At 51.5% G+C, this 141030-nt stretch overlaps 5 protein-coding genes across 7 annotated transcripts in view; 2 read left to right on the top strand and 3 right to left on the bottom strand.

The window, feature by feature from the left end:
- The first annotated feature begins 16888 nt into the window (after positions 1 to 16888).
- GRHPR (glyoxylate and hydroxypyruvate reductase) lies at positions 16889 to 28080 on the top strand. Its single transcript, XM_004600246.2, has 9 exons — positions 16889 to 17034; positions 19000 to 19130; positions 19868 to 19940; positions 21299 to 21415; positions 22266 to 22354; positions 23327 to 23431; positions 24056 to 24191; positions 25639 to 25769; positions 27628 to 28080. Exons 1-9 carry the CDS (start codon positions 16952 to 16954, stop codon positions 27747 to 27749), a joined length of 987 nt encoding a protein of 328 aa, XP_004600303.1. The 5' UTR covers positions 16889 to 16951; the 3' UTR covers positions 27750 to 28080.
- A 970-nt stretch (positions 28081 to 29050) lies between these two features.
- On the bottom strand, positions 29051 to 51031 carry ZBTB5 (zinc finger and BTB domain containing 5). Of its 2 annotated transcripts, none has more exons than XM_004600247.3 (2): positions 50902 to 51031; positions 29051 to 33183 (listed from the first exon to the last, which is right to left on the bottom strand). In XM_004600247.3, the coding sequence occupies exon 2, from the start codon at positions 33177 to 33179 to the stop codon at positions 31149 to 31151; it is 2031 nt and encodes a 676-aa protein (XP_004600304.1). In that variant the 5' UTR covers positions 33180 to 33183; positions 50902 to 51031; the 3' UTR covers positions 29051 to 31148. The 2 variants fall into 2 exon arrangements, with proteins under 2 accessions (XP_004600304.1, XP_054990962.1); XM_055134987.1 differs by lacking the exon at positions 50902 to 51031 and adding an exon at positions 49865 to 50857.
- Positions 51032 to 61275: 10244 nt separating this feature from the next.
- POLR1E (RNA polymerase I subunit E) lies at positions 61276 to 76743 on the top strand. The gene is made up of 12 exons (XM_004600248.2): positions 61276 to 61431; positions 61872 to 61975; positions 62966 to 63042; positions 65010 to 65095; positions 65969 to 66027; positions 66682 to 66826; positions 68214 to 68321; positions 69104 to 69200; positions 72109 to 72242; positions 74647 to 74728; positions 75409 to 75540; positions 76368 to 76743. The coding sequence occupies exons 1-12, from the start codon at positions 61356 to 61358 to the stop codon at positions 76525 to 76527; spliced, it is 1260 nt and encodes a 419-aa protein (XP_004600305.2). The 5' UTR covers positions 61276 to 61355; the 3' UTR covers positions 76528 to 76743.
- FBXO10 (F-box protein 10) lies at positions 76708 to 123055 on the bottom strand. Of its 2 annotated transcripts, XM_055132131.1 has the most exons (12): positions 122942 to 123015; positions 120018 to 120136; positions 97409 to 97999; positions 95701 to 96534; positions 94115 to 94264; positions 91450 to 91586; positions 85774 to 85844; positions 82931 to 83083; positions 81664 to 81933; positions 79998 to 80311; positions 79083 to 79264; positions 76708 to 78126 (listed from the first exon to the last, which is right to left on the bottom strand). In XM_055132131.1, exons 2-12 carry the CDS (start codon positions 120090 to 120092, stop codon positions 77952 to 77954), a joined length of 2952 nt encoding a protein of 983 aa, XP_054988106.1. In that variant the 5' UTR covers positions 120093 to 120136; positions 122942 to 123015; the 3' UTR covers positions 76708 to 77951. The 2 variants fall into 2 exon arrangements, with proteins under 2 accessions (XP_054988106.1, XP_054988112.1); XM_055132137.1 differs by lacking the exon at positions 120018 to 120136 and having other exon boundaries at positions 122942 to 123055.
- A 13350-nt stretch (positions 123056 to 136405) lies between these two features.
- TOMM5 (translocase of outer mitochondrial membrane 5) overlaps positions 136406 to 141030 on the bottom strand; it is a 5077-nt gene continuing 452 nt past the window's right edge. The window contains exon 2 of the mRNA XM_055123898.1: positions 136406 to 137019. Coding sequence (XP_054979873.1) covers positions 136985 to 137019 — 35 coding nt within the window. The 3' untranslated portion in view covers positions 136406 to 136984. The remainder of the gene's footprint in view (positions 137020 to 141030) is intronic.

Here is a 141030-nt window from a genome sequence, read left to right as displayed (position 1 = left end):
GGCAGAGAGAAGAACTGGGGCACCTCTGTTTCCCTCTCCTGCGGCCAATGGGGAAGAGGAGGCTGGGCTGGGCTCCTCAACCCTCAGCCAGTGATCCTCTGCCAACCGGGTAAACGCCCAGGGGTGCACCGGCCTCTCCCTGGCAGTGCAGAGGTGGGGCTTGAACTCTGAGCCTCATGGATGCACGACCAGCACCCCACCCTTGGGGCCAGCGCTCCCGCCCCTGAGATGGGCTTTTCAGTCCACGCAAAACACACGAAGGATGCCGGGCCATGCTTCTGTCATGCTTCTGCCCAGACAGGGCATCAGGGGCAGGGCTGGGGGCAAGGGGCATCGAGACAGAAGCCGCAGCACCGCCGAGAGTGACGGCGGGTTTGTGTGTCCAGATTGGTGGCGTCGCTCTGTTGAGTGTCTTGTCTTATAATCACAACATGTGCCCTTGACCTTTCCTAGTGTTCATTGTCTGTTAAATGTGCTGCAAAATTTAATTCCCAGGGTTCATGGTGGTGGAAGAATATTTTCAAGAGATGTAAGCGTTCAAGCTCCTGAGTGTTTGTGATTTTTTTTTTAATTGAATCACTGTGAGAACAGTTACAAAGCTTTCAGGTTTTAGTCTCAGTCATACAATGACCCAGCACCCATCCCTTCACCAGTGCACATGTTCCACCACCAAGAACCCCAGTATAGCCCCCATCCCACCCCCCACCCTGCCTGTGTGGCAGATGATTTTCACTTTACTCTCTCTTTACTTTGATTACATTCAATTTTTTGACTGAAGACCCACTATTATTATTTGGAATTTCCCCCCAACAATCAGACCTGCCAAAAAGCATCATTAGATAATTTGTTTTCTATTATTGCTGATAATGAAGAGCATATGATGTCGCAATTTTGGATTTCTGGTATTTTTGGTGATTAAGTCCGGAGGGGTTTCTGCCAAAAGCTGCTGGGCTCTGAGATTGGCTTGTGTGCCTCTGGGATCATGGCCGTTCAGGAGCGGAGGAGCCATTCGTGGGCGGCCGCTCAGGGTCTCATCTGGGGAGCAGGGCTCATCTGGGGAGCAGGGCTGGTTCCGCCCCCCCCCTTGCAAGATTTCCCAAACACCCCATCACTGCAAGCTCCTACCTCTCTGTCTGATAGGCTCTGTAAGGTGGCGGTCACCATGCTGCCGCAGCACAGGGGAAAAGGCCAAGGGGCAAAAACCCTTCCCCTCCTGGGGCGGCACAGGGCTGTAGCTTAGTTCATAGTCCAGGAACATTTCTGCAGCAGCCTCTGTGTTCCAAGATTGGTTTATGTGCCTCTTGGGATCATGGCTGTTCAGGGGCGGAGAGCTTTTTGTATATCAGGAAAGGTCCTACAGCCGCGTAAGTGGCCTTGCGGTTTGGAGAAATAGTCCTGGTCCCCACATACCAGGACCATGTTTGTAGAAGCTCATGGTCGCCGGGATTCCATCTGGAGAAGGCGGGGAGACTGCACCTGCTCCATCTGGGGCACCCCGGTGTTATGGGCTCGGTTTGGGGTCCGGAGCATTCTCTGGTGTTGTGGTGCCCACCAGCCAGGATTCTTCCAAGTGTTTGTGATTCTTGAATTTCTTTTTCTTTTTTTTTTTTTTTAGTTTTTAGATTCACAGCAAAAATGAAAGATTTTTTTATACTCCCTCCTCCCCCAAACAGGCAGCCCCTCTCTGCAGAAGGTACTTTTTTTTTTTTTCAGGAGCACATTGAGCTGTGCTCAGGATCACTTGCGTGGGGGCAAGGCTTAGAGGACCTTATGTAGACTCTATGCCACGAGGGGGTGGGGGATCGAACCCCAGTGAGCTGTATGCAAAGCAACCCCCTCTGGCCCCAGCAAGTACATGTTAAACAAAGTGAACCTACCCCCATGCCCTAACCCCGTTGTTTACAGTAGGGTGTTACATTGTGACATTCCTGGTCTCATACAGTTTGGACAAAAGCAAAGGACACGGAGCCACCGCCTGCAGGATCCCCTTCACACACCTCCTGCATTTCACTCTCACGCACCGCCACCCCCCCTCACCCCAAAGTCCTCCAAGCTGGGACAGAGTGACAGTGGCCCTCCCCCTCCCCCAGAGGCCTAAGTCTCTGCCATATGCTGTGGCCTCGGGTGCGAGGCCCCCCAGGCAGGGAGCTGGACGTGCTGGGGGTCAGGCCTCAGCTCCACAGGCCCCGCGGCGGCCCCAAGCCCATCTTCTTCACGTGCGGGAGATAAGCCGGGTACGCTCTAGAAAAAGGAATAAATGCATATTTAATGATTTAGTTTAAGTAACTGGGCAAATATTCATTTTCTTACAATGTTAATATATAATTAACTGATAATAAAATTAATTGGGTAAAACAGTCTAAAAATAATGCAGTTCTGGTGGCATGAGGGAATATAACAGTGTGGGAAGAGCTTTAATTGTATCAGAGCCTGAATGGCCCCCAGCGCAGAGAAGGGGTGGGGCCCTAGGGTGGGGCTCCCTGACTCCCCCAGCGCCCACATACACATAGACTTAGGGGGCGGGGTGAGGAAAACATCCCTGTGCCACTGCACAACCCAACAGTGGATTGGGGTTAGAGAGCGGCACGGGGTTCACGCTGGTGGCACCCCGCACCACTGCCAGTTTTGTGTTCACATTCTCTTTCGTTTATTATTGGTTTGGGGCCACACCCGGCAATGCTCAGGGCTTACTCCCGACTCTGTGCTCAGGGGTCACTCCTGGCAGGGGCTCAGGAAACCATATGAGAGGCTGGGGATTGAACCCGGGTGTCAGCCCTATGCAAGACAGGCGTTCTACCGGCTGTGCTATCACTCTGCACCCCCCCACCCCCATCACTGCTAGTTTGGGGAAAAAGAAGAGAAAAAAAAGGAAGAATCTTCCACCTGCATCCTCTGGTTGGTCTCAAAAAGAAAGTTCTCCCAGAGACCCCACACACTCCTGCCCCTCAGGGCCCAGGAAGGGGGAGGGGAGTGTCTGCTTTCAAAGGAGTTGGGGGGTGTCAGGGCAAAGACGGCAGAGACCCCAAAACCCCATGACAACTACAAAAGGGAGGTAAGCATGTGAACCCCCAAGAAGGGGCCAGGGCTGTGGGGAGTGGGGACAGGGCCTTGACCATGCAGATGGGGGTGACCAGAAACAGCCGCCCTTAAACTGGGGCCGGACACAGGAAGATGCAGGGAGAGGGGGTTGGGGGTGGGGAGAAGGGGGTCACAGGTGTGTGCAGATGGCAGGGGCCTCTTTATTATTCAACTCTCCGAGTTCAGGAGGAAAGGCCTGTCGCTTCTCCGAGCTCTGTGGCTCTGGACAAAGTGCTCAGTATTAAAGCAGTTGACCATGACGTCCTCTGTGTGAGCGACCGACAGACCAAATTACCTTTCCTTATCTCCCGGGGAGGAAAAAGGGCCCTTTCTCTGGCATGTTTCATAATCATGTCACCTGCTCACCCCCTCGGGGGCCCAGATGACCCGCCGCCCCCGCCACCCTCCCCCCCACCCGCAGGAGGCCTATCACCTAATAAAGCCCATTTCTAAAGAATGTTTTTAATCTGGGAAGCGTGATTTTTCCATTGTGGGTTTAATTTTCTATCTACTTTTTAAAAGCTCACCTTGCCCTTCTTGCTAATTCTCAGCTTAGCTCATCAGAGCCGAGGGGCACTGGGATATCTCACGTTCCCCTTCTCCTCTGTTGGCATTTGACCAGTGGGAAAGGTGACCAAAAAAAAAAAAATCCGGCCCCTACCAAGGACACAGGGAGGCAGGCATTTGGATTTAAGGGCGAGGGCTCTGTAGCCCCTGGGCCCCATTGGAAATCCCCAGTGACCCTAACGCACCCCCCCCACCAGCCTTTCTGGGGACTGTGGAAAGAGGCACGGAACATGCCCCACCTGGAGCCTGGCACGGCGCAAGCCAGGACACCGAGTGTGCCCGCTCACTGTCCCACGTCCTTCCCTGAATCTCCTTCCAGCTGCCGTCTGACAGATTGGACGAGTGAAAGCAGAAGACAGGCTGGCGTTTTTCCCTCAGTCTCACACCCCCCATTTTCCTGCATGCCGCAGCCCAAGCAGCACCCGGGGTCACTGGGAAATAAGATTCGAACAACAGGAGATGATGCATTCATTGTTGGGGGTGTGCAAACGAGACTGCCCCTTTGGACATCTCGTAATTGGGCAGTTCCTTAGAAAACGGAACACACTCTGGCGACATGGCCCTGTAGTCAAGCTCCTTCATATTTGCCTAAAGGAGCCGAAAGCTGGCGTCCCCCCACACACCGTCGCACAGATAGTTAGAGCAGCTTAATCCATCTTTGCCAGCACTTAGAAGTAACAGACGTGTCCTTCAAAAGGTGAGCAGGCATCGAAAGGGCACTCGTGTGGGGCCACAGAGATACTACTGGGATTAAGGCACTTGCTGCACACAGTTCAATTCTTGGCACCCCGTACGGTCCCCAAAGCCCTGCCAGGAGTAATCCCTGAGCTCATTTAGAAGGCAGCCCTAAGCACTGCTGGATGTGGCCCCAAAATGAAAAATAAAATGCGCTGAGGAGTTATGAGCTATAAGAGCTTTAAAGTCACAAGACATGGAGAAATTTCAATGCATATGACTAAGTGAAAAAAGCCACTTGGAAGAAGTTACCTACTGTGTATTCCAACTGTGAACCTGGAGAAGACAGTCACAGAGACAGAGAAAAGGTCAGCGTGACAAGGAGGGCAGGGAGGGCAGAGCGGAAAGGCGAACCCAGGGAGCCCAGAGAAATTGCAGAGCAATGAGTACTTTGTGTGATACTGTAATGATGTAGTTTGCTTGCCCAAACTCATAACAGGAGCCTAAGGCGAACTTTGAACTTGAAATGAGAATGACATGTCAAAATAGGTCCATCCTTTGTTAAAAATGTACCACACCGGGGCCGAGATAGTATAGCAGGTAATCTCTCTCTCTCTCTCTCTCTCTCTCTCTCTCTCTCTCTCTCTCTCTCTCACACACACACACACACACACACACACACACACACACACAAAGTAGGGATACTTTTTAAAAATTTTGTTTTGTTTTGACATTTGGGTAACACACAGCGATGCTCAGGGGTTACTCCTGGCTCTGCACTCAGGAATCACTCCTGGTGGTGCTTGGGGGACCATATTCGATGCCAGGGATCAAACCTAGGTTGACCGCGTGCAAGGTAAATGCCCTTTGATTGTACTATCACTCCAACCCATAAATTTTATTTTAATATCAACTTTTCTTGGAGGGGGAAGGGTTTGTTTGTTTGTTGCCTTGCCTGCAGCTGAACAGGATTTGATTCCTGGTACCACCTGGGGTTTCCTGAGCTCTGCCAGGATTGATTCCTGAGCCCAGCCAGGTGACAAAAAAAAAAATTACTTTTCTGGTGCCAGGGAGATGGTTCAAAGGAATAGAGCACATGCTTTGCATGCCAGAGCTCTGGGCTTCTTCCCCAGTACCGCATGCTCCCTCAACACCACTGGGAGTGATCCCCAAGTGCAAAGCTGGAAGAAGCCCTCAAGTCACTGTCACTGTCACTGTCATCCAGTTGCTCATCGATTTGCTCGAGTGGGCGCCATTGTGAGACTTGTTCCTGTTTCTGGCATATCGAATACGCCACGGGTAGCTTGCCAGGCTTTGCTGTGCGGGCAGGATACTCTCGGTAGCTTGCCGGGCTCTCCGAGAGGGCCGGAGGAATCGAACCCGGGTCGGCCACGTGCAAGGCGAACGCCCTACCCGCTGCGCTATTGCTCCAGCCCAAACCCTCAAGTACTATCAGGTTTGGACCCAAAACAGCACACCAACAAAAATGTATCATCCCAGTGAGTGAGATTAATAGTAGGGGAGGATATTCTCTTATGCCCAATGCTCTGACCCCAGTTCAATCCCCAGCACCACACATGACCCCCTGAGCACTGCAAGGAGTGACTCCTGAGCACAGGGCCAGGAGTCAGCCTTGAAGACTGCTGGTCGCCCAAATTCTGTAGCCAGCCCCCCCAAAAAATACTTATTTAAGACAAATTTAAAGAAATACTCCCACTGGGTGGAGGGGAGCTTATATTTATAAAACGTGTGATAGACACGGAATTCATGGGCTATTTTCAGAGCCTTTACAATTCAATAGTGAAGCATGAACACTCTAAGATAAAAAGGGACAAAGAGCCCTTACAGGAAATTAATCAAAGAAGAGCTAAAAATGGTAAAATATGTTAACTACGTGGAACGATTTGGTAGTCAAAGAAATACAAATTAGAACCACAATATGATATCTTTTTAAAAGCCCACAGAAATGTAAAACTTGGTGATGGCATTGTGTGTGGGCAAGGCCAGGCGCCAGGGGGTGGCCGCCCCTGGCCTTGTGGATAACGGCTTTCAAACGCGCCTCCTGTCATCCCGTCAATCTTGCTTTGGGTGTTTATTCAGCGACACAAACGAACTCTCTCAGACCACATGTGAGGTGGCTGATCAGACAGGGGTGCCATGGGTTTTGTTTAGATTTTTCAGGCTTTATTTTTATTTCTTTATTTGTTGAGTTGGGGGGGCCACACTGCAAGGCCCAGAGGTTTACTCCTGTCTCTGCATTCCGGATCACTCCTGGCAGTGCTCGGGGACCATCTGGGGTAACTGGGATTGAACCTGTGTCGGCTGCATGCGAGGCCAACACCCGGCCCGCTCACCTCTCTCTGCAGGTCTTTATTTTTGTCACGGTTATACATACACATTATTTTCAAAGTTGGAAATTGTGGGGCTGGAGTGATAGCACAGTGGGGAGGGCGTTTGCCTTGCACGCGGCCGACCCGGGTTCCATTCCCAGCATCCCATAGGGTCCCCTGAGCACCGCCAGGAGTAATTCCTGAGCGCAAAGCCAGGAGTAACCACTGTGCATCGTGTGTGTGGTGTGTGACCCAAAAAAGCAAAAACAAACAAACAAACAATCAAAGTTGGAAATTGTGCCTGGTTGCTTGTGAAAATCAGTCACTCGTCCCCCACCACCCCAAGCCCACTCGGAGCTGCTGCTGCTGCTGTGATAATAGACGGGGGAGAGGGTGGCACACACCTGCTTGGTTGGGGTGCTTCCACATTTACTTGCGGGGTGAGGAGGTTGCACATCTTTCAGTGCTCGAGGTGGTTGGGGCTGGGGAGTCTGTACCCTTTGGAGCTGTGGTGTGTGCACATACTTGGTTTCTGCGCCGCTGGAAGTGGCTTGTGGGACCCCAGAGGGCAGAGCAGCTGGCACAGCCCCCAGAGCTGCCGAATCAGAAATGAAACATAGGCTCGCATGTACCATGTCTGCTGCTGCAGCCTCTGACCCCAGCCAGGGGGACGTTCTCTGGGGCCCCTGTCCCCATTGCTGTCCCCATCCCGTGCCCATACTTTTGTATTCCATATTTTTCTCTCCACTACCTGCTTCTTCCACCGCCTTCTGAACTTCTCCAGCCTGAACTGAATATATTCTAATGATTTCCCATCATAAAGAGGGAAGGATTCTGTTTCCTCAGCAGCTCCCCCCTGCTCACACCCTCCATCACACACACACACACACACACACACACACACACACACACACGCACGCACACGCTGCACCCCCATCGGCCACCCCATATAATTATTTGTAATTCTGATTAGATCAATATTCATTATTTGCCTTATTATGAGTGTAAATCTATTGTCCAATGAGCTATGCAGGATACTATCATTTTCTTTCCCTGCACGACATTTTCTATTCCCTGGAGATAATAATTGATTTGCTTTTATCATTGACGTCGTTTGCTCATTTTTATCACCAATTTTAAGACACACACAAAATTCTTGCAGAATTTCAAATGTATGACACTCTTATAATCTGGCTTCCACTGGCGCTGCTAAAACACCATTGCGGGGACCAGGGTGGTCGCTTTCTGTCATCGCATGGACCCCCGGAGCACCACTGAGGGTGAGCCCTGAGCACAGGGGTGGGAGCTGCCCCCAAGAAGCACGGGTGTGGCCCACTGATTTAAAAATGCAAACCATAAAGCATCCCCATTCAGGCTCGGGTCCCCTCTGCGGTAGGCAGAGCAGGGGAACTGGACCCGAAAGAGCCCCCAGGGGCCCCTTTATGATGTCACTTCTGGGCCCGGATGGATGGCGGGAGTGTCTGTTCTCATCAGCAGTGTTTGCGTGGTAGCCCTCAAAGAGCAGGAGAGCACAAGCGTCCCCGCGGGGTTTCCTAAGTGACCTCTGAGTCAAATATGCAAAGGGGGGTTCCTGTAAGCCAGCTCAAGCCAGCGGGGCCTGAGATTGGGGTTCTTCCAAACCTCCCCGGGGAAACCCCCGAGAGGAAAAGGCACCCCGGGGTGGGGTGGGGGCGGGGGGGGGTCGTCGTGAGACGAGGGAAGGTGCTGCACCGTTCTCTCCCGGGAGCTGGGGGCTTCTTTCTCTCCTCCCTGGGGGCCCTGGCAGGACTCTGGGTCCCCCTGGGCAGGGGGAGCTGGGAGCTGCCTGGGTCAGGATCCAAGTTCTGTGTTTTCCCTCGCCTCTAGCTCTGTGAGAGAACAACCCTGTTCACTCACACGCGGGCAGTTGGAGGATGAACCGTTTGGAAGAATCTGCCCCACACAGTGGACACCTGTGTGTCAGCGCCGTGTTTGCATTTTCCCCTTCCACATGAAGTCTTTTAACACAGATGCCATTTGTGCTGTGTTTAAAGTGACCTGGGGGAGGGCTGGGTATTTTGAGGTGAAAGGTTTGGGCCACAGCTGGTAGTGCTTGGGGGTGACTCCCAGGTCTGTGCTCAGGGTTTACCTGTTTTTTTTTTTTTTTTTGCTTTTTGGGTCACACCCGGCGATGCACAGGGGTTACTCCTGGCTCATGCACTCAGGAATTACTCCTGGCGGTGCTCAGGGGACCCTATTGGATGCTGGGAATGGAACCCGGTCGGCCGTGTGCAAGGCAAGTGCCCTACCCGCTGTGCTATCGCTCCAGCCCCTCAGGGTTTACTTTTGGCTCTGAGCTCAGGGATCACTCATGGTGGGACTTGGGGGGCCATCCGTGGTGCCAGGGATTGAAGCCGGGATGGCCGCATACCAAGAAAAGGGCCTTCACCCCTGTCCTCTCTTTCTGGCCCTCCACTTAATTTTTTTCATAGCCATGAAGTGATGCTTATTGACCATCTCTCCCTCACTATCTATTTGTTTGCCCCTTGATGGCTGCCCCCACCTGCGTCTGATTTTTTTTTTTTTGGTTTTTGGGTCACACCCAGCGATGCACAGGGGTTACTCCTGGCTCTGCACTCAGGAATTACCCCTGGCGGTGCTCAGGGGACCATATGGGATGCTGGGATTAGAACCCGGGTCGGCCGCGTGCAAGGCAAACGCCCTACCCACTGTGCTACTGCTCCAGCCCCCGCGTCTGATATTTTCACTGCAGAAGCCTCAGTGTTTAGAGGAGGGTCTGGCTCATGACCGGGCCTGTGTTTATTGTCGTCTGTTTGTGGAAGGGAGATGCTCAGGACTTGTTCCTGGGGACCCTTGGTGACTCCCGGGGACCATGTGTGGTGCCGGAATCCAAACCAGCGTTGCTGCCCATGCAGCTGCATACGAGGCGCGTGCCCAGCCCCCTGCACCACCTCTCGGGCCCCTAGTCTGCTCATCAGATCGTCTTTCCTTTCCTTGCTCATTTCATCGAGCACAACCACCTCCAGCACCTTTATCCCCGAGGGCCTGCTTTCATCTTTTTTTTTTTAAGTTTTTCTTGTTTGGAGAGACAGTTTGAGCCATACCTGGTGATGCCCATGGGCTCCGGGGCCACTCCTGTGGGTGCTCAGGGACCCGGTGGTGTTGAGGATGAACTGGGGTGTGCTATATGCATTGCCAGAACCTTCACCCGCTACTGTCTCTCTGGCCCCTGGTTTCATCTTTTTTTCTCTTTTTTTCTTTCTGGGCCACACTCAGTGATGCTCAGTGGTCACTCCTGGCTCTGCACTGGGGAACCTCTTCTAGCAGTGCTCGGGGGACTATTTGAGATGCCGGGGATCGAACCCGGGTAGCTGTGCGCAAGGCAAGTGCCCTACCTGCTGTACTATCGCACCGGCCCCTGGTTTCATCTTTTTCAATGGCACAGTTGTGTCCCGTGGGGCATACTCGCCCCCTCTCCTTTATCCAACCACTGCCAGCGAGGCATTTCATGTTTGTATGCCGGGTCTCGAAGTCGGATCAGCTGTGTGACAGGCAAACTCCCTACCATGGCTCCAGCCCCTATAAAGTGTTTTTATATAAGTGACTTGTGTCTGTAAAAGAGGGGGGCTCCCTAAACTGTGCTCAGGGGACTAAGGACCACCCCCTTTGATTCCCAGCCAACTGGGTCGTAGTTAAATGGGCAGATCAAGGATGTGTTATTACGGGGGCCATGTGGTATCAGACGTTACCTGGGTCCCCCTGGCAAGGCTTGGGGGCTCTGGGGCCTCCAGCACCACATTCAGGGGTGCTCCAGCGGCCCTATGATGCCAGGGACTGAACCAGGACCAGCCGCATGCCAGGCATTTGCTTTTACCCCTATACTATCCCTCTGGTCCTAAAAGCGAAGCAGAGAGCGGGGGAGAGCTCAAAGGACCAGGCAGGAGGTAAGAGTTTGACTCAGCACTTTATGGTCCTTTGAGCAACCTCAGGGACTGACCCCTGAGCACAGAGCCAGGAATAGTCCCCAAGCAAAACAAACAACAAAAAAGAAAGTCGAGAAAAATTCAGGGGCAGGGCTACTGCCGCATTCACACTTGATGAAGTATTTGCCCGGATTGACCATGCTATTCAGGTCACCACCACCAGTGGGCGCTATTCTGTTCATTGGGGTTTCCCCCTCAACTACAAGGTCTGACAACAAAAGCTACAGTTCCAGGTCTGAGATCCACGGAGGCCCTAGGCATGTGCCAGGCTAGGGGCTCATCCCCAGCACCACATGTCCCCCTGCCCCCAGCACCACGAGGTGTCATCCTCATGGCCCCCCGCACCATCACGCCAAGGGCCAAACACCAGCCCCTCACTGCCGGGCTGTATAACCGCCCCCCCCCCCCCCATCACCCAAACAAATAATTCGTTTCTGCCAGACACTGTGCCGGGCACTTCCCTGTGCTTCCTTAGTCAGCCTTGGATCCTGTCAGTAGTGCTCCTGTTCCCAGATGTGGAAGCGGGGGTGCAGACCCCCGATGCAGTCACGTGGATGGAACAGGAGCACTGACCTCAGCCCACAGCGCCTCTCCAACTGTGCTCTGGGTGATTCTTTACTGCAGCCTCTGAATACAGTTTCCTCATCTGTAAAATGGGTGAATGGGTGGGGGAGATTACGACTACTTTGGCAGGGGGTGGGTGGGGGGTGGTGAGCAGCTGCAGTGAAGGGAAGGGTTGGGCTGAGCACTGGCTTTGCACACAGGAGGCCCTGGTTTGCTCCCCGGCACCGCAGGGCTCCCAGAGCACCACTGAGAACAATGCCTGAGCATTAGAGACAGAAACAGAGAGAGGAAGAGAAGAGGGGAGAGGAGAGGGCAGGGGTGGGGAGGGAGGAGAGGGGGAGGAAAGGTTAACTGAGGCCACACTACAAGCTGGTTCAGAATGAGCAGAGTCGCCCAGGTGTTCTCTGAGTATGACTCAGGAGCCTTGGGGCACTCTCTGGCCTCACACTGACACCCAGGTCAGACCAAAAGGGAGAGCATGGCAGGCTGGGGGAGGGGGAGGGGAATCATTGCCCAAGGCTGGAAAGGGTTCAGGGAGGGCTCCCTGGAAGAGGTGGCTTTCGCACCAAAAGAGACTCAATATCGAGGGACCAGAGCATCCGTGGGAGGCAATCTGCACATGGGGGATCACTGGGTTGACTCCACACACCCAGGAAGAATGTTGTTCCGGGAGGGAGGGGCTCTGAACCCCTTTGTATCCAGTGAAAGAACTGCTTTCTCGTGCACTTGTCTGATAGGAGCTTAGGTCCCAGCAGGGAAATCGAGGGAAACGGGACCGTAAAATCAGGATCTTCTTTCCGTGCGTCAAGCCCTGGGGACAGACAGCTGGAGAGGTGGCGAAGGACTAGTGGGTGTCTGTGAAAGGCGGATATGAATGGGATCCGCACCAGAGGGCAAGAACCTTCCAGGCTGGGGCCGGAAACAGGGGAGCCCCTGACCGCACTCGGAGTCTGGGGAGTCCCTGGGTGCACTTGGGGTCACGGGGAGCCCCTGGGTGCACGGGGGTCACAGGGAGCCCCTGGACACACAGGGGAGGTCACACGGAGTCCCTGAGTGCACTCAGGGTCATGGGGAGTGTCTGGGTACAAGGGGGTCACAGGGAGTCCCCGACTGCACTCGGCGTCATGGGGAGCCCCTGAGTGCATGGGGGGTCACAGGGAGCCCCTGGACGCATGGGGAGGTCACACGGAGTCCCTGAGTGCACTTGGGGTCACGGGGAGTGTCTGGGTACAAGGGGGTCACAGGGAATCCCCGACCACACTCGGTGTCATGGGGAGCCCCTGAATGCATGGGGGGTCACAGGTAGCCCCTTGACGCATGGGGAGGTCACACGGAGTCCCTGAGTGCACTAGGGTTATGGGGAGCCCCTGAGTGTACTCGGGGTTACGGAGAGCGTCTCTGGGTGCACCGTGGTACACGGGGCAGCAGGATTCAGTATGGGGGGTGAGAAGAGAGGGTGTTGTGGGCAGCCTGAGGGAGATGGGGCCCAGGAAGAGGAGCCCCAGGCCTGGCCTGGCCACCCCCTTCGAGAAAGGTCTGGGCCAGGGTAAGGGGGTGCAAGGGAGGGAGCAGGGAAGGGGGCAGGGCAGGAGGCCCCTGCTTGTGGTGGCTCCACCCCGGGGGCGGCAGAGTGAGCTGCCAGTTAATCTGCCCCCTGCCTCCTGCGCCCCGACCGCATGCGGGCTCCCTGCCTCAGGACTGGGAGAATGACTTTCCCCGTCACTGGGGGTTTTTCCTGAGATGAAACCAAATGTAATCACCACAAGCAGGGCTGCCCCTGAGCGCCCACTCCCTCCGGCGAGGCGGGATTAGACGAGATTTGCAGGACTGTGTTGACTCCCAATTTAGACGCTTTCCATAAATTAATTACACAGGCAAAGCCGGGGAGGGAGGGAGGCTGGTGGGGCAGCCCCTCCTGTAGCTGGCTGCGGCCCTGGGTCCTGTCCCGTGCTCCTGATCCCTGCCTGCCATCAGCCCTGGGGGGGTGGGGGGCACGGGCAGTGGGGGTCTCTTGAGGGCAGTGGGGAGCCGGGATCTGCTGGGCCACGTTTGCCCTTCCAGAGAGGAAACCTGGGGGCTTCGGGGGAGGGCAGCAGAGCAACTTGGGGTCACCTGGAGGGGGAAGGGTTGTAGTCACGGGCCCAGAGGGGGCTCAGTGGCCTGAGCACTGCTTTACCTTTGACCCCTAGCACCTGAGCGGCACCGGGTGTGGCCCCCAAGCCACAATGAAGAGTTTCCACTTGCCGAGCACACAGACCCACGCCCCCCACTGGCTGCAAGTTCTGCCCTTTGTGCTCATCTCATGGGGGGTCCTGGGCAGCTCTCCTGGGGCTCCTGGGACTCCCTGGAACTCCCATCCGTCCTCTCCAGGATTGGGGGTGGGGTTCTCCGTGGATTGGCTCACCTGGATGGACTTCACCGACAGCCTGCCCGGAGCTGGCTGGTTCCTCCAGGTTCCCAGGCTCCCTGGCTCCCCGTGGGGGCAGCCTTTTCCTCCCCACTCCCCGCAGTTCACCAAAGTGCCCACTAGGTGGTGATAGAATGACGACGTCCCCACCAGGGCTCTGCACTCCGGGAGACCAGCCGCAGGCAGCATTCATTCATTTGCTCCCACGGTTCCTGAGCCACTGCCTTGTGCAAGAGGACAGTGGGAAGCAAATCAACGGGGACTCTGCTCTCAGGGAGCTTGTGGTCTACTGGGGGGAGGGGAGATGGGGTGGGGAGGGGACACCAGCCAAAAAAATAAGCAACTACATAAAAGTAAGAAAACTGTGACTCAGAGGTAAAGGGTTTATGGAAGGTGCCACGGCCTGGCCGGGGATGTGGCTCAGTGGTAAAGCACTTGTCCTGCATGCATGAGACCTGCGTTCGAGTCCCAGCACCGCCAAGAAAATGACCATGCCCTCTTGTGTCCAAATGTGCCGTTTCTTGGGGAACAGCTGAGTGGGCCACAAGTGCCCCAGGTCTCAGAAGCTGGATAAGCCAGGCTCCTCTAGCCCCGTGCTGGCCTGGGTGCCTGTAGGGCCAGCAGCAGCTGCCTCGCTTTGGAGCTAACAGGAAGTGTAGATTCTTGAGTCGCCCCCAAATCGGCTGAATGAGGATCTCTGCTCTCGGGCCAGTTAGGGAACAGAGGAAGGACGGGCACAGTGCTCAGCTGTGTATGACCTAGGAGTGCTTGGACACACTTATTTTTCTTTTTTTTTTGGGGGGGGGCACACATGGAAGGTGGCTGCACCCCCAGCTTGGGCTCAGGTGCACACCTCCTGGAGGTGCCCGTGGGACCACATGGTGTCAGACATAGCATCCAGCCTATCTATATGCAAAACCTGCACTCGAACCCTTTAGTCCATCTCTCCTACCCGTCGGGCCTGTTTCTTGTTTCCTGTGCCTCAGTTTCCTCATCTGCAAAATACGACCAGTAAGGGCAGTGGGGGACTGTGATGATGAAATGAAGGACCACCAGACTCACGGGCTGGCTGGCAGTCAGAGCTGCTCTAGGGAGATTTGGGGGGCGGCACTGCTCCCAGCTTGGGAGTCTGTGGCTGCTGTAGAGCCCTGCGTGTCTGGGTCCCTGCACTTTGCTAATTTTGCCTTTTGTTGCCTTCCCCTTGACCCCCTCCTCCTACCCCAGCTGCAGCTGTCCCCCATTGTTTGACAGATTCTCAAAGGCCAGCCAGACCCACCAGCCGAGCACACCAAAAAGTCCAGATTCTTGAGCATTCAGCACCAGGGCAGGAGGGTCTCAGATCTGAAGCCTGGAAGGGGCTCAGGGAGCAAGTGCAGGGCGATAGGGCCAGGAGGAAGACCAGCGCAAGGGCAAGGCTGTGAAGAAGGCCTCTCTTCTCCTGGCCACGGTGGTGAAGATGAGGGGCCACCCACCTTTCCATATATCCATTCATCATCTGTCCATCCACCCACCCACATATCCATTCATCTCCATTCACCCACATCCACATCCATCCATCCACGTTCACTCATTCATCCACCCACTCCCCCACCCACCTGACACCCAAGGGTACTTGTCAGCTGTGTGGTTGGGATCAGAGCAGGGCACTCGGCCCGAGTCAGCACACTGGCATGCAGCACCCTGCTCCTAAAGCAGATGTCCTCACCTGCGAAAATATCCGAACTCAGTGCCCTGTCCTGCCTATCCTCAGCTGTGAGAGTGCTCCCCTGCAGAACGCAGCCACACCCCTTTCCTTTCCCACAGTGACAGATCACATGTGACTGCTTAAGAGAACAGAACAAGTCAAAACGCACTCCCGGGGCTGGAGAGATAGCACAGCGGGTAGGGCGTTTGCCTTGCACGCGGCCGACCCGGGTTCAAATCCCAGCATCCCATATGGTCCCATGAGCATGGCCAGGGGTAATTCCTGAGTGCAGAGCCAGGAGTAACCCCTGTGCATCGCCAGGTGTGACCCAAAAAGCAAAAAAAAAAAAAAAAAAAAAAAAAAAAACCGCACTCCCATTGGCCCAAATCTAGAATGGCAGTGGTGGAATTTCAAAGCAATGGGGAAAAGTGGAGACACTGAGAGAGGGTGTTGAATAACTTGGTAGCTCTCTCCAAAAAAGAAACAATGATCAAAAACATATGTATACATCAAGCCATGCAAGTACCTGCTTGGGTGATTGTGAATTTGTTCAAGGAGTGAGGAGCATGCATGGGGGAGCCCTAGATTGGACCCCAGAAGCTTATAGTTCCCTGAACACCTCACTGGGAGTAGCCCCTGAACACTACTCAAGTCTAAAACCCAAAAAGCATGATATAGATACATAAATATACACATAAGCACGTATCAAGTATTTAGATGTATTTTAATGTATATAATTTTTTTAAATGAAACCATTTCCTTTTAGGGACCTCCCAAGCAGTGCCAAGAGAACCTGAGAATCACTGCCGGTGATTAGCAGTGCCCTGACCCTATGGTTGTCCAGGGCGTGGCAGGCTGCCTCTGGCACCCAAACCACTCCGGAGTAGAACCTCCACCACCAAGCCTAGCCACCCCACACTGACCTCCAAGGCCACCCGAGCTCCTTCACTGAAGCACCCACCGGCCGACTCCAGCCAGTCCATGTAGCCACGGGCCTCTGCCTGGAACTTTGAGGCCATCAGAGAACAGACCCAGTTGGGATGGTCACGCACTAGGTCCTGGGGATGGGAGTGACCCTGGCCTGCATCCCTATCCTCCCCTAGATACGCGCCCTGCTGCAGACGCCCTGATGTACCCTCCCCCAGGGTTCTTCCCAGGGTTCCCGTTTGTCTTGTCCATTTCAACCTCAAAGATACGCATCCCAGTCCCGGAGTCTAGGATAGTGGGTGCTCAGACGGAGCCTCTGGGAACTCAGGGTCAAGACATGGGCCTGGCTACATCCCCACCGGAATCAATCCAGTCCCACCAAGGTTTCATCACACACCCAAGGATGCACAAGGGTGCACAGTGCAGAACCACGTGCTGCAAGCGCTATGAAAACCACGCGCCGAGCACGCAGAATCCGGTGAAATGTGGCAAAGGGGAGCCTGGGAGGGCGCCCTGCCCTCGCCAGCCCGACCACGCCCCCCAGACTCCACCCCTCATCGGTCCTCCTGGCCCCGCCCCATAGGCCCCGCCCCACACCGGCCCCGCCCCTTTCTCGCCCTCCCGGCCCCTTAGGCGCCGCCCACCACGCACCGCCCCTTCCTGGCCACGCCCCCTCGCCTCCCTGCGCTTCCGGCCCGGGTTGCGGGACTGCTGGTGTCCTTCGCGTGCGGAGTGGATGAAGCTCGCGCGGCTCATGAAGGTGTTCGTCACGCGCAGGATCCCCCCGGAGGGCCGGGCCGCGCTCGCCGGGGCTGCAGAGTAAGAGCCCGGCGGCCCCACCGGCCGCGATCTCCGCGGGGTTGGCGGGCGAGCGAAGGGGCTGCAGAACCCGGGAGTCTCGGGCAGCCCCGCACACTCCAGATTCAGGGTCTCCACGCGCGGTTTGGGGGTTGCTGGGGGGAGCTGCACCCAAATGGGCTGGGTCCGCTCCCGGGAACCCCAGTTGTTTTTGTTTTCTTTGGGAAGGACGACGGGTCGCCGCAGGGGCTGGAGAGAGCTGGGGTCCTGGTTTTGGACCTTGGCCGGACTGTCCTAGCTGAGTCTGCAGTGTGGGGGAGGCTTGGAGAGTTGGCTGGGACCCAGCTTTCTCCTGGTTGGCCCGGTGCGGCCCTGAGGCCGAAACTTCCCTGCGTTTGCAGTGGGAGTGGACAGAGCATCGACCAGCGGTGAGGCGAGGCCCCCAGACACAGATCGGGGCTGTTAGTCCTTTCCCCTCTGAGGTCTCTTGCAGGGTCAGGGACCTTGCGAGTTACCACCCTGATCCCTTTGCTTTGGGTGACCTTTGTTCCGTGGAGTCCTGTATGGCGAGGCTAGCTGGCCCTGCAAAACCCATTGCAATCCCTGCAACCCTGTAGCAGTCCCGGGGCTTTGTTTCACGCAAAACTGGGAGATGAGTAAGGGGCCAGAGTCTCAGCCAGACCCGTTTGGGTAGGGGGTGTGTGGCAGTGCAGAGCCAACTCAGCCCTGCCCTCAATGCACCATGGCACAGGCCTGGCAGGGAGAGCCCACCACAGGCCCAAGCACAGCGTGAAGTTAAGATTTGTTGGTTTTGGGGCTGCAGCAATAGCACAGCGGGTAGGGTGTTTGCCTTGCACGTGGCCGACCCGGGTTCGATTCCCAGCATCCCATATGGTCCCCTGAGCACCGCCAGGGTTGATTCCTGAGTGTAGAGCCAGGAGTAAACCCTGTGCATCGCCAGGTGTGACCCAAAAAGCAAAAAAAAAAAGGAAAAAAAAAAGATTTGTTGATTTTGTTCAATGCCAGGAGATCCTGGGAAGGATGCTGCTGAGGAAGGGGTGTGTGGGAGAGTGGTGGTCGTGGTGACGGAATGGCTGCTGCACCTGAGGGTGGGGGATGCACCCACATATAGAGGCGGTTACTGGTGTGCCAGGAGGGACCCAGTAGTCACCTGTGTCTTTTGACAGGCTCCAGATGTGGGGGCTGCCCCGAGTTAAGTAACAGGCTTTGCAGCACCCCTGGGGGCATGCCTGCTGCCCGTGTGGCCATTTGAGGGTGGACCCTAAAGCGCCTCCATGCTGGGTCCAGAGTGATCATACAGAGAACAGGGCGTTTGCCTTGCACATGGCTGGCTCAGGTTTGATTGTTGCCATCCCATACTGTCCCCTGAGCACCACCAGGAGTAATTCCTAAGTGTGGAGCCAGGAGTAACCCCTGAGCGTCGCCGGGTGTTTCCCCAAAACAAAACAAAGCAAAACAAAACAAAATAAAGAGAGTTCCTCCATGCTGCAGTGCTAAGGCTGGACCTTCCTAACAAGTCTCAGGTAGGAGTGTCACTTAATGGACTCACAGGGCCAGGACGTGCATCAGCAGGCAAAGCCTGTCAGATCCAGGATTCTTCCTCACACACCCCGGCCAGGCTATGTGTCAGCACACGGCATCCCCAGGCTGGGAGCTCTGACCTGGTGCCATGGGTGAAGGGCTGAGTGCGGGCTTTGCTTGTGGGAGGCCCGGGCTCAGTCCCCAGCACCTCACGGTCCTTTAAAGCCAATGTGACCCCAGAGCACCGAGTAGCTCCTGAGCACTCTGGGGAGGGGCCCCGCTCTCCTCTCTGCCGCTCTGGGCTCTTCTTGCATTGAGCCTAGAGCTGTCCCCGTGACCTCTCAGCTTAGGCTATGCTCTGGGGGACCCCTGTCGACACTCTGAGGAGCTCCCAGGGCCCGTGCGGAGGCCCCTAGCCCCGAGTGGTCTTTCCTTTGCCTGCAGCTGTGAGGTGGAGCAGTGGGACTCGGATGAGCCCATCCCCAGCAAGGAGCTGGAGCGCGGCGTGGCGGGTGCACACGGCCTGCTGTGTCTGCTCACCGACCGCGTGGACCAGAAGATCCTGGACGCTGCAGGTGTGTGCCCTGGGTCGGGGGAGGGGCTGGGGGCATGTGGCCCAGTTGGGGGGCACATTAGCCGGCCTGTGGGCACTTGGGATCCCACAAGTTCACTCAGTTCTGGGACAGAGGGGGCGGTGGGGCCACTCTGTGGGACCCACATGCGCCTTCTGGCTGGGAGCCCGGGAGGACAAAGGCCGGGGTGTGGAGTCAGCCAGGTGTTAGGGGGCAGGGGGGAGGCAGGGGGAGGTAGCCCAGAGCCCTGGGCCTCATCCAACCCTGAGTGCTTGCTGACCCGGAGCAAGGCCTGACCCCGGGACCTACCTAGGGGGTAGGGGGCGGGTCGCACACCGGGGACAGAGCATGTGCTGGCTTAGGCACACCGAGAGAAAGCCCAGACTCTGGCTGCTGGGTGAAGGAGCCCCTATGAGCTGGGCCTTAGTCCAGAGCTTTCCAGGGTCCCCCCGCAGCGATCTTCATAGTGCTGTTGGAGGTGGTGGTAGGAAGGCCCCTGGGGGTAGACAGTGGGCGGGGGGGGGGTGGGATCTGAGCAGGGCCTTGGTGTCAGGGGTCTCGGGGCTAAGCCCCGGCTGGCCCCACCTCCCCACACCACATCGTTCCTCTCTGTCAAAGCGGAACCTCCAGCCTGTCACTCCAGGTATGTGGCGATCAGCCGGTGTCGCTGCCACGGCTCCCAGTGCCACAGCTTTGAGTCCTGTCTGCAAGGAGACAAACAATGCTTTTTGCTCCCCTAGGAGCCAACCTCAAGGTCATCAGCACGCTGTCTGTGGGCGTGGACCACTTGGCTTTGGATGAAATCAAGAAGCGGTAAGTGTTGGGCAGGAGGCGCTGGGAGAGAGGGGGAGTCCCCCAGGGCCAGGGGAAGGGGAGCTGCAGGAATATGTGGGGGTGGGGGCGGCTGGCATGGGCCCAGGGTTTGTGCAAAGGAGTGAGTGCCTGCGTGGCACATGTGGGACTCTGAGCTCGGTCTTTGGTATCATGTGACGCCCTTGACCCTGTGTGGTCATGGTGGCTTCGAGCACTGTGACGTCACAGTCCCCAACACTGAACCATCTGATCCAGAATGCTGGGCCAGGCCCACTCACCAGGACTGGCCTTGAGCTCCCAAGGATTGCTCAGGAGCCCCCTCACCCCAAAATGAACGAGCCCAGGGGCCAGGGTTGAGGGCGAGTACCTTGTATTTGCCAGCACCCAGGTTCAAACCTTGGCACCACATGGTCCCCCGGGCATCACAGGGTGTGGTTCCCAGTCCTGGAGGTTTCCAGTCCTGGCCTGGGTGGCCCTGGAGGTCCCCGACTTCACGGGACCAGAGCAGCACTGCATCCTCAAACCTGGCTGACCAGAAGTGGCCTGCAGACCCCTGAGCACCACTTGGGAGCACCCCTTCCCTGCCAATAAGCAAAGGAGTCCAGAGATCAGAAGCCGTAAGGCGCATTAATGTCCAGGTCGCGCCTCTCATATGCTTGTTTTTGACCCTTAGCACAACCCCTTGAGGAGAAGAGACGGGCATCCTTTCCCTGTGTGCTTGTTCGGGCTCCTGAGCAGTGCTCAGGGCGTGCAGGGTCCATTCCAGTCAGTGACCCCATGATTCAGTGCTCGGGCCAGGCAGTACTAGGGGCCACCGGAGCCACCCCAGGCAAGGCACAGTTGGCTGGGCGGAAACAGTGATGGAACTCGGACCCCTGTGCCGGGCAGGCATGTCCCACTGGCCCCTGAGCTGACCCTGACCCCCACCTTCTTTTCTTTTTTTTTTGGCTTTTTGGGTCACACCCGGCGATGCTCAGGGCTGACTCCTGGCTCATGCACTCAGTAATCACTCCTGGCGGTGCTCGGGGGAACCCTATGGGATGCTGGGAATAGAACCCGGGTCGGCCGCGTGCAAGGCAAACGCCCTCCCCGCTGTGCTATCGCTCCAGCCCCCCACCTTCTTCTTTTCATGAGGAAATTCAGAAAAGGCGAAGTCGTTGCTTGCTTGAGATCTCGAGCCCCCACCTCCCGGCTCTTGGTCTCCCTCGGGTGCCTGCCCGAGTGTCCCTTTTTTGCTCCGAGCTTTGCGGCAAAGAGGGCAGCAGAGAGGGAGTTGAGCAGTGCCCGCAGTCTGCCCCCGGGCAGAGCCTGGGGTTGGTGCTCCAGGCTGCGGTTACCAGCAGCTGGTTGATTTGCAGTGGGATTCGCGTGGGCTACACCCCGGATGTGCTGACGGACGCCACGGCGGAGCTGGCCGTCTCCCTGCTGCTCACCACCTGTCGCCGGCTGCCCGAGGCCATGGAGGAGGTGAAGAAGTGAGTAACGCTGGTGGGAAAGCCAGGCTCTGCTCCCGAGCCCCCAGACTGCCTGTGTACCGAGCGGCCACGGATTCTGCAGAGCATTGAACTGAACTAGGCAGGAAGGGGCCCCAGGGAGAGCCGGGAGAGAGTGGGTCAGGGCAGACTTCCTGGAGGAGGTGACAGGTGGGTATTCTCTCTTGCACTTTCTGGGGACAGTTCATCCTCCTCACTCTCTGTGTAAGACCCCAGGAAGCCCTGGAAGCTATAGGTGGTTCTGTGAACCTTTGAGTTCTGCTCTGCGGACCCTCTGGCCTATGCGACCCTATCTTCCAGAGATGGTGGCAGAGGTGCCCCTGCTGCTCGCGTGACCCTGGCTCGGGATCAGGGCGGGGCTGGAATTGGGGGCTGAATGTCAGAGTCAGAGACGGCATTCAGGGGGCAGGGTCTGGCCAGAGTAACGGGCACACACGGGCCCTCAGAGCAGAGCTGCGAGGCCGCACAGGAGGATGCCCAGTGGGCCTCCCAGCCTCCTGTCCCTGAGCTGCTGCCATCTGTGCCCTGACCCTTGACCCCCGGCCCTGCCACACTGAGATCTCTGCTTCAGGAGTCTCAGCTCCTGAGGTCTGTAACTGCGGGCAGAGGGGCTGTTTCTGCTCAGTTTCCTCATCTGCGGAATAGGATAAGGACGCCTCCGGCCCCTTCTGCCCCCCATCTGGGGTCCCGCCTGGTTTTGGGGCCGCGGCATGGCTGGTCCTTGCATGCAGTAAGGACACACCTGCATTGCTTGTGTCACTCGCGTCACCTTGGATCTTCAGACCCGAGAGCAGGGCCTGTCCCCGCCCCTCTTACCCACCTCCTCCCACAGCGGCGGCTGGACGTCCTGGAAACCCCTGTGGATGTGCGGCTACGGCCTGACGCACAGCACCGTCGGCATCATCGGGCTGGGCCGCATAGGTGAGCCCTCCTCCTGCCCGCCCGCCCGCCCGGGGTTGGTGCCTGGCACTGGGGCGCTGCGTGCTGACTGGCCCTTCGCAGGGCTGCGGTTGGCCCACGACACCTGCACGTCGGGCATGTGCGGTGGATGTCCCTGAAACTGAGGCACAGCTTCACAAAGCTACAGAGAGGGCGCGCGTGTGTGTGTGTGTGTGTGTGTGTGTGTGTGTGTGTGTGTGTGTGTGTGTGTGTTGGTGGGGAGAATTTGCAAGACCCTGAGTGTGTGTGTGTGTGTGTGTGTGTGTGTGTGTGTGTGTGTGTGTTGGTGGGGAGAATTTGCAAGACCCTGAGTGTGTGTGTGTGTTGGTGGGGAGAATTTGCAAGACCCTGAGTGTGTGTGTGTGTGTGTGTGTGTTGGTGGGGAGAATTTGCAAGACCCCGAGTGTGTGTGTGTGTGTGTGTGTTGGTGGGGAGAATTTGCAAGACCCTGAGTGTGTGTGTGTGTGTGTGTGTGTGTGTGTTGGTGGGGAGAATTTGCAAGACCCTGAGTGTGTGTGTGTGTGTGTTGGTGGGGAGAATTTGCAAGACCCCGAGTGTGTGTGTGTGTGTGTGTGTGTGTGTTGGTGGGGAGAATTTGCAAGGCCCTGAGTGCCCCCCCCAGCACCGCAGGATGAGCCCTGGTTGCTTCGGCACTGCTGGGTCTGGTCCTGTAAGAAAGAGGGGGAAAGAAAACCAAAAACCCGATTGGGTAGGGGCCTGGGCATTGCAAGGAGCAGCCCAGTAGACCGGCTTCTGGGGTGCCCTGGACTTGGCTTCCGGAAGGCAGCTGAGTTGGGAATTCTCAGGAATCGGTGGCTCCACAGGAGGAAATCTGGCCACGGCAGCACGAGCTAGCGGTGCCCGGTCTTGGCGGCAGCCCCGGGAGGTCAGACCTCAGTGATGTTCCAGGGAAGGTTACGGCGGGAACAAACCTCGGCGACTCCCTTCCTGCAGGTCAGGCCATAGCCCGGCGCCTGAAGCCCTTTGGCGTCCAGAGGTTTTTGTACAGCGGGCGCCAGCCCCGGCCCCAGGAAGCCGCGGAGTTCCAGGCGGAGTTTGGTAAGGAGCTTCTGGATTGGCACAGAAACCCCAGGCTGTACCTGTTCGCCACCGTAGCAGCATTTTTGCACCCAGAACTCAAGCCCAGGTGCCCCCTGTATACCAGCCTCGGTGTCCCTCAGCCTCAGGTGACCTGAGTGTCCCCACCCTGGCACACACAGACCACACCAGGTCTTCTCCTGCCAGACGGGCATGTGAGCTTTGGATCTCTTGTCGCTGTTGGCTCCTCCATGGGCAGAGCCGCAGCCCTGTGGACAGCCTGGGGGAGGAGTCAGGACTTGCCTTAGTTTCCCTACGAAACTGTGAGCATGGCCTTCAGCCCCACCCCCCACCCAGCCGGTCCCGCTGAGTGCATACAGCGGCTGGACTCCACACTTCCTCCCCTCCGTGGCTGCTCGGGCCCAGACCCCACTCTCTTGCGTGGCCCTGACACAGCCTCCATCCTTCTTTGGCCTCAGTTCCCCTGTCTGCTCAACCAAGGGATGAATGAAAGATGTCGTGGGCCAGCACCCCACCAGGGCTGTAAGCTCTTGTCAGGGTTGTCCCGGCAGAGGGAGGGGAGGGGAGTCTCCCCACCCCCAGCACCTTCAGTTCTACAGCAGAGAACCCCCTCCCTTCCCCCAGTGCCCACCAGCCAGCTGGCCGCCGAGTCTGATTTCGTCGTTGTGGCCTGTTCCTTAACCCCTGCCACCAAGGGTCTCTGCAACCAGGACTTCTTCCAGCGGATGAAGAACACGGCAGTGTTTGTCAACATCAGCAGGTACCCCGGGCCCCCATGAGCACGTGTGGGGGTGCCCCCTGCCGCTGTCAGAGACCTGGCTTCCCTGTGGGTGGTCGGTGGGACCTCAGGCTGGTTCCTTGTGTGCCGTAAGCGAGCCAGGTGACCCAGATGTACAGAAGGGACAGGAGATAGAGTGCACCCAGATGGGTAGGGATTGGTCAGGTTGTGAAAAGAGATGGCAGAGATCTGCCAGGTTCCTGTACGTTGGACAGGGCTGGCCCATACAGTGCCAGGCCTGAATCCGACCAGGAGCCAGTGACCGTCGGAGCGTTGGGGCTCCTGGGGAGTCAGACCCAAAAGCCAAGTTGTTCTGGTTTCCTTAGATTGTCCTCCAGGTGCCTTTGGGCCACCAGGTATGCAAGGGCACAGTCCTCCCGTCCCTCCTATCCAGCCTCTTCTTCGCTGTGACTTCAGTATGGAGGCAGACAGCTGGGTTATGGGCAGTGGACCCCGAGGGCTCAGGGACCCCAGAAGCTGTATGCTCTGATACTCAGCTACTAGAGAGGTGAGCTGGGAGCAGGCAGCCAGGCTCGTACATGCAGGGATGGCCAGGCCACTGCTCATCCACACAGTTTATTGCATGCACAGTATGAAGACCCGGGGAATCCAATTTTACTCTGGTAGTCGGGTCCTATGTGCCCACTTGGATGGATGCGGAACGATGTATCTTGGGCCCGTGCCCTCGTTGGGCAGGTCATACCGGTACCAACCAGATCAGCAACAGCTAGATGGGCCCCACACAAAAGCAGACTTGGGGGCCTGTTCCCACAACAGTGGGTGCCAATACGGGGCCCCCCTAAGAGCTAGAGGCCCTTCCTTTTTCACAGACGGGGTCGGAGACAGTCTGAGGTGCTGGACGGAAGTGAGGCTGACTGGACTCAGTCAGGGCCAAGCCAGGGAACAAGCTTGAGCACTAGGCTGGTATACGCCTTGAGACCAGAGTTCAGACTCTGATACCGTTGCTCTAGGGGGCCCTTAGGTGGCCCAGAGGTGGCTGTGGTATCCCGGGCACCTGTCTCCGGGCAGCACCGCATCCTTAGGTCTTCACATTCAACAAAAGGCAGGGTTGGTTGAGTGTCACCTGGTATGGTCCTGGGGCCCCTTGAGCACTGTTTAGGGAACATTCCCACAAAAAGTCGGGGCCAGGGCTGGAGTGGTAAGACAATATACAGGGCAGTTGCCTTACACCCAGCCAACTTAGGCTCGGTCCCTGGCTCCCCCCGTGTGTCCCCCGAGCCCTGCCAGAAGTGATCCCTGAGTGAGCACAGAGCCAGGAGTAAGCCCTGAACCCAGCTAGGTGTGGCCCGAAATGTTATTTTGAGAAAGTGCCAAGTGCCAGGCTGGCGCAGTTCATTCCCTGGGTTCTGCTCTAAAAGTAACCAGGTGGGGGAGCTTCGGCGCCACCAGCTCACTCTGTCCTTTTCAGGGGAGACGTGGTGAACCAGGATGACCTATACCAGGCCTTGGCCAGTGGGCGAATCGCAGGTGCGGGCCTAGATGTGACCACCCCAGAACCCCTGCCCACAGACCACCCTCTCCTGAGCCTCAAGAACTGCGGTAAGACCCGGGCCTCACCCTGTGGGGCACAGCAGCGGGGGAGGTGCAGGGGCACAGGGGCGACTCTGGCAGGTAGTGTGAACCAATGTGATGGGACCCAGGCAGGGACCACAGCCACTTGGGCTGCGACCATTTGGTGCCTGACCTGTTGGTGTAGAGGGTGGGGGGACTTTGTCACTATGCCCAGGTCAGTCTGCGACCGTCAGGGATGCAGGCTAAGGAGGGCTCTTTTAGCATCTTGGGGTGGACAGGTAGTACTGCAGGTAGAGTACTTGCTTTGCACATGCCAATCTTGGTCCGCCTCTGGCATCCCGTAAGATCCTGCGAGCACCATCAGGGGTGATCCCTTAGCTCAAAACCAGGAGAAAGCCCTGGGCACCACCCAGTGTAGCTCCAAAACAAAGCAAAAAAAATAAATAAATAAACAAAAACCCCGTGCCTCATTTCTGCAGAGCATGCAGGCAAAGCTAGCTGCTCTCAGCGAGCAGTTTGGTTGTTTGAGTGCTAATACAGGATCCCCTGCAGGAATGCCAGGTGCGGGGAGGAATGAGAACAATGGGACAGGAGAAAGCGCAATGACAATATGCTCTGTGTATTTGTAGTGTCACCTGTGCAAGTCCTAAGCACTCTCAACTCCAAACCCACCCCCATGGATTCTGCTGGTGCTGAGGGTATCCCACTGTACACCCCACTCTGAACACCCCACTCAGCTCCGTCCGGCTTTCCTCAGCACCTCTGCTGCTGGCTTAGCCTCTTAGCAGCAGTGGTTGCTCCCCTGAGTGGCTGTGATTCCAGTTTCCAGTTCTAGAACTGATTTTTAAAAATTAAAAATGAATTCAGGTGACACTTAATAAGCCAGTGTGGTTCTCTCCTCCCCAAAACTACAAATCCAAATCCAAGGGGTCCTTCCTGTCAGTCTTGCGAATTAGAACCACCTCCCCATCCTGCTGGAACCCGACCCCCAAAGGCAGGTAGAGACTTCTGGAAGGCTCGACCCAGGGCGGTGGCTGTCTGTCAACTGTTTTACCAAGAGAAACTGCATACACTTAGGGAGCCGGGTCCCATTTCTGCTTCAGTCAGTGTGGCTAGGCGGGCCTCCCATTTGCTCCTGGAGCTGGTGGACCCTGATGCCACCCAAAAGCACTGCCCACTATGGGGCGTAGTGAATGATGTCACGTCTAGGCTTTGTCACGCTGGTGTGCCCGGATCACTTGGGCAAGCTGGTCCATCTTCAGATGGTCACTGTGAGTGGAGGGGCTGATGCTGTGGGAGGGGGCATCCTCTATTTCCCTCTGAAGCAGGAGCCCAAGGAAGGCCCTTGGCTACCTTCCCCGCAGCAAGTGACCCCATTACTGCAGCCCTTGGGAACTCTCCGTCCTTCTCCTCGCTGCCTGAAAAGGCACATTGACCACGGTGGCAGGGCTGCTGCCCGCAGCTGGCACCACTGTTCCCTTCCGCCGGGCCCCTGGATACTGCTTCTAAAAGGCGCTCTGTGCAGTCACATGGCCTGGCTTGCTCTGCAGAAGCCTACCAGCTCCCTTCAGGGATTCAGAGTGGGGGATCCCTGCTGTACCCCCTAGTCACCTTGCTGCCCTGCTGATGGAAGGGCTGGGTCTCACTGGCCCCCAGGTGCCTTCCTGTCTATAGAACATCCCCAGGTTTAGGACACAGCCCGTCACTCTGTGCTTGGCTCCCAGTAGCCTTGAGTCCGTGTACTGTACCTCTGAGCTCAGCCCCAGGGCAACAGGACCAGGGCCAACTAAGGCAGGCTGCTTCTCCTGGCTGGCACACACCCTGGAGAAAGGCTCGCGGGTACCTCCCTCAGCGAACCCGTTTCTGACCTCCCTCTTCTTTCCAGTGATCCTGCCCCACATTGGCAGTGCCACCCACAGAACCCGGAACACCATGTCGCTGCTGGCAGCTAACAACCTGCTGGCCGGCCTGAGAGGGGAGCCGATGCCCAGTGAACTCAAGCTGTAGCCATGTGGGTCCCCCGGAGCACAGGATTCCGGCAGACGCGCCCAGGCTTGGTTTGCCACCCTGCCTGAGGACGGGCGCCCAGACAAAGCCGCCATGCCGAGTCTGCAGGGGGAGGCTGGTGCCGGGCCGCTGTGGCACCTGGAGGGGTGTGGGCCCAGAGTGTATCCAAGTAAACAGTTCTCTGTCTTGGCCTGTGACTGGAGAAGCAGATGAGAAGCATGTCTGCGGCCCCTTTCTCGGTCAGGGCACCCCTGCTGCCACCCCAGTCCTCATTAGAACCCACCCAAGCCCCGATCCCCTCACCATCTCTCTGCTCCAGGCTGCGCTCTCCCCGCCCCCCCGCCCCCTCGAGCAGAGGAGGGCCTGTTCTTCAGTGTGAACACAGTAGCCATGGACTTTGGAGCAAATCCAAACTCCACAGCAAGAACTCCATGAGCATTTGACGCTTGGTATTTCCTTGGTCAGGAGGAACTGGACAGGGGCTGGAGAGCTAGGACATTGGGGAAGGGGCTTGACATGCACACAGCTGACCGAAGTTTGTTCCCCGGTACCCAATAGTCTCCTGGGCACAGCAAGGGGTGGCCAATACCCTCTCCCCTCCCAGAATAATTGAACATGGGCGGGCCTTCATTTAGGGTTTGTTTCGGCACCTGTCCCTTGCTTCTGACCTCTACCCAAAGGGTTCCCCTTTTGTCATTCCCCTCCTTACCCCCTCTCTGCTCCCCAAGGCTAAGCCACCTGCACTGTGGAAGCCTTGTTCCTGCCCAAGGACTCGGGTCCTAGCAGTTCCCACAGGCAAGCCCAACTTGCTGGTGTGAATTTCAACCTTGGCAACAGGTTGGGGATCAGGCTAGGCGGGAGACTGAGCAGGCCCTCGAGTAGAGCTGCGGGGAGAAGAGAGCAAAACTCTACCAGTGATCACAGCTCAATCAGAACTGGATCAGAGAAGGCAGCCCGGACCATGCTGAGCAGAATAGCCGGTAACGATTAATAGGCAGCATTAGTGTTTTCTACTTGGTTTAAAAAGAAGAAAATACTGGATCAAACATTTCCCAAGTGTTTTAACTGGAATCATGCAAGAAAAGGGCCGGAGACATAGTAGAGGAGTAACGTGCTTGCCTCGCACACACTGACCAACCAGGGCTTGATCCCCAGCCCCCATATGATCTCTCCAAGCCCCCTTCCAGGAGTGACCTCTTAGTACAGAGCCAGGAGTTAGCCTTGAGCACCACCAGGTGTTGCCAAAATAACCCAAAACCTAACCACAAATGAACAAACAACAAAGAAAAAGCAAACACATATTTAGAGGCATGAATGTGACATTTTTATTTCAAAATCTCAAATTCTGACCAGCATAGCACCACTGACATGGGGCCTGATTGATAGAACTTTATGATTTGATCACCAGAAATGATAATGCCTGGCTGTAGTTAAGGCTAACTGACCAAAATCCAGGTACCCAATGTCAGTTATAATTCAGGTAGGATGTATAGACCATAGGAACGTTCAGACTGGCTTTCCAGGGGAGCTGAATTCTTATTTTAAGTGCTAGAGAGTGTAGTAGGACACTGGCCCGTACACTTGCTTCTCACACATAAGAACTAGAGAGGTAGATGAGAGATTTTAGATTCCATCTGGCAGGAGAGGGCGGCCCCCCTGGCACCAGCCGCCGCCTCCGCTCTCCCGGGGCCCAGAGGGCTGCTGTTCTCTGCTTACCTCCTTACTTCCCAAGGTCAATCCCCCTGATGCTGGTTCTCAGCTCACGGAGAGGGCCAGCTGGAGCACCACCTCACACCAGGTTCACAGGTGATTCTCACACTCCCATCCCACTGTTCTCCCACGCCAGGCAGGAGGGGCCCGCTGAGGCCTCCCTGTGGCTCTCTTCCCTGAAAACCTGTTCTCAGGACAGGCTTAGCCACACTAAGACCACTGTGAGTTTATCAGGTGTGCAGAACGAACAGCACATGCTAGATTACTAGAAGAAAACACAAGAAATTTCCTATTCAAGCTCTATATAGCTTTCCCAACATTAGAATTGAGGCTTTCTCTCCATCACACACAACGGTGTGGTGTATCTAAGACAGATGGATACAGAAAAAGCTCACGTCTGTGCAAGAACGAACTCTGTAGGAACACTGGTCTATGTGCTCCCTGGAAGCACAGAGCAGGGCACAGCCCTATCTGGGAATCACCAGCAGCCCTGAGGGCACGAGGAAGCAATGCGAGGCCTGCATGGTGATGGTTTCAGTGCTACTTGGGGACATCAATGCTCTAGACCATGCACCTCTTAACCTGGAAAATATCCATGAACACAGCCGTATTTAGATTTCAAATTACCTTAAACATCAAGTGCCAGGCTGGGAAACAAAAGTTCAGGATCTCTATTTTTAAACTCTAGCATTTACCAGGAATAAAAGCCCTAGTGGGACCAGCAAGACTGACACTGAGTCTTTGCTTAGTCTGAAACTGAGAATTCATCTGCACCTGGGAAAGAGGCAGGTGGGGCATGAGAGCTAAGAAGCAACAGGGAAGGACGGGTTTATTTGTTTGTCCTTGGGCGAGGTGTGCCTGGTGGGACTGGGCAGAGCAAAGGGAAGACACACCAGGGACAACCCACACATGAATCCACATCAGAACAAAGACAAACACTAGCTCTTTTCTGACTTCCAACGTGGAACTGTGACTATATTATACAAGTTAGTTAAAATACCGCTAAAACAGCACATACAGAAACAATACCTTACCTGTCACTCCCTACAAGTTCTTACTCCATTTACAACTTTGTTTTCAAAACCGGGGAAGATGGTTAAAACATCCAACAGTGATATTTTTTAAAGTATATACACCTAAAAGTCCAGAAAGCGCTTGCTCTGGGCCAGTGTCAGCACCATCAAAGTGCAGTGTCTATGACTGCAGATCAGAGAGAAATAAAAAATACAGTACTTTTGGAGGCCCAGGACTAGCTCCTGAGACACTTTAAAGCATCAGTGGCAGCAAGGCATGTCCTCAAGGGTCTTCCTTGTAGACAGACACCAAGTTGCCACGACTAGTTACACTTAAGTGCATTTTGCATCATTTGTACAGGTATATAATATTCCCATCCTAGGGACAGGATTAAATGCTTCAGTGTTTATAAAAGCTGCTAAAAATTTTTTTGCACTGAAGTTATTTTTTCATGTGTCACTTTTATCATCCCATTACAAACTACTTTCTGACAACACTAAGGAAGAACTTGGTTGGGGGGGGCAGCACTCTCAGAAACAGCAGCTGAGAGCTACACAGGCAAGTTCCCCCCCTTACCAATCCAAGTTTGCAACCCCACAGCCAACAGCCACCAACTGGAAGAGCGTTGCATTCCGATCTTGCCGCCGGTGTAGGCACTCTCTTGGGAGGCTGGTGTTAGAGCAGGCTGCTGGGTAGGTTGCTGCTCTGCCAGCGCAGACAGGTGGTCTTGGAATGTTTGTACAGGTGGCTGGATTGGCTGAACCTCTTGCCGCACTTGAGGCAGGCATAGGGTTTCTCACCTGTGTGAACACGGATGTGCTTCTTGCAATCTGTCAAGGTTAGAAAAGTCTTGCAGCAGATTTTGCAGGCATACTTGCGAGCTCCCTCTACAACCAAGACATTGTGCTCCGATAAGGCCTTCTTGCACTTGGACAGGACGTCAGCAGATGCCCTGGTCAACTGCGGAGGGCCAGGCTGGGAGGGATGGCCATTTTCAAAGGAGGATGAGGCCCCGTTCATCAGTAGCTGGGAGCTAGCTGGGTTTTCTGGGATCTGTGAGCTCCTCACAGAGGTTACAACTGGCATTTTGGGAGCTATGCGGCGGTAGTACGGGAAGTTGCTGGCTCCTCCTCTTGGGGAGCCCATCATTACCCTGGAGAAGGAGGAGTGGAGGCCCAAACCAGATCTGGAAAAATCCATCCCAAACTGTTCTCCTTGGTAGCCTGAGGTCTGCACACACGGCATGCCCATCACTTCCTGCATGGGCCGAACAAAGTGGGAGTCTGCAGGCTCACTGAACGGGTTCTCCACGTGGGAGACAGGGGCAGAGGAGGGCCCGCCTGCAGGCCCAGCCTCTGGACTCAACAGATAGGGGGCCTCACCCTCCAGCCTGCAGTCACTGGTGGTATTTGGGATATTATCATCATTGTTCTGATTTGCACTAAAGTTGTTTCCTCTGCTCTTGTTAAGAAAATTTGAAATGCTGAAAGTGGATTTATGTTCTAGGTTATTTGTGACTTCCAAAATGTGGATGTCACCAACCCTGTCAGTGCTAGACTGTGGATCAGAGAAGCTCCGGTCACTGCTCTCAGGGCTGAGGTCGATCTTCTCGGCACTGACCACAACCCCCTCTACCTCCACAGACTCGCTGCCTTCGGCCTGTGAGGTCACATCACTCACCTCGTCCTGAGGCTCAGGGGAACTCAGGGGCTCTGACTTCACCACCACCCGCATGTGTTCTTTCTCCCCAAGGCCAACATCAGGGTTTTCACACTGAAAACCACTTTTCTCTGCTGGAGCTTCTGGCTCAAAGCTGGTCTCCACCTGAGTTGCACGTGAGGCCATGGACAGCTGGGCCATGTTGCTCGCACTATTGTCAGACTGGCTGGGCACCTGGGCATCTTCTTGAGCACCAAATGACTGGTCAAACAGGAGGGTGCTGTCCTCCTGGTTGTCTGTCATGCCATCAGCCTTCGGGTTATCCACAATCTTTAGAGAGTCGGGCGAGAAGAACTCCTCCCGCGAATGCACCCCTGGCGGCCCGCTCTCAGGTGTGACATCAGAAATGGCAGACTCATCCAAGGTAGGCCGGAGGCGCTGCCGAGCCCGCTCCTCGGCCGACTGTTTACGCTTGTGAAGGCGTCTCATGGGGAAGGGTGTCCGCTGGTCCAGGTTACTGCGCATTGAAGAGCTCAGGGGTGCCGGCTGCTCCTCACCCCCCTGGGTGGAGTTAAGGGCTGAGCTGACGATGCTTAGTCCCAGCTGCTGCAGCATAAAGGAGCGCTGGATGCGGGCACTCTGCTCCTGAACACGCTCGCTGGGCGGAGACATGGGCAGTGTCCTGGTCGTCAGGTAATGTTTACAGGCCTTAACAACAGAGTTCAAGTGTAGGTGGGAGGCCGCCAGTAAGACATCCATAACATTGCTCTCCCCCAGCATGAGCGTGGAGGTGTACATCATGTCAATCAGTGCGGCAAAGGCCTCCGCTGTCACCACCTCACTGTCCAGCTGGATCATGTTCATGGTCTGATCTCCCTCAGCCACCGAGAACAAGGCTCGGAAATGAGTGCTGCAGGCCGCGAGCACAGAGCGGTGGGCTTTAAAGTGTCGATTCCCCACCACGATGACGCAGTCACAGAGCTGCCCATGAAGTCTCTGGTAGTTTAGCTGCTGGAAGATTTGTTCAAAGTGTCCAGGGAAATCCATGATCCTATGGGGGAAAAAGAAAGAAAGTGTTAAGACTTGGAAGGTCTTCGGTCAAAGTCAGAACACAAAGGGAGTGATGAGGAGAGAGGCATGGACAGCCAACCTTGCACCTTCAAAGCCTATGGTTTCTGGGGCTGGAGCGATAACACAGCGGGTAGGGCATTTGCCTTGCATGCGGCCAGCCTGGGTTCGAATCCCAGCATCCCATATGGTCCCCTGAGCACTGCTAAGGGTAATTCTTGAGTGCAGAGCCAGGAGTAACCCCTGTGCATTGCCGGGTGTGACCCGAAGAAAAAAAAAAAAATGCCTATGGTTTCTGTTTTTGTCTTTCAGTGCTAGGGATCACCTGAGGCCTCATATCTATTACAAGGGATCTACCACTGAGCCACATCCCCGGCCCATGACATTTCTGATGGCAGATATAGCATCAGAGCTGGTTCGAGTTCTGCATCTCCCTGAGGTCAATAATCAATTCCCAGAGTCTTTCTGTAACCTTCAATAACAGAAAAGGGAAAATCAACATTAGTGGGAAAACTGGTGGTAAACTGCACACATGCATTTACCTCCCATGCATTCCTGAAACCTCACTGGAAAGACACTAAAATGTTTTGGTTTTGTTTTAAAAGTACATCCTCACAGGGGTTGGGAGCAAAATGGGAAAGAAAAAATCCACAGCATTTTGTAGCTGGCAAGTACATGAATTAGTGCTACTGGCTTAGAGTACCTTGGGGGGCTGGAGCGATAGCACAGCGGGTAGGGCGTCTGCCTTGCACGAGGTCGACCCGAGTTCGATTCCCAGCATCCCATATGGTCCCCTGAGCACCACCAGGAGTGATTCCTGAGTGCATGAGCCAGGTGTAACCCCTGTGCATCGCCGGGTGTGACCCAAAAAGCAAAAAAAAAAAAAAAAAGTAGAGTACCTGGAAGCAGAGCTAACTCCCAAACTGGTGGTGGAGAAACACCTTGGCATATATAAACTCCATTTCCACACCCAAAGGCTCAGCAACTGTTTGCTGAGCTGCTAGTACAGCAGAGTGAAAGTGACATCAAGACAGGAGGACTACAATTAAAAAATAAGTTACATGAGAAATTGAAGATTACCTAGCAGATAGGGCACTTGCCTTGCCAGGCACAAACCCAGGTTCAATCCCTAGCACCCCATATGGCCCTCTAAGCACTGCTAAAAGTGATCCCTGGATGCAGAGTTCTGAACACAGTCATGGCCCAAAAGTTGGGGGGCGGGGGGAGGAGGGAGGGAATCTTCACATAGAAGCGCTGTGCCTGTGACAAGAAAGATTTCTTTATAGTTAACAGAAATATTCTAAAATTGAATGGTTCAATTATTTTTTATTTTGGGGGTCACACCTGGTGGTGTTTAGGGTTTATTCCTGGCTTTGCGCTCAGGGATCACTCCTAGTGGGACTTGGGAGACCATATGGAGCACTAGGGATTGAACCCTGGTGAGATGCATAAAAGGTAAGAGCCCTGCGTGCTATATTATCTCTAGCTCCTGTAAGGCTTTTTCTGTTTCTTTTTGCTTGTCTGTCTGTCTGTCTGTCTGTCTGTCTATCTATCTATCTTGCTTTTGGGGTCATACCCAGTCCCTCTGAACTGTTTTTATTTCCATTTTCCTAATTCTTGCAAGTTAAGACAACCTGATTTCAGGGCTGGAGCAATAGCATAGCGGGTAGGGCGTTTGCCTTGCACACAGCTGACCCGGGTTCGATTCCCAGCATCCCATATGGTCCCCTGAGCACCACCGGGGGTAATTCCTGAGTGCAGAGCCAGAAGTAACCCCTGTGCATTGCCGAGTGTGACCAAATAGCAAAAAGCAAAAAAAAAAAAAAAAAAAAAAGACAACCTGATCTCACAGATGAGGCATAAAAGGACTACCCAAATAGTATTATCAATCCAACATACCAGTGACATTCTGTTCAATGTCTTCCTTCAACAAGGAGCACAGGCAGGACTGTCTGGTTAAAAATAAAATAAAATATAAAGGTCTAGGGGGCTGGAGAGATAGCACAGCGGGTAGGGCGTTTGCCTTGCACGCGGCCGACCCGGGTTCAAATCCCAGCATCCCATATGGTCCCCTGAGCACGGCCAGGGGTAATTCCTGAGTGCAGAGCCAGGAGTAACCCCTGTGCATCGCCAGGTGTGACCCAAAAAAAAAGCAAAAAAAATAAATAAATAAAAAAATAAAAATAAATAAAAAAAACTTAAAAAAAAATATAAAGGTCTTATTTTGGCTAGATTTTTCTCTGCCAAATGTGTCAAAATACTGAAGACTCCTCTGAGGTCAGCATCATGCAGAATTCTGTTTCCCTCTATGTGTTTTTTGTTTTGGAGCCACACTCGGCAGTGCTGAGGCTTACTTCTGGCTCTGCATTCAGAAATTATTCTTGGCAGGGCTCGGGGAACCTTATGGGGTGCTAGGGATCAAACACAGATAAACTGCATGCAAGGAAAATGCCCTACCCACTGTACCTATGGCTCAGACCCCAACCATGTGTTAGTTTTGGTCCACACTCAGGTATGCTCTCAGGGCTTACTCCAGGGAGGCTTGGTGTGGGGGTGGGTTCAGGGCAGACCATATGCAGTGCCAAGGACTAGGTTGGCTGAGTGCAATGCAAGCATCTTATCTGCTGCATTATCTCTGGGTCTCCTTCACCCTATATTTCATGGCTACAGGTCTATTTAACACTGAGGTCTTCAGTCAATTTAAAATTACCTAGGTATGATCTGAAATAGGGGTCCAGTTTAGTTGCTTTTGCTTATTATTATTAGTATTGCATGTGGCTGTTTGGGTTTTTCCAGCACTAGCTGCTGAAGCAGCTTTCCTTCCTCTAGTTAAAATGCACTTAGTTCCTTTGTTGGCAACTGTCCACATAGCTGAGGCTAACAGAACATTCTGTGTTATTAATAATCATCCGCATGTTTATTAGTCAAACGTGGCAAGTGATTTTTTGGGGGGAGGAGAACACATACAGACCTGTTGGTGCTTAGGGATGACTGCTGGCAGTGCTCAGAGATTATATGCAGTGCCAAGGATCAAAGTGAGGTAGGCTGTGTGCAAGGCAAATGCTCAACCCTAGTATTACCTCTAGCCCCTTGAGTGCTGGCTTGGGGACCCCGCCTAAAGATCACTCCCACAATGCTGGAGGGTCATAAGGTGCCAGAAATGGAACCCAGGGCCCTCACATATATGGCAAGTATCCTTATATTGCCTTACAAGGCAATTTCTCATTCCTGTTCTGCAATTGAGAACTTGAAATGTGGCTAGTGGAACAGAGGAACTTTTGGTTTTATTTTGGGCCACACCTGGCTGTACTCAGGGCTTTCCCAGCTTAATGCTCAGGTCTCACTCCTGGTGGGCTCAGGGTACCATACCCGGTGCTGGGGATTGAACCTGGGTGGGATGCATGCCAGACAAGTGCCTTACCCGATGTACTATCTCTGGCCCCCAACAACTGAGAAACTTTCAAGTTAATTTTAATTAATTATGGCTACTGTGTTGGAGCAGAGTAACTCTAAACACTCACTACTGTTTTATATTGCTCACATCTGCATTCTAACTACACAAAGAAAGGTATGTATGACCTAGGAAGCCTAGACCTCATACCCATGCTAGAACTATGATTCTAACTGGTGCAAGTGGGGCTCATAATTTGCAGGTTATCCAGATGTGAAGGAGGAATGTTCAAAAGATCCTGGGCCGCTACAAATGACCAATGTCCACACAATGTCTCTCTGGCAATTACAGCTCTCTTCATGCACAAATGACTGGAAAATGCAGACGTGTACTGAGTGAGAGGTGAAGGAACAAGAAGAAAGGAGGCCAGAGCCACATCTCTAGGACCTCAAGTCATTGACCTTTAAACTGATCTATTATACAGCAACAAATGACTGGAACAGTGTGAAACATAATCAACATACATATCAACAAACAGATCAACATACAGATACTACTCCGTAAATTTCCTCCAAAGGACACTCTGTGGTTGTGGTTGTTGTCTTGGCCTGCTATGTCTTTGGAAATCACTTTCATCCAGCCTGTGAGTGCAAGATGATTCAGGGATGCTTAGCTAATTTGGTTCCCACTCTCACTGATCACAGTGACTATTTCAGAGATGAGTGTGAGACCCTAACCAGGCAGTTAAGGTGCCCCAGGAGTTTTGCTGACACTGTCAAGAAAGACATGCTTTCTTAGGCACACAGGGATGGGGCTTGGTGGTACAGCACATGCAAGTGCAATTTGTAGCTCTGGCCAGTAAGCCCAGTGCCATTCTGGTAGCACTGCCATTTGCAATCCCCATTATCAGAGCAAGTGTGCACTTAAGAGTTTGAGGAGCACAACTAAAGTGTGTGACCAAAACTGAATAGCACAAAGTTTGTTTCTAGTCACTGCAAAACACAAGGAAATGAAGGGGTAATATATGGCAAACTATGAGGGAGATAAGAATCCAGCATATCATGTTAAGTGAAATTAGTCAGAAAGAGAGGGACAGACACAGAATGACTGCACTCATTTGTGGAATATAAAGTAAAATAAAGGGAGACTAACACCTGAGAATAGTAGGGATAAGGGCCAGGAGGATTCCTCTAGGCTTGGAAGTCGGCCTTACATGCTGGAAGAAAACGCAGCTGAGATAGAGAAGGGACCACCAAGCAAAGGATGCTTGGAGGCCTTACTAGGGATGGGAGATGTGTGCTGAAAGTAGACTATAGACTGAGCATGATGGCCACTTTCTACCTCAATTGCAACCATAACACCCAAAAAGGGTGGTGGGGGTGGAGAGAGAGAGAGAGAGAGAGAGAGAGAGAGAGAGAGAGAGAGAGAGACAGACAGACAGACAGACAGACAGACAGAGACAGAGAGAGACAGAGAATAAAAGAATAAAAGGGAATGTGCCTGCTACAGGGGGGGGGGGTGTGGGGAAGTAGGGTGGGGGTAGCGGGAGGCATATTGGGAACACTGGTGGTGGAGAATGGGCACTGATGGAGGGATGGATACTTGACCATTGTAATGACTGAAATGTAATTACAAAAGTGTGCAAGTCTGTAACTTTATCTCATGGTGTTTCGTTAAAAAAATAAAAAAAAAAGGGGGGGGCTGGAGCAACAGCACAGCGGGTAGGGCATTTGCCTTGCACTCGGCCAACCCGGGTTGATTCCCAGCATCCCATATGGTCCCCTGGGCACCACCAGGGGTAATTCCTGAGTGCAAAGCCAGCAGTAATCCCTGTGCATCGCCAGGTGTGACCCAAAAAGAAAAAAAAAATCCACCACTTATGTAGCCACTTTTGCCTGAGAATGAAGCCAACACAGAAAAACAGCAGTTATCAAATGCATCGGGAGTCAGCCTTGCCTGAAGGAAGTATCACCCAGGACCTCCTATTTGAAAAGCCAATGAATTCCCCTTTTACCTTAACCTACTTTATTTCAAATTTCTTTCTTTTTATCCAAGAATGCTCAAATCATAATCTCAGAAAAAGCTAAGTATTACAACTTATCGTAAAACCTGTTTGAATCTAGAGGGCATATATTTCAAATTCAGTGGGGAAGATAAAATTTGTTACTCTTGTCTGCTGGAGGTCATAAATTAAGATTATGGTTATTCAAAATTCTTAAGTAGCAGCAGTAACTTGATAAAAAAAAAAATCTATGCTAAGAACACAGCTGTTTTACCCAAAGCTGCCTGTTATGAAACCTTTAAACCAAGGAGAAAAGCTTTAGATTCTTTGAAATATTTTTATATGTGATAAAATATTAATCTAGATAGCTGGAGGTGATGTGGCAATTAATCATCTGTGTCTAACACAAAGCAAAGTATACATTATGACATTAGTTATCTGCAGGAAGTGATAGTTTTTCCCAAATGTGTATTAAGAAAATACTTATACCACTGCACATTATATAAACATGAAATCAAGAGTTGTTTTCTCAACAGATTTATTTCCCTAAATATTTACTTAGCCTAATTAAAAATGTGTAAAAGAGCAAACTAGCAAACAGCACATTTTTAAGCCATGAACTGGATAATATGCTCGGTTCACAAGGAAAAGAAAATTGATACTGAAACATCATCTACTACCTTATCAAGAGATTTGTTGCCTAAATGCCAGGTAAGATCTGCAAAACTGTCACCTGCACAAAGCACCTTTAACATTCTAAGGAATCTTAATATTCTCTTATCCTTTAAATAAAATCATAGCAGAAAACCACCTAACCAGCACTTTTCCTCCACTTATAGAAATGATATGAGATTGAAATTTCAAAGAGGAAAGCTCGGCAAGGCCCCAAATCAAGCAGGCTATGATCTTTGACCACCTAAGTCCAAGCATCCTGGAACAGTCTTGCACTGTTCTGACTTGACCAATGAAGTGGGTGTCAGGAAGGGTTGGGATTAGGTGGGTACACAGGTGCCCAAGTTAGCCCCAGATACCAGATCCATCAGCACAACTAATTCATACTCTTTCTGGTCCTGTCTTTTGAAGGTTGGCTCAGGAAACTGGGCAGATTCGGTCTATGAATAGCGGTGCCTATTAATGACTAAAGGTGCTCCTGACGGATGCCAGAGCCCTTATCATTTCACATTACCCTGCACACTCCCTGCTTTGCCATCTGGGTTCCAGTTTGAAATTCCTGGGATTAGAGGCTGGAGAGGTAGGAAGGGGGTAAGGTACTTGCCTTACATGAAACTGATCCCAGTTTGATCCCTAGCCCCAAGCACCACTATGAGTCATTTCTGAGTATACAGCTAAGAACAGTCCCTGAGCACTGCTGGGTGTGGTCCCAAAACTTAAAAATCCAAAATAAAACTATTTCTGGAATTAGCTGGCCTAGAAATCCCTCAGTTTAATAAGAGGTATTAGTATCCTACTTACAAACCTAGTATCAACTGGAAGTGCTTTTCTACTACAAGACTTGCTGAGACAGGGACTACATTTTCGGCATGTGACGTACTTTAACTGAGTGACGATAAATTACTAGTTTGATCAGACTTATAAATAGATTAAATATAAATCATATTGCTCAACAGTCATTTTTTTGAGAATCTCAACTATGTCTAATAGAATCAGACAAAAACCAGAAAAATTTATCTCAGGATATCCCAACTAAAGACCAAAGTCCAGGTAGGTAAGATTTCCTCAAAGGAAAATTCCTCAAGCATTCAGTCTTTTGTTCTAGTAAGACAAAATTCAAATTTTTCTTGCTTCTTAACTGACTGTAGGTGAGCAATAGTAATTCTAGAATGAGGGTGATGGGTGGCTGTGGGTTGACAGCTGTGGAGAGAGAGGTGGCCAGCTAAGGGAGGAAGAAGCGAGCAGCTTGGAACCACGTACTATTGGAGCCCTCCGGCGTCTGTGCTTTTGGTATATAAATTCAATCATCCAGTGTTTTGAAGTGCATACTTCATTCAAGGTTAAGTGCTGTGGAACAGATCTGTATGGCATACTTTTGTCACAAGTGCTTAGTGAAAATGGGGACAAGACATACACAAATAACCACCACATAAAGTTCAAAAAGCACCGAGTGCCACCTAAGAGATGAAGTGTACTTGGCAGTGCAGAGAAGGCAAAGGTTATTTCCAGCTTCACTGTGGAGATGAAAACAAAGCAAGGTGTTGGACTGAATATAGAACACATTATGGATAGAGGTAAAGATAGAGGTAAAGATTTGAGGTGGTAGAAACAAAGAATCCAATCTGGCTAGAAAGCAAATAAGAGAAAGAGAAGTACTAGATGGCGAATAATTATAACTGATGCTAATGGTTATTACAAGTCATTAGAAAAATTAACTACAGCACATCATTCTGAGTAATAGACTCATCACTTTTTAGGTAACTTTTATAAAAAAAATTTTTATTTTTATTTTATAAGCATTAAGTACAATCAGTCAAGGTTCTTGGTTCCTGCAACAGAAACTGACTTTAACAAACAAGCATGAAAGGGAATTGTGGGATGGGGCTGGAGCCATAGTATAGTGGGTATGGTGTTTGCCTTGCATGCTGCCAACCCGGGTTCGGTTCCCAGAATTCCATATGGTCCCCTGAGCACTGCCAGGAGTAATTCCTGAGTGCAGAGCCAGGAGTTACCCCTGTGCATTGTCAGGTGTGACCCAAAAAGCCCCCCCCCAAAAAAAAAAAGAAGAAGAAGAAGAAAGGGAATTGAGGGGCAGGGTATAGCTCAGCATAGAGCACTTGCCTTGCAAATGTGACATGACTGCTTTCATTACTTGCACTAAAAAAATAAAAGTAAATTGCTAGAGTTACTGGTTTGCTCACAGAATTTATACAAAGGCTGAACATTTGGGCTTGAATTGGCAGCAGGAATAAGTTATCGAGAATGCTTTATCTCTGTTAGACCTTTGATAAGAAGGATGACTGGTTAAGGGATCTAGTTATCCCTTCAATACTGTTAGTATGAATTCTTGAATGTCTTTTATATTTAAAAGATAATAATGTATTACCTATTATGTAATATCTATGTAACATATTTCATGTCTAACAATATACAGTATATATGGCACATATATATATAATCTCATACATTATTATTATTAAATAAAAAACACTCAAAGTAACTGCTACAAACTAAAATAATGCTGTCTTGAGGGAAAATACATGTATAGGAGTTGAAGAGATAGAAGGGCAGTAGCCTTGTATGCAGCCTGAGTTGATCCCCAGTACACACATGGTCCTCCAATCACTGCCAGGAGTGATGCCAGAGTGCAGAGCAAGGAGTAAGCTCTGAACACTGCTGGGTGCAGCCATAAACTAAAAAATACCCCCCCCCAGCCCCAAACTTATACAATTTGAGTTGTAAGCTAAATGAAGTATTTTTTTATGGCATACCATCTTTATGTGGAAGAATGAATAACAAATCTTTGATTATTCAGATTTGATTATTTCCCATTTTCTTGAAAATGAACAAGCTTGACATTTCTTTTGTTTTGGGGTGACACCCAGCAATGCTCAGGACCTACTCTGGGCTCTGTACTTAGGGATCAGTCCAGGTAGGCCTTGAAGGACCATATGAGGTGCCAGGGATCAAACCAACCTGCTGTACCATGGCTCCAGCCCTTAGCTTTGGGGGAGGGGGGGAGAGGGGGAATTGCAGTATTTGTTGCCTGTGATAAAAAGGAAGCTCTCAGGTGAAAAATTAAAAGTTTCAAAAAATTTGTATGTGTTCACAAGAGCCTGACAGTTCTCCAAAGTTCAAACCATTCTGATGAGTAACTGATGATCTTAATAAAATGGGATCTGATAAAACCATTTTTCTTTTTAACTTTGGGGATTTTATACTTTTTAACTTATTTTCATTACATTTTGAGTTGCTACAATAGTGTTTATGGTACAACGTTATAAAATTACTAGAGCCCACCACCACCACCACTGTTTCCATGGCCCTCCTTAGGTGTGTGGGTTTACCTTTTTTTATTTTATTGACATTGTCAATTTTTCACTTAAGCCAAATGAGTCAACATTTGGTTATTTCAACATTGCATATTTCAGTATTTTCCAAACTACTAATGTCTTGTTAAGGGGAAAGATGAAGGAAAAAAACAGAGCAGAAAAGAAAGGGAAAAGAAAAGATAGGAGGAAGAGGACAGGAGAGGACAGGAGAGGACAGGGGATGAAGGGAGGGGAGGAGATACATGAGGTGGACCTGGGTTCAATTCCCAAACATTCCATAAGGTCCTCCAAGCCCCACCAGAAGTGATTTTTTTTTTCCTTTTTGGGTGACACCTGGCAATGCTAAGGGGTTACTCCTGACTCTGCACTCAGGAATCACTCCTGGAGGTACTCAGGAAACCATATGGGATGTAAGAACTGAACCTGGGTCGGCTGTGTACAAGGCAAACGCCCTACCTGCTGTACTATCACTTCAGCACAGGAGTGATTTCTGAGCACAATCAGGATGTGACCTCAAAACCAAAACTAAACAAAACACACACACACACAAACACCTGGGTCACTGTATGCAAGACAAATACCCTACCACTGTACTAACTCTCCCGTTAGAAAACTTCTCTTTTAGGGGCTGGAGCGATAGCACAGCAGGTAGGGCATTTGCCTTGCATGCAACCAACCCAGGTTCAATTCCCAGCATCCCATATGGTCCCCTGAGCACCGCCAGGAGTTAATTACTGAGTGCAAAGCCAGGAGTTAATTACTGAGTGCAAAGCCAGGAGTAACCCCTGAGCATCGCTGGATGTGACCCAAAAAGCAAAAAACAAAATAAAACAAAACAAAAAAACAACCAAAAAACAACAAACTTCTCTTTTAAATATGTAACAAACTATAAGGCATAGAGAAAAACATCCTATTCAAAGCACACAAAAAAATGTATTTAATGTAACAGAATATGTAAAGTTCATTGATATAAACTTTCAGTCAATATTTTCACTACTCAATACCATGTGGCCAAGTTTTAATACAGTATCAAAAAGAATATTTTAAAATATCTGGAAAATGCTTCTAAAATACATCTCCCTTTTCCAACTACATATTTGTCTGACACTGAATTTTCCTGGTATCCCTTCAATACCTTCAATCAAGAGTACTAATTAAACACACTGAATTCAGAAACAGGTATGAGAATTCTTAGTCTTCAATTAACTAAAGAGAGGTGTAGAATATACAAAATAATATCATCCTGATCATCTCCAATGCTTAGATCTTGTTCTCGCTAACAAAGAAACCAGACCTCCATGGAGAAATGGCTTATTCTAGGACAAGGCAGAAAATAACCATGCTAAGACCACAGCATCTTGGAGTACCAGAAAGTAAGGAAGTGCAAAAAACAAGCAAACAAACCTGACACTGCGGTTACGGGAAAACGATGTAGGAAAAAATGTTCCCAAAGGCCACAGCTCTAAACATAGCACAGTATTCAATTATAACTCAGAGTATAAAATATATACAGGGATTAAGGCCTTGCATGTAGCGGCCCCTGGTTTGATCCCTGGCACCACATATGGTCTCAAATACTGCCCAAACTGGTGGGAAAGTAACTGGGACTGTAATTCTAAGCATTTTAAGAAGTAACACTGGTTTGTCCTTTCTCCCAGTCCCCCTCAGGGAGCTTGTCACTGTCACTACCATCTCGTTGCTCATCAATTTGCTTAAGCGGGCACCAGTAACATCTCCATTTTGAGACTTGTTGTTACTGTTTTTGGCATACTGAATATGCCACGGGTAGCTTGCCATCTGCCGTGTGGGTGAGATACTCTCGATAGCTCGCCAGGCTCTCTGAGAGGGGCAGAGGAATCGAACCCAGGTCATCTGCTTGCAAGGCAAACGCCCTGCCCGCTGGGCTATCGCTCCAGCCCCCTCAGGGAGCTTAGAATGTTATTTACTGAGTTACATCCATCCACCACAGTGCTCCCAAGGCACGCCCAATTCCATAAGGGCTTTCCCAACCCTCTGTGTTTATCTTTAACCTCTCCTTTGTGCTCCTCTTTCCCCATCTTCCTATTTGTTAATCACAAATATACCCAAATCAGACCCTTTAGGTCAAATCTTCTGAAGGCTCTGGCTATATAAGTGAAATATTGCTTTTCTCTTTCCTTTATGTCCTTTCCATAATTTTAGAGCAATGTTCTTTTTGTATAGACACAGGAAGACAGTTAATGCTATACTTTTGTACACAGGAGTTAACTGACTCCCAATAATATTTACTCCTGGGCATCCATCATATTTACTTGACTTAAGCCTCAGTTGCCCTTAGTTCTTAACACCCCAAAACATGGATCCTTCTAAGGGACTTGGATGGGCCCAGGGCAAGCTGTAAGCAACCCTGGCATCAAAAAGGGACAAGTTAAGTGCCATAAAGAAGTATAACAAGAGCGTGGTCATGGAACAAACTCTGACATGATCCAAAAAGAAGTAACAGAGTAAGGACCCCGTAGGGTTAGAAAAAACTAACCTGGCCTGAAGATTGTATTCTGGGATATATAGCAAGATGCCCCTAGGAAGAGCCATCCTTTAAGTTTAATGTATCTCTTACTGTTTTCCTACAAAATGACTAGAAATATTAAGTAAATTTAATATGATTGCTTAAATGGATTATCAGCAAAGGAAAGAAGAACCCAATAATTAGATGGAATTCTGCCCTTGGGCGGATCTCTCAGCAGAAATCTAGAGTACTGGAGTCCCTAGATGAAATTGTGTCCTTGGGTGGATCTCCTAGAAAAACTTCCCCTGAAGGAAGGACTTTATATCTGTTCATTGTTTATGATAGTAATGTTCAACCACACCTATATGTAATTGCTACCCCCCAAACTCTTCATGATTTCCCTGTAATTAACGCTGAGAGACTTGAATAAATGACCATGGATTACCAAACAGCTTGTGGCCCCTATTCCTTTGTTCATCCATCGGCCAGCTGGAGGAACTGTGATTGGCCCCAAATGCAACAGGGGACCCTCAGGTTATCATGAAACGGTGACTCTCAGAACAACAGGAAAGTGACAGATTTGTTCAGAAAAACTAGTCTAAAGGAGCCTAAGAAGACAAGATAACTCTATGTAAAGTGGTATCCTGGCAGGGCTCAGGGAACCATATAGGGTGGCAGGTATTGAACCCAGGTTGGTCATTTGCAAGGCAAACACCCTTCCAACAATCTCTCTGGCCCTGAATGTCTACCTTTAAAATTTAAGAAGTCCATCTATGGTACTATGGGTATAAGGATCTATGGCACAGATAGTATGGTTGGTACATGGGTGCTTGCCTTGCATGAGGCCAAAAGCCCTGGTTTGGCCCCAAAACCAAATTGTAAAATATTTTCTATTAGAAAATGTAGCCTACCACCCATCTTAATTACACCCCTACAATCTCTTTTAACAAGTTAAGAAAATCACACTCAGGGTGTAGGAATGAATGTGGTTGTGGTTGAGTACTATACACATAGAGGTGTGAAGCTAAACCCTTGAAATTCCCTAATATTACAAACCAATGACAGATCAGTAATAAAAATTAAAAAGAGGGCCTCAAGAGATCTCAAAGGGCTAGGGCACATGCCAGGCTCTTAATCTGAATTTGATCCCTCGTACTCCAAGAATAGCTGAAATGGCCTTGTTGTGCTCCCACCTTCACTCCCCAGCACCATAGAGTCCAAGCACTGAACTGTCAGGCCTGTATAGCTAGGCTACATACCACCAGGCAGGCTCCTGGGCTTCCAGAGTACTGCCTCCCCTCCTTCCCAGACATCCACACACACACAAAAGAAACATAAAGGAAAAATTGCATTTATTGCCAACAGATCCAGCAGTGCTCAGGGCTTATTCCTGTATCTGTATTCAGGGATCACTTCTGTCAGAGCTCAGAGGACCATATACGATGCTGGACATCAAATCCATACTGGCTGCAAGTTAGGCAACATCTAATTGATGTAGGCAGGTAGATAGAGAAAGGCCCTTGGCAATGAAAATTGAGATTTTTTTTTGCTTTTTGGGTCTCACCCAGCGATGCTCAGGGGTTACTCCTGGCTTTGCACTCAGGAATTGCTCCTGGCAGTGCTTGGGGGACCATATGGGATGCCGGGGGGGATCGAACCCAGGTTGGCCAAGTGCAAGGCAAACGCCTACCCGCTGTGCTATCTATTGCTCCTCCCCCAAAATTGATATTTAACAGAGTCTCTGGGAAGGAGACTCTTAAGACTTGCAGATTCAAGAAAACAAAAGACCCAGAGGAAACCATCAGCAGACCCTGAGGATAATGGACCCCTTCCCAGGAGGTTCCCCAAAGAAGGCCATCACCACTCCCAACCTCCCTGGTAACCTTAGCAACAAACTTTTACCTGGAAAAGAAACCCCATGTGGGTGGGGGCAGATTGAAGAAACCCTATAAAAGACACCTTGAACAAAGGAAGGGCGCGCATATGCTGCCTAAGCACATGTGCTACTTGTGCCCAAGTGGCCACGCACATGTGTCACCCGCATCTCCCCTCTTGAGATGTGTACTTTCATGCTTCCATACTTTTTTTTTTTTTTTTTTTTTTGCTTTTTGGGTCACACCCAGCAATGCACAGGGGTCATTCCTGGCTCATGCACTCAGGAATTACCCCTGAGCACCATATGGGATGCTGGGATTCGAACCCGGGTCGGCCGCGTGCAAGGCAAATGCCCTACCCACTGTGCTATCGCTCCAGCCCCAATGCTTCCATACTTTTGTGTCTAAAACTCGGTTATGTGTAGGGGCTTCCTCCACCCTTGGAAAAGTCCGAGTTCTCTCTTGAGCACGTTATTCTTACTATTCTCTCTCCCACTTATCTCTTCCTCCTTCCCTCAGAAACCTCTGAATAAAATCTATTTACTTTACTGCTTGTCTACTCCTGAAATTCTTTTCCACGAGCGAGACAAGAACCCAGTAACTCTGGGTCCCGGGTGGTAGAGGCGGTTGGGGAGAAAGTGACCGTCTTTCTCCTCCCCACTTCATTTAAGTCACCCGTGGGGCCCCACTGACATCATAATCTGCTCTTTTCTCTCTCTGGCCTTAAGAAATATATTTCACAATGAAAAAATAAAATGCTTTAAGCAAGAAGAAAAGCACTAGACACAATTTTTTTTTTTGCTTTTTGGGTCACACCCAGTGGTGCACAGGGGTCACTCCTGGCTCTGCACTCAGGAATCACTCCTGGCGGTGCTGGGGGACCATATGGGATGCTGGGAATCGAACCTGGGTCGGCCGTGTGCAAACCAAATGCCCTACCTGCTGTGCTATCGCTCCAGCCCCTAGACACTATTATTAATGGTGCCTTTTCAGTAGAGAAGATGAAAGTGAACTAACTCATTTTTAGACGTAGTTTACTTTCAATGTAGTATTATAGTTCTTCACTTCTGAATTATCAAATCAATAGTGTCCAGCATGGGTCTAATACTTCACCCACTGAGTGGCTTTTTTCCCTACTCAATGGGCCAGAGAGATAGTAGAGCGGATAAGGAGCTGCCTCCCAATTGACACAACAACTGATCCCAGCTGACCCTGTTTCAAACTGTGTCCTCAAACACTCGCAGGAGTGATTCCTGAGAACAAAGCCAGGAGCCAGGAGTAAGCCCTGAGCACAGCCGGGTGTGACCCAAAAAACAAAAATAAAATGCAACATTATTTTATGTGACATTAATAAAGAAAAAGAAGGGGCCAGAGTGATAGTACAGCAGGCAGGCATTTGCCTTGCACACAGCCAACCTGGGTTCAATCCCAGCATCCCATATAGTTCCCTGAGCACCACCAGGAGTGATTCCTGAGTGCAGAGCAAGGAGTAACCCCTGAGCATCTCTGGGTGTGACCCAAAAGGCAAAAAAAAAAAAACACCCAAAAACAAAAAAGAAAAACAGAAAAAGCTGCTGCCAATTAAGGTATGGCAGAGTGCTTATAGCATTCTGTCTTCAATATTACAATATGAAGCGGTTTAGAATTAAGGAAAAACTGGAATCTTAAACATTATTCAAATGTTTTAAAGTCAGAAGGAAGATTATCTACAGATAGTAATTTTGAATATTGACAAAGTAGTGTAGGGACTGGAGCAACAGTACAGAGGATAGGATGCTTGCCTTGCACACAATCGACAGAGGTTCAGCTCTGGAGCATCCCATAATGTTCCCAGAGCCCACCAGGTGTGGCCCAAAACCAAAAACAAACCAAAAAAAGAAAAAGAAAGTAGTGTATATGTTATTATAATACAGTAATTTCTCCAACACTATTCCTAATCTGTGTGAATTATCACATAGATAAGTCAGTTTCCAGCAAATATAGGTGTAATTATCAACTACTCTAAGAGAAAAACATTTCCCAAAGTTTGATTTGGAAATGGAAATCCACTATTTAGTAATAAAAATGGTGTAACATGTAAAAGAGCAAGCGCTCACTCAGAAACAGCTGATCTTTTAGCATGAGTTCACTTCATGTTTAGACAAAAGGTGGCCTGTATGTAGTGTTACATTTCACCGCCCCCCCCCAGCTACCCTGAAGAAAACTGGTTCTGCTAAAAAACGTCCATTCTTGAGCAATACTCAAGGAAAAAAAAGAAATATGCTTAACGCGGGAGGGGGGAGGAAGAGGTGGGTATTTGTTTACCACAAATGTACATTAAATACTAAAAGCTGAAAGCTAAGGGAACAGTCACCTTAGGGTTTTCCCTTCCCAAGGAGAAACTGGTGGATTCAAGACTGACTGTGTCAGCGCTCTCTCGAGCAAGCTCTGATAATGTCCCAGCACACCAGCCATTTTAAAGTCTCACCCATCCCGAAAAATGCAATGTAATTCAGGCTAAGAACTTCAAGAGCGATGTGCTCGAAATGCCAAAGCACTTCACTAAAGCCTTTACATACATCTCCCCCCCAGTGCTTCTGCCCTCTTTTCCCACCGGCTGGTGAGAGCCACGTGACCGTCTCTTTGGAGAGCGGTGACCCCTACACCCAGGAAAACCACTCGGAGAGACGCCCTTCTTCCAACCCTTCTCACGTTCACTTTCTCCCCCACCCCCACCCCCTAAATTAAGCAGAGGGGAGCTGACTGCTATTTTTGAACTATATTATAGACACAACTTGTCGGCGATCGGAACACAAGTTGTCTTCAAGACTCCGAGCGGGGCAGGAAAACAAAACAAAAACCCGGGCTCAGATATTCTGCGAAACTCAGAGCCGTGCGGCCAGGTCCCCTCCCCAGCGGTCTGTCTTACCTGGCAGGTGACCAGGCCATCCGAGCCAGCGCTTCCTGTCCGCGGTGGCCGCAGCTGTCCCCCACCCCCCGGCTCTCTCTCCTTGCCCCGACCTCGGCTCTGGGGGCTTGCAGCCAAGGCACGCTCGAGGCTCCACCCCGGGGGAGAGCGAGCGAGCAAGAGAGCAAGCGAGTTGTCGGGACAACGACCCGGGCCGCACGGGAGCTCCTTAAAGCGACCGGCGGTTGGGGCGCCCGCGCGCGGGGAACAAAGCGCCCGCGCAGGGGCGGCGACGCGGGGTCTCCCCTACCCTCGACGGCCGCCCGGCCCGCCGCCGACCCTGGACACCGCCGTGGCTTTCAGGCCGCAAAGGGCAACGGTTTCCCATTTCTGTCCGCGCGGACCCCGGGGGAGGAGTCGGGGGCAGCCTGCCGCGCGCCGCGTCCGTCCCACCCGCGAGCTCCCAGTTCCACGGAAAGGGTCGCCCCGCCACACACACACACACACAAGCACACAGCCCGGGTCTCTCCGAGCGGGTGCGGCCTGAGAGCCCCGCGTCCCGCCGCCATTCAGTCCCGGTCTCCGCGCCCGGCCGGCCCGGTCACTGCCAAGTTGGGGCCCTCCGAGCCCGCCGGCTCCCCTGGCCCAGCGGCTCCGCAACCCAACCCCGCCTGAGAGGAGATCGGAGTGTTGGGGAGGGCGGGGTCCAAGCAGGCGGAGCCCCCCCCAACACACACACACCCGCCAGCCCCGACGCCCGCCCGCTGACCCGGGGGTTGGGGGGGCAGGCGCCCCCGCCCCTGCCCGCACCCGCAAGCCTGCGCCCGGCGTCGGGACCCGGGGGACGCCTGCGCAGAAGAGCCCGCCTCCGGGCCGCCGGGCCGCCAAGGGTGAGAGACAATGCCCCCTCAGAGAGAGAGAGAGAGAGACAGAGAGAGATAGAGTCGCGCCGGGGCGCCCGGACGCGGTTGCACGCCCCGACAGCCCCGCGTGCCCGGCGCGAGGCGCGCCCCACGCGCCCAACCGTCGCCGCGCGCGCCCCGACAGCGTCGGCTCACCTGAGCGGGGCTCCGCCTCCCTCTTGCTCCTTAGAAGGAGGCGGTGACCCTTCTCCCAGCCGACCCGACAGTGTCGGAGGAGGAGGCGGGAACGTCCTGGCAGGCGGCTCCGCAATGGGATTTTTCTGCCCCCTTCCGCCCACCCCCCCCACCCGGCCCTCCCCGCCTCTCGTCCGCCCGCTCCTTCAGTCGGCTCGCCGCCGGACTCTCGAGAACACCCCGGCGGCAGTAGCCGACAGCAAACGGAAGTGACGCAACGCAGCCCGGCCTACCGGTTCCCCCACCACTACCACCAACTCGTTCACGGAACTGGCAGCCAATCAGCATGAGACGGGGCGGGGCTAGTTCAGAGGTACAGCCAGACAGAACGCGCCGCGAGATTCGGAGCAATTCACTTAGCCCCACCCCAGAAGCTGACCAATCACGATGCCGAGAGCCCCTCACCGTGTTTACTACCTACAGAATCCCTGAGTGCTGCGACCAATCACCGGTTGCTTTACAACACGTAGGCCTGTTATCATACGCCTTTTGAGGCGGGATTCCTCACTCAATGGCCTGGACTATAGAAAAGTGACTTCATGCCCCAGCCAATCACAATACGTTGGGACTAAGCAAGGAGTATTTTTTTTTCCTGCCTAATTTCACCAATCACGATCCCGGCTGCCGGCTACATGGCGAGCCCCGGGCGGGCTCTCTGGACCCTCGGTCTGGCGATTGGCTTCTCCGGAAGGTTTTCCCCACCCTCCTGTCTCCCGGACTGTTTGTAATCTCGCTCCCTCGCCTAGTGCTCTTCGAGGAATCCACAGCAGTCCTCACTTATTAAGACTAGAGAAAAATAAGACAAGTTAACGCGAAGCTTTTTAGGATGAATTCGTCAAAATGTAGGCTGGAAAAGTTCGTTCAAAATTTCTGTCCATCGGGGCGGGAGAGATAGGACCGAGGATGAGGCACTTACTTGCCTTCCTTGCGACGGGAATTCGACTCCCGACACCACCTAAGGTTCCCTGACACACCGCCGGGTTGTAGCTCTACTGGCCCTTGGGTCTGGCGTGGTTTCTTGTGCAGCCCCAGTGACAGAGACCTGGTGGGGCGCCTAAACAATCTGGCAGGCAGACTGTACTTGCAATATGCTTCCCTCTCTGTGCGGAAGATCAGGTGAATCTGCAATCTCTAGAACCTTCTCATTTAGAAGCTTTCAAAAGAGCACCTGCCAGGGGCTGGAACAATAGCACAGCAGGTAGGGCGTTTGCCTTGCATGGGGCCGACGGGGTTTGATTCCCTGTTTCCCATATGATCCCCCCCCCCCCCCAGCACCACCAGGAGTAATTCCTGAGTGCATGAGCCAGGAGCAACCCCCGTGCATCGGGTGTGACCCAAAAAGCAAAAAAAAAAAAAAAATAATAAGAGCACCTGCCTGGCTGCAAGGTGCATGCTGGGTTGAAGATCAGGTTTTGAGTAAGACCTACCAGCACTACTTTCTTCTGGATATAAGGGCACGTCACAGTCACGTAAGAAATGGAACACCCTAATATTATTACAGCTTACTCCACCTCTTCATATGTTACAGAAATTTTCCCATGGGAGTTATTTCTTTAAAGCCTCCATGTAAAGTCTGAGAGTAAGTTCCAGTCATTGATTTCCTGACGTTTTGCAGGCTGAACATATGTTTGACACTTGCAGAAGGTCCACATTCTGTCCATGGCACCCCCTGAGCACAATGGGTTGCGGTCCAGAAACTACACACACACACACACACACACACACACACACACACACACACACACACAGATTGCATAACATCTCATAACTTTACATGTGTTTTACTACCCATTAGGGCAGCATGAAAATATGGAGTGCTGACAATAACCTAGACACACTGAGCAATCTTTTCATATACACAACTCTCAGAAATGCTGTGAGCTGGATATTTCCCCAAATTTGCTAAGTGGTGAAAGTTTCCAAGTTGTCCTTTGAGCTTCCTGCTGTATTGTTGATGAGAGACGTTGGAAGAGAACTTCGTAGCCTCTCTCAAAAGTTTATGCATTTGTTCCCTTCAAGCTGATATTTCCTTTTGTTTGTTGCTGTTGATGATGATCTGTTTTGTTTTGCTATTTTTAGGCAACCCCAGGAATTTCTCAGGAGCTCTGTGTTCAGGGGCCTCTCCTGGCAGTACTTGGGGAACCATATTCAGGACCAGAGATCTAGCAAGAGTCAGCAATGTGCAAGGCAAATGCCATACTCCCTGTGCTAACCCTCTGATAATTCCTTTTGAGAAATTTCTACTAAAATACACAAAAAGTAGGGAAATATTAACAAGGCTGCTAATAACAGCTTTGTTAGTAGAAAAGAATAGGGGATATGTCTACAGAGGATTCCAAAGACAATTTTTTTCTTTTTTGGGTCACAACCCACAACGCTCAGCTTTGCACTCAGGAATCATTCCTGGCAGTGCTCAGGGGACCACGCGGGATGCTGGAAATTGAATCCAGGTCGGCCGTGTGCAAGGCAAACACCCTACCCACTGTGCTATTGCCCCAGTCCCCCAAAACCAAATTTTTATAGATACACAAATGGGCCCTTGCTAATGACTTATAAGACAAAACATTTATAGACCCATATGTCTTATGAATATTTTAGGGGTCTTCCAAGAAATTCTCAGGAAAACCTTCCAAGCAATTCTCAGATAAACAGTACTCTGCAGAGAATTGCTTGGAAGACCCCAACAATAGTAACAACAACACTCCAATATATATTAGGTTAATTTGGGAACACAGTTTTAATACCTGACAATGCTATGTTGCACTGTCCTGGCACTGCTAACTATCACCAGTGCCACCCCCAAGGTGCTTAGGGACCTCTGTGAATTCAGCTATACCCTGTGGTTATGGAGATGAACTCAGGGCTCCAGGCATACAAAACAACTAGTTCAGTCCTTTGACTTATCTTCCCTTTCGAATATTAGTATAACAGAATACTAGCAAACTGAATTCAGAAACATATTAAAAGGATCTACACCATGACAAAGTAGGATTTATTCCTGGAGTGCAACAACAAATCAATGTAAGAAAATTTATCAGGGGCTGGAGCAATACTATAATGGGTAGGACGCTTGCCTTGCGTGCGGTTGATCAGGGCATAATTCCTGGCAGCTCATATGGTCTCCTGAGCTTGCCAAGAGTGATTCCTGAGCACAAAGCCAGGAGTAAATCCTAAGCACAGTCAGATGTGGCCCCAAAACAACATCAACATTTTTAATCAATATAAAATACTGCATTAAAGGAAAAATTTTCAATTGATATATGCAATTTTTTAAAGAAAATTCAACACCTTTCAAAAACATTCAATCAACTAGGAAATATGAACTCAACATAGTAACAATCATATATGAAAGCTCACAGTAAATATAAAACTGGCAAAAGATTTAAAGCCTTTTCCTAAGATCAGGAATAAAACAAGTCTACTTCCAGAACTTCTATTCAACATCTTAGCTTTTCTAGCTGAAGTAAGCACAAAAAGGGGGGAAATTTAGATAAAAACTAAAAGGAACAAAATTTGATAGGTAGAAGTAATGTATCTGTTCACACATGATATAATCTTATGTTTAGAAAACGATAAATGGTCCACATACAAAAAGTATTTGTCTTAAAAAATTTGTTCAATGAAGTGCCAGGACACAAAGACAACACACAAAAAGCAGTTGCTAGGGGGTTAGAGAGATAGTAGAGGCGGTATAGCTTAGATGCAGCCAACCTGCATTCAATCCCTGGCATCCCCTAAGCTTCATCAGGAGTAATTCTTGAATGTAGAGTCAGGAGTAAGTCCTCAGCATTCTGGGCATGGTTCCTAAACAAGTCAGTTGCATTTCTAAACTCTAACAATGAGCAATTCAAAAAGAAATTATGGGGGGAAAATCCCATTGACAATGACATTTGGGGGGGCCGGAGCGATAGCACAGCACAGCGGGTAGGGCGTTCGCCTTGCACGCGGCCGACCCGGGTTCGATCCCCGGCATCCCATATGGTCCCCCAAGCACTGCCAGGAGTAATTCCTGAGTGCAAAGCCAGGAGTAACCCCTGAGCATCGCTGGGTGTGACCCAAAAAGCAAAAAAAAAAAAAAAAAAATCTTGGTCCTGACAATGACATTTTGAAGAATAAAATACTTCTGAATTAGGGTCAGGGGCTGGAGCGATAGTACAGTGGATAGGGCATTTGCCTTGCACATAGCCAACCTGGGTTCATTTCCCAGCATCCCATATGGTCCCCTGAGCACCGCCAGAAGTAATTCCTGAGTGCATGAGCCAGGAGTAGCCCTTGTCCCTTGTGCATTGCTGGGTGTGACCCAAAAACCAAAGAAAAAAAGGGGGGGTGGAAATTAGGGGCAGAGATTTAGCTCAAGTGGCGGAGCACATTCCTAATATGTTGGGTCCCCGGAACCACATGCCTCTTCCGCCCTCTGCACTGCAGAGTATAACCCTGGTGGTCTCGAGCACTGCTAAGCCAAGCACCGAACTGTCAGGCCTTGCAGTGGCAGGAGGGGCTCTTGGATTCACCTATTACCTCAGTACTGCTCAGAGTATACCCTAGGAAAAATTGAGTAAAGAATTAAAAATATTCAGTAATTAACTTCAATAAATAGGGGAGAAACTTGTACAATGAAAACTATAAAACATTTTGGAAGAAATTTATAGGAGACATTCACTATTCATGGATTTGTGGGCTTACTATTGTCCAGATGTCCATATTACCCAAAGCAATTACAAATTCAACACGGCCCCTATTTAAAACCCCAGTAAGGGGCCAGATGCATAGTATAGGGGTTAAGGCATGTTGCTTTGAATGCAGTTGACTCTGGTTGAGATCCCTGCCAGAATATAGGGTCCCATCAGCACCACCAGGGCTGATCCTGAGCATAAAGCCAGGAATAAGCTCTGAGTACTGCCCAGTATAGCCAGATAAGTAAATAAATAAATAAATAAATAAATAAATAAAATCCCAATCAATTTTCTTTTCTATTTTTTTTATGCTAAACTGTGTATTCAAAAAATAAATTTCGAGGGGCTTCAGTGGCTCTCTCTCCTGTTGCCTGCGTTCTGTGGTCTCGCACTGTTTCTCCCACCTCGGGGAGGCCGATGACGATGAGCGGCTGAAGGAGGGAACCAGGGCCAAGCTGATTGATATCAATTGTAGTTTATTCCAATCTTACCTCCAGTCTCCTCTGATTCTCCTTCTGCTTCTCTCTCCCCTTCTGGGTCCCCCCAACCCAATCTTACAGCCTAGTTTAAATAGAAATTGTGTAGGGTGGGGTTACAAAGGTAAGATTGAATATTAACAAATCAACAAAGAGAGGTAAGGCCACTCCTCCAGGAGATTAACTCAAGGACAAAATCTCATCTAAGGAGATTACTCCAGATTACTAGGAGATCAACTCAAGGGTGGGATGTGTTGCTCTTCTCCAGGATGTGTTGCTTTTTTCTTTCCTCAGCTAGTAATCCACTTGAATAGTTGTAGTAAATTTACTTCTAATATTTCTAGCAATATCATTCTGTATGAGCACAGTAAGAGATATATCAAACTTAAATTTTGTTTTTTTCTGAGGACATCTCACTATATATTCCAGACCACAGTCTTCAGGACCAGCAGGGTCCTTATTCAGTTACCTCTTTTGGGTCACGACAGAGTTTGTCTTGTGACCGTGCTCTTAAATTATAGTTAAGTATTATGGTGCTTGGCCTGTCCCACCGATGCCAGGGTAACTCACAGCTTGCCCTGGTTCCATCCAGTTCCTTGTTGGGACCCTGCTTTTGGGGTGCTAGGAACTAAGGGTAACTGAGGCTTAAGTCAAGAAAGCAGATGTCCGGGAGTGAATATTATTCCGGAGTCAATTAACTCCCAAATTACAAAAGCATAATATGAACTATCTTCCTGTGTCCATACTAAAAGGACATTGCTTTAAAGTAAACTGTAAAAGACATAAGAGAAGGAGAAAAGCAATATTTAACCTGCAATACAAGTTCAGTGTCCTTACAAGGATCTGATCTTACACATTAACTGAATCTGATTAGGGGAAAAAGGTGATTAACTGGTTGGGGAGGAGAGCACAGAAAAGAGGTTACAAATAAACAAAGGAATGGGAGTGTCTCCAGAGTGCTTAAACCTAAGATCCCTGTGGCAAGGGAGAAAGGACATACCAATGTTATCCTAAATTGTTTATAGCTATATTCCAACACTAAACTAGGACAACCCACCCTAACACTCATATAGAACTTCAAGGGCATAGTCAAATGATTGAGGTGGGGGGAACACTTTTCAAGCATTACTAGTTTGGGGAGGGGAGGTATGATTTTCAGCTTACTGTATAGGCAGTTCAAAGATCAGGCCTGAGGATATAGTGCTGCTTGGGCCATGTAGTGCTGGGGATTACCTGGGCCAGGTGTGGTGCTAGGGGACCATCAAAACTACACCTGGGGCCACCAAGACTATGCCTGGTAATGCCCAGAGGGCCATGTGGTGCCAAGAATTGAATCAGGTCAGAATGAAACTACTATTTAAGAGGTGCAAGATTTCTTTATATTTTCCATTTTTTCCCTTATGCAACTGAACCCAGGCATCACAAACCAAAGCATGTTCTCTACCACTGAGTCATCTTCCCTATCTAGAGTTTCCACTTTAAAAGATAAAGAGAGAAGCCCAGTATAGTCCCTAGCACCATCTGGCCCTTTGAGCATCTCCAGGGAGTAACCCCCAAGTACCAAACCAGGAGTAACCTCCAAGAATCTGCAGATTTGGCCCCTAAACCAAATAAATAGAATGGCTAAGATGATAAAATTATGTGTGTCTTACCACAATAAAAACAATTTACACTGACATATGAATAGACAAATACGTCAAAACAGAGGGTCCAGGGCTGGAGCCATAGCATAGCGAGTAGGGTGTTTGCCTTACACGCGGCCAACCTGGGTTCGATTCCCAGCATCCCATATGGTCCCTCAAGCACCGCCAGGAGTAATTCCTGAGTGCATGAGCCAGGAGTAACCCCTGTGCATCGCTGGGTATGACCCAAAATGCAAAAAAAAAAAAAAAAAAAAAACACCAACCAAAATACACCCCCCCCAAAAAAAAAAACCCAGAAGGTCCAGACTACACCTGTATATATATATATATATATATATATATATATGGACTTAATGTGTGAGAAAGCTATAATTTCAAATCATTGAAAGAACTATAGGTTAATTTATTTTATTTTACTTGACCTTATATTTTGTTCATTTATTTATCTATCTATTTTTGGTAGTACTCAAAAATACTTTTGAGTATTTTTTGTATATATTTTGTATACAAATTATATACCTGGTTTATAATACCAAATTTTGTACCTGGTAGTGCTCAGAGGCTTTTCCTGGCTCTGTGCTCAGGGGTCACTCATGAAGGTGGTCAGGAGACCATATACAGTGCCAGGGACTTGAACTAGGGTTAGCTGCATGCATGCAGAGCCAGTGCCTCACTTCCTATACTGTCTCTGACCCTCTAAAAACCACTTAGCCCGAGAATTCTATAACCACAGGCTATGAGCTAAATGTAGTTAGCGGAGTGATAAATCCTTTCTGATCTATGCTTCTCAGAGGTGGAGTATTGATCCAGCCCATTGCACAATGTGGAGCCCCAATAGTGGAGAAAATGTGGGTGTATTATTTGTCTAGCAGTAGTGACCATAAATGGTATGTGGCCATAAGTAGTGACCATAAATGACCTAGAAATTTTGGTGTGTGAAGTAGTTGAGGGGTTGGAAGGAGTTCCTGAGGAGAATGGAACAGATAACTAAAATTGTGATCAGAGGATTCAAGTTTTTTTGTTTCTTTTTTTTCTTTTTGGTCACACCTGGCGATGCATAGGGGTTACTCCTGGCTCTGCACTCAGAAATCACTCCTGGCGGTGCTCAGGGGACCATATGGGATGACTAGGATTCAAACCTGGGTTGGCAGCATGCAGCCCTCAGGATTCAAGTTTTTAGGGCTCAGAGCAGAGCTGTTGCTCATATTCCATATGGACTTAGAGTGCAGAACTGGAACCCTAAGGGTGTGGGATATAAAGCAGATTCTGCTCTGTAAAAGAGAAAACCTATTCAAGCTCAAACGTCTTCTTTTGGAAGAATGTGTGTGCAGAGAGACTGCATGGGGTAAGGCTCTTACTTTGCAAGAAGCAGACCCTGGTTCAATCCCGGGTACCACACATGGTCCTATAGTACCGCCAGGGATCACTTCTGAGTACAGAGTCAGGAATAGCCTCTGAGACCACCAGGTATGGGTGAACTGCTCCCTACCCTACCAAAACCAAAAAAGTGAAGTCGGTTTTATGAGGAACAGTCGTTTATGACCACAAGCAGAATCTGCATCGGGGATGGATGAAAGAAGAGAAAAAAGGAAGACAAAGAGGGGAGCAGGGATGTGGTACAAGCAGGAAAGGAGAGAAAGGAAGAGAGAAAAGGGCAGAAAGGAAGAAAAGATTTGGGAGAACATTGAGTTGCTGCAAACAAGTGGATGCGCCCTACCTTTTCAGGACTTCACTAGCGATTTTCTGAAACACCAGCAGATGGAGACATTACCCCAGAAAGGAGCACCCCTCGTCTCCCTGCTCAACTATCATGTCAAGTATTCCTCTGGAAAGGAAAAAAAAAACAAACAAACATACACAATGATGCTGAGACAACACCATAAGTTGCTGAACATCCATACTAAATTAGTAAACAAAAATTTATGCTAAATGTTTTCTGTGCTCACCCTGGTTCTAACTTAGAAGAGTTCCCTATAGTTTTTTAGTTTTTCTTTTTCCTTTATCCACTTTTCCCCCACCCCATTTTGGTTACTCTGGAGAGAACCACTCGTAGGACCCCTTCTATGTCACCCCTTTTCGGCTATAACTTATTGTGTGCTTGATCATTATTACTAAATAATTAAATAACATAGAAGTATAATGCAGTTCTCTTTCCGACCACCCTGCCATTAGCCCACGAATACTCAATCTCCTTCCTTCAGACTTTCCCTCTGGGTGCCAGAAATCCAAATAAAGGCCTCAGATATCTGCTGCTGAACTACATGCCCATAGAATATTTTGATTTAAGGATCATAGCCAGCTGTGCTCAGGGATCACTCCTGGCAATGCGTGGGGGACCATACGCTGCGCTGGGGATAGAACCCGAGTTAGCATCATGCAAGGCAGGTGCTTACCCATTAGACTTCCTTTTCAGCCAGGTCATTTGGAAGTTTTGTCCGTGGTCAATATGGGAATCTGCTCAACGCACATATACCATACTGTCACTGCTCCACACCTTTACCGCAGCCAGTCCCGTGTCCTTTCACATGCTTTGAAAGGAAACCTCCCATCTAAGTTCATTCCCCTGAAGTGTGTGAACCCCTAGAGACACACTCCTTTAAAAGCATCAGCGGTGAGTGTATCATGCTGAGTGAAATGAGTGAGGAGAGGGACAGAGATAGAATGATTGTATTCATTTGTGGGATAAAGAAAAAAGTATGAAACTAATATTCAAGGCCAAGGAAAATGCGTCAGAAGGGCTAATCAGTGGTTGATCAATGGTGTGGGAGATGGAGGGTAGTTAAGATAGAGGAGGGCCCATTATGACAATAGCAGCTGGAAATGATCACTCTGGACAAGAACTGAATGTTGAAAGCGGGTGAAGGGATATAGATGATAACCTTTCAGCATCTATATCGCAAACCGTAAAGCCTAAAATGAGAGAGAGAAAGAAAAAGAAAGAGAAAAGAGGAGGTGCCTGCTCTAGAGGTAGACTGGGGTCGGGGGTGGTTTGAAGGGATGGGAAGGAAACTGGGGACACTGGTACTGAATTATATTACACTGGTGGCGGGATGGGTGTTATAACATTGTATGACTGAAAGACAATTATGAACAATTTTGTAATGCTCTATCTCACGGCTGGGCTGGAGCAATAGCACAGGAAGTAGGGCGTTTGCTCTGCACGCAGCCGACCCGGGTTCGATTCCTCAGTCCCTCTCGGAGAGCCAAGCAAGCTACCCGGGGGTATTCAATATGCCAAAAACAGTAACAAGACTCACAATGGAGATGTTACTGGTGCCCACTCGAGCAAATCGATGAACAACGGGATGACAGTGCTACAGTGCTATCTCACAGTGATTCAATTAAAAACATAAAATAAAAGCTTCAGCAGTGTTCTGAGCCTATCAGATGCTGCTCCCGCGTGAGCGAGAGCCACGCCCCCCAGCTTTGAGGGACAGGTAGTCTCACCTATGAGCCCTCAGGGGCGGAGCGCATAGTGGGCGGAGTCTGGGGTGGGACGACGCATCCCCTCACGCGGGGCGGTGCCCGGAGAAGCCACGCCCCTTCCGCCCGGCTCCCGGCGTGTGCGGCTCAGCCTGCCGGCTCTGGTTTTAGTTGCGGGGTTTGGGGCTCAGACCCGAGAGATGGCGGCGGAGGTGCTGTCCAGTGCGAGGTGGTCGTATTGTGGGGAGCCGGAGGAGAGCCAGAGAGCGGTGCTGGGTAAAGACTCCGTAGTTCTCCCTTCCGGGTCCCGTTAGTACTCCTGACGCCCCCTTTCCCGGCTGCGCCAAGTGCCTCCTCCCCCATCCCAAGCCCCTCGCTCTCCCCGGCCTGGGCTATTCTGTCCTCTCCTCATCCCTCTGTCCCACTTGCCAGCCGGAAGGGTGCCTCCCGGTGAGGCCCCATGCTTCCCGCCCGGTGCCACCTTCGCCTGTTGCCTTCTTTGCACTTGGTGAGCGGTTCCCTCTGATCTGGCCTCCTGTCTTAGCCCCGTCCCCCTGGTCATGCCCTCCTGTCACGCCCCCGTTCCCCAACTGCGCCAGGGCCTCTTCTTCAGCCCTCCTGTAAGGCAGGAAATGGGTTTCTTTGCACCCCAATCCTCCCCACCCGGTGCTGACTCTTCTCTGCCCGCGTCTCATGTCCGGCCTGCAACGGTCCAGTGCAATTCTCCAACGGGAAGCTGCTGAACCCGGGCAACATGCGCTTCACCTTGTACAAGAGCAGCGACTCCACGAACCCCAGGAAGAGAGGCCAGCGGATCCTGGTAAGTGCTGCCGTTTCTCCAGTGCCCTCCACGCTGCGGGTTTGGAGGCCCCTTGGGTATGGCAGGAACGGAGGAGGGCAGAGGGGAGAACTGGAGCCGAGGGGTAGCCATGGCAGTAGATGGAACTCAGGATCCCCTCTCCCCTGGGAGAAGTGGGGGGTGCTCACCCTAGCGACTCCTGGAGGATGGGGCTTGGTTTCAGAGCCTGGTTCAGTTTTCCAGGCCAAGGGCAGGGACAGGGACAGATGCAGGGAAGCAGCAAAGCTTGGCTGTGATTGAGGAATGAGCAGCCTTTCCCGTGGCATAGAAAAGAGCAACTGAGGAGAAGTCCTAGAGCACTCAAGAAGGGCTCCGCGGTGGGGGAGGTAGTGCAGAGGAGAGGTGAAAGCTCTTGGCTTGCATGCGACTATGGCCACGACAGTGGTTTGAATCCCAGCACTGCATATGGTTCCTCACGTACCTCCAGGTGTGGCCCCTGAGCACTGCTGATGTGGTCAGGTCAAAGATCGCACCCCCCCTCCCCCTTACACTACCACCACCTCTTCCCCAAAGGTTAGGAGACTGGGGCTGTGGCTCTGTGTGCTTGCTTTGCTTGTATGAGGTTCCGAGTCAGTCCCCAGCACCCCAGAAATGAAGGACTTGGAACCTAGGCCGGGAGTTGCTGAGGGAACCATGCTGTTTCAAGGACCTGCAGGTGCGGGAAACCTGGGGCCTCTCTCCCAAGTGAGTCTTGTGGAACAGTTTCCCCAAGAACCTTTCAAACCAGCCAGGAGAAAGCTCTACCTGGGACTTTCCTCTCAGAATCCTCTTGCCATTCCCCAGGGACACCCCAGGGCACTTGAAGACAGTGGGCCAGGGTCACCTTTCGGAGGCTCCCCCATCTCATCCACCGTGCTTCTGAATTTTGAATGTTGGCCAGCACGGAAAGGGAGAGAAGGTCCTTAGTGCCCCTCAACTGTTATGAATGCGGCTTTTCTCTTTGCGTTTTAGGCAGCCGAAACAGAGCGACTTTCCTACGTGGGAAATAATTTTGGGACCGGAGCCCTCAAATGCAACAATCTGTGCAGGTAGCACTGCGGGAAGGGACACTGGGGAAGGGAGGGTGGGGTTCACAGTCTTTACAGGGGTTGGAGGGGAAAATCTCGGGAGGATTATCAGGCTTGTGTTTGTTCCCAGATACAGGACCTTCTCCCCAGCTTGTAGACATTCTAGGAAAGGAGGATGCTTATTTGTTGGGTTTCTTAAAATCCTTTTTGGGGGATGAGGAGGGGGGTGGGTGGAAGGGAGGATTTGGTCACATCCAAACCCCTAGTGCTCAGGATTACTCCTGGTTCTGTACTTGGGAATCACTCCAGGCAAGCTAGAGGGAGTCTCTAAGAATTGTCTTCTCCCCATGACTACCATCCATATAGGATGCTGGGGATGTGGATCAACTGCTTGCAATTTACGTGCCTTACCCATTGTGCTATCTCTCTGGCCCTCATGCTATTCCTTGTTAATAGCTGTCTTGTTACTGAAGACAGCGGTCTCCTCTCACTTGGAGTGAGTGATAACAAAAGCCTGCCTGGAGAGTGCCTTGGCACTAGCTTCAGAAGAAGGATTTTGGAGTGTTCAGGGGCTTGGGGTTTCCGTCCTGTTCTGCTGCTGATTGCCTGCCTTTGGGCAACTCTGTCTTTCCTGACCCTTCGCCTTCAGCCTCTTAGGTATAGGGATGATTGTCCAGCAGAACTGGCAGAGTGTGGTGTCCCTGTGAGGGTACCCCACTGTGAGAAAGTCCCCTAGACTGCCTGAGGGAAAATTCAGAGGAATGTGCATTTGCTTAAACCTATGACCACCCTGTCACCCCTTTGTGTAGATTCTCTAGTTCAGATTTGTCTTTTCCCCGTGACTGCCAAGTTATTACTTATCTTTATCTCTGTGAAATTTGTATCTGAAGTACATCCTAGTATCATACTAGATTTTTGTTGTTGTCGTTGGGGGGAGGGGAGATAGGTTGGGCCACACCTAGAGCAGTGCTCAGGAACTATTCTTTGCTCCATTCTTTCCAGCTCTTGGGGACCACATGTGGTGCTGGGGATTGAACCAAGCCGGGCCTCCCTCCAAGGCGAGTGTCCTACCTCCGTACTATCTCTCTGGCCCCAGTAATTCTGATTCTTATGTCTCCAATAGGTTTCCCATTACAGCAGTGACTCCAGATGTGACAGTTCTCAGGATCTCCTGGTGGTTTTGGTTTTTTGGTTTTCTTTTCCCAATAAGATCCACCCTAGTGGTCCTGTCTGTTCTTCCTCCTTTTCCGCCTCATGCAGAGAACTATTGCTATGTGCTGCTCACCAGCAAATGATGTACTTCAGGTGTATTGGGACAGAGGGAAAGCTTAGAACCTTGGGGATTCCTCCCTCTTCCCCCACCACCAGTGGTACTTGGCCAACCAGCTGACTGATTCAACAAAGGACCTGCACAGTCCCTGTAGTGCTGGGTATCTCCAGGTTCACACCATGGTGCTGGGTCCTCCAGGACTTACATGCAGTGGTACCCAGGGGCATGTGGTGCTGGGGTTGGAACATTCAGCGTGTCCCGTGATCACTGAGTTATCACCCAAACCCAATGGTTGAGCCTGGAAAACAGAAAAAGGAAGTTTGTGTTTTCTTTACAATGTAGAAAAATCTATTGGAAAGTAGAAGAGAGAGGAGGGAAAGAAACGCCCCCCCTGTGAGGGAGGGACTTAGTATAGGATTAAGTTTGAAACTTTTTCTTTTTTAAAAGAGAAAGAAGGGCTAGAGCAATAGCACAGTGGGTAGGGTGTTTGCCTTGCACACGGCCGACCCGGGTTCAATTCCCAGCATCCCATATGGTCCCCTGAGCATCACCAGGAGTAACTCCTGAGTGCAGAGCCAGGAGGAGTAACCCCTGTGCATCACTGGGTGTGACTTAAAAAGAAAAAAGAGAAAGAACTTTTTTTTTTAAAGGGAAAAGAAAGTTGTACCAGCAAATTGGAATGATCTGTGGTCAAAAGTATTATTCCTCCTTCATTCAGGCATTTTGTGGGGATTTTGAATAAGACGTCCGGCCAGATGGAAGTGTATGATGCCGAATTGTTCAACATGCAGCCACTATTTGCAGGTAGGTCGAACTGCTCCACCAGGTGTGGCCCTGGAGTGCAGGATTTGAGGGCATACTCAGTAGTGTTTGAAGATGCTTAGGGGTTCATGGGGTGTTGGGGAAGCAACTGGGTCAGCCGCATGCACAGCAAGAGCCTTCACCCCTGTACTGTCTCGGTCCCAAGGACCAGTTTCTTTTTTTTTTTTTTCTTTTTGGGTTACACCCAGCAATGCACAGGGGTTACTCCTGACTCATGCACTCAGGAATTACTCCTGGTGGTGCTCGGGGACCATATGGGATGCTCGGAATCGAACCCGGGTCAACCTCATGCAAGGCAAACGCCCTACCCGCTGTGCTATTGCTCCAGTCCCCCCAAGGACCAGTTTCTACTCCCATCTGTGCTGCTTCCTGGTGCTCTGACCGGGGCCGAGTCGTAGCAGCTGGTAGCCTCCTTCTCCTGATTAGTCAAGTGAAGAGGTCACGTCAGATTGCCTTTTCATTTGACTCCTCCATTGATTCTCCAGTTTCTCTGTGTGTTGAAGATACTTCCGGAATGTGTGCCCTGTGTATCTGGGAAGTCCGCCACTAAAGAAAACGTATTTTAGCCTTTAGCTGAACTGGAGAAGAAGGAAATTCAAACACTTATTGTTTGTGAACGTACAGATTAGCTTTTCCTTCCCTTGACATTACTGTTTGTTTAGTGGGGGGTTTGTTTGTTTTTATTTGGGAGTGGTGGTGGTTGAGCCACATTGTTGATGCTCGGGCATACACCTGGCTCTGTGTTCAGGGGTCACTCCTGACTGCCTGGGTGGCTGTGTGAGGTCCCAGGGATGAACTGGCAAGTGACTTACCCCTGTACTTTCCCTCTCTCCAATCCCTATTTGTGTTTGATAGATGAACCCGTTGAGAGTGAATCATCCCTGGAGAATCAGAACAAAACTTTCAGAGAAAAGGTAAGTGGGATGTTGTTAAGATCAGGATCTTAAATTCAGTCTGTCCCTCATGCTGGGACATCGGTAAGATGAGCTGATTGACTGTGATGTTCTGGCCTGCCGCCGTACTCATCCCATCTTTGGATCTCTGCCAAGTTTCGGTTGCTTCCCCCTCAATCTCAGCATTTCTGCCCTGTCCCTCAGTCTCCTGCGTGCGCATGTGCACACACAAAGAGCTACAGATGTAACAGAACACTTGTTATTTTAGGATTTAGGCCAGCATCTCTAAATCCTTGTAGAAGGAGAAAAGTTTCTGCTATTAACCGGGAAGCTTTCACCTGCAATCCAGGTAGACTTAAGGATGTTCCGTAGACAGTGGCTAGGAAGGTCTTCTCACACCAGGATGGGTAGCGGCCAGGAGCAACTACCGAGAAGAAGGGAAGAGTGCCCTGGGGGCACTCCGAGGACTGGACAAAGTTTGCATTTGCCCAGTGGTGACTCTGCTGACTTGTTTGTGAAGGCAGTGCTGAGAGTCTGGGGAGAGCATCTGCTCCTTTTAGCAGCCCCGCGGTATCTGGCAGGACACCACCTGCTTTCACAGCGTAGTGAACTGGCTTCCCGAGGCTAAGTGCATCCCCGTGGTCTTCCCCTGTGACCGAGTCTGTCTCCGGCCAGATGGATTCTTGCATCGAAGCCTTTGGAACCACCAAACAGAAGCGGGCTCTGAACTCCAGGAGAATGAACAGCGTTGGCAGCGAGTCTCTGAATCGGGCGGTCACTAAAGCTGCGGAGGAGATCATTGGCACGAAGGGCATGACAGGTAAGCAGCTGTGATGCGGGGAGTCCTCCAGGCTGGGTCAGGAGCACCCCCAGGGTTCCCTCCTGAGCCCCTGACCCGTCTGCCAGGTGCTCCCTTCCCTCTTGCAGAGGTGAGTGGGAAATGTCGGAGGCGACCCAGCCTCTGGAGAGAAAGGCATGGGGTTTGGAGAGGCAGGTCGGGGTGAGAACCTGTGGGCTCGGGAGGCAGCAGGCCCAGGCTGTCTCCGGAGTGATGCACTAATGATAACCTGGGCCTAGCGAGTACTGTTACCCGGCCAGGGCGCGTATGGCGCCTCTCTGGCCCCTCAGCATGTCCCGACGGGCCACAGGTGATGATGCATAAATGGGAAGAGGGGCTGCAACACACGACTAGGGGCCCATCGGCTGGAGAGATGCTCTGGCAGATAGGTAGCTTGCCTTGCATGCTGACCCGGGTTGGGTCTCCGAGCCCCGCCAGGAGTGATCCCTAAATTCGGAGTCAGGAGCAGAGACGTCTGTGTCTCCATTTTCTCACAGACACACTTCAGGACATTTCTGATTTTGTTCGGCTTACTCCGTTATTTTTAATTTTTATTTTCAGTTTTTCAATTTTTTGTGTCACATTCGATTATGCTCAAGGGTTACTTCTGGCTCTGCACACAGGAATTAGTTTTAGCAGTGTGTGGGGGACCATATGGGATGGGTCGGGGATCGAACCCAGGTCAGCTGTGTGCAAGGCGAATGCTCTACCTGCCGTGTTATCTCTCCGGCCCCTCAGTTCACTCTGGTATTGACTTAAACACAGTCCATTCATTTTTTCCACATCATTCTACCAGTGCACCGATTACACTATTCCTGCCCTTTCTATATACAATTTTATAACTGCAGCTTTCTGTTTTGATTTTGTTTTTGTATGTTTTACATTATAACATGGAGGCATTTTATTTTGGGGATTTGACTTATGGAGGAATTTTATTTTATTTTTTTTTTTTTTTTTGCCATTCCCGGTGGTATTCTGGGCCTACTCCTGGCTCTGCTTAGGGGAGCCCTGTGTGGTGCTCTGGGCCTCCTTCTCGTGCTGGGCCCGTTGTTCTTTCACTCTGGCCCCCCAGGGGGGAATTTTCTAGAAATTAAGCCATCAAAGACTTTTTCAGTGAGCTTCACTTTCACCTTCTCTCATATTGGCACGTCTCTCTGTCCCTGCTGCCCTGCACACTGATTGTGGGGCCATTACCCTGGTGGCCTCTGGGCTTGGGTTGGTCCCCGAGTGACTCAGTATACTAGACGGTCAGCCTGGGCAGGTGAGGGCTTTGTGGCCCCTGGAGACCTGGCGCTCCCAGGTTTCACGAGGGTTGGGGCCCCGGAGCCAGGCAGGGGGGCGCTCATGTGGCTCTTCTCTGCCTCCACAGCCCTGCTCAGCGATGCTGCCCAAGATGATGCACAGGACGACTCCCTCTACCTCCCTCCCTGCCATGCCGACGCAGCCACGCCCGAGGACGTGTACAAATTTGAAGACCGTATCCTTTTGGCAGTAGGAATGTTGCCTGACCTCTCGAGTCAGGCTGTCCGGGCTGTGGGTGCTGGGCCCCTCGCCCGGCTTACCGAAGCCGCTCCCGGACCTTTGCAGTGGTCCTCGTGTGAGTCTGGGCCTTAACTCACTGGCTGTGCACCCCGCACTGGCCACTCGGCTCACCGCTTCTGGAGCACAGCCTACAGCTCAGCCCCGCGGGGTCACCCAGAGATTTGTCCAAATATTTCTTTTTCAGGGCTGGCTTGCCCGATGCCCGCGGTTTCAAGTTTTCAAAGAGTGTCGTGTGGTTGGTTTTCAGTGCTGTGGGGTGGTGGTGCCCCAGGGTGGGCATCAGCCTCAAAGCTTCACACGGTACTCTGCCCTGTAGCCATGTTCCCGGGCCCTTGTTTTCCTCCCTGCCTCCCCTACCCTTTTGTTCCTCATCTTGCAGAGACACTCACACACCTGCTGGGTCAGGCCGAGTAGTTTTGATAACGGAAGATCAGGTGTGTCGACGGTCGTTGTGGTTCTAGACAGGGAATGTGTCCGCGGTGGCTCTGCGTTTGTGACAAGGAGGAGAAGGCGGAAAAGCCAAGGCAGGGAAGTGTGGCCCGGCCAGGGCGTCAAGGCAGCCAAGGCCCCCAGCTCTGCGCTCTGACTGGGGTGGACTCGGCTCCGAACCTGTTTCCTCACTCCCAGAGTGAGGCTGTCCCCACGTGGCCGAGCAAGGGGAGGGTTCCGCGGGGAGGGTTCCATCTTGTTCAGACCCGGTTCTTGACCTCAGCCCAGTTCTTTCCCCTGCCGAGTATGAGGCTCTGGAGGCGCCTTCCGAAGCCTTCAGGAACGTCACGTCGGAAGAAATACTGAAGATGATCGAAGAGAACAGGTACCCCCCACAGTGGAGGGGTTGTCTGGGGGGCGAGCCCCGGGGCCCTGCAGTGCTCCCTGGGCACGGGAGCCCCGGCTGTCCGCAGGGAACACGCGTCTGCTCAGCGCAGCTCTCCAATGTGCTCAAGTTTTGGCCAGTGTCTGGACATCCAGGCTCACTGGCCCCAGGTATGGGCGCATCCAAGGCGAGTCGGCCTCAGTGTACCGGTGGGGCCCCAGTGCTGGGCGGAAGGGCTGGCCGGAGTGATGCTTGAGTTTTCCTAAAGTTAAATCTGTTATTATTGGGGGGGGTGGGGGGGCCGGGCCACACTTGGCCGTGCTTAGGAGTCGCTCCTGTTATGAGCTCAGAGTTGCTGTCAGTTGCTTCCTACAGAGCTCTGGGGGCTGTGCGGGGCCCGGATGGAAGCCAGGGCCCCTCATGCACACACTCTGTACTCCGACCTCTTAAGCTTGCTCTCTGCTGCCCTAAAGTTAAATTTCTATTGAGTATTATTGTAATTTTTTTTTTTTTTTACTTTTTGGGTTACACCCGGCGATGCACAGGGGTCACTCCTGGTTTTGCACTCAGGAATTACTCCTGGCGGTGCTCAGGGGACCATATGGGATGCTGGGACTCGAACCTGGGTCAGCCGCATGCAAGCAAACGCTCTACCCACTGTGCCATCTCTCCAGCCCCTATTTTAATTTTTAATAATTTTTTTTTTCAGAGGAACACAAGGGTACACCACGCTAGCCACCCATTCCATCCTCCTCTTCTGACGTAGGGATGGGGGTCCTGGGGGTGGAGGAGCAGCGGCCAAGGTGGCTGCCTCCTGGACCCGTGGGAGAGGGCCAGCTGTGGGGATCAAGTTTCAATTTTTTGTCTTGTGTTTGGGTCACACCTGGCTGTGCTGCTGGCTTACTCTTGGCTCACTCCTGACTCTGTGCTCGGGAATCACTCCTGGCAGGACTCGGGGAACCCTATGTGGTGCTGGGGATCAAACCTGGGTTGGCTACATGCAAGATAAGTGCCCTACCCACTGTACTCTCTTAAGGTCTGGCCCCTCTAAGTATATTTTTATCTTTATGGCCCTTTTAAGAGTATATTTTTTATATATACATATTTTTTATTTTATTTTTTTTTTTGTGGGGGTGGCGGTCACACCTAGCAGTGCTCAGGGCTTACTCAGGAATCACCCTGGCAATGCTCGGGAGGCTGCTTGCTAGGTGCAAGGCCAGCCCCCTACTTGCACTGCTTTCACTCTGTCCCCTCCAAGAATATATTTTAAATAATTTCAAGATGACCCACTTCCCTCTACCGCCCCTTTTAAAAAGCCATTCCACACAGCTTTATAATGATGGGGGAATTTTTTTGTGTGTTTCTTCTTCTTCTTTTTTTTTTGCTTTGGAATTTGTTCTCTCAATAATTTATTTATTTTTTGGTCACACACACCTAGCACTTCCCAAGGGTTGTTCTTGCCAGTGTTCTGGAGACCACCGAGTGCCAGGGATCAAACCCAGGGTTCCCACATGCAAAATATGTTCTCCAACCCTTTGAACTATCTCCCTGACCCAGATAATTTCTTCTTGAGAGTGTAAAAATGTCTCAGCTGTTGGCTGGCTCCATTGTAAGGCTTTTTTGTTTTTCCCCTTCAAAATCTTGCTAAAATATAATGAAATCAGAGCTTTGGTAAAGGTTTTTTGGTTTTGTTTTGTTTTTTTCCTCTCCAAATGAATTCATTTTCCCTGCTAACAGTCATAATGGGGCAGTGGTCCTGGGCGAGTGTAGACAAGCTGGGGGTGAGGAAGTCTGGAGGGCTTAACGCCCCTCCCCCCCCCGTCACAGATCTTCTCTCTCTCCTACCTGCAAAATGATGGGTTCCCAGCTGCTCTCCAAGAACTGCTTCATCACTGCACGTCTAGGTCTCAAGAATGGGGAAGGGTTGGTAGGGCGCCTGCCTTGCAGGTGGCCGACCCAGGTTCAATCCCCAGCGACCCTTATGGTCCCTGGAGCACCTCCAGGAGTCATTATTCCTGAGTAACTCCTGAGCCAGGAGTAACGCCTGAGCACTGCCAGGTGTGGCCCAAAACAAACAAAAAGTGAAGGTGCAATAAGAGTCAAACCAGCCTCTAACATGTGCCAGCCCCTGCCCAAGGTGTGTTGCGGTGCACGAGACAGTGCCTCAGAGGAGTGTCCTCTCCTGGGCCGCAGCTCAGAGGGCGAACATGCAGAGGTGCAGAAACGTGTCCAGTAGAGGAGAGGGGATTTGGACCCAGGCAGCTGGTCTGCAACCCACAGTATCCAGCGGGCTGCCTGCTGCGTGGAGAACGTTTCCCCGGAGCTCGGCCATACCATCATTGATGCATTGTCCATGCCGCTCCTGTACCACGCTGACATATTTGAATGCACTCAGAAAGACCCTGCGGCCTAAAATGTTCACTGTTTAGCCCAGTGCTCCCCCAAGAGGGTGGCAGGGCCTCCCCAGGGGTCCTGGAGCTAAGGAGGAGGTAGTTGGGGCCAGGGTAGGGATGGGCTTTGTCTTGTGTTCGAGTAATGAAGGTGGATTTCAGGACCAGAATGAGAGTAAAGTGGGGACATGGCCTGTCTTACACGAGCCCAACCTGCATTCAGTCCCTGGCGCCCCGTACGGTTCCCTGAACCCCACTAGGAGTGATCCCCGAATGCAGAGCCAGGAGTCAGCCTTGAGCACCACTGTGTGTCCCCTACGCCACCCCCCAAAATAGGTGGATTCGCAGGGGGCTGCTGAGTGATCTTTCTTGTGGTCAGTTGGGGGCGTCCCTGGCCCTGTCCTCTGTGCTCCTGGGGGAGCCTTATTTATCCCGTGCTGAGGGGTGCAGGGCCATATGTGGGAGGACGGAGACTCCCTGGCGGGGCTGATGCTCACCCCATGCACCCCTCCTTTCAGCCACTGCTCCTTTGTCATCGAGGCGCTGAAGTCTCTGCCAGTCGATAAGGAGCGGCGCGACCGCCAGGCCCGGTGCCTCTGGTTTCTCGACACCCTCGTCAGATTTCGAGCCCAGAAGGTGATAAAGCGGAAAAGTAAGTCTCCTCGGCGTGTCGCTCTGGGTTCTGCTGTTTCCCAGTTTCTGGTCTGTCTGTAGTTCTTTTTTTTTTTCCCCCCCACTGGTTTAAAATCATCTTTTATTTCTGTGATATGTAAAGGGAGTAATCTTCTAATTACTGTGTCTTCCTAGTGATACTCAAATGACATTATTTGAGGATAAATTTTCACATTTATTGGAGTAAAATATTTTCTGTTATTTTAAAGAATCGGTTCAGTGTATTATACTGAAAATATTATTCAAGTTGATCTGGAGTCATATTCAGCAGGCTGGCTGGCAGCATACCTTGGATAAGCTTGAGTACTGTTGAGGAAACCCCTGAGCAGGGGTCTCCAGGGATAACTCCTTAGCACCACCTGGAGTGGCCCCCCCAAAAAACAAAAACTTTTATTATATAAAGTGATTAGGTGACATGTGTATAGTTTATCAATTTTTATCATGTCTTTCAATCTTATAATAGAATTTTAGAATGAAAACAGACTTAGGTATCTGATTTATCTTTCCCCTTTCCCCCATTACTATACAGATGAGAGAACTGGGTACCTGGACTTACAGTGATGTAGCTAATTAGTAGTAAAGATGGGTCTAGGGAATAAGGGCTTCTTTTGTTTTTCACTGGTCTTGCGTTAAAATGCCTAATCTCTCATTGTACTGAGGTTAATGGTTTACTCCATTAATGTTTATCAGATGGTTTTAGGTCAGTGCTTCTTTTTTTTTTTTTAATAATTATTATTATTTTTTTAAATTGAATTACCATGAAAAAACTTACAAAGCTTTCAGGTTTAAGTCTCAGTCATACAATGATCAAACACCCATCCCTTCACCAGTGCACATGTTCCACCACCAAGAAACCCAGTATACCTCCCATCCCACCCACCCCCTGCCTGTGTGGCTGATGATTTTCACTTTACTCTCTCCTTACTTTGATTGCATTCCGTATTTCAATGGAAAACTCATTATTATTATTTGGAATTTCCCCCCAGCAATCAGACCTGTCAAAAAGGCATCGTTTGATAATTTGTTTTCCATTGCTGAGAAGGAAGAGCATATGCGGTCTTCCTTCCCTGTGGCTATCGCGGCCGCATGGTTTTGGATTTCTGGTATTTTAGTAATTAAGTCCAGAGAAATTTCTGCCAGAAGTCGCATCACTGCAAGCTTGTACCTCTGGGTAGTGGGCTGTATAAGATGGTGGTCGCCATGCGGCCACTGTCGCCGCATCTGCTGCCGAAAGGAAAGGCCGAGAGAGAAAAACCTTTCCCCTCCCGGGGCGGCATGGGGCCGTAGCTCAGTTCATAGTCTGGAGGCATTTCTGCAAGATGCTGCTGGGTGCCGAAAGTAGTTAGTGGGCCTCCGGGATCATGGTCTTTTAGGAGAGGAGGAGCCATTTGTGTGTGGCAACTCGGGGTCTTGTCTGGGCAGAGAGCGTGTCTGTAGTTCTTGACCCGGCTCTGGAGAGAGGAGGAAGCAGTACTGGCCGCTTCCGTGCTTGTTCTTGATCTTAGTTTCCTTACTTGGCTTGGGGGACACACCTGGCCGTGCTTCGGGGCTACTCCCAGCTCTGTGCTGGTGAGCAGGGGAGCACTTTGTGGTACTTGTGTGGACCTTGGGACCAGGCCTTGACCCTGGGCCTCTGACAGGGCCAGCGTGCCCTCGGCTTGTGGGGCCCCTCTCCCCGCCCCAGTCTTTGTAATGGTCTAACCGGGAGGTCCCTCTGCTTTGCTGGCCTGCAGGGGTCTCGGAGCTCCTCCCTCCGCCATTCGGGCTGAGGCCTGGTCAGAGCCCGTGACGTGTGTGGTGGTGGATGCGGGTCCTGTTCAGGTCTGGGGCGGATTTTATAGGATGGTAAAGCCAGCCAGAATCCCCTGGGGAGCAAGGGTGGCCTTGCTCAGCCTGCTGGCAGGTTGGGGGCATGTCTGTTTAACTTCTGTCAGGGAGTGGTGAGCAACTCTCTAGCCCACCCCATCGACACTGCCTGGGGGTCCCAGCAGGAGGCGCCTGTGATTCGAGGCGTCCTGTGTCTTGTGGCTGACTCTCCCTGTTCGTGCGTCTCAGTATTCACTGGGTTCTTCCTTTCCCTTCCTCTCTGGGGCATTCTACACCCTCTCTTGCGTTCTCGAAGCTCAGGATTCCGTGTCTTCGGGTCTCCTCACATGTGCTCCTCTTTCTCTTCCCTGGCCGTCACGAGCATCTTTCTCGTCAGCCGTAGCCCAGAGCAGCCGAGTGCATTGGCAGACCCAAGAGCTGCCCTCTCCTCTGGGCTCCAGCATCTCTCCCCGGGCACCCTGGGGCGCCCTCCTCACCTCAACCCCCACAGGAGGGGTGCAGCCTGAGGGTTTCCTTACCAGGAGAACGACTCCACTCTGCTCTGCTCTGCCCTGCAGGTGCCCTGGGACCTGGCGTGCCCCACATCATCAACACCAAACTGCTGAAGCACTTCACCTGCTTGACGTACAACAACGGCAGGTCCGGAGGTTTTTCTGCCCAGGATGAAGAGAGCGAGCCGGGGCGGTGGGGAGTGGGGCTCAGGGGCTTGGATTCAGTTCCATAGCCCTACAAAGAGGCCGCTCCGAAGCCAGAGCCAGTTGTGGGGCAGGGGTGGGGGGTGTTCTCGGCTTATGTACGCGGGGTCTTCTAGTTTGGGTGAGCGTTTGGGGCTGAGCCACAGTCCCCACCCAGGGTATGCTGAGAAACCACCTTGATCTGATGTGCCCCAGGACTAGTCCAGGCCAAGGCCTGGCAGCTCCTTTATGTCACGTATCATTTCAGGGGAGCCCTGCCTTGCATCCCCTAGAACTGGGAGTGCTGGCAGTTGGGGTGCCAGTGAGGGGTTAGAACCCTGAGCCGTGCACCCAGGCCTCCCCGCCCCTGCCATATACTTGCCGTGTGGTTCTGACTCTGAACTGTTGGGAACGTTCCTTAGCAGCTGAGTCTGGGGGGGCCTCTGCCGAGCAGGGAGCAGGGCTCCGGGGTGCTGGTGGGTGCCCGTATCTCTGTCCTCCCAGGGGACACAGGGGCCGGCCCTCTGCGCCTGGCTGTGACGGCCCCTTGTAGGGCGGCACCGGGAGGCACCCAGTTGGTCTTGCTCTCGGCGAAAATTCTCTCCTGACTTCACATCTCTTCTTGGCCGCCACTTGGCTTTGCAGCTTGCGGAACTTGATTTCGGATTCCATGAAGGCGAAGATCACGGCCTACGTGCTCTTGCTGGCCTTGCACATCAGCAACTTTGAGACGGACCTGACGGTGCTGCAGAGAGACCTTAGGCTCAGCGAGAAGCGGTGAGCTCCCCACGGGACCAGGGTCAGGCTCCACTTCCGGTGCCCACGGCGGTTGTCTGTGGTAGAGGCTGAGACGAACACGCCACCCCCTCAGGCAGGGCCACCATCTTCGCAACCACCCTGCACACAGGCTGCATGTCCCATGTTGGAGGAGGCAGCACTTACCTGCTGGCACACCACAAAGGGCCATAGCCCAGGCCTTCTCCCAATCGCAGAGCTGGTCTCCCGGAACAGCCCCCCGTCCCTGTGTGAAGGGCCCTGGGAGAGGGGTTCGGGTGCCCCCCAGGGGACAGAGCCCAGGGTGCCAGTCATCAGGAAACCCCACTGCAGTGTAGAGAGAGGACGTGTATGGGGTCAGAGGGGACGGGGCCAGAGGCTGCCATTGGTCAGACTTGGGCATTCGGCCTCTCAGCCCTGTGGCCGGACTAGACGGAGCTCCAAGGCTGAGTCTGCCCGTTGCTTTGTCAGATCCTAACTGGTCTATTTGCCTTGGTTGGGGCCTCATCTGGGCCCCCTGGGGACTGTCTCTGTGGGGTTGCTGTCCCCCGCAGATGCTGAGAACAGGGGTGCTGGGCCATGCTGCTGGGTTCCCGCCCCCCCCTCAGGGGACATTCTTTAGTGGATGGGGCTCTGAGATGTGCTGGGCTCACTGGTGGGGCCAGGGGTCTTGCCTGCCTCTCGTTCGTGGTGGGGTGTGATGGCTCCTGGTATCCCCCCTGGAGGTGCCAGCTGCCTTCACAACAATGCCTAGAGCCCCCTCTGTGCCTGACTCCCTGCCCCAGTTAGGCCTGTGGAGGTGACGCTCCTTTGCGTGGATTTTCCCTCAGGATCATCGAGATTGCAAAGGCCATGCGGCTCCGGGTGTCCAAGAGGAAAGTGGAGGTGGCGGCTGGCCGGGAGGAGGAGCACCGAGTTGGGGTCCTGCGGCTCCCGCTGCCCGCCCCACAGAGTGCCGAGCGCCAGGCCAAGCGGCGGAGAATCACCTAGACGGCCGCTGCCTGTCCCTGCTCTCGGTCCTTTTATTTGTATAAAGAGACGGAAGATGCAGCCGGCAGCCAGCCTCTCAGTCATGCTGGCGGCGTGCCAGCTCCCGGCCACGCTGAGAAGAACCGGGGAAACCCACCCCCCCCCCACCCCCAGTCCCTGAACACGCAAGCCCGGAGGGACCGCTGTTAAAATAAAAACTTTTATTTTGGTTGCTGAGATTTGTCAAAGCACTTGGTTCACGGAAAAGCCGTTTCTTACAAAATTATAAAGGCAGCATTTTGTACAGCGACTCACGAGAGAAGCGGGACAGGCCTCTCGTCCGTGCTCCCCAGCGCCCACCCCGAGAGCAGCACCCAGGGCCGGGGAGAACCAGCCCAGGGAGCCGTCAGCAGATGCTCGACAGCAACCCCGGGGCTGGCCGAGGCCCCGAAGGAGGGGCGGGGTGGGTGGGGGCCCCCAGCTCTGGGGACCTGGGCGTGCCTGTGCTGGCCGAGGGGAGGCCTCCGGGAGCTGGCCCTTCCCGAACCTCCTCCAGCCCAGCAGGGTCCCGGGGACACAGACCGTGACACGGGGCCCCTACAGGGCCTCCCAGGCAGGGACGAGGGGCAGGGCAAATGCCAAGCAAGGCAGAAAGTGCTCAGTACCTGAGGGGCTCAGAGGGGGAAGGGCACGGCCACGGCGAGGGCGGGCTCAGGAGGTGGCAGTGTGCGCGCTGACCGAGGCGGAGGCATGCTGGCAGGAGTGGGGAGCGAGAGCCAAGGCACAGTGGGAAACCACGGCAGGGCGGGGGGTAGCGGCGGGGCCTGTGGGCAGACATGAACTGGATCCCGCAGGGCCGCTGGTGTGGGTGGCCCTCCAGAGTCTGGGGGGCACTGTGAGGGGCCGGCAAGGAGCACGCAGCCCTCGTCAGCCTGGACGCCTCCCGCATCTCTGTCCAGGGAGGGAGAAATCCAGGTGCTTGAGGAACATCAGCCCCTGCGGACAGCTAAGGAGTCTGGTGAGGTCCCGGGTGGCCACAGAAAGGTCGGGGAAAGGGACAGCACAGGACGTGAGGGTGGCTATTCCCATGAAGAGTCTGGAGTGAGTGCGCCTCACTCCCAAGCTCTGACTCCCCCAATTCTGCCCGAACCCACCACCTTTGGTTCCATTTTCTCCTCAAGAATCATCCCTCCCAGTGCTCCATGTGGAGGACCTTGGGGCAGAAAGGCGGTGGGGTGGGGGTGGGCAGGTTGATGATCTGAGTTCCCCAGGAAGCCTGGGGAGTTGAGGACAGTGGGGACCCGACCCAGTGCCATCATTGGTCACTGCGTTTTCCACCCCACGGCGTCCGTGCCTCTTAGTCACAGCACCCCAAGAGCAGGCTGTGAGAGGGGGCTGCTCCCAGAGTCTTGGGCCAGCCCCAGGACCCGTGCCGAGGACTCCTCTCATAGGATGGTGCAGAAGATGCTTCGGTTGCTGTGGTAACCGCCTTCCACTCGGGCTGAGATCCGGGTCGCCATGGCCGTCACTTTCTGCCCACTGTGGGCTGATGAGGGAACCCGGAGGGCGTTCTCAAGGTGGGGCCGTGCTGGGGGGTTCACGAGGCGCCACGTGTCTGATCTGGAGGAGCGAGAGGGTGCTGAGACAGGCCAGAGCTCACAGACAGCAGGGGTGGCGTTGCTGGGGATAGGGGACAGGGTGGCGGTGAGGGCGGCTGAGGCATGGATTCGGGGGTGCTGGCAGCAGGATACCAGGGCATCCTAGAGGAATGGGGGATACTGAAAGGGGAAACAGGTCAAAGGTCTGGGCAAGAGGGCCGTGAGGCAAGAGGCAGTATGCTGAGGCAGAGCCACTGCGAGTAAAGGAAACGGGCAGTGACAGCAGTGGGCATTTCCCAGACAGCTTCACGTAACTGCCTGGTCTCGCCATCTCGCTTTCTCCTAAACTGATGCTATGGGGAAGATGAGTGTTTGTGTTGGCGGGGGCGAGAGGTGATGTTGGAGCACACCTGGCCATGCCCAGGGGTTACCCCTGGTTCAGCTCTGCTTGGGGCTCACTCCCGGCAGTGCTCAGGGAAGCCGTTCTGTGTCGGAGCTCAAAGCTGGGCCTCCTGCAGGCAGAGTCAGCACCCACCAACTCACCGAACTCTCTCCCTGGCCGCCAAGGCAAAGATATTCTTTTTTTTTTTTTTTTTTTTTTTGCTTTTTGGGTCACACCCGGCGATGCACAGGGGTTACTCCTGGCTCTGCACTCGGGAATCACTCCTGGCGGTGCTCGGGGGACCATACAGGATGCTGGGAATTGAACCTGGGTCAGCCGTGTGCAAGGCAAATGCCCTACCCGCTGTGCTATCGCTCCCGCCCCGGCAAAGATATTCTTGTTTACTTTTTTTCTTTTTTCATGGGGTGGGGGTGGGACATATCCAGCAGTTCTCAGGACTCATTCCTGACTCTGTGCTTGGGGATCATTCCTGGTGCTCGGAAGATCCTATGGGGTGCTGCAGATGGAACCCAGGTCAGATGTGTGCAAGGCAGGCGTCCTGCTCACTGTACTAACGCTTCGACCCTGGCACCTACTTTTTCTTGAAGACCAAGAATTTGTTGTTCTGCATGACGCAGTCCCGGTTGTTCGCAATCTGCTGGAAGATGGTCTTGTTGTTCTTGCCCTGGAAGATGATGTTCTCCTGCACCAGGGCTTTGGCGCGGCCCCGCACGGCAATGCCGTAGGCCCGAAACGAGTGGATCCGGTTCTTTATCACCTGGGAGAGGCAGCAGGAGCAGCTTGTCACACGGCAGGGGCTCCCCGACAGCCGAGGTGGGAGCTAAAGCCAGAGTCTCACAACAGAATGGATCGGGAAGAGATTCCATGCAGGTGCACACGGAGGCGAGGGAGAGGGGCTGGCCAGAAAAGGGAGTGGACCACCAGGGAAGGCTTCCATGAGGAGGGGAGTGAGACAGGGAGGAGGGAGGATGGGCAGCGGCCTGGCCAAGGGGAGGGAGGGTGCCAGAGAGCAGTGCAGCCGCCTCCCACATCCCCTTCTCCCACCGTGCTCAGCTGCCGCCCAAGAGCCCCACAGGTGGGTGAGAGGGGCTCTGAGAGGGGGAACCTGCCGCCAGGGTTGAGTGGGGTGCAACACTGAGCCCCAGCACAGTGCTCAGCGTAGACGGGAAGCTCAGCACCCCAAAAGTCCCTCAGAAGATTCGCACAGTGTGGGGGCCGGGGAGGACGAGGCCAGGCTGGAGGGCGGCGGGAGAAGTGGGGGTGCGTGAGTAGGCGCATCTGGCTGTATGGAGAGCAGAGTGCGTCGTGGCCCTGAGGGAAGATGCCTCCCGCAAGCTGACGTGGCGCTGGCCTGGCCTCGCAAACCAGACGACCATCCCAGGGGTCCCTGGTTTCCTGCGGGAGCTGGGTGGGCAGGGGGCTGGTCCACTGTGTCTCGTGCTCAGGTAACCCCTCCTCTGCCCCCTGCCATGTGCCTGGCGCCTGCCTACCTTGGTGTCAGACCTGGGCAGCAGCTGCAGCCCGCTGCCCCGGTTGCCGATGATGTCGTTCTCGATGACCACGGTGCTGTCACCCTTGGTGATGACGCCGTGGCCACGGTTGTCGTAGACGCCATTGCCCCGGAGCTCCACCTTGCACGGCGCCTCCACCCGGACCCCGCTCTGCCGGTTGCAGGAGATGCTGTTGTTGGCCACCCGGGTGAGCTGGCTGCTCTGCGCGACGGTGATGCCTCGGTCCCCGTTGGCGTGGATGACATTGGTGACCACGTGCAGCGCCTCACTGCTCTGCACATACAGTCCCGAGGCTGCGGAGGTGGGGGGGGGGGTGTGGGGTGAGGGCACGGGAAGCATGGGCGGTTGAGACGGTTGTCCTGGTCAGCAAGGCCAGGCCAGGCCCATCGAGTCAGCCCTGACACCCGCAGTCAGCTGTGTGCCCCAGGGATAAGTGGGGGCGGGGAGGGAGAGGCACGACTATCGTTCAGGACCAGTCCTTGGGAGCTACTTCCTCCCGAGGAGCTGGTCAGTGGTGCCCCAGGCAATGTGCTGCCCAGGGGAGATCTGTCTGGCTTTGGGGGACCGGAAGAGTTTTCTTCTCTTTTTCAGCAGCACCAGGGATAGAACCTGGGGCCTCACATAGACCCTGGGTTCTGGCAGCTCCATCCCTGAGCACACCCCTGCAGAACCTGGCTTTTTGTTGTTTCAGTTTGAGGGTTTTTGGCTCCACCTGACAATGCTCCCCACCTTGGTGCTCAGGGGTCGCCACTGGCAGAGCTGGGGCTGGCACCTGGCCCCCTGCGAGCACAGTCTACGCTCAGCCCTTTAAGCAAATTCTGACCCAGAAACCTTATTTATTTTATTTTGGTTTTAGTTTTGGGGCCATACCTGACAGTGCTTCGGGTTTATTCCTGACTATGCTATAGCACAGCTGGTAGGGCGTTTGCCTTGTACATGGCCGACCCGGGTTCGATTCCTCCATCCCTCTCAGAGAGCCCGGCAAGCTACCGAGAGTATCCTGCCCGCACAGCAGAGCCTGGCAAGCTACCTGTGGCGTAAACGATATGCCAAAAACAGTAACAACAAGTCTCACAATGGAGACGTTACTGGTGCCCGCTCGAGCAAATCGATGAGCAATGGGATGACAGTGATACAGTGATGCTCAAGAGATCATTCCTGGTGGGACTTAGGGGGTGCCGGGGATATAATCCAGGTCAGGGGCATGCAAAGCAAGTGCCCTGGCCACTGTACTAGCTTTCTGGGCTCCTAGGAATCTCTTTTCACAAGCCCCCACGGTCATTCTGATAATCCTGGTGGGGGACTGAATAAATACCTACTGTAACTTTTATCAAGCTCACATGAGTTGAAAACACTCCTGTTTTCCTTGGCAAATACCAACCACTGGCCCTCTGAAGGCCATTACACTACTAAGACACATCTCATCAGAGATGGAAAACCTGGACACATGTCTCAGAGCTGCCCGCAAGTGTGTGCCAGGAACTCAGGGCACAGCTTAAGAGCGTGGACAAGAGAGTCACAGACACTGTAGGCAGTAGAGAGACATGACCCAAGCAAAGCTAGGAGGTGAGGGTGGGGGCGGCTCAGGCTGAGCGGGTGGAAGCTTGGTGGGGGGGTGCTGGGGGCAGGGAGGAGGGGCGCTCACCCCCGTTGTGGTTGATGCTGTTGGACTCCACGAGTGCCACGGTGACAGGCCGGCGCAGCGGGTCATCGTCCTTCTCCAGCTCTGTCTCCCAGAGGATGGCGTCCCCGTCCTCGCTGAAGTTCTCCTGGGCCCCATGGCCTCCGGGAAGCTCGCCGGAGCCGTCCTTCTGGCTGAACACGGCCACTCCGTAGAGGCCGTTGTAGCTGACATGGTTGCTGGTGACGTGGGGAAGGCTGGATGACATCATCCACACCCCGCAGCCCTTGTTGGCTGCGGCAGGAAAGTTGCTGATCAGGGCACTGAAAGGAGGCAGTACTAGGCCAAGTGTGTGTGTGTGTGTGTGTGTGTGTTGAGCAGCTGGACTCCGAAAAGCGAGAAGCCGAGAGCTGTGTGTGCGTGTGTGTAAGACAAGTGTGTGTGTGTGGGGGGGGGGTGAGCAGCTGGACTCGAGAAGTCTGTGTGTGTGTGTGTGTGTGTGTGTGTGTATGTGTGTGTGTGTGTGTGTGTGTGTGGTGATCCTTGACTTGCTATTGGTCACTGTGAGCTCTGGCTGTGTCTTTTCCTTTGTGTCCAGCTCGCAAGGAAACCATGCAGGGGCTGAGTGCTCGGAGCTTGGCCATGCCGTACCTCCGGAGCACAGAGCACATCCTGACACCACCCAAGGGCCCTGAGCTCATCCAGCTCCCGCCCTCCGTGCAGAGCTGGGTGCAGGGATGGGGAATATAGGGGAGGCCTTGGGAACACCACCCCAACCCCTGCTTCCTGGCTGCAGGGTGTAACAGGGGACAGCGCCTCTTTGCGTCTTAGCTTCTTGAGCCTTCAAACGGGACTAACAACTGTCACCATCTCAGAAGGCACAGAGGGCCACCATGTCCTGTGTGTACAGTTGGGACATGTGTGCATGGGGGAGCTGGGACCTGTGTCAGCCTCACCGGGGAAGACCAGGGCTTGGCCCCGACTCACAGGGAGGGAGGCCCGTTTTCTTCCTGCGACTGTTTCCTCCAGCTGCCTTTTGGGTCTCTGGGTCATGAGAAGACAGGGCTGGAGCTGGGGGCTGGGGGCAAGGCCTCGCTCATCCTGTCCTCGCTGACCCAACAGCCCCCTCCTGCCTCCTGCAGCTCCCAGTAGAAAAGCTGTTTGCCTGGCTGGCCCCATGGGGTGGCCGAATGCTGAACTTTAAGAGGCGGTAAAGGGACTGTGGGTGTCCCTCCCTCCCTCTCTGCCTGGGCCGGCCACCCTTCCCCGAGACACGACACACGGCACTCACCGTAGATGGTGTTCCCCTCGATCAGCCCTTTGCCCTCGTCGCCCACCACCACGCCGTCTGAGTAGCCGAAGCAGATGAGGTTGCTCCTGAGCACGGGCACGCCGCCCCGGCGGATGTCCACCCCGCCCCACTGGTTCTCCCGGATGACGTTCTCTGCGGACAGAGGAAGAGGGTCAAGACCCAGGGGCCACCTCCAGGGCTGGCAACAAGGACCAGGATGGTGTGGAAAAGGGACAGCATTGGGAGGACGGTGCGCCCCCCCACCCAGGGCTAGATTATATTTGGGAGGTGTGACTTTTGGAGGAGTTGTTTATATTGTTTGTTGTTGGATATCAACCCTAAGTGCTTTAGGCTTTATCAGTGAATTGCCCCTTTCCTCCTCCCAGAGAAGCTTACCATGCCCTTGCTAAGATCCTTAATTTAGCCAAAGTCTATCTTCAACCTCCCCTTTGTGTTGGATATTAACCCTAAGGGCTTTAGGCTTAATCAGTGAATTGTCTCCTTTCCTCCTCCTAGAGGAATTTATATTACCCTTGCTAGCATCCCTAACTTAGTTAAAGTTTATTTGTAATCTTTCCCTTGTATTTTACTTCGCATTGTCACAGTCCCCCATGTTAATCTCGATTGCTTGTAAAACAAAACTTTCTGGTAATTCTGAACTTGTATTGATACTGCTTTGTATTTGAAATGCTGTATATTTGTACTTGCTTTTCTGTTTCCCCTATAGCCTTTTTATATGTTATCACAGAGCAATGTTCTTTGGTTAAACACAGAAAGACCATTACTGCTATGCTCCTAATATTTGGGAGTTGATTGACTCTGAAATATATCTGCTCCTGGGCATAATTACTTGATCATAACTACTTGGCTCAGGCTTCAGTCTCTGTAGTTCCTGACATCCCAAAGGGGAGGTCCCGCCATGGGACTGGGATGGACCCGGGTGAGTGGCAAAACTACCTGGCAGCGAAGTGGGACATTCTAGAAAGCATAAATGCATGGTTTTCATGCAAACTGTTACAACTTTAGAGACAGGACCTGCCCTGGGGAAGGACTAGCTGAACTGGCCAAAGGACTTAGTCTGGGATTTACCGTAAAAGCCTTGCTCGCACTCAGGGCCAAGGCAACCAAGTGTTTAAAGCCTTGTTTGCTCTCAGCCCAGAGAACTAAGTGTTGGGATCTTTGTCTCTTGCTGCGTTTATCCAAACAACTGCAAGTGTCGATAACTTATACAATTTTAAGGAAACATAAAAGCAATACAGTTGTCCCTGGGAGACAGAGTGTCTCCTTGAGGCTTTTTTTTTTCTTTTTGGGGTCACACCCGTCGAAGCTCAGGGGTTACTCCTGGCTCTGCACTCAGGAGTCACCCCTGGCGGTGCTCAGGGGACCATATAGGATGCTGGGAGTTGAACCCGGGGTCCAGCCGCATGCAAGGCCCTACCCGCTGTGCTATTGCTCCAGCCCTGGCTCCTTGAGTTGATCTCCTTAAGAGAATTTCCTCTGCCAAATGTTTATCTATGTAAATGACCATCACACCTGTGTTTACCTCAACCCCCCTTCAGATGTTCTATAAGTATGCTAGCAACTCTGCATTAAACGGGCCATTTTCACCATCTGACTGTGGTCCCCAGCCTCCCCGTCTCTCTGTGTCTCTGATGGGGGACCTGGGGAGGTGGGGAGGCGGGGAGGCGGCTCAGGGCTACCGAACGCATACTGGTGTCCAGCAGCAGCAGCAGCCACCCGAGGATCATCATCTTTGCTTTTTTGTGATTACACAGTTTGTGTTGGTGTCTGTTGCCTCCGGCCCCCTGCAACCAAAGCCCCTGAGACTGGGAACAGAATGAATTGTCCTGTGAGTCCCTGGGCCATGGCCAGGCAGGCAGAGTCCAGCCCGGGGGTGGGCAGGGGGCTACTCTGGGGGGCGGGGTTTGGAGTCCAGCCTAGTGTGGGCTCAGTCTCAGCTCGGGGCTCCCTTACACCTGCCCTCCACACACCACCCCTGGGAGCGGTTGTGCTTACAAGTCAGGTGGATGGTTCTGGTCACTACTGCCTGCCCACCCCAGTGTGGCCGCTTGACTCTGTCTCCTGGGATTGGGGGTGGGTCACTGGCCTCCTCTAGCCTAGCCCCATGCCCCTGCATACCGCACCCCAACACAGAGGGTCCTCTCTGCTCGACCTGCCCATCTGTGCCCCGTGTGGCCCTGCCGGGACTGGGTCCTCCTGAGTGGCCCCACGTGGGCTCACCTCCGCCCGTGTGACTGTCTGAGCAGCGGCACCCTGAGCTGGGCCTTCGTGTGAGCCTTCAGTACCGGGTGCGTCCCCTCCTGAGAGGTGGGAGGTGGGGTGGGGGTGAGAGAGCTGTGGCTGTGCTGGGTGCTGAGGTCGAGGGAGGCTCCAGGCCGGCCGGTGCCTGGCCCTGCTTACACTCTACCTCCTGGGAGAGGTGGCGGAGGGTTAATGCCTCACCAAGACGTTTCTTGCGGTCAGGCCTCCCGGGTACCAGTATTTATGTGTGAGTGGTGGTGGTGGGAGTGGGGGTGGGGTCCAGGAGGGCTTCCCTGAGGCAGAGACTGGGGGTCGGAAGATGAGCAGGAGCTGGTCAGGCAGACAGATGAGGGGAGTCACGGAATCCGCCCTCAGAGCGCCTCCAACTCCCAGTTCTGTCCAGAAGACGGCACTCTCCCCTGCCGCTGAGCTGTCCACGGGGGGCTGGCATGGAGTGGGCGTCCCTAAGGACCAGCTCCCATAGGGAGGCGGCTGGCTGGTAGTGGCACAGGACCGAGTGCAGGGACGAGAGGACGCAGACTGGATCGTGGTGGGGTGGGGGGCGACGGCCCCCTCCTTACCTGTGATGAGGCCTTTGCCGTTCTCATTCACCGCGATGCCCGCCGCACGGCCCTTGAAAATGTGGTTCCCACTGAAAGGGACAGAGGACAAAGATGGAGAGTGAGAGCGGGCTGTGGTCACCCAGCCCAGTGAGCGCCACCTGCTGTAGGCTCCGGGGGAAGGCTCTGCTCGCCAGGCCACAGAGCCCTTCCGGATCAGCAGGGCTTCACCCCTGCTCCCTGTGGGCACAGCGCCACCCCCACCTCCTGTGGCCCCCTTTGTCTTCCACAGAGACATATTTCAGGAAGCCAATATCAAGAGGTGCGAGTCACAGCGAGCTTATGTTCTGGCGGCGTCCGGGGCTCCAAGATGGCCTTGTTAAGTGTGTTTGAGAGTCATTTGCGTCCTGAATCTGCAGGAGTCTGTGCTGGTGATGAGCGTCTAAGCTGTTTCGACCTGACAGCTCCTTGGCACCTTCCTTTCTGTCAATCTGATCATCCATCCACTGTAGGCAGCCTAAGGCTAAGCCTGAGGGGTGTCTTAAAAAGACACCTGGGGGGGCTGGAGTGATAGCACGGCAGGTAGCACGCGGCCGACCCGGTTCGATTCCCAGCATCCCATATGGTCCCCTAAGCACGGCAAGGGGTAATTCCTGAGTGTAGAGCCAGGAGTGACCCCTGAGCGTCTCTGGGTGTGACCCAAAAAGCAAAAAAAGACACCACGGGGGTGGCCAGAGGCAGAGACCAGGGCAGCAGGGGGGCACCAATGGGAGGACGTTGGTGGTGGGAAATGTACACTGGTGAAGGGATGGATGTTGGAACATTGTATGATTGAAACCTGATCATGAAAGCTTTGTAATTGTATCTCACAGTGATTCAATAAATTTTTTTTTTTAAATGTAGACCAGGTCTCAAAAGGGGGTTCCGAGGATTTCAGACAACAGGTGGGCTGGCCACAGTGGAAGGCAAGTGAGGTCATGCTCCTGCTCAGAGATGGACCCATCCCCGGAGCCACACCCAGGAGCCTGTGGAAGCAGAGCCAGTCACACATGGTGTCGGAAGAAAGGGCCATTCAGCCCAGAGCCCATTTCTGGCTGACTTCTCTGATGGATAGGAAGGAGACCCACATTCTCCAACCCCACCCCCCTCGTCCCACAGGAAGGACACACCCCTGTAGGATTGTGGTGTAGGAGGGGGCACAGAATCATCCTGCAGAACCCCGCTGAGCACACAGGACTGTGCAGCTGATGTGGCACTCTCTCGCGAGTCCGAGGGCTTTACTTGGTACAGAGGACAAACAGCCGTTTAACGTTCGTGCTGAGAAGTCAAATGTTAACTGCCTCTGTGCTGTGCGTCTGGAGTTGAGAAAGTGGAACGAGCTGATAACAACATCCCTATTTCTCTCTCCCACGGCTCCAAAGGGTCCGCTTTGATCTGGTCACAGTTCCGTCCGCTGACAGTCACTGTGGGTTTCCAGAACTCACAGCTGGACACAGTCCTGAGCAGGGCTTCACCGCCTCCACTTCCGAGGATCGTGGGAGAACAGAGAACGCACGACTGGCTATTGCCACACAGGCCTCGGCGACCTCCAGAAAGGACTCAGGGGCACCCAGGAAAACATGCAAGTGGGCGAGCACGGGGCGAGCAGGTCACGGATGAAAACGGGGACAGGAAGCCTTCAGGGGAGGAGGCAGGACATTGGAGGGAACCATGGCTGGGTTTTATACACACACACACACACACACACACACACACACACACACACACATACACACACACACACTCTCACTCTCTCTCTCTCTCTCTCTCTCCTACATGATGGGTTACATAACTCTCACTGGCAATCAAATCAAATAAAAAATTCTGTGGTCTGCTTTATCCAGGCCACGTTAGGGATCTCCAACATGCTTTCTGTGCCTTCCCCGCCCTACATCCCGCCACAAGGAAACAGACGGGGAGAAAGCCCAGCCTGCTCCCAGAATGAGTGTTTTATAGATCCAGGGCACAGAGCTGATGCTAATATTCCCGCTCAAACCCCTGAACCGTTCCTCAGCGTCCTTAGGTAAGGTCCACCTTTCCTTGTGTGGCCGAGGGTCTCTGTCATGAATGAACACACATTCAGTGGCCTGGAACGGTGCAAGTCTGCCATCTTCCAGTTCAGGGGCTGAGAAGTCCACAATGCAGCTTTCTGGGGTGAGTAGAGCCAGACTTGGGGGCCCTGTGTCAGTTGGGGATCCATTTCCTGCTTTATCTCCACCCAGCTTTGAGGGCTGCCCTGATTTCTGTGGTCTCCCCATGGCTTCCTACCGCAGTTGCCAGCGTTCCCTTTCTCTGACCCTGACATCCCGGTTTTCCCCCACTTGGAAGGCCCCTGTGATGGCCCCAGACCCACCTGGACAAGGCGGTTGTCTCCCATCTCCAGGTGCGGCCCTCCCTGTGTGGGCCCTCACCATAGGGTGGTACTCAGAGGCTTCGGGGAATGGGACTCAACACCATTGGGGACCATGGCTCTCCTCGGCATTGGAGGCTCTCGGTGCTCTCACACCAGCTTGCCTCTGTGGGTTTACTGCTCCATCCTGGGCATTGTGTGCTCAGGACACCACCCTTCTCACCCTTCACCCCTTCTCCCCCAGACCTCAGTGCCTTTCCTTGCCCCTGCACCCCACGTGTTTGCTCTCTTATCCCTTAAGCACAACTTTGCTGTCAGTCCCACGTGGTCCTTCCTGAGCAGGCCTGCTGGGCTGACGTTTAGGTCTGGGCTGCTCTGGAGCGGCGTGATGCCCCAGTGCCCCCACACCCCCACTGCAGTGGCCTCCTCCTTGCTCACGGCTATTTGTCCACTGTGGCTGGTTGCAGCATGAAATAGAACTCTTGGGAGCAGAGACAGTTTCCACACACCCATCTCTGTCCACCGTGAATACAGACTTCAGTGAGCCTGAAACCAGTAATGTGCACATGTGCACCTCCAAACACAAACACATCATCTTATCTTAGCGCAGGAACACGGAGGCGGGGGGGAAAAAAAAGTGGTGCTGTCAGTAAATTCTCCAGAACATGGAGAAAACAGATGCATCGCAGAAATGGGACTGCTCAGAGATTGGGCTGTCAGAGGAGCTGAAATGTCCCCACATGCCCAGTGTACAGGAGTGCAGCCATAGGCAGAGCACGCTGGGACAGGTAGTGGGCAGACTGGACCGTCCACAGCATTCAGGGCTCCCATGTTCCCAAAGCTGAGACATCACGGCATGAGCCTTTTGCTCCCAACCTTTAAGGGTGCCCCATTCTCGAGCAGGAAGCAGCATCACCCTCCTCGCCCTGATTGACAGAGTGACAGAGGGCTTAGCTCCTCTGTCCCATCAGCCCGTTCCACCGACTGCCAGAGACCTCTCCAAGCTGCAGTGGCCAGGACCCAGGTCTACCCTGGACAGTCCCAACCTATAATACTTTATATCAGTGTCACAACCGGATGGTCTTTTTCTCCAGCCACGAGGGCTGTCTGCCAACCCATGCTCTCCGCTTCCTGCTTCTTTGACCATGAACACCCATGGCTATCTCTCAGGCGCATGTACCACCCCATTTCAGAACCCAACTCCACTGCTGCTCTCAGTATCTGCCTCTGTCTCTCTCTTAAAGAACTGTGATTTACAAAGTTATAGATAACTGCATTTAAGACATATACTATTTCAACACCCGTCCCACCACCAGTGTCAACTTCCCTTCACCAGTGTTCCCAGAGTCCCTCCTCACCCCTACCCTAGCCCCGCCTGTCAACTTGTTAGTCATGTTACAAAGTCTCAGTGGTTGCCGCTTAGATCTCATGTTTTTAGTTCTGTTGAGTCTGTGTTTGGGATATTTGGCTATAACACTCATATCACGGGCATAACTGAAGCCCTGATGCCTGTTCACCCATTACTTCTTGTTCTCTTCTCCCCCTGACTTCTTTCCTTCTCTCGGGCTCCTCTCTAAACACTTGAGTCAAGGATAATCTAAGCATCTCCTTTTACTGTAGTACATGTCCTCATTCAGTATTCTATACACCACAGATAAGTGAGATCATGTGTTTATCTTTCTTCTTCCGGCTTACTTTATTCACATGATTATCTTCCAGTTTCAACCACATTGCAGCAAACTGCATAATTTCATCATTCATTGCAGCTACATAGTATTCCATTGTGTATATAGGAACACATCTTCATAATTCTTCAGTGATTGAACACCTAGGTTGATTCCATATCTTAGCTATTGTACGGAATGCAGCATGAATAATGGTATGCAAATGTCCTTTGGGAGAGTGTTTTTACGTCCTTGGGATAGATACCTAAAAGTGGAATTGCTGGGTCATTTGGCAGTCCAATTCTAAGTTTACTGAGAACTCTCCATACTGTTTTCCATAGGGTTGCACCATACAACATTCCCACCAGCAGTGGATGAGAGTTCCTTTCAACCAGATCCCTTCCCTCCAACACAGATTGTTCCTCCTTTTTTTTTTTTTCTTTTTTGCTTTTTGGGTCACACCCAGCGATGAACAGGGGTTACTCCTGGCTCTGCACTCAGGAATTACTCCTGGCGGTGCTCAGGAGACCATATGGGATGCTGGGAATCGAACCTGGGTCGGCCGCGTGCAAGGCAAACGCCCTACTGACTGTGCTATCGTTCCAGCCCCCTGTTCCTCCTATTTTTGATATTTGCCATTCTCCCTGGTCCACTGCCACTCATCTTAAACAAGGCTCTCACTGCACTAGCAGCAGAAAGCTAGACTTCCTCCTCCTCAAAAGAGGAGAGAGGGGGGAGAGACAGAGGTGGGGGAAGAGAGAGAGAGAGAGAGAGAGAGAGAGAGAGAGAGAGAGAGAGAGAGCATACACGCATGAGAGAGTGAGTGTCCACTGCAATATGCCTAGCTGACACCAGACAGTGTCCAGAACTGCTCACTCTACTGAGCAATCAAGCTGGCTTCATGCTTGGCCAGATGCAGCCCCCAGAGTGGAACATCCCAGGAGCATGATCCACTGACTGGATTACCAGGTGAGCCGACATGCTTCTCCTGGGCACTCTGTCCCCTGGAGAGTCTGCCCCTCTTTACCTGTGACCATCAGAAGAAGGGCTCGGTCACGTGTTGCCTGACAGAATGGCCCTGTGCACTGAACTAGAAGCATGAAAGTAGGTGTGTTCCTGCAGCAGACGCCTTTATTTGCACCTTTACTCTGCTTTAAGTAAGTAAGTAAATAAATAAATAAGTTGCTTTCTGGGTCATACCCAGAGATGCACAGGGGTTATATCTGGCTTTGCACTCAGGAATTACTCTTGGCAGTGCTTGGGGGGACTTTATGGAATGCCTGGGATTGAACCTGGGTCAACTGCATGAAAGGCAAACACCCTACCTATTTTGGCCCTTGTTGCCTTTAGTCATACTTTTGGGCCACACCCAGTGGTTCTCAGGGCTTATTTCTGGCTCTGTGTTCAGGGATCACTTCTGGAGGGATGCTGGGGGACTGTATGGGGTGCCAGGGAATGAACCCAGGTTGGCCGTGTGCAAAATAAATGTCCTACCCACTGTACTATCCCTCTGCTGGCTATTTGCCTTCAATAAACTCTAAAATTTGATGGTTTCCAAATAACAAAAAGCACGGGGAGACAGTGAGAGGAGAAGGGGAGAAGGGGAGCCATGGGTGGGCGGGATGCTTCAGGACTGGCACCCACCTCACAATGGGGTTCCCGTGGTATAGGATGTAAATGCCAGCCTCCTTGTTTGAGAAGATCTGGTTGTTCCTGATGACACCTTTCCCGTTGCCGAGGACGACGATGCCAGAGCGCAGGCCATGGTGGATCTGGTTGCACTGCGAGTGAATGGGAGGCACAAGTGACTTGGTCAGAGGTGGACCCAGCCCATGAGGCCAGCCGCCTGGGAGGAGAGAACATGAACTGACCGGAGGCTCTCGCCCTGATGTGTAAGCTGAGAGCTTCTGTGCCTCCCAAGAGTCCCTCAAATGCATGGTCAAGGGTCCAGGGATGCAGGAACTGGCATCATTCTCACTGGTCCACTGCCACTCATCTTAAACAAGATCTGCTTCTCAGTGGTACCCATCACATGAGGGCACAAGACAAACAGAGCCCCGGGGAAGGGGGAGAGTTGCTGGGTGTCCCCTCTTTACTTCTCATTCAGGGGAGATACTGCCAAAGTTTGGGGAAACATAAATCCCACAGGACATGCGGTGCCAGAGGTGTAGGGGCTATACAGACACAAAGAGGTTTTCCTGACTTCTTGTTAGGTCCTGGGGTCACTGCTGAGGTCTGTAGCAAAGCCAGAGCTAAAACTTAAGAGATTCCATCTCCAGCCCATGGGCAGCTTTTGCACAGTGACAAAAAAGTTTCATGATAACAAATTATAATAAAATGGTTGCACTCTAATCGTTCATTGACAGCCCAAATGCAATCCCAAATGCCGATCGCCAATAGCTGTCTTCCAAAACAGTTTTGTGGAAGGCCAGAGAGAGTACAGTAGATTACGGCTGTTGCCTTGCATGCAGCTGATCCAGGTTTGATTCCCAGCATATCATATGGTACCCCTGAGTCCTGCCAGGAATGATCCCTGAGGACAGCTAGGTGTGACCTCCAAACAAACAAACAAACAAACAATTGCATAGCAGCAAAGTTCTGGTTTGCTTAAAAATGCTCCCTGCTGGACACGCTTCTCTTCCTGCTCACTCTCAGGTTTCCTCTGGGAAGATGGGCAGACTCTCCAGGAACTCCCAGCCTGAAAGAAGCCCCTCAGGGCGGGGGAGCTCCCACGCAGGTGGATAAAACCAGGCTGGGAGGGGCTGGAGCCAAGTACGGTGGGTAGGGCACTTGCCTTGCATGTGGCGAACCTAGGACTGATCCCCTGGTACCCTGTATGGTCCCCAGAGCAGTGCCAGGATCCCTGAGCACAGAGTCAGGAGGAAGCCCTGAGTCCAGCTGAGTATGACTCCAAATCAAAACAAAAACAAAACAAAAAACCCAGGATGGGAACAGAGCGCCTTCCCCGTCTGCTCTGGGGCCCGGCCCTCCTGTCCCAGGAGGAAGACCACCACCCTGCTGCCTCTGGCCACAGCGGCAGTGATCTGCTAGGCTGAAACCATGTCACAGCAACAGTTGTGTGTCAGAGGAGAAAGGAAGTTGGCAGAAGCCACTGGCTCAGCCTTGTCTGTTTTGGGGGAGCGAGGGGGGAGCTCCCCAGTGGTGCTAGCAACCACCATGCTACAGCCTGGCCATGTCAGCCCCCTGTGTTATCTATTTCCTGGGCCCCCGGTGTGTCTTGGAGAACGGTCTCAGGGACTTCCTTTTCTCTGCTTTGCACGGTCAATAGGTATGACGGGTGATGGGCGTTAATAAACCCATTAACCCAGACGTCCTCGGTTCAAACCTCAGCTCTGGCACCAGTGATCTGGGGTAAGACCTATAGCCTCTGGGAGCCTTCGTGTCTCCACCACTGAAGTGGGAGTGACTCGACCTCACAGGGTTGCACAAGGACTCAGCTGCAGCCAGAGAACATACGAGAGCTTAGAACCATTCCCAGCCGACAATGGGCACGATCACACTGGTGGATGGCGTCTTTCCATGCCCACAGAAAGTCTGTCCTGTGTTCCAGTTTCTGCCGAGTGTTTCCCTCAGGGCAGGCCGGAGTGGACCAAGGGGCTGGTCTCACACTCACCAGCCTCATATCCTAGGGTTTGAATTGACTGTCACGCCAGTGTAGAATTAAGCCACATTCGCATGGTATCTGTGAAACAAAACTCTCAGAACTAAGTATCCCAAATATCCTTTTTAATAGGAAAGAATGAGCTAACTTGGTGTTTGTTTTAATTTCAGATCCAACTGCCTTTTTTTTTTTTTTTTGGTGGTGGGGTGTCTGGGCCACTACCCGGTGGTGTGTGAAAGTGAAAGCGACTTCCAAACAGCTGTTTGGGGGACCCTCTGCAGAGCTGGGGATTAACAGGTCAGCTGCATATAAGACAAGCGCCCGAATCCCTGTATTATCTTTCTAGTACCCCCCAACTCTCCTGAAGGGTGGCATTCCTATCCTTGAAATCTTAGCAAACGCAAAGCCACTGCAGTCTCCAGGCCCTCTGAGAATTCGCTCTCTGGAGGAGTTCTTTCCTATCGTCTGGGAGATAGCAGGGAAGGGCTGGACTGCAAGGCACTCAGAAGGGGCGCATGGAGCAAGAGGGAGGCCCGGACAGAGAGGGGGGGACCCACCGCCAAGAGGCAGCAGTGCATGACCTGGAGGATGATAGAACATCAGAGCAGCTCCGAGAAGACGCCTATGCCCCATGGCCTCCCTGCCCTGACTCCCATCCTCCCAGGGGCCCTAGACCGACAGCCATACCAGGATGAGTGGGTTGGACTTCTTCCGGATGTCCACGCCTGCCTCGGCGTTGTGGTAGATGTTGTTGCCGGCGATCAGGCCCCCTCCCTCCAAGCGCAGAAAGATGCCCGAGGCCCGGCAGCGGTGGATGTCGTTCCTGAGCATGACGATCTAAGGGGGGGGGAGAAAGCGCTGGTACCCCTCCCTCCACAGGGCTGGGTCCCCCCACTCCTCGCTCTGGGAGGTGGGGTGCAGCCTGCCCCTGCCGCTGTGAGATGCTGGGGGCTCCTTACTCACCTCCCAAGGGCCCCTAATGAGTCCCCATCCTGGGCCTGGCCCTTCGCTCCAGACTCACCCCTGCGGAGGGTCACGGGTGGGAGCACGGACAGGGAAAACAGCAGATGGGGAGACTGGGGCCGAGTGGACAGAAAAGGTGCGATTTTCAGGGGTGATATGATGGTTGTCCTCAGGGTACGATTCCCTGGGGCAGGATCATGTCCCCGAAGCAGCAGTTCTTTGGGCATCACAGGCTCGTGCTGCCTGAGGGCTCCCCGCCATCCCACCCTCCCCTTGGCTCTATTCCGGCCACTCCGAGTCTCTCTGGGAGTCTCATCCTGGGGTGGAACGCCCTCTTCCCCCAGCCCCAGCCCTCCAAACTGCAAACAGAGGCCCAGTGAGCAGTGTGGGTATGAAGGGCCCCCTTCCAGATCACTGCTGGACCAGGGGGAGGCCCTGCCAGGTGCTTCTTTCTGCATTTAACCACCCTGACCGTGGTCACATGCCCGCCTGCCCTCTTGACAGGAAACGCTCACGGGGGGGGGGGGCGGGGAAGAGAGGGGGAGATGCCCACCTAGGTGCTTTGCCCTGCTGACTTCCGGCAGACCATGTCCCTGGAGTAGCCTCTCCTGCTACTTGGGGCTGGGGGGCTACTCTGAGCCCTGTGCACAGGAGAGTCTCCTGACAGTGCTCGGGGGCCATGCATGCTTGGGGCTGGCCATAAAAGGCAAAGTGCTGTCACCACGGTGTTGGTGCTTGGGCCTTGTCTCCTCACTTACCTGTGACCCAGGTAAACTGGGCTTGTGAGACAGTACAGTGGGTAAGGAGCTTGCTTAATGAGACTCCATCCCTGACCTCCCGATCCTGGACAGTGCAGGAGTGAGCCCTGAGCACAGAGCCTGGGGTAAGCCCCAAGCCCCTTCAGGTAAGCCCCAAAGATCAAAGTAAATAAACAGCACTGTCATAGCACTGTCATCCCATTGCTCATTGATTTGCTTGAGTGGGCACCAGTAACGTCTCCATTGTGAGACTTGTTACTGTTTTTGGCATATTGAATACTCCACGGGGAGCTTGCTAGGCTCTGCCGTGCGGGTAAGATACTCTTGGTAGCTTGCCGGGCTCTCCGAGAGGGGCAGAGGAATCAAACCCGAGTAGGCTGGGTGCAAGGCAAACGCCCTACCCTCTGTGCTATCGCTCTAGTAGGGTTCTGATGGGGCTATTTGCATTGTATATTTTAATACAATGCAAATAGCCCCATCAGAACTCTTCTGCTGGAGGCCCCCCGCACCCCTCCCCACCGCACCCCCGCTCCCCAGGCAAGAGGGCAGCACCTTGCTGTTGTGGATGCAGCGCACGGCGTAGGTCAGGTTCCGGAAGACGTTGGCTTCCATTTTGGCGCGGCCATAGGAACACACGAACACGCCGCCCTTCCCGTCCCGGAACAGGCACTTACGGATGAGGCAGCCCTGCACGGAGCTGGCCAGGGCCATGGCCTCTTTGTCCTTCTGCAGCTCCTGCTGCAGGGAGTTGAGCACGAGGCAGCTGGGCAGCTGAATGGAGGCGCCCGGCAGCGGGGGGCCCAGGAAGGAGCCCCCCAGGACCGGGCGGGGGCCCTGCACTTGGTAGGACAGCCGGTAGGTCAGCTGGTCCTCGTCCTCCTCCTCGCCGCTGGGACTCAGGCCCCCGTCGCTGCTGTCCGGGGTCTGGGCCACTCGCTCCCCGTCGCTGCCCCCTTCCGTCTCCTGGGAGCTGGCCTTGGAGCCGGGCTTGGGGGAGCTGGAGGCGGGGCTGGTGGGGCTCTGGCTGCCCTCGATGACGATGTCACACGTCTTGGGGCTCCATGCCTGGTCCCTGCTCTCCAGGTCCAGGGACATCAGGGCGTCCGAGTCCTCGGTGGGGAGCAGACTGGGCGAAGACTTGATGAGCCCCAGGAGGTACTTGTAGGCCCAGTTCCGGTCGGCCGACGGGTGACCCTCCACCGTCACGGAGTTGTTCTCGCTGCCCACAAACTCACAGTTCTCCAGGACGCACAGGGGCACGTTGTGCAGGAAGACGTGTGTGTTCTTGAAGGTGCAGAACTTCACCTGGCACGTGCCCGGGCCGTGGACCTGGATATGGCCGTTCTCGAAGTTGCAGTTGTCAAACTGGACGTGCCCCGATGTTGTCTGGGGGAAGACAAGCAGAAAGGGACGTGTGTCACCGGGGGGTGGGGTCCCTCTGCAGGACAGTGCAGTCCCACTCCTCGTGGGGCACGGAGAGGCCCAAAGAACACCCTTCCTCAACGGCACATGGCAAGTAGGCCCCACGTGAACCTAGGGGCCCGGTGCAGCCTGCACTTGCCTCCTTCCACAAGAGAAGGGGGAAGGCGTGCACATCGGGAAGCACCAAGTCCACACTCTGCACCGCCACCACGACTTCCACCAGGGAGACAGTTCAAAGTGCTGAGCACATGCTTTGCAGTTCACCCCCAGCACCGCATGGTCCTATGAGGACCACCAGGGGTGAGCCCTTGACCACCACCAAGTGTGGCCACTTTTGAAGGACCCACCTCCAAACTTTTAAATTATTGTTTTGGGCCACACCTAGCAGCACTCAGGGCTTACTCTCCAGCTCTGGACTCAGGAATCAATCCTGGTGAGGCTCGGGGGACCACAGGGTATGCTGGGGATCGAACCAGTGTCAGCCCCGTGCAAGGCAAGCACCCTCCCCACTGCACTGTTGCTCCAGCCCAGCTTCCCGTCTTTGGCCTGCTGCCAGGAGGCATTCCTGTGCCCGTCAGCCTGCAGCAGGCTCTGGAACCTGCCCACTAGATGCTCTACCTGTGGGTCTGGTTAGTCCAGTGCAAAGGAAAGAACTGGCCTCGAGTCCACGCTGCTGGATACGGCTTTTCCAGGAATGCCTCCCCACTCCCGCCCACCCCACCGGTTCCTCAGAACTCAGGTGCACCGACCACGCTCTTGATGCCAACCAAAGGGAGTCCCCAACGCCCTGAGCAGGGGCCTGAGGGCATCCCCGAGTGGGATGAGGGAGGGTGCTCACCTTGAACATGAAGGGGGAGAACCAGGCGGGCATGAAGACGAGGTTGCACAGGCGCGTGGTGGAGCAGTGCTGGTCAATGCTGGCCAGCAGGGCCACCTCCCCCAGCTTGCCCTGACCCACGATCTCCACGGGCACCTTCAGGATGATCTCGCCTTGCTCCTCGTACACGCCTGGGAAGAGCACGATGCGGTCGTAGAGGCTGGCCATGGCCAAGGCGCTGCCCAGGCTGTCGAACTCGTGGCCCGGCCCCACGCTCAGGGTGCGCCGTTCCCGCCGCCGGCGGAAGAGCGAGAAGCAGACGGACGACTCGAGGTCCAGGGCGTTCTTGGCCCACGTCTTCGAGGCCAGGTAGTGCTGCTTGAAGGCCTCCCGCCACGACTCGGGCTCCACGTGGGGCTGGTTGGGCCAGTTGGGGTGGCGGCACTCGGTGCAGCCGAGGCAGAGCTGGCGCCAGCGCGTGCTGTCCAGGCTAAGGATCAGCTCGTACCAGGCCCTGCACACCAGGCTGCAGCGGCCCAGGTCCGGGAGGTGCAGGTAGGCCAGGATCATGCGCCACAGCTCCAGGGGCAGCCCGCCAGCCTCCATGGTCACCTGTGGGACACACAGCACAGGAGGTTTCTGTCTGTGCCACCTGCAGCCTCCGAGAAACATCTCGTGCCCACGCCTGAGCTCCCAGGAGAGGTTTTGGGGTAGGGGGTAAGGGGAATAGTGAGGGAAGCCTCATAAATCACAGGGGAGCCCTCCTCCGAGTGGTTCCTCTCCAGCAGTATTGAGAAGACTGTCCCCTTTGGTCAGAGATGGTATGGACGGTCCCCCATGCTGCAGGCAGCCAGGTGTCCACCTTCGGGGGAGAACCCCAGGGTGCCAGAGCCACATAGAAATGAAGACTGGAGGGACTGGAGTGATAGCACAGCGGGTAGGGCATTTGCCTTGCATGTGGCCAACCTGGGTTTGATTCCCAACATCCCATATGGTTCCCCGACCACCGCCAGGAGTAACCCCTGTGCATAGCCGGGTGTGACCCAAAAAGAAAGAAAAAAAAAAAAAGAAATGAAGGCTGGAAATGCGGAGCGGGACAGTGCCCAGGCATGTCTCCTGGTGGGGCAGCACCGATTCCACAATCTAATAGACGCCCAGGGCTCTTGGGCACTTATGTCCACTCTGGTGACCCCTGTGAGGACCGCCAATAAATCTCTATGCTTAACACATGGATGCCGGCGCTGTCACGTGTGTTAATTAGGCCCCGTTCAAGTGTGAGCCAGAGGCAGTACTGCCGACATCCACGGATTAAGAAGTTGGTTTGCTGGGGGGATAGCGGGGGTCTGTTTCTGTGACTCGGGACCAACATGAACTCAGATCCACATGCGGACTCTTCCAGGGCAGGGTCCCCCTCACCTCAGAGCTACAGGAATGAACCCCGAGGTGGGTGATGGCCACCGTCTGCCTGCAGGTCACCTGAGGACAGACACGATCGCGGATCACAGATTGCCGTGTCCTGCCCAGCACATGCCCGGCCCTGGGGCTCACATTTCTTGCTGTGAACTTCAGCCACGGGGCTTGGGAGCCACTGGGGCTGTGTTCCTTCGCCCGCGGAGCTCCCACAGGTTCTTGTGGGGGTGTTGTGTGCTCTTCAGCAGTGAGACAGGAGAAGATCCCACCATCACAGTGCCCAGGGTCCCCAGAGGAACCTTGCTTGACACGCATGGGGGCAGCACTGGGGACCACACCGACAGCACCACACTTTCTGCTGCTGAACCCAGCCCCCCGGAGCCTCTAAAAATCATGCTGTAAGAGAGGCTGTGCTTCATCTGCCATCTGGTGACCTACTAGCCAAGTCACGCACAGGACACACCGACTTCTCATTTCCCGGGCTCCAGGGTAGTGAATGGGCTGCATGCTGGAAAACGACCGATTTGGTTGGCTGCGTTTGTGAGCCGGGCCAACTATTACTAGGAACTTGAGGGCTGAAACTTATTTGTAAGCCTCAAGTCTTTGACACTGTGATTCTTAGTGAAGCTGAAAATGAGCCTCCTCTGGCCTACTTAGTTCCTCAGACCTTGGAACAAGATCCTAGAAGCCTGACTGCCGCCTTGTTATGAAGGACGTCACTATCTTCCCAGCTCATTTATTTATTTACATCTCCTGCCAAGGTATAGGGCATGATACATGTCTCCAATTTTCCTCTAGGAAGAAACTAAAATTTGCCATACTGCGGTGTTCACATGCAACTGGATGGAAGAATAAACCAAGATGCTTTATACACACACTTGGCCCAGTTTCCCGCCCCACCAACCTCGCCTGTGATAACACTGTAGTAACACAGTATGTCACAGCCAGCATGTGGAATAGGGACAACCCACCCCTTCATTCCGGTTTCTCCAGTTCTACTTGTTCTTGTCTGTGGGTGTCTGCATTTGGATCATTTTCTATATAGTTTTATGTACTATACGTTATACACACGAACCAGGGGAAGTTTGTGTATTCACTGCTATGGTCAACACAGCAGGGCTGGAGAGACAGCACAACAGGCAGGGTGCTTGCCTCGCACGCAGCCAACCCAGGTTCAATCCCTGACACCCCATATGCTCCTCCCAAGCCCCGCCAGGAGTGAGCCCTGAGCACCGCCAGGTGTGGCCCCCAAACCAAAAAGTTCCTTCATGACTTTTCTTATTCAATTCCTACCCCTCACCCTTTAGGGCAAACTACCTTGGAGATTTTCTCCATCACAGATGAGTTTTGTCTGTACCAGGACTTCGTACAAAGGGAACCACCAAGTATGCAATCCATTGTATAAGGCACATTTCAGACATTCATCCAGTTTTGCACATATCAGTAGTTCAGTCCTTTTTATTGCCAAGTAGTATTTCATTGATGAGTTTGAAAACATCATTTTTTTTGTTTGTTTTTGTGCCACTGGTGGTGTTCAGGGCTTATTCCTGGTAGGGACCATAGGGTGTGCAAATGCCCTACCTGCTGTACTACTGCTCTGAACTTCAAAAACCAATTGTTTGACAGAAAATGGCACTGTTGCTAGTTTGGGGTGATTAAGAACAATGCTGTTGTATTTTTACATAACTGCTTTGTGAATTGTTGCTTTGATCTTGAAGAAATACCTAATAATGGGAAGAGAGAGGTGGTGTCGGGAAGGGGATGAGTAGAACTGCTTTCCTAAAGGTGAAAATGAGGGGTCCTCTCCCCGAGAGAGGGGTCCCTCAGCCCCCTTTATGCCGTCACTATGGGTGAAGGTGTGAGAGGCACGACTGCTTCTCTCTTCCCTCTCCTCCATTCCTGCAGGTCTCCACTGTACTGCTCAGTGGGAATGGGACGGGCCCTCGGCTTGCTTGTAACTCACATTTCCCCCCTGATTGACCGGGCTCACCGAGCACGTTCCCTCGTACTTCCTGGCTAATCACACAGCTCCTCTTTGAAGAGCTAGAGCAAATCTTTTTGAAGAGTTGGTTCAAATCTTTTTTCTTTCCTCTCTCTTTTTAAGGGAGTTGTTTTTTTATTTAACCGATTTATAGAACTTGTTTAGTATCCACCCCATGAAAGTTCTGTGACTATCCTCTCCCAGTCTGCACCTTCCTTTCCTATTTTCCTAACAGTATCTTTTTGAGGAGAAGTTTCTAAACTTGCGGATGAAGATGACCGGATCTTTGTCTTTTGTTGTTTTTTGTTTGTTTGTTTGTTTTGTTTTTGGGTCACACCCAGCGATGCACAAGAGTTACTCCTGGCTTATGCACTCAGGAATTACTCCTGGCGGTGCTCAGGGGACCATATGGGATGCTGGGAATCGTACCCAGATCGGCCGCGTGCAGGGCAAATGCCCTACCCGCTGTGCTATCGCTCCAGCCCCTGATCTTTGTCTCTTATGAGAACTTTTAAAAAAATCTGTTTGTTTTGGAGAATCCATTTATTTAATTTATAAAATTAATTTATAAACTTTTTTTAAATTCAAGAACTATGATTTACGAAGTTACTAAGTTGAGTTTTTAGGCATATATTTCAACACCAATCTATAAGGACTGATTTTGCCCACCAGAGAAGCCCTTACTATCCCCAAATAATCAAGATGTTCTCCTATATTCCCTCCCCCACCCCGTCACTTTTACTGAGGCAAGAGTGATTTATGATACTGTTAGCCACAATTCCAGGCATACATTACACCAACACCACACCCAGAACTGGAGCTCCCACTTCTAGTGACCCAAGGGCTCCTCCCAGCACCACTCCCCACACAGCTCTCAGGCCTTTTCTTTTATTCCACTCCCTCCCTCCCTCTGTCCCTCCTCCCCTCTCCATCCGGCTCTACCCCTCTTCCCTCTCCATCCTCTCCTCCACTGCACCCCATCCCTCCCTGTCCTTTATTTTAGCCTTTCCTCCCTTCCTCTCCCCTCCCCTCATTTCTTTTTTCTCTCCTCTCTTCTTTTCTCCTGACCACCTCTCCCCTACCTGGCCCTCCCCCCCCTTCCCCTGATTGTTCCTATTCTATGCTGCTTCATACTCCACACATGAGTGAGATCATCCTGTACCCATCCTTCTCCTTCTGACGTCACTCAATGTGAGCCTCTCTAATTCCTTTCCCTTTTACGTCCTGACTTAGGAGGCAGTGAATGAACTGGTCCCAGTATCCAAGCGGACATCTGGTTCCTCCAGCATCATTTGCTGAAGAATCTCCTTTTCCTCTTGGGTTGCTTTGGTGCCTTTGCCAAAAACCAAATGAGAGCAGTATAGTTCTAGTTCTATTTCTGGGCTGCTTATTCTTTTTCTTTTTCCTCCCCGCCCTCCCCCTCTCTCTTTTGGTCATGGGGTAATCCACAGCCATACTGTGAGCACACTAGGGCTACGTTCACATTCATCGGTGCTCAGGGGTCCATGCCATGCTTGGGGTCAAACCTGGGGCCCTGGGTGTGTTTGCACAAGCTCTTGTCCTTGAAACTATTTCCTTGCATCAAATTTTAAGACATTTACTTTTTTTTTCTTTTAATGGGTGTTGCCAGGGATTGAACCCAGGGACCCAAACGTGCAATACAGGGCTTCCCCTTTAATTTTGTTTGTGTGATCTATTTGTCTGGAGCGATAGGACAGTGGTTGGGCATTCACCTTTCACGGAGCAGACCCGAGTTCGATTCCTCCACCCCTTTCGGAGAGCCCGGCAAGGTACCGAGAGTATCAAGCCCGTGAGGCAGAGCCTGGCAAGATACCCGTGTGTATTGGATATGCCAAAAACAGTAACAATAAGTCTCTCAATGAGAGACGTTACAGGTGCCCGCTCAAACAAATTGATAAACAACGGGATGACAGTGACAGTGACCTATTTATCAGTTATTTGTTATTTTTTGGGGGGGTCACACCTGGAGGTGCTCAGGAATCACTCCCACTTAACTAACAAGATCCTGCAATTACATGTGCTATTCTTTATGGAAATATAGTGTGTCTTTCAACATTTTTCATATTTGTTCAGGGAGCTCTATGGGGTGCCAGGGACCAAACCCAGGCTGATTGCATGCAAGGCCAGCACCCTACCCGCTTTGCCATCACTCCAGCATTATGACCCCTACGTTCTTATTACAATGTCACTGGCATGGGGAAAGCTAATGCCCAGGCTTAGATGAGTTCCTTAGAGACCTTGGGTCTCGGGCCCTCCCCAGCTCCATTCTTGGCTCACTCCTTTTGGCTCACTCCCTTATGAGATCACAGAAGAGTTATTTTCCTGTTTCTCTTTTAGGTCTTGGCAACCTAGCCACGGGTCTCTAAATTTCATGACTTCGCATATTGCATTTTTTTCTTGCTAGCCCTGACCCTTCACACAGTTGCTGCTAACTCAGCTCCCGTCCAGTGGAGACACCCTCTGATCTTACTCTGGCCTGGATTTACACTTATCTTTGGATACATCTTGTCCTTATAAAGACACACCTTCCTAAGCGCGGTGCCTTTACCTTCCTATGCCCACACACCTTCACAGCAGCCCCTGCTTCACTTTCTAGTTTTCCTTTTGAGTTTATTTCTTCAATTAAAAAAAAAAAACCCATGGGGGTCAAACTAAGATTCCATGCATGTAGGACATGCACTTTTTTTGTTGAGCTACTTTAAAACCAACAGACGAACACCATTATCCCCATCTTAATAAGTTCCTAGAGACAAGCATACAAACTATTCATCCCACAAACATGCCTTCCCTGAGGGTGAACTCACTGTTTCGCTGTTGTTGTTTTGGGGCCACAGCTGGCAGTTCTCAGTGGCTATTCCTAGCTCTGTACGCAGGAGTGCCCCCTAGCAGTGCTCGGGAACCATCTGTGGTGCTGAGGATTGGAACAGGGGTTCGGCAGGATGTGAGGCAATGCTTTATTCCTTGTACTATCTCACTGGCTTCGTCTCTCCTCTTTTTTGTTTAGTTAGGTTGTTTCTTTGGAGGGGGCAAGGGGGAGGGATGGGGCGGGAGCCTCTCAAAGTGTACTCCGGAGGTCCAGGGGCCTCGCAGCGATTCTCAGGCAATCCCAGGCTGGAAGTTAAAAGCTAGGGTCCGAGGATTTGGTGGTTTTTGGGCACAGAGGTGCTTGGGAGCAGCCAGCATTGAAGCTGGCAATGCTTGGGGACCATCAGATATGGGTCTGGTGCGACTGGGCCTGTGTCCCGGCCACTATAATAGCTCCTGGCCCCTGGGTGAGCTCATCTCAACCAGGACAGGCAACTGCTGCATGACGAAGGAAATATCTTTAGACGTGGGGATTAGTTCTGGGGTCACAGCTGGTGCTCAGGGCGTACGCCTGGGACCATATGCGGTGCCAGGGATCAAGCTTCAGGCAAGGGAATGCTTTGCCCATTGCACTTTCTCTTTTGATCATTCTTAACAGCCCTGACCTCCTTCTCAGCCACCATGCTTCCCTTGTCCCCTCCACCCACTTTCGTTTTTTTTTGTTTGTTTGTTTTCTTTTGGGTTTTAGGTCACACCTGGCGATGCACAGGGGTTACTCCTGGCTCTGCACTCAGGAATTACTCCTGGCGGTGCTCAGGGGACCATATGGGATGCTGGGATTTGAACCCGGGTCGGCCGCATGCAAGGCAAACGCCCTACCCGCTATGCTATCACTCCAGCCCCCCCTCCACCCACTTTCGGATGCATTCGCTTCCCTGATGACAGCCAGGGACTGAGTATTTCCTCGAGGGAGCAGTGCAGACTGGGTATTTTTCGAGCTGCCTTAGCCACAGTGGTTCTTCCTTCCGGAAGGGTCCACTCCAACAAGCCTTCAGAAACAAACCTGAGGACCCTTAGATATTTTTTTTTCTTTTTCAATAGTCTCCCAAAAGACTAGGTCAGTCTTCTGGGAGAAAGGCTTCCACGTGGCCTGGAGAAGGTGTGCCCAGGGGGGTCCTCCCCAGCACCCACTGCTAACGTGGCTATTTCAGTCCTCGGGAGAGACTCAAGCACAGTTCCCCAAATTACAAGCATCGGCCCTGATGACCGCATCTCGAATCCCTGCTGACCTGGATCGGTTCCATTCTCTCACAGTCTTGGGCCCATCCAACCCGCCGTGTGCCCCGTGGGACATCCCATGGCACCCAGCACCGCCGAAGTGCATCCCCGGTGAGTTTCCCCGTTACTACAGCAGCGTATCAGTAAGGAGCACTGGGGCCCGTGCCCCACAGAGTAAGAGAGAAAGCAGCAAGAGTCAAATATACCATCTGGGTTTCCGGACCTTCTCTCCCCATGTACAGAATAGCTTCATCTATATAAAAACACTGATAGGGGAATCAAATGAAAAAAAATAGGGGCCGGGGAGACGTCTCCAAGGGCTGGGTGCATGCTTTGCAAGTGGGAGGCCAGGTTTGATCCCGGGCACTGTATGGTTCCCTAAGAACTACCAGGAGGAACCGGAAAACCAAAATGAAACATAGAAAAGAAATTGGAAAATAAAAAAATAAAATCCCCGTTTACTTCTCAGCTAACCTGGTCTGCTAATGTAGCCCTGAGAAGCTGTGGGGGACACTGCAATCAGAAACACTGATAAGAAAACTAGCTGCAAAAATTTCTTGGACAACCATTTCTTTTTCTTTTCTTTTTTTTTTTTTTTTGTGTTTTTTGGATTACACCCGGCAATGCACAGAGGTTACTCCTGGCTCTGCACTCAGAAATCACCCCTGGTGATTTCAGGGGACCATATGGGATGCTGGGAATCGAACTCGGGTAGGGTATTTGCGTTTGCTATTGCTCCAGCCCCTGGACAACCATTTCTGGCTGAGACCCCCGGGGAGATCTTGGAGGGGGATGGACCAACTCCCACCTGAAGCCCTGGTAGCTGCTCCCACACCCCAAAGCTGCCTTCATGTCTCCAGCTGTACTGCCCAGTTAAATATTCTGGATTTTGTAGAGCGACATCTCCAAACTCTACAATACTCACATCCCAGTAATAGCACACCAGATTCAATGGAAATGTAATGCAGAAGTCGACCAATCTTGACCAACCAAAATGTAACACAGAAAGTTTAACTTACAACAACAGTTTAGTAAACCTTCAAATGAAGACTTAATGTAAAATACAACATTAAAATATTACATTCATGGGGCTGGAGTGCTAGCATAGCGGGTAGGGCGTTTGCCTTGCACGTGGCCGACCCGGGTTCGATTTCCAGCATCCCATGTGGTTTCCCGAGCACCGCCAGGAATGATTCCTGAGTGCAAAGCCAGGAGTAATCCCTGAGCATCGCCGGGTGTGACCCAAAAAGAAAAAAAAATTACATTCACCTTAATGGTAGAATATAACAATTACCACAAATTTGCTTTTGCTAAAGTATATTTTGATAATTCTATTCACCATTGAGTTGTAGCAAGAAATATAAAATATTCTGTGCCTGCTAAGGTGGCAGGCCTGAGGGGTGGTAGGGAAAATGGGGACAATGGTGGAGGGACAGTGATGGTGGGATTGGTGTCAGAATATTGAATGCCTGTAACAAATCATAACAACTTTATCAACCACAGTGTTTACATAAAGTGGGGGAGGAAAGGAAGAAGAAAACAGTGATAGGAGATGGACAGAGCTAAGGGCCTGAGATGGCAAGAACAAAGCATCATTGCCAAAAACCAAACTCAAGACAGGGAGTAGGGGGGACTTTTGTTTTTTTTTTTCACTTTCTTTCTGGTTTTTGCATCACACTTGGCTCTGTACTCAGGAGTGACACATTCCTAGTGGGTTTAGGAGACCATGTGGTGTACCAGGGCTTAATCCCGGAAGGCCGTGTGCAAATAAACCTTCTACTATACTATCCGGCCCCATAGTGTGTGTGTGTGTGTTTGTGTGTTGTGGGGGGATGGTTATAGAGGATGCTAAGCCAGTCTGGGTGTGACATAGCCCAACACAGGTCTTCAGAGAGGGCGCCCAGAACCTCTAGCTCTGCATCCCCCAGGCTTGTTCCAACGCCTCTTCAGATTCTCGGGAGTGAAACCAAGATCTGCCTCTTCACCAAGCCCCCATCCCTCCCCACACCACCAACTTTGTTTCATGCAGCCTCTTTGGCCCCGATACATGGCCCTCCCCAACTTCAGCCCTCTCAGGGCTCTCCCTCTACCACACAGAGATGAATCATCTCGGAAGGCCTAGGGCCAAGCGGTACCTGCCCTTGAGCAAGTCACTTAATTCTCCTCCGTCTCGGTTTCCTCATCTATAACGTGGGGTGTCCTAATACCACCCCAGAGGTCTGCTGCGATAAGATTAAGAGATCTAAAGCGCCGTGTGCTGGTAATCAGTGCTCTTCCCAGGCTCCTCCTCCTGTTTCCTCTCCCTGGCACGAGATAAGATTACACTCTGGTCCTTCCTGTGGCGGGTGAGGCCACAGCCTAACACTAGGCAGCGAGTCTCAGAGTCTCAGAGAGAAGCATGTACTTTTGTATGTTTTAGATTTGGGGGCCACACCTGGTCAATACTCAGAGGTGACACCTGGCTCTGTGCTTGGGGTGGGGGTGGAGGGTCGCTCCAGGCAGTGCTCAGGGGACTATGCAGTGCTGGGGACTGAACCTGGGCCTCTTGTGTGCAAAGCTGGTGCTCCAGCCGCTGAGCTGGCTCTCTGGCCCCCTGAGTGTCTGAAGAATGAAACGCCCCATCCACGATCATCTGAAATCTTTTTTTTCCCCACTGGCAAACATTTGAGATGATGGTGGTGTCTCTGGGTAGCTCAGGCCTTTGAGTGATTGGGAATGGAGTTCCCTCTAAGCCCCGAAGGATATACTGTAGGTCTGAAACAGGGCCCCCCGTGTGGGTTAGGCTGCGGTGCCCAGGACTGAGGGCGGTCTGCTGCTGCAACTCACCTCCCCATCCCAGACCCACGCAGCAGGCGAAACAAAAGGCAGGTTCAGAGAGCCCCAGGACGGGGTGGCGATGGCCCTTTCAGGCCAGAGTGCAGCAACCTCTGCCCGTTTTCCAGCACTAAGTGGGGGTTCTTGCTGTTGCTTGGCTTCCCTCATTGGTCTCAGTTCTGCTCCTCTGGCACCACTGGGCCTCTGCGCTCTTCCACTGGTTGTGTTTCATGCAGGTCTTGCCTGCCAAAAGCAGAAAGCCTGAGACCTGCTGGTTTCTCAGGAGGGGACTGGCCTGGTCAGAGCTACAGGTGAAGGGGATCCAGCCAGGAAAGATGCACCAACCTCGCAAATACCGAAATGCAGTCTCTTGTTTGTCAGGAGGGCAGGTGCATGTGCATATGCGTGCGTGTGTGTGTGTGTGTGTGTGTGTGTGTGTGTGTGTGTGTGTGTGTGTGTGTGTGTGTGTGTAGGGAGGTGTCTTCTGGCAGATTTGGAGCAAAGATGCCTGACACATCAACTACAGGGATTTCCATTTTCGGGGAAATGGAAAGCCTTCCCCACGTAGGATGATGCCGGCAGGGTCTTGGGCCGCCCTTAGCAGGGGTTCTCGGCAGGGCCTTCAATCTGTCAGCACCTGCTTCCTCCGAATCCACCTGTCTTCAACTCTAGGCCCCCTGTGAAGGGGCAAAATTCGGGGAGTGAGGCCAGACTTCTCCCCTTTCGTGACTCTGAGCTCAGAAGCGGACTTCCTTTATTGAGATGTCTGATTTAGCTTTATTTACAATTCCTTTCTCCAAATCCACGGGGATCCCTGCAGCCACAGGGAGTTCTATAACCAGGTAACACTTAAAAAAAAAAAAAAGTCTCCAAGTCTTGCCTTTCCTTTTTGCCACTGGGGCCTCTGAGCTGCAGAATTAAAAGTGACGCCCGTCCCACAGGGCCTGGGCACCTGGAGTGAGATGCCTGTGAAGAACTGGAGAAATGACAGAGCGGGCCGGTGTGGGGCAGGAGGGAGTGGGTTCTGAGGCAGGGCTCCAGCTGCGGATGTGCAGTGCGTCCCCAAGAGCGTGAGACGGCAGGCTTCAGCTGTGGCACCCTCCCACAGCAACTGGAGGAAGCCCCGGGCCTCCGGGCCGCCTGGTGTCCCCAGCCGCAGTGGGCAAGGCGGAGACCGCCCCCTTGGGAGGTGAGTCTCCAGTCTGAGTCTCACAAGACTCAACAAGCTCGCTTTGTGGCTTCCCAGCCTGATGGCTTGAGGCGAATCTTGTCCCCTCACGCAGCCAAGGTCCTCGACTGTAAACAGGCTAATAAATGGCTGTCCCAGGACCTTGAGAATTTCCAAAGGGGAAAAAAAATACTGTTTTTTATTTATTTAATTTTTTGTGTGTGTGTTTTGTTTTCTTTCCTCTGCAGGCATCTGTTGACTGTCTTTCTATGGGACAGGCACTGTTCCAGATATTGACAGGCAGTAAACAAGATGAAGTCTGTCCCCCCCGGAGACAGACAATAGATTTCAACAACAGAAATGCTCTGGAGAAAAATAAGATTGGTGAAGGGTGGGGGCATGCATGTGTGCTATTTCAGGTGGGGCCTCTGACCCAGGAGGTCGCTGAGAAAGTGACATTTGAATAGGAACCTGAGCGACCATCAAAGTCACGGGGCAGGGACGAGGTCACCGGGGTAAGAGTGGGGACCACGACCTCACCAGTCTCACATGACAAGGGCAGGAGAGGAAAGGGATCGGTTGAAAGAGAAATGGGAAGCCAGCACTTTGGAAACCTGGACTGAACTCGAGTCAACAGAAGGTTCTGGAAGGAAAGCTTCTCCTTGGCTGTTGTATTTTGCTTTCCCGCTCCCACGGCCTCTGAGGCAGGGAGGGCTCCATGAGCTATAGAGTTTGGGGACATGGCTTGGGGGGTTGGCAATAATATTTCAAGGGACACCTAATAACTTACCAGGGCTTCTGTGTGAGTGAGCTGGTGGTCTGGCGATACCATAAAAGGATTCAAAAAAAGAGGCAGGAGCCAGTCCCCTGGGGATTAGCCATGAGAGAAACAAGATGGCCCGTGGGGGCCACTGGCCTTGGTGACAGTGCCTGAACGTCTTTGATGAGGACAGCACTGGCCGTGGCAGCCCAATCCTCACCCAGAGCCTTGTGGGAGAGACTCATCCTGCCTTCTCTCGAGGCTGTGAAAACTGCTTTTCTCCAGCCAGGAGAGGCCACATCTGGATCGACGGTGGGCATTTTGCTTCCAATAAAGGTGGTGGATAAGTGGATCAGAACTGAGAAACCAGCAAAGTTCTCTCCCACAGGATGAGGAAAATCAAACAGTACTGCAAATTATTACCACTGTCTTCACCAAGCACCTGAATTTCAGATCTCTCTTCAAATCGAAGACTCTCTAGACAATTTAGTTTGTGGATTTTTGTTTGGAAATAAAGAGCCAACTTTTGTGACGCATGAAGGAATCCCATACACACACACCTACATACGCACACACAGACATACGCCTACTCACACACATACATATGCATGACTCACACCCACACATATATGCACACATGTATACGGCACGTACACTCACAGCATATACTCTAGCACATAGAGACCTGCACTCACACATATACACCTGTACTCATACACACCTGCGCTTGTGCGCACACAGTCAGCACACATCTGCGTACACACACACCCGCACACACACACATGCCCATACAACACATACATGAGCACATACATATATACGACTGCATTCACACAGACATATCTGAGTATGAGCTCACACACACACATACACACATACATACACACAACTGGAATGAGACAAAGCTGACACGGAAGATGATAAGAGTCTCGGCCCTGCTGCTCAGGATACCCCCAAACCTCAGTGCTCCTCAGCCTAAGAACAAACAGCTGTTTCTGATCTTCAGCTTTGCAATGGATGAGAAACCAGAGTGAAGGCTGCATTCTGAGCATGCTGCAGAGTCAACACTGGCCTCTCCTACCTCCATCCTTGCACGCCCGCGGACCCTGGTTCCCCTGAGAGTGTGAGGAGCTGGTGGCCACACTTACCTGGGCTGTGGCTCTGACTCCAAGTGACCGGGTGACCTGGAGAGGGGCCGGGGCAGGGCAAGTCAGCCGAGGGCTTGTTCCGGCGCATCTCGCCGAGTGCTCACAACACCTCCAGGGGGACAATCTTCCTGGCCCAATTCTCGGGATCAGAGCTCCTTCACGTTTCAGTGAGGTGGCAGCCCGCAGCTGCAGCCCCTGCCCTGATGGCAAAGCTTCTGCCCTTCCCTCTCCATCAGCCACTGCTGCTCTCCCTTCCCCAGGTTCTGTGGCCCCGATACTGTGACGGGGCCACAGGGAGACTTCCGAGCCTGCAGACACGCGGGTCACGAAAGAGCTACGAGTTTAACTCTGCAGTTATTATAAATCAGAGTATCCGAGAGCGTCTGAGGCGCGCATGACAGATGAGCTCCCCATCGGGAGAGCAGACCCAAAGATTTAAGAGCCCAGAGTGCCAAAGGGAAGGGCAGCTCTCCCCAGGGACACCCCCGGCGACAATTGGGGAGCAGTCTAGACCCTGTGTGAACCCCCCACTCAACCCAGCCCTTGGGGCCGCCTCCCTCTGGCCTCTGCCCAGATCTGAAGAAAGGTCAGATCCGATGCGAGTCTCCTTCCCACCACCTCCTGCCTTCGGCTCAGCCACACACAGCTTGCCGGCCGGCCATCACGCTGGGGCCACGCGCAGCTCCAGGCAATTCCACACGGAGTGATTGTTACTTTACACCCGAGATTACACAATCAGTGGAGCCAGGCTACCCTCTGTCTCAGCCTCCTCATCTATAAAAGTGGGGATAATAATAGCTTAGGGAGGCTGCATGGGAGGGGGAGAAGATGGGAACTGTGTGCACAGTCCTGGACCCAGGGTGAATGCAGGGAGCGCAGTGGGAACGCAACACCTTCCAACGCCTTCCCTCCCTCCCAGATGCCTGGCTCTCCCCTCAGCAGGAGAAGAAAAAAAAAAGAATAAGAAAGAAAGAAACCCCAGGGCAGCCAGCGAGCTGTGAGGGATTCCTAGGGCAGGGAACCAGGAGCACCCCCTGCTCCCTTCTGGGTCCACAATGCTCACACTCACAGCAGGCCAAGCCGTGGGTGCACAGCGCTCTCGCCTGTCACATGGCCAGCTGGGAGGTTTGCAGCTGCTGGCCATCCGAGGGCAAAGAGTTTGCTTCTCAGCACGGCAGGTCTGTGGCAGCACTGGCAGCCGTGGCGCTTCTCCCACACGGGCACCGCTGCCAACTGCTGGGTCTCGGTCCCAGTGACTCTTTTGTTTGTGAGTGCAAAGCAGGGCGAGCTGATCAGGAGGCTGTGCGGGGGCCTCGGGAGGGTCTGGGATTTTGGGGGGAGCCCAGGAACCAGGGCCTCCACGGGGCTGGACAGCTCGGAGTTCAGAATGATAGCACCCGTGCGTGCTCGTGGGGAGACCCTCAGCGGTGGGAGATAGTGGGTCCTCACTCGGCGGCGGCCAGTGCCCACTTCACTCTGTGTCAGTCTTGAGCCATGAGGCATTTTTAAGATATACGCATGGAGTTGTCTTTTAAAAAAAAAAAATTTCCCTCCCCTAGACCTAAGCTATTGTTCGGTGAAATAAAAATAAACCTGCAGACTCTGACAACAGAATTGAGGACACGAGGCAGGGGGAGGGAGAGACAGGCAACATTAAAAACTGATTTAAAAATCAAAAAATGAAAACTAGAAACCAACATGCCCAGGAGGCTACTGCACCCTTAACTTGACTGTTTGTGTAGTGTAATCATGACTTTTTTTTGGCACCAGGGATGGAACTCAGGGTGTCTGTCTGCTAGAGCTGTGTACTCCGGTCGAGTTATCGCCTCAGCCCAAACCCAAACCTCACTTTCCCTTGCCCAGGATGGCAATGATGGCTGCGTCCACCACTGGGATGGCCTGGAAGCAGCAACTCTATGGTGCGCCTGGGTGCCCCACACCGAGGGGTGCCATTCCAGCAATGCCAACGTGCCCTGTAGCTGGCAAACAAAGATTCTGATTGGATGCTTCCTTCCTGGCCATGGACCACGGATGCCCTGCCCTTCTTCTTGCTCTTCCTCCTATAACTGAACTCAGTCCCAATTCCTCAGTGCTATGCTTCCTCCCAGCTGTCCTGAGATGGTGGACTGCAGAAATAGTACCTCTCTCCTTTCCCCCACGTTTCCTTACAGCAGAGGCTCCCACTTATCTGGCCAACCCCTCCCCGCCACCCCTGAGATTCAGGGGGAAAAAAAAATCACTCAATACCTCCCCAGAAATCCACCTGATGTGAACAAAGAGCCACCCTCCTGATCCCCCACATTGCACCTGGGTTTTCCAGGACCCCAGATCCTTCCAACACCTCCAGAGGGTATGTCACCTTAGAAAACAGTGCCTTGGAGGAACCTGGGCACCCACTCTCCATTGCTCTGGTCGAGGTGTGTCACTCATTGCCTCTGACCTCTTGCTCATAGAGATGGATGCAGGCCTCAAGAAGAAAATCAGAATATATTCCTTCCTGGAGCTGGAGCGATAGTACAGCAGGGAGGGTGTTTGCCTTGCATGTGCCAACCCGGGGTTTTGATCCCTGGCATCCCATATAGTCCCCTGAGCACCTCCAGGAGTAATTCTTGAGTGCAGAGTCAGGAGTAACCCCTGAACATTGCTGAGTATGAACCAAAAAGCAATATATATATGCATATATATACACATATGTATATGTGTACATACATATATACATATATGTATATGTGTATATCACTGTCACTGTCATCCCATTGCTCATTGATTTGCTCGAGCGGGCACTAGTAATATCTCCGCTGTGAGACTTGTTGTTACTGTTTGTGGCATATCGAATATGCCACAGGTAGTTTGCCAGGCTCTGCCGTGTGGGCGGGATACTCTAGGTAGCTTGTAAGGCTCTCCGAGAGGGACAGAGGAATCAAACCCAGGTCAGCTGTGTGCAAGGCAAACGCCCTATCCGCTGTGCTATCGCTCCAGCCCCATATGTTTGTGTGTGTGTGTATATATATATGTATATATATATATATACACACACACACATATATATATATATATACATATATATATTTCTTTCCCCTTGTGAAGGTTGGTTGCGGGACAACTCAGAGGAGCGTCTGAGGAATAAAGCCACATCAGGACAAGCCAGCTGGGGGAGAGAGGGAGTAGGGGAGAGAGGAGAGGGGGAGAGGGAGAGAGGGAGGGAGGGAGCACACACATGTGTGTGAGCCTAACCTAAAAATATGTCCTGAGTCTCTGGTCACAGCGATGCGGTTTTAGAAGCCAACAGGGTTTCCTTTTAAAGTGAAGCGAGTGTAAGTTGATCACTTGCAGCCGAAAGAGCCCTCACAAGCATGCACTCGGTTTTCTCGAGTGAGTCCCTGCTCGCCCACTTCTGCCTGCCTCATCACATTGTTCTATCTGTGGGTGCCCGAGTGACGGGAACCAGGGTGGGGGTGGGGAGCGGATAAACTGAGGTCAAAAGTGGTTCCGTTCCCAGGTTCTTAAACTGTGAGTCACGACCCCGTATCTGTTTTAAAGCTCTTTATAATAATTCATTATCAGTGAATGTTTGGTTTGTATACCTATTATACAGCTATGCACCCAGGATTGCACAAGAATTTCCCAGGTCAAAAGAGGCTGTGTGAGGCACAGAAACCAATCTCGAAATGCAGCAGCTGCTAGCAGATATACAACAGGACTGTGAACTAAGCTACGGCCCAGTGCAGCCCTGGGAAGGGAAGGGTATTTGTCCCTCGGCCTTTTCCCCTTTGCGGCACCATGGCGACCGCCACCATTCAGAACCAACTGGACAGAGAGGTAGGAGCTTGCATTGATGGGACACATGGGGAATCTCACGATGGTGGGGGCAGAACCGGCCCTGCTTCCTGCCCAAATGAGACCCCAAGTGGCCGCCCACGAGAAGCTCTCCTGCTCCTGAACAGCCATGATCCCAGAGGCACACAAACCAATCTCAGAATGCAGTGGCTGCTGGCAGAAATACCTCTGGACTTAATACCAAAATCCCAAAACTGGGCAGCCACTTTCTCGACAATACAACATCATATGCTCTTTGTTATCAACAATAGAAAACATACGATCTAATGATGCCATTCTGACAGGTCTGACTGTTGGGGGGAAAACTCCAAATAATGATAGTGAGTTTTCTGTTGAAAATTGAATGTTATCAAAGTAAGGAGACAGTAAAGTGAAAATCATCTGCCACACAGGCAGAGGGGGAGTGGGAGAGGTGGTATGCTGGGGTTCTTGGTGATGAAACGTGTGCACTGGTGAAGGGATGGGTGTTTGATCATTGTATGATTGAGACTTGATCCTGAAAGCCCTATAACTGCTCTCACGGTGACTCAATTAAAAAAAAAAAAAAAAGAGGCTGTGAGTAGAAAAATTTAAGACCTGGTCTAAGGCAGTGGCTTTCAACCCCTGGCATCCCATATAGTCCCCTGAGCACCTCCTGGAGTAATTCCTGAGTGTAGAGCCAGGAGTAACCCCTGAGCATTGCTGAGTGTGAACCAAAAAGCAATTTGACGTGGAATCCTGCACTATGCTCAGGAGAAGAGCAGGGACAGTTACCACCTTTCACTTCAATATATCAAGAGTGGTTAAGATAAAATTTTAGGGTTAACCATTAAACTAACATCCATAGCAGAAGAGAAAAATGTGGTTGACTGAAAAGCACACCAGAGAAGGGAAGGGAGAGCTAAAACGAAAACAAGTAGTGACAGGTCAAATACACTGGTATCAAGAAAAACAATACACCGACATAAAAAAAATAGACTTAAACTTAGCATTGTATAGTGATATTAAATGAAAATGGACTAAAACACCCCAAATCCAGTTACACAAAAGACATATCCCAAATACTGAGAAAAGAAAAAGCAAAAGGGGAGGCCGGAGTGATAGCACATCGGGGAAGGCGTTTGTCTTGCTCGCGGCCGACCTGGGTTCGATCCCCGGCATCCCATCCCATATGGTCCCTCGAGCACCACCAGGAGTGATTCCTGAGTGCAGAGCCAGGAATAACCCCTGAGCATCACCGGGTGTGACCCAAAAAGCAAAAAAAAAAAAAAAAAAAAAAAAGCAAAAGGGGCATAAAATGCAATCGATTAACCCCAAAAGATGGTGAAGCTATAAATAAAGCTGATTCCTTTATCTTTTTCTTTTTTTTGGGGGGGGCAGGTTAGAGTGGAGTGCCCTGGGGTTCCCAGTCATACTTAGCCCAGCTGTGCTTGGGCCCAGCAAGGCAGAACTGATGGGGATCACAGTGGGGTCACACCTGGTGGTGTTGGGGATCAACTTGGGAGCTCTGCATGCAAAGCCTGCGTTTCGCCCTCTGAGCTATTGAGATAAAAGGTTACTTTACCGGGTAGATTCAACAACTTTAAATTGTTGCTTTGTTTTGGCTTTGGTGGTGCCAGGATCAAATCCAGGTTCTCACACATGCAAGTCGAGTGTTGTACCCCTGAATCGCATCCCTGGCCCGGCAAACTTTATATCTATATGGACTTGATGATAGAGCAAAAATAGAAAGCAGAAAACAAAGATAGAAGGCCAAGAATCAAAAGGTAAAAGTACACATTCATCACTGTCTTTGGGAATCTTAACACGCTTCACTCTATACTATCTAGAACAGGAAGAAAAGCATCAGTGAGGACATAGAAGAGTTGGTCAGGATCAATAAACCTGTTGCAGTGACATCACATACAACAGCACCTCCGGTACTTGCAGAGCATGTATGCAACAGCTGTAAAAACTGTTCGGAAACAGAGCCTTCAAAGTCACTTAATAACTTCCGGACGACTGAAATGAGGCAGCACAAGCACAGTGATTACAATTCATAAATGATAACTAGAAAAGTGTCTGGGATAAAGAAACACAGTTTTGGGGCTGGAGAGAACGGTGGGTAAGGCGCTTGTCTTGCAGCTGATTTGGGTTTGATCCCCCACAGCCATATGGTCCCCCAGGTCCTACCAGGAGTAGGCCCTGAGCACAGACCCACGAGTGAGCTCTGAGCACCAGTGCATGTGGCCCCCAAACAAACAAAAAACATAAAAGAAAATCAGATATTTAGAAATAAGTGACTAAAATACTAAAATATAAAAATTTGTGAGCTCCCATTAAACATTTTATTTTTTTGTTTTTGTTTTTGTTTTTTGGGTCACATCCAGCAATGCTCAGGGATTAACTCCTGGTGGTGCTCGAGGAACCATATAGGATGCTGGAAATTGAACCTGGGTCGGCCTCGTGCAAGGCAAACACCCTACCTGCTGTGCTATCGCTCCAGCTCCATCCCATTAAACATTTTAAGAGTAAATGGAGGAGAAAAAAACCTGATACAAACTCATACAAGTATCTACTTCAAGAAGTTGGGGGTGGGGGTGGGGGTAATAAAACCCAAATGTATCTGAGGAAAGTAAAACTTAAAAAAAAATGGGGGCCAGAGCATAGTGGTAGGGCGTTTGCCTTGTTCGCCTTGCACGCAGCCAACCTGGAGGGTTTGATCCCCAGCATCCCATATGGTCTCCAGAACACTACCAGGGCTTATTCCTGAGTGCAGAGCCAGGAGCAACCCCTGAGCATCTCCAGGTATGACTTAAAAATTAAAAAAAAGAAAAAAGAAAAAAAGAAAAGCAGAATTTCATAGAAGAGCAAACTTATTATTGAAAAATATCAATAATGACAAAAGTTAGTTCTCTAAAAAGAACCTCTACTGAAACTGAAGAAGAAAAAGATAAAAAGAGCACTAACATGAAATCAGAGTGAAAGGGGGACATTTCACCAGACACTGCAGACATTAGAAGAAAGAAGACCATATAAGGGCCGGAGAGAGAGTACAGTGGGTATGGCACCTATCTAGAAAAGAAGCTGACATGGGTTCAATTACCAGCACCCCCTATGGTCCCCTGAGCACTTTCAAGAGTGATTCCTGAGTGCAGAGCCAGGAGTAAGCCCTCAGAACTGCCAGGTGTGGAAAAAAAAAAAGAGTAAGGAAATATAGGGCCAGAGAGATAGCACAAAGGTTAAGGTGCTTGAGTTTGCCTCATGTGACTGTGACTGTAACCCTTGTCCAAATCCTGGCACTGCATGTGATTCCCTAGCACCACCAGGAGTGGCTCTTGAGCACCTCTGGGTCAACACTGCCCCCACCATCACTGCCCCCCCCCACCACACACACACACACACACACACACACACACACAGTATTTTAAATGACTTCATTTAAAGTGGTTGATATTGCAGAAGGGGAAAAATTGCTAGAAAAATATTACTAAAGCCTATTCACCATCACTGTATTACTGTCATCCTGTTGTTCATCGATTTACTCGAGTGGGTGCCAGTAATGTCTCCATTTGTCCCAGCCCTGAGATCTTAGCAGCCTCTCCTTACTCATCTTTCCCAATGATTGGAGGCTCTTTCAGGGTCAGGGGAATGAGACCTGTTATTGTTACTGTTTTTGGCATATCGAATACGCTACGGGGAGCTTGCCAGGCTCTGCTGTGTGGGCAGGATACTCTCAGTAGCTTGCTGGGCTCTCTGAGAGGCATATATATATATATATCCCTCTAGCGTGGTTCAGGAATTTGCTCATTCATGCGTATTATTTAAGAAAAAAATTCAAAAGTTAATCTAAAACCAGGAGTGGAGAGACAGTATGGTTGGGGGTAAGGTGTTTGCCTTACACTGCAAAGTGTGGTTTGCTCTCCGGCACTCCCTATGGTCCTCTGAGCTCACCAAGAGTGATCCCTGAGCACAGAGCTAGGAATAAGTCCAGCCTTGAGCACTACAGCACGTGGGGTGGTGTAACAGGTGGAGAGAGGAGGCAGGCCAAGCAGTTCACCAAAAAGGCCATCCAATTAATCAATTAAAAAGTGCAAAATTATGTAATGACAAAGAAAAATCAAGAACCACAAAAGATACTGTTACACCTTCACAAGAATAGTTTAAAAATATTAAATGGGGGCTGGAGCAATAGCCCAGTGGGTAAGGGCATTTGTCTTGCATGCAGCTGACCCAGGTTCGATTCCCAGGATCCTATATGGTCCCCCGAGCACCGCCAGGAGTAATTCCTGAGTGCAGAGCCAGGAGTAATCCCTGAGCATTGCCGGATGTGACCCAAAAAGCAAAAAAAAAAAAAAAAAAAAAAAAAGTAAAGACTGAGTGCCTGCAAGGATGCTAAGCAACAGGAACTCACCTCTACTGCTGGGAGGAGAGGAAACTCGTACACTCATGCAGGGATTGCCAGCCTGGCAAAGCCATTCCACTTCCACACATGTAGCCTAAAGAAAGCAATTCACATACACACCAGAAAATGTCCACGGAGGTTCTTGTTTGCATGGTTCTGGGCAGCCAGAGACTACGAGCTGCCCCCAGGTACCCATCTTCTCCAGGAAGGGCAGATGTGGACTGTGACACAGTCATCTCGGGACACACTGAGCATTGCACGCAAGGGAGGCCACTGCATGGATGCGACTCACTCACAGCACATCAGGCAAAGGAGCAAAAGCACAGTCCAGGGATGTGGCTCAGGTGGTCAAGCTCATGCCTCACACCCGCAATAATTATAAGGGGGATTAAAAAGCAACACGTAAAATGCACATACTATTATATAGGTAAGGTGCTCAAACACTAGCAGACATTATGTTGTTTAGCAGGGGGTGGGTGAGGGGAGTATAATAAAGATGACAAAACTACAAAAAAAAGCACAAGAAGGATTATCACAGAAATCAAGATACTGGATTTTTTGGGGGAGGAGATTGATTTGGACGGGGTATTCCGAAACACAGGCTGTAGTGGGTGACAGGACTATTTCCCTCAGAATGGTTAAAGCCTACCTTCGGCGGGACTTTAAGTCTGCCTAAATAGACAGACATCTTATTTTAAAACATTGAAACAAAGGCAATGAAGTGAACACACGGATCATTGTTTGATTGGAAATAATAATCCTTTACAAATTAAAACCTGGTGGGGGGGAATTCTCAGTTGGTAGAGTCCATGGGTAAGAGTCAGGAAGGGCCAGGAGCGGGAATAGAAGATCTTATCATAAATTTGCTAAAAAAGTGTCCGCAGAACGAAATCTTTTGGGCGATTTCTGATGCGGCTGCTGGCAGGAAAGGGTCTTGTTTGTCCCCAAAGGAGAATGCAGCAGGAAACCCAGCTTAGGGGCAGGCTCAACACACAGCCCAGAGGACGGCTAAGCACGTGAGCGTACACTTCAAAAAAGCTCTAACCTTGGAGTCCAAGCACGGGATCAAGCTGGCAGGAAGCTGGTCCAAGCTGGGCGCCGAGCAGCAGTGAGCACACATCTCTGGCCCGTGCAGGTCAGCTCTTCAACAGCGCTACCACACAGCTGTTGTCAGAAATAACAATGTGGGTGGACTGCTCAGGGGCCAGTCTTCACGCCTCCACAGAGTGGAAGGGAGCCCCTGCTGTGGGTGGTGAAGCCCCCCGTGGTGCCTGGAAGCGGGAGATGCTGAAACTCTCACGCACAAGGGCCTGGAAGATGACGTGGCCCAAGAAAGAAAGAAATGATTGCAACATGAGACCACTAGGCTAAACATCTAAAATGAAAGAAGGGGACAGAGAGATAGCCCAACTGCCTGAGCACATGCTTTTGCACATGAGGAGCCCTGTGTTCCACTCCCGGCAGGCATGTGCACACATTCGCACACACACACACACACACACATACACACAGAGTTGTCGATGTCTGTTTATTTACCTCTATGTACACAGCAGCGTATGTGTAAGTGAGAAACTAAATCCATCACTAAGCTAAGAGAAAGGAGGTAATGAGAGAAATCTGTAGGCATCAGGCTATGACAGGAGACTCCAGAAAAGGTTCATTCATTAGGGCTGCAAGAACAAAATGCTTTTTGTACCATCTACCAGGGCTGTGTGCTGGAGACACTGACGGGGCTTGAAAAGTCTTTGGCGCATGATATAGCCTTGGCTGTCCAGGACACTTCCCCTCCCAAGCCTAACAGCTCTGCAGGCACCCCTTTCTGAAACCACCTTGATCACAGCTGCCCCACACATCTCCCCCTTATCTCGACCAACACCCTGAGTTTCTCCCACAAAGATTTTGAATCTGCTAAGTCAGAAGTCCATGCTCATTCCCACTCTTTCTGGCCCTGCCACCAAAGCATACCTCTTGGAGGGAAGGAGGGAAGAGCTGACATGCCCGCAAGTGGGAAAATCAGAGGAGCACCACCAAGGAACCGAAATCCACCAGGAACCCGGCTGGGCACTGCTTGACCACCTACTGCTAACAGCTACTTGTGCTATCACAAAAATACACTTTCATCCGATAACCATGGCAACCAGCATGGAGGCACCATGGGTGACGGTGGCTTTCTCCAGAAATCTAGTAACAGTAAGAGGCCTGAAACCAGAAAGACAAAGAAATCCAAGTCCTCTGGGCCAGAAAGAAATCGTTCCCTATAAGCCCCGACAAAGCGGCCTTTTCTCCAGCCCCTAACATCTCGCCAGGCTTCCAGGAGGCTGGGGGACTGCTAGGAGCCGGTCAGGAAACAATTCAGACTTCTCTGTCCCTTGGGGCCAGCAGCCTCGAGGGGGGCTGGAACTTACTGGTTTTTTTTTTTTTATGCAACTTATTGAGAACCAGCACAGGGATAGAGACACATACAAAAATCTCCACTTTAATCCGAAGACCCCACTCGGTGTACAGAGCTATGCAGTAGGTATGCACTGAGCAAGGATGCGCAGAACAAAGGATGAGGTGAGTGTCCAGGGTGTGTGTGTGGGGGGGGGGGGGAATGCACTATCTGATGAGGAGTGTTGCTTCCTTCCCACCCAGTACCAATGTTCAGTAGGATCCCAGGAAAATCGAAGCCCAGTGCAGGCTGTGAGTGCCCGTTCTGCTCGCGCTGGCCAAAGGAGCAGCTGCACCCGCCTGCGGGCTTCCCAGGCTCACACTGTGCTTTTTTCGGTGGCAGCACATGGCTGGCACTTTCCTTTCCCTTCAGAGGGAATCTGATACCCATCTGCTCGAGTAAATTCTTGTTCCCATCCCGCCTGCCTGGCTCACTTCAGAGGTTCACATGCCAATTGTAAATGAGAAGGTAAAGGGGGGGTGGGGAGGGGGGGAAGAGAGAGAGAGAGAGAGAGAGAGAGAGAGAGAGAGAGAGAGAGAGAGAGAGAGAGAGAGAGAGACCAAAGACGTCCACTTTTTCAGCTCCTTTCCCAGGATCTCAGAGCAGCACCGTTTTAGAACAGGAAACAAAGTGGAAGAGGGACGAAACCCTCTGCGAAACCTCCTCTCCGGCAGCACCGAGGATCCTCATTAATTTATTTGCTCTTTTAGGGGCCATGCCCAGCTGTGCTCAATGAGGCGTCTACCCCCTGGCTCTGGCATCACTCCTGATGGGGCTGGAACCTGGGCTGGCCGCGTGCCAGGCAGGTCTCTTATTTAACAAACTTGTACTGACAGCACGACTGTGCAGTCCGTCCCCGCCGGACTCTGGGCTTCAACCCTTCCCACTTCATCCGCACGGCCGCCTCCCGCGCCCGTGACTGTGAGGGTCTCATTCTAACCCGATGGGCTTCTTACTTGGCCCAGCGTGACAGGGCGAGCACGAAGCGGCAGAACCAGGACTGGAAGCCCCAGGCCTCCTGGATGGGTGGGAGAGTGGGTGGGTGGGTGGGGGGACCCCAGCGCCTGGCTCTTCGGAAGCGCTTCCCACCCGTTCTGCCCGCCTGCGGTGCCCCCCACGAGGGGGAACACCCATCGCTTGTGCCTCGGAGAAGCCACGGCGGCTCCACGGCGGCTCCACGGCGGCCCCGAGACGTCTGCATCTCCGCAGAGCCCCGCGGACAGGCGCGTCCGAGGGGCCCGGGGCGACCCTCACTCCCGCCTTCCTTAGGGGCAGAAGGCGCTCGCCTTCCCGCGAGGGACCACTTGACACTCGCACGCGCGGAGCGCCCCGCATCCCGCGGCCCGTCATCTTACAGGAGGCGGGGGTGGGCGGTGGACAGCGAGACCCTCTTCCCCCCACGCTCCATCCCCGCCCGGTGGCCAGCTAGCTGGGCGCGGGGCTGCCCCGCTCCGTCGCGCGCGGGCCCCAGCGGCTCCGCCGCGGCCCCGGGAGCAGCCCCGCCGCCGCCCCCCCAGCTCGGCCGGCCGCCCCCTTACCTGCCCCCCGGGAGCTCTCGGGGCCGCTCGCCCACAGCAGCGCCGAGCGCGGGCGCCCGAGCCGCAGCACAGCTGCCAGGACGGCGGCGCGGGGCGGGCGCGGGGCGGGCGCGAGGCGGGCGCGCGGCCTCACGTGACGCGGAGGCGGGGGATGCCGGGATGCGCCCTGGGCGCAGGGTCCGGCTTGCCGGGGCCCCCGCCGGCCGCCCCGGCCCGGGAGGGATGCCCGGGTGGGCAGCCGCGGGCCCTTCCCCGGGGGCTCGGGCCGGCTCGGGAGCTGGAGGGCAGCAGCCTGCACGTCCGCATCTGGAGGCCCGGGGCCGTTCTCGCCACCCCCGGGGCCCCCTTCCCTTATTCTCGGCTGGATAACCGGCTGTGATGACGCCCGGTCCTTAGGTTCGGCACAGTGCTCGCCCTGCGAGGATTATACTGTATGTGGCTCTGGCCTCTGGCGGGGTGCTCCGACTGCACAATACGGAACAAAAAACGAACAGTTCCCGCCCCCCTAAGGCGCTCGGGTGGAAAATGAAGCTGCTATTCTTCAAATGCGTGCTTTTAAGTTAAAGGGACTACATTCAAAAGAACCTTCATCTTGTATTTTTTTGGGGGGGTCTTTTTGGGTCACACCCTGCGATGCTCAAGGATTACTCCTGGCTCTGCACTCAGGCATTAGTCCTGGGGGAAGTTACTCGGTGGGGGACCATATGGGGTGCTGGGGATGGAACCCGGGTGGACCGCGTGCAAGGCAAACACCCTACCCACTGTACTAACTCTCCAGCCCCAGAAGTCTAATTTTGTATCAAGGAGCAACAGATATGCGGGAAGAAGCGGGACAGGCAGGTGTAGCCTCCCGTGAAGAATCTCCGGTGGAATGGAGAGCGACAGAGATGCCTCTGGGCACCGGTGAGATGTGCAGTTTGCCTGAACCTTATGGGGAAGATGGAACCATGTTAAGTGAAAGGCAGGCAACGGGGGTACTTAGGCATGAGAAAAGTCATCACATCTTCCGAGGTCACCGAAGGGCTGGAGGAAGAGGGGTTGTGACTTGATAATCTTATGAACGTATGTGAATTACGTTCATAACATTAGACAAAGGTACTGGGAGATGGGTTAAGACTTGGACTGGAGTAAAGGTAACAGAGAAATGGATTTAAAATATTGGGTCAAACTTGGCTGATGGGAGATGTTAGGGGTAGCCCCAGCCTTCCACTTAATTTACTGACTGGGCCCAGGGAGGTCTTCATGGAAGTGATTAGTGTTGGAAGGGGAACAAGTGCAGGCAACTCGAAAAATCGGTAAATAGAGCGTCTGGACTTGTTCAACTCAACTCTATCTTGAGTTGAGATAGTTCAACTCAACTATCTTGAGTTGAACAAGTTAGTCTCGCCCAAACGAAGTGATCTTATCTAGAGGGGCCAGTGAGATAGTACAGCAGGTAGAGAGGCCTGCCTTGCATGCAGCTGACCTGGTTCAATCCCTGGCACCCCACTTAGTCCCCTGAAGCCCTTCCAAGCACGATCCCCGAGTGTAGTAGAGCCAGGAGTAAGACCGGAGCTCCTCTGGGTGTAGCCCCAAAACAGACAAACAAAAGAGGAGTTGGGAGATGGCTTAAAGGGCTGGAGCATATGCTTACCTGTCATGCACAGGGCTCCAGGTTCAATCCCCAGCACCAAACACAACTAGGTGTAGCCTCAGTTGCCTCCAGTCCTCCGCTCCCAGAACAAAGAGCATATTCAAAAGGCAGCTAGATTTTTGGAAAAATAGCCCTCTGAATTTTGGAAAACAACGGCAGCTGCAGAAATCTAACTTGGCAATGCTGTGAAGAAGAAATGATTGCACTAGATCTCCTAACAGTTGACCTCTGTTGGGCCCACTGATGTCAGTTCCTGGTGAAATGTATCCTACAAAATGTTTTATGCATTCCATAAAAATGCATTCCATCTATTATTACCATATGATGAAATTTACGGATTCTGGCAGAGGCTCAAATCACCATGCAGCTGTTCTTTTATAAATGGAAGGAGGGGGAAAACAAAACCCTAAGCCAAACGCCAACAATTTATTTTAAGCAAACACCACACACAAAGCTGCACCCTCAGTAGCTTGCTCTAGCATCGAGCACTGTGACTTGGGGCAAGTCAGATCTAAACAGGGGTGATTGACAATGAGCTTGGTCATTTATCTTCCTGATGACCAGCAAAGCTATGACACAGATACTTCTTTGGAAAGTGTCCCACTATATAAAACTGGCAGTCTCCGTAAGGCTCAATTCATGTTTGCCAACATTGTTTCGGCCTTTCAAGCACTTTCTACAAGCGTACTTCATCTTTCCCATCAGTAGTGAGAGCATGTGGCGCCGCATGGGAAATGTGATTCCATGAGTACGATATCAGAGTATCAATGGGGAACTGTGGCTGCCCTCGCTGCCGGCCTCATCTCTCTCATGAATGCCTCTGACCCACTCCCTGCTGACTATTGTCTTCTCTTCCATGGGCGGGGACCTGCTATCTCTGCAGCTTTGCACATAGTTGCTATATATCATTAAATGACTAGGTAACTGTGAACAATGTCCTTACTCACGTCACCTCTGTTTGCGGAAAAAGTGAAGTGTGGGGCAGGAGAGACAGTTCAGTGGGTAGGACACTTGCCTTGCATGCAGCTGAGCCGGGTTCGATCCCTAGCATCACCATATGTCCCCTGAGCACTACCAGGAATAATTATGCTTCCTGAATGCAGAGCCAGGAGTAACCCTGAGCATTGTCAAATGTTACTCAAAACACACACACACACAGACACACAGACACACATACACCCCAAAAAAGAAAAACAAAGAAAGACATGTGAAGTTTGGAGCGATTTCTGTAAGGTCATCCTCGTAGACAGAATCTGTAATCCTTTCCAGCTGCCAGGGTCTGAACTCCCACTTTACGTTGTGGGATTGAAGCCTTTCCACAAAGCAGCTGAAATACTAAATATTCTGTTTCCCCAAATGACCTTGACACTACAAATTACTTCCAGAGTTGGGAGCCAGGTGAGGAAGTGGAGTGTTGGGATAATTCTCTAAGCCATACCATGGCAACTGTGGCAAAAGTGACTTCTTACACCAATTCATGCACTGCCAGGCTGGTGGCGGGGCTCATGGTTCTGTGCCTGGGACACTGGTGAAGGATGCTCTCATCTTCAGCAGAAATGGTACCCTCACTATTCCAGCTGTAGACAGCAACCAGGTGACAAAGGGCAGAATTCTAACCACCGGGCCCCCCAGGTTGCATCTCTATGGCCTCTAAGTGATACAAAACTAATATCATCCTTTCAGTCAACTACATTTCTCCATCTATTCTACCAAAACTCAGGTTTGGGTTTGCAACTCTGACTCCTACAACTGCAAAATAGCAGAGCTGAGGCTGAAATGCAGGACTGTAAACTAATTCTAATGCTACTTACAATCAGAATTCCAACAAGCCCCATTACATATAGATTACATTACGTACAGATACTGATGTCTCTCTGAGAGCGGTTGTTGATTAAATTTATACTCTGCTTATGACTAATGAACATTTCAAGCAACTTCATGATGAGGCAGCTGCTACCAAAGCATTCACTTACCAGCACAGCAGTGTTCTGTGCAGCTGTCTATGTGATATTAAATTTATCTTTTTATCCTTTAAGGACATAACCAGACAACAAAATACTACTGCTAATGTGACCAAGAAAAAAGATGACAATTACTAGACATGATTAAAGCACATTTTCAGCCATAGTAGAATGTCTGCTGGACTAAGGCCAGGTGTAGGGAACAGAGGGTTTGTCCTTTCAGCCTTCCTGCAGGGAACTTAGGTTTTTTGGGTTACACCCATCACAGTGATCCTGAGACACTCCCATTCCTTGTTTATCTGTAAACTCTTCTCTGCACCCTCCTTCCCAACCAGTTAATCACCTTTTCCCCTAATCAGATTCTGTTAACTTGTAAGATCAGATCCTTCTAAGACATTGAACTTGTCTTGTAAGATAAATATTGCTCTTCTCTCTTGCAGTTTCCCTTAAAGCAATGTCCTTTCTGTATGGACACAGGAAGACAGTTAATAGTATGCTCTTGTAACTTGGGAGTTGATTGACTCCGAATAATATTTACTCCTGGGCATCTGCTTTCTCGACTCCGTTGTCCTTAGTTCCTAACACCCCAAAAGCAGGGTCCCGATGAGGGACGGAATGGACCCAGGGCAAGCTGTGAGCTACCCTGGCGTCGAAATGGGCCAGGCCAAAGCGCCACAATACTCAACTATAAGTTGAGGGCATGATCATGGACAAATGTTGTCATGATCCAAAGGTAACGAGATTAGGACCCTGCTGGGGTTAGGAAGATTAACCTGGCCTGAGGACTGTGGTCTGGAATGTATAGTGAGATGTCCTCAGGAAGAACCAAACTTAAAGGATGACATTGCTAGAAATATTAGACGTGGATTTACTACAACTATGTAAGTGGATTACTAGCTGAGGAAAGGAGAAGACAACCCCCCCCTTTTTGGATCCCACCCTTGAGCAGATCTCCTAGCAATCTTCTTAGATGAGATTTTGTCCTTGAGGAGTGGTCTTACCTCTTTGTTGATTTGTTAATATTCCGACCCACCTTTGAGTTACCGCCCTATGTAATTGGTATATAAACTAAGACTGTAAGATCTGAAGGGGAGAGGCAGAAGGGGAATGGAGATTGGAATAAACTGCAACTGAAACTGACCAGCCTGGCACTCGTTCCTTCCTTTGCCTGCCCATCTCCATCAGCCTCCCTGGGGTGGGGGAAGCGGCGTGAGACTACCAAACACGGGCGGCAGGAGAAATAGAGCCCTGCTGCCCTATTGTGAACACATGGCCAGGTATTTTGTTTACAAAGGACACAACTCAAGAATATTTCCCGAGAAGGCTTCCTAAGATATAGTGTTTAAAGGACAAAATGCATTTGATTTTGTTTTTACATCTGAGAAAAGCCTATTTGATGTTTACAGAGGTGACCTCCGTGTTTCTAAGTAGGAAGATGGTCTCTGGCTGAAGTGATAGTCCAGCAGGGATGGCATTTGTTTTGCAGAGGGCGAACCTGGGTTCAATCCTGGCATCCCATATGGTCTCCCAAGCACCGCCAGGAGTAATTCCTGAGTGCAGAGCCAGGAGTAAGGCCTGGGCACTACCAGTGTGACCCAAAAAGCAAAAAAAAAAAAAAAAAAAAAAAGAACAATGGTCTTCTGTTTGTGGGTCTGTAATACTGCATGCAAATTGGTGAGTGACAACTGCTCAGTTTCCCAAATGCTGAGAAAAGACCTGGGGCTTTATCTCAAAGGAATGTCAAAACATTATTATCTGTGTGTGTGCATGCACGTGCACGCATGTCAGGAGACTGGGATACTTAGACATAGTAGAGGGAATAGGACACTATGGAAGGTGTGGTGCTGGAATGGTTTATTTCTTGATTTTTTTTTTTTGCATGAAATCGTACCAATTGGTTGGCAACCTGCCTCATGAGCTAGGGGAGAAGGCAGCTGGAACAGGAAGGGATCACTAAGTCAATGGTGGTTGGAGAGATAGTTATAGTTCCAGATGGGAGATGTGTGCTGAAAGTAGAAAAAGGACCAAACGTGATAGTTTCTCAGTATCTGTATTGCAAACCATAATGCCCCAAAGTAGAGAGTATGGGGGGAAATTGTCTACCACAGAGGGAGGGGGAGGAGCAAGATGAGGGGGATATTGGATACTGGTGGTGGAAAATGGAAAATGTGCACCGGTGGAGGGATGGGTGTTCGATCATTGTATGACTGAAACTCAAACATGAAAGCTTTGTAACTGTATCTCATGGGTGATTCGATAGAAAAAAAAGAGAAATTATACCATTATCAATACTGTAAATTACGGTGCCTAAAATAATGTTTCAGGGGTGGGGGGGTGCAGTAAAGCAACTAAAGGTTCTAGTGTGGTGAAACTTGGAATTGCAGTACACACACCAGACACCAGGTGCCAGAATGGGATTTTTCTCTCTCTTTTTTCTCCCCTCTCTCCCCCACCACAATCCTCTCCTATAAGCATTTTACCACTCACTGAGCTACATCCCAGGGGCAGTGGCTCATCTGTGTTAACACATTTCCGAAAGATTCCTCACCCGAGTATGAGATTCCCCAGTCTTCTCCCCCAGCTCAAGGCAGGGCTCTGCCTTTCACTGTTCTCACCACCAACTGCATCTCCCGCTCAGAGCCGCTTCCATAATGAAGCAACGATGCAACGGGTGATGTCCAGCTCCTGTGATTGACTGTGAGCCTCCAGGGGATAGGTACCATGACTAAATTCTGGACTACTGTGCCCCTCACCTGCCCGAGCTTAGCCCTTGGCAAAGTCTGTGACTCTGAACACAGACAGCGAATATTTTCTGAGGGTTGGCCAGCAATTCAGCAACCACTCAGTCCCTTTTTTAAGATACTGAGGCCCGGAAAAATCTGAGAGAATGTGTATGCAAGTGCTTTTTTTCTTTTCTCTTTTGGGCTATTATCAGCAGTGCTCAGGGTACCGTATGGATGCCAGAGATCAAATTCCAGTAGAATGAGTACAAGGCAAGAGTCCTACCTTCTGTACTATCACTCCAGTCCCTCTGGGGCATTTAAAAAACTTATATATATTTTTTAATTTGGGAGGGGTGGTAGTAGTTAGGGCCACACCTGGCTGTGCTCAGGGATCATCCTGGTGGGGCCTAGGGTGCTGGGGATCAAACTGGGTTAGGCCATGGCCAAGGAAAAATGCCTGAGCCTCAGATGTTTTTTGAACCAAAGATGCTGAAAGCTTCTCACATGGCGGTGACCTCTGCCCAGGTCAGCCACATGCAGGTTCTACTTGCCCATTTCCATGAAGAGCCCCCTCCACCACGACGGTCCCTGCATTGAGTCCTTGGCAGAATCTTCCATCTTAGTTTCCAAACAGTTATCTGGGTCTGCTTTCTTGATTTGAACCCGGGTCGGCCGCGTGCAAGGCAAATGCCCTACCCGCTGTGCTATCACTCCAGCCCCCGGGTCTGCTTTCTAGAACAACTTTCTCCAATACCAGACAACTCCTGTCATTTTCAAACCCAGCATTCAGACTGTGCATACAGCTCGACCGGTTCAATGCCTTCTCTGGAGCTCAGCAATCAGATGCTCACAGTGCCCTGCTCTGGCAAGCCAGCCACATACACCAGATACTCGAAGCCTCGACGTAATTTTATCTATTTTTATTGATACAACCTAACACTGTTTCAGTTCTTGCCTTTACCTTTTTATTCCTCCAACCATCTAGGATCATCGAGGACCATCGAGGATCTTGAATTAAGGGACCTTCTGGCAGTTTCATTAGATGAGCACCAGAAGCAGCTCCGGGAGTTCGATTCATCACGGCCCTGAGCGAGCAGATCCTCAGGGAAGAGGCCTGCCTCGGAGAACCCCTCTGCACACCCCACCTACCTGACAGGCTTTAAGTGACAACTAGCCTCACCATGGTGCTTGTTCTCTGGTTGTGGCGGGCTGTTCATCCTCCAGACTCTGGGATCTCTGAACATCCCCAACCGCTCCGCAATCTCGTCCAGGCATGCTTTCTTTTGTAGCAGTGCTCAGGGGTTAGTTCTTACGGATGTGGGGCACCATCTGTGGGTTGCTGGGGATTGAACCCAGGTGTGCTCTGTAGAGTTGCAAGCTCCCTGCCTTCCGTTATGCTTTCTGACTTCCAGCCCCAATTACTTTCATTTGGGTTTGTTTTGGGGCCATATCCATTGGTGCTCAGGGGTAACCTCCTGGCTCTGCACTCAGGAATTATTCCTGAAAGGCATAATTTCAAACATAAGTCTTCCATGTACAAGGGAAGCAACCCTTCCCAGTGTACTATTGCTCTGGCCCCGCACCCAGTTACTCTCAAATGATATGACACAAATCTGGGAGTTCCCAGCCCACAAATAGCACTTGAAGTCAAGGCCCAGGTGGGATCACCAAAGGAGTTATCGACCAGAACCGACCCCGGAAATCAAGGGGACCAGTGGGAAGACAAGCCTCACTCCAGAGTCCTAGACATGGACGGCGGTGATCTCATCGAGGCCCTTCGCTGTGACTGACAGGAGAGAAATGGAAGACACACTGACAGGAAGAGAATCCACTGAAGAGAAATACTGTGGACACTGTGGCAGGACACCAAAGTCTCAAATTCTTTTTATTTTTTCCCCAAGCCTCAAGTTCTGGACCACAGCTAAGAGTGCTGGAGGTCAAGGAACTGCTGCTACGTTGCGCACACCCAACAGAAAGTCAACCGAGGTGCTGAAGCCAAGGCCCTACCCCTAACCTTGATTCAGGATTTCTCCAAAGGGCTCCCTCCACATCAGATACCTGTTAACGAAAGCTGCTATTACCTGCCCAGGAAGATGGGGCGTTCCTGGGGTGCAGGGGGTCTCAGTGCTAACCCTGGGGCAATCCTGGATGGACTCACCACAGTGATACCACAGTTCTGCTCCCTGCTGCCCCAACAGTCTTCTCTGTTCTCAAAGGCAGAGGCCCTCACCCCGCCCAGTTCATGGAGTGGTGACAGCAGAGGGGAGCAAGGCTGAAAGACACGGGCCTATTGGATTCACTGCAAATGCTGGTGCATGGACAAGCATGTGACCCGCAGGCGTAAGGTCAAAGAACGCTGCTCTAAAGCACTTTGGCCAAAGTCAATCCGAGACCTCCACCCCCACACCCCGCCCCCCAGCACAGCATCTTCTTCAGTAAACAGACCTGCAGCAGGGATTAAACAATTTTTTAAAAAATTCACAGGGAGAGGGACAGAGGAGAGGTCTGAAATAAGAGTACAGACACTCCTGAAGAAACAGGTAGGCAGATGTTGGCAGGTGGGTGGGCGAACAGGAATCAGGGGCTAAGAAGTTTCTGGAAACTTTGTTTCTGAGGCTTCTATTTTCTTGGAAGGTACAAAGAATCCTCAGAGCTGAGATTCAAGTGTTCATTGTGGAAGTCTGAGGTGAGAGGAGGTGTGGAAAGTGACCCAAAGAAACGCCAGGGTCCTGTAGAACACCGTGGGCCCAGACGGCTGAGGGGGCCTGTCAATGCTTTCCAAGGTACATTGTTTTTCTAGCCACTTTCATTCAGCGGCACGAGGCACAGGGCAGGCCGAGCTGCAGTTTAGTCTGGGTTGTGCCAGGGAAGTTCAATGAAACCAGAAGAAAGGTGAGGGTGTACACAATGGTCAAAAGCCTCGAATGGGACTGAGAAATGAGGGCAGTGAAGGACAGACGAGGTGGGGTGGGTGCATTGATGATATGGCCTGGTGGAGCTCAGTTACTGGTACTGGAGAAAATGCCTGAATTAAAAAAAAAAAAAATCGAGGATAGGACCCTGTGCGTGTGTACACCTGTGTGTTTGAAGCGGGGAGGGTGTGTGTGTGAATAGGGAGGTAGGGGGATATGTTTGGTTGATCACAGAAGGCAACTTCCATATTCCTCACCCTATAAACTTTTCGTACATCCCAATGAAAAGAGAATACCCATGTGGAGAAAGTTTAAAGGCTTGAGGTGTGTATCTGCATGCATGAGGTCTCTAGTTTGTATGCTCTCTCTCTCTCTCTCTCTCTCTCTCCCCTCCCTCCCTCTCCAAAATGTCCACATACTAATCCCAAACCTGTGATTATTTATGGCAAAAGGGGCCTTGGATAAGTGACTGAATTAAGGATCTGAAGAAGATTCCTGAATTCTAGCTCAAGCAGTTGTTAATGGTGCTGTTTGCTGAAAAACAAGTTCCAGGCATAATAATAAGGGGGTGGGCTTTGGAACTGCAAAACTGGAAGTTTCTAGGAGATGGGAGATATTTTGGGGGCATCTGGATATCCAAACATGGCCGACACTTTGACTTGAAATAAACATTGGGAAATTCCTCTAGACAGCTGGTAATTAGAAGCACAGCTATGACTAACAAAGTGAAGAAGATAATCCAGGATGAAAAATATCTCAAGAATTACATATTCTGGGCCAGAGGGACAGGAGAGGGGTTAAGCACTTGCCTTGCATGCAGCTGACCCTGGTTTGACCCCCCCCCAACCACATGTCGTAGGAAGGATCTGAGTGCACAGCCCCAAAATAAAAATAATTACACAGCCAACGAATAGTCTGCAAACATGGTAGAATATGTACACTATCTACCGTAGCTAGAAAGAGGATGAGTTCTGCTAACAGGAAAAGCAGGAAGGCGCACTTTGGAAACTCAGAGCACTCCTTCCTGCTTTTCCTGTCCACTTGGCTTTTAAGCAACACCCACCCAATAAAGCAGCTTAGCAGCAAAATTCTACCTAGGTCATTCAAATTATTCTACACAAACTATTACTGGAGAGTTAATAATTTTTCCTAAATTATCCTTATTTCACTCGATGATCCACTTCAAGTTTACAAAACCAAACAAACAAAAACCAAAAAACACTCACACACACACACAAAAAAACAATAAAAAAGCCCCTCTATATTTCATTAATACTCATATACATAAGTGTGTAGCCAAGGTACTATAATTTCATTTTTGTAATTTTTATTCTTAGCTCCTCCCCCAAAGAGTTTATGGCCTGAATTTAAATAGTCTGCTATTTAATTATGAATTTACAAAAGGGCGAGAGAGAGAGAGAGAGAGAGAGAGAGAGAGAGAGAGAGAGAGAGAGAGAGCGGTGCAGCAACTAGGGCACTTTGCCTTGCACACAGGTGAACTGGGTTCGATCCCCAGCATTCCGCCATATGGTCCCCTGAACACTACCAGGAATAAGCCCTGAGCGTGGCCAGGTAAGGCACCTAAACAAACAAAATAACCACATTTTCTTGTCCTAGAATGAATATATTGTAATCTTGGCAACAGAAATGTCCCTCACATACCCCTGGCCCCAAGAAAAGTACTTAAGGAGAAGGTACAAAAGCTCTAATCATTACAAGTCCACAAGCGTCAGATAGCATCCATGTATGATCCATGTAAACTTCCAGAGTATCAAACTCCCTATCTGTAACAGCATTAACAGGGATCGGTTATGGCTATTTTTGATTAAAAATGTGTTTTGCCATTTTAAGTTTGCAGACATCACATGCTCTCTCCTAACATCTGGAAATATGAATGAAACCTACGAACTGCCAGCACAAATATCTCAGTAACATTTTATAAGACTAACCATAAACAATAAACATTTACCAAATTTCAGGCCCTGTGCCAATTGGTCTACTAGTTTCACTTAATTCTTTTAACATTTTGATGTTCTTGTTATGCTAATTTTACAGCTGGAGAAAAAAAGCAGCTAAAGACACTGAGTTTCTGAGCTACCTAGCTTCTGAGTATAAGCACCAGAACTCAAAGGCAAGTCTGCCTATAGTCAGGCAGGGTTTATGCCCATGTAGCCATATACACCGCTAAGAGACACAGAAGCACCACCATGAAACATAGCACAGGGGTACAACAGTCAGAGAAAGATGGGACATTCATGGAGCACATGACCTACTTCCACTCCCTTCTAAAAATTCTGTTCAGGGCTGGAGCAATAGCACAGCGGGTAGGGTGTTTGCCTTGCACGCAGCCGACCCGGGTTCGATTCCCAGCATCCTATATGGTCCCCTGAGCACTGCCAGCAGTGATTCCTGAGTGCAGAGCCAGGAGTAACCCCTGTGCATCACCAGGTATGACCCAAAAAGAAAAGAAAAAGAGGATGGATACTGTCTCACAATTCAGTGAATTCAGTGTTTTACTTCTGTAATACCAGAAACAGTAATATAAAAGAGAAAAAGAACAAGTATCTAGAAGCACACACACTCTGCAACTGTCCATAGTTAGCATCCCTGACCCAGCACACTCCCTCACCAGCAGCTTCTTTTCTGCAAAGAATATTGTCAAGGGTCTTAGGATTGCGGGGTGCCCAACAGTCATGGGCGGGGGTACTATACGAAGCAGACAGTGTACAGATATATGCCGGACTCAAGACAGAAGACAAAAGATCCAATATGGGAGAAGAGAAGGAATTTCCAGGAGGATGAGGATGATGAAGGTGATTCCAGAATACAGCCATCGGCGGAGCCGACTCATGGTCCAGACAGGCGCAAATCTCTAGGAGACTTATCTAAGGAACCGAAGACAAAATACCCTAACAACGTGGAAACATGCCAGCAATCTAGGTGAAAGGGAAAGTGTTCAGTTAAGAGTTAAGTTCAGGGGCTGGAGCAATAGTACATCGGGTAGGGCGTTTGCCTTGCACGCGGCTGACCCGGGTTCGATTCCCAGCATCCCATATGGTCCTCTGAGCACCGCCAGGGGTGATTCCTGAGTGCAGAGCCAGGAGTAATCCTTGTGCATTGCCAGATGTGACCCAAAAAGAAAAAAAAAAAAAAAAAAAAAAAAGAGTTAAGTTTATAGGAAAATGAGCCCAGAAAGATGTATAAGGAAAATTGTAACGAACACTTAGAATCCTAGTAATACTGATGAACTTAAAACCCACCAAGTGTACTGAAAGAAAAAATAAGGTGTGCGAATGATGACAGGGGAAGGTAGAGACCTAAATCCCTTTTGGTGAGGGTGAGGGGGTCCTACACCCCTCAGTACTCAGGGCTCATTACTGGCTCTGTATGCAGGAGTCACTCCTGGTTGTGCTTGGGGACCAGGTACAGGGCAGGGGGTTGAACAGAGGTTGGTTATATGCCAGGCAAATTGTTGCAATACAAACTTGTTAGAGACACAAAGCAAAATACCAGTTTGTTTTTAAAAACAGGTGAATACAGTTGCTTCTCAGAAGGTTACAGACTATCTCTCCTTCCCAACAAACTTGGGAAAATTATCTGACTTAAAAAATTTAAAGGCCTGAGAGGGTAAAGCTCTTGCCTTGCACACAGCTGACCTGGATTCAATTCCAGATACCTCATATTGACTCCCCCCAACCCTTGAGCCTTGCTATAAGTGATTCCTAAGCACAGTTAGAAGTAAGCCCTGAGCACAACTGGGTGTGGACCAGAATGCAAAACAAAAACACATTTCAAGCTGGGGATGTAGTTTAGTAACTGAGGAATTACTTGCTTAGCATTTGTGAGGTCCCGAGTTTGATCCCCGAAACTGCTTCTCCCTCATCCTCCAGCATTACCAGGTGTGGGCTTACATCTTTTCTAAAGAAATACAGCATTTTCCCCTTGGCAATATCACATATCACTGTCATTACCACTGTCTTCCCGTCGCTCATCGATTTCCTTGGGCGGGCACCAGTAATGTCTCCATTGTGAGACTTGTGGTTACTGTTTTTGGCATATGCCACAGGTAGCTTGCCAGGCTCTGCCATGCGGGCGAGATACTCTCGGTAGCTTACCAGGCTCTCCGAGAGGGTTGGAGGAATTGAACCCGGGTTAGCTGCGTGCAAGGCAGGCACAGCCCTGCCCGCTGTGCTATTGCTCCAGCCCATATATACAGCATAAACAAATAAGACTGCCTTTCCTACAAGAGGAATTCAATTTTATGCAGTTTGTAATAATCACAATCATTGTTGATTTGTAGCAATAGAGGGTTTAAGAAAAGCAAAACCCCAGTTTTTCTTAATTAATACATTTATTAAAAATATAGACTAATGGTCCTGTGCTTAAATGTCATCGTGGTTGTGTGCTGGCTTCCATAAAACAACTGGCTGTAAGAAACTCTTCAACAGACAGAAGTAAAAAGGGGACCAGGAATGGCAAGACAGTGTCACTGCAGACATAATTCCCTTATAATTGATACTTGCTAGAAAAGGGAATTTGCCATTATTTACCATTATACCAATATTGACAGAGGCTGAATATCACAGGCATAGGGCGTTCTAGGACCACAAAATAGCTTTTTTATATGTTCCAAATAGTTTCGTTTCAGCTATGAAGGTCAGTCACCAGAGTCAGACTTGTTTCTTAACAAGTAGGATTTTTAGGTCCATTCAATCAGAGTCTCTTACATCTTTCTGGGCCTACTCATTTGCAGACAGGAGGAGAAACTGTAATCAGGTTCTTCATGTCCTGCATTCACATGTGATGACCAGCCTTCATATGCTGTCCAGCTTCTTTAAGATAAAAGGAGCTGAAAGAAAAACAGACCCAGAATTTATTTTGAGATCAACTAACCCACAAGTTACACTAGGGAATTATAAGATCAGGGGATAAGCCTTACTAGTTCAACCAGTTTCTCTTTTTCTTTTTTGGGTCACACTCAGCCCTGCACAGGGGACCATATGGAGCTCTGGGTGGGGATCAAAGCCAGGCCAACCGTTTGCGAGGCACACACCTTCCCCTCTGTAATCTCTCTCTGCTCTCTTCAGTTCAACCAGTTTTTGAAAATAACTCCCAAGTCATGAGCAAGTGTCTCCTATGCAAGGGAGCACAAAGAACGCCTGGTTGTTGAAGGCTTCACATTCCAGACACTGTAGCTCCAACCTTCAGAGGTTTCTTTTAAAATCCCTCACACCCAAGCAGCTCCTCACTGAGGGCCAGTCCTCTCTCAAGCGACAATTCTAATGAGGAACTCAGAAGAGCTGGATACTTGTTTTTGTTCTCCCACTGAAGAAGTTTCACTCATGGGTGCTTGATAACATTCAATAGAGTTCAACTTCAATTATTACCAAGGTCAAGTAAGATACTTAAACAGGCATGTCTTGAAAACAAGGCACTGGTACTACAGGGACCTAAAATCGTTATTACTCTCCTTTATGGAGGCAAGAGACAGCACAGTGGTGAGGACACAGGTGCCCAATCTGGGTCATTTCCTGACAGCCAGTGACCTCCCCGGCACCATAGGGCCCAAGCACTGAATAGCTAGCCAGGGTGAATATTGCAGGAAGCGGCCCTAAGTACCTCTTGGGGAAGTCCAACAAAACCAAAAATGCATGGCCAAACCAGCACATGAACGGTAAGGAAAATGCAAAATCATACCATATGAAAGACCACCCACACAGATGACTACTACCAAAATCTAAAACCAACTAGCGTTGGCACACCCGTACAAAAATGGGGCCTTGTGCAACTGCTGATGGGAATGTAAAGTGGTTCTGATAAAGCAGCTTGGAGTAAGAGATGGTATAGCTCCTCCAAAATGAAAATATAAGGTATGCAGACATCTGTGCCAGAGCAGCATTTTCCACGGCAGCTACACATGGAAATATCCCGAGTTCGCTGAAATGAACGTATTAGCAGAAAACATGGTCATGCATACGAAATGGTTTCCCAACCTAAAAAAAAGGAAATTCAGCCATTTGCTCCATTTGTGAACCATAGAAGTTTAGGATTAAGTGAAATGAACCTGTCACAAAAGACAAAGATTGTGTGATTCCACTTACGTTAAATACTTAAAAGTAAGCAAAGTAATAAAGGCACAAAGCTGGGAGGGAGGGCATTAAGGCAGATTCACTAAACTATAAATGTTAAAACAGAATGGGAAATGAAGTTAAATAACAAAAAAGAAAAAAAATGGGGGGAGTTATGGGGCTATGACCCAAATGATTTTCTCAATACATAAAATAAATTTTGAAGCTATTGGGATCTGTCAGAAGTCAGTAGTATGTCCAATCTTTTCTAACAAGTCATTTCTGGGGAGGGATGAGGAGGAACACATTCAGCAATGTTCAAGAGTTACTCCTGGTTCTGCATTCAAGAATCACTCCAGGTGGTGCTCGGGGACCATATGGGGTGCCACGATTAAACTGAGTCGGCCATGTGCAAGGCAAGCACCTTACTCGTTGTATTATCACTCCAGCCCCTTTTCTACCAAGTCTACTTGGAGAAAAAGTAACCTTCATCAAATGACCAGATAAACAAATTTTTATTCATGCCACAAAGATCATTCAGCATTAAAAAGGAGCAAAATACTAACAAATATGGTATGTACAAATCTTTATATTATTCTAAATGATATTAGCCAGCATAAATGGCCACAAGTGTTTATATTTTAGGAGAACAAAAATCTGCCAACCCAAAACTTGACAAAGGTTGGTTTCATGGGAAGGGTAAGCAAACTGGATGGATGTTGCACTTGAAAAAAGACATTTACATGTACTAAGAGTTCTCATTTCATGGAGGGAGATCTAATTCCTGTAACTCTTAAATATTTGTATTTGTTTTAGGGTAGCAAATGGCCCTAACTAACCAATCTCTTCATCTTAGCTAAATGCTTTTAAGGGATGGCTGAAAACCATATGGACTAATCAACCATGTGGGTATCTCCTATTCTTAATTATTCTTAATAATTTTTTAAGGCATGTATTTTATTAATAATTCTCTCCTTTATTTCTTATCAACCAATCTGATGTATTTTTTTTTGTCCAGCCTCTGAAGGACTTTCCTTCATATACCAATGGTACAATTTCCCTTATATGAAATGTCCAAATTGAAAAATGATGGCTCCCAAAGGCTGGAAAAGGGTAAAATGGAGAATTAGAATTGGCAGGCCAGAAAATAAAATGCAGGCAAATTGATGTGATGGCCCCACACGACCACTGAATACCAGGCCAATCTTCTCCTCAAATGGGTCTACTACAATGACACATAAATTATCTTTTAATCATAAAAGTGGTGATAAAGAGAACGGGCACTTGTATGTTTTGGGGGCCACACATGGAGATGCTCAGGGCTTACTCCTGGCCTTGCACTCAGAGATCACTCCTGGTAGGGCTCTGGGGACCATATGGGATGCCAGGTAAAAAGCCACATGAAAAGGATATGCCCTACCTGCTGTACTATTGTTCCAGCATGGTACTTGTATGTTTTAAAAACTAATTTATGGGCCAAGGATGTGACTCAGTGGTAGAGCACGTGCTTGATTTGTCTGGTTTCAGAGGGTTAGAGCAAGAGTACAGCAGGTACAGCACTTGCCTTGCATGCAGCCCACCACGATTCGATCCCCTGCATCTCATATGGTTCTTCGGACAATGCCAGGAGTAATTCCTGAGTGCAGGAGTAATCCCTGAGCATTGCAGGTGTGGCCCCCAAACAGAAAACAAAATGAATCTGCGTTCAATCCTGGCACAGCAAAAAAGTTAACAGAAAAAAGGAAGAAAACCTCAACAATTCATAGCCGATACAAAGGTCTCTGAGACACAAATTATTTTTTCTTGTTTTTGGTTTTCAGCCATACGGAGAGTGCTTGGTAGACCACCAGCAGTGCTCAGGGATCTCTCCTGGAAGTGCTCAGTTGAGCATAGGTGGCGCCAGGAATCTGCACCGGGGGTTGGCTGCGTCAAGGCCTTACCTCCTGGACTATTTACCCAGGCCAAGAAGTTAATATTTAACCATCAGTGAAGTTAACAAAGGCCAGAGGAGGAAAAGGAAGTCTTGAGTTGCAAAACGTGGTCCCACAGGCTGAAGGATTTGGGAGGTTTTGTTCATCTGAGCAGTCTTCCTGGCCAAGTTACACCATGGAGCAATGGCTTGCCACTTTTTCCACACCTGAGGACCCGCCCTGGTCTGAAGGCCAGCCGCTGAAAGCTGAAAACCCACGCCGGAGAGGGCCGGGGCGCGGATAAAGGCCCGCATGCACCTCCCCGCTGGGCGACCTTGGCAAAGACTTCCTGTCTCATCACCAGCCGGCCTCTGCATCAGACCTGCCAAGACACTGCAGCCGAGCATGAGAAAATACTGACCTGACCCCGGACCGGGCGGAAGGTGAATCCCTTTATTTAGAGAGAGGGGCCCCGAGCAGGAAAGCAGGCTTTAGACAGCCGCATTCAGCTCTGCTACCCAAGACTGAAGACGCCTAGCTTGTCAAATCCCCTCGGAAACCAAGTTCTTGTTTGCAAAAGGGAAAATACATGATCAGTCGGGGCTTAGGAACGTCCGTGTCTCAAGCCAATGGTTAAAAAAAAAATTATTTTAGAAAAATCGCTTGCGTATTCCCTTTATTGCTAAACTTTTTCTTAAGGGTATAAACAAACAAACAAATAAAAAGACTACCTTATTTCACCCTCTCTGCAAATAAAATAAAGCCTTTCGGGGATGTCGGCACTGGGGGAAACCTGGATTCCTTGGAAGTGCGGGATTCAAGGTCAAGCTCACGTAGGGAACGGCGGAATGACCTTGAGCCAGACGCCGGGTCCCGTTTCTC

The sequence above is a fragment of the Sorex araneus genome, chromosome 1, assembly GCF_027595985.1.
Source record: "Sorex araneus isolate mSorAra2 chromosome 1, mSorAra2.pri, whole genome shotgun sequence".
NCBI classification, from domain to species: domain Eukaryota; kingdom Metazoa; phylum Chordata; class Mammalia; order Eulipotyphla; family Soricidae; genus Sorex; species Sorex araneus.
The sequence above is the reverse complement of the archived record's forward strand: the minus strand, read 5'-3'. Positions and strand labels throughout refer to the sequence as shown.

Coding starts and splice junctions, on each gene's coding strand:
- GRHPR (XM_004600246.2), top strand. CDS start 16,952: ATGAAGCTCGCGCGGCTCATGAAGGTGTTCGTCACGCGCAGGATCCCC. Junction 22,355..23,326: donor CATCGGGCTGGGCCGCATAG/GTGAGCCCTCCT, acceptor CCCTTCCTGCAG/GTCAGGCCATAGCCCGGCGC. Junction 24,192..25,638: donor GTGTTTGTCAACATCAGCAG/GTACCCCGGGCC, acceptor TGTCCTTTTCAG/GGGAGACGTGGTGAACCAGG.
- ZBTB5 (XM_055134987.1), bottom strand. CDS start 49,884: ATGGCCTGGTCACCTGCCAG. Junction 33,184..49,864: donor ATGGCCTGGTCACCTGCCAG/GTAAGACAGACC, acceptor TTTCCCCCATAG/GATCATGGATTTCCCTGGAC.
- POLR1E (XM_004600248.2), top strand. CDS start 61,356: ATGGCGGCGGAGGTGCTGTCCAGTGCGAGGTGGTCGTATTGTGGGGAG. Junction 61,432..61,871: donor GAGCCAGAGAGCGGTGCTGG/GTAAAGACTCCG, acceptor GCAACGGTCCAG/TGCAATTCTCCAACGGGAAG. Junction 66,028..66,681: donor ACAAAACTTTCAGAGAAAAG/GTAAGTGGGATG, acceptor GTCTCCGGCCAG/ATGGATTCTTGCATCGAAGC.
- FBXO10 (XM_055132131.1), bottom strand. CDS start 120,092: ATGTGTGCTCACTGCTGCTCGGCGCCCAGCTTGGACCAGCTTCCTGCC. Junction 94,265..95,700: donor GCTGCATCCACAACAGCAAG/GTGCTGCCCTCT, acceptor CCCCCCCCTTAG/ATCGTCATGCTCAGGAACGA. Junction 81,934..82,930: donor CGAGGGGAACACCATCTACG/GTGAGTGCCGTG, acceptor TTCCTGCCGCAG/CCAACAAGGGCTGCGGGGTG.